General features: G+C 44.0%; 2 protein-coding genes across 2 annotated transcripts; one reads left to right on the top strand and one right to left on the bottom strand.

Moving 5' to 3' along the window:
- The first annotated feature begins 32,138 nt into the window (after positions 1 to 32,138).
- Positions 32,139 to 33,281, top strand: LRRC10 (leucine rich repeat containing 10). Its single transcript, XM_073555430.1, has one exon. The coding sequence runs from the start codon at positions 32,247 to 32,249 to the stop codon at positions 33,159 to 33,161; it is 915 nt and encodes a 304-aa protein (XP_073411531.1). The 5' UTR covers positions 32,139 to 32,246; the 3' UTR covers positions 33,162 to 33,281.
- A 26,051-nt stretch (positions 33,282 to 59,332) lies between these two features.
- CCT2 (chaperonin containing TCP1 subunit 2) lies at positions 59,333 to 112,827 on the bottom strand. The gene is made up of 16 exons (XM_073555508.1): positions 112,621 to 112,827; positions 105,720 to 105,794; positions 95,916 to 95,981; positions 86,553 to 86,664; positions 86,310 to 86,386; positions 81,684 to 81,796; positions 72,058 to 72,260; positions 71,740 to 71,840; positions 71,534 to 71,661; positions 70,036 to 70,139; positions 69,559 to 69,678; positions 69,108 to 69,236; positions 68,909 to 69,012; positions 64,558 to 64,657; positions 63,762 to 63,903; positions 59,333 to 59,637 (listed from the first exon to the last, which is right to left on the bottom strand). The coding sequence occupies exons 1-16, from the start codon at positions 112,810 to 112,812 to the stop codon at positions 59,607 to 59,609; spliced, it is 1,797 nt and encodes a 598-aa protein (XP_073411609.1). The 5' UTR covers positions 112,813 to 112,827; the 3' UTR covers positions 59,333 to 59,606.
- Positions 112,828 to 138,755: the final 25,928 nt, after the last annotated feature.

Raw genomic sequence — 138,755 nt, 5'->3', positions numbered from 1 at the left:
CCAGTGAGTTTAACTTCAACTGTGGGTAAAATCCTGGAGGGTTTTCTAAGAGATACTATACTGGAGTATCTGGAGAAGAATAAACTTATGACCCAATATCAACATGGGTTTACAAGGGACCGTTCCTGTCAGACTAATCTGATAAGCTTTTATGAAGAGGTAAGTTCCGGACTGGACCAAGGGAATGCAGTGGACGTGGTGTACATGGACTTTTCAAAAGCTTTTGATACGGTGCCACACAAAAGGTTGATACATAAAATGAGAACAATGGGGATAGGGGAAAATATGTGTAGGTGGTTAAGAGCTGGCTCAGGGATAGGAAACAAAGGGTGGTTATTAATGGAGCACACTCGGACTGGGTCACGGTTAGCAGTGGGGTACCACAGGGGTCAGTTTTGGGCCCGCTTCTTTTTAACATATTTATTAATGACTTTGTAAGGGGCATAGAGAGTAGAATTTCAATATTTGCAGATGACACTAAACTCTGCAGGGTAATCAATACAAAGGAGGACAATTTTATATTACAGGAGGATTTATGTAAACTAGAAGCTTGGGCTGATAAATGGCAAATGAGCTTTAATGAGGATAAATGTAAGGTCATGCACTTGGGTAGAACGAACAAGATGTATAATTATGTACTTAATTGTAAAACACTGGGCAAAACTGTCACTGAAAAAGACCTGGGTGTATGGGTGGACGACAAACTCACATTTAGTGGCCAGTGTCAGGCAGCTGCTGCAAAGGCAAATAAAATAATGGGATGCATTAAAAGAGGCATAGATGCTCAGGAGGAGAACATAATTTTACCTCTATATAAGTCACTAGTGCTACCTCACTTAGAATACTGTGTACAGTTCTGGTCTCCGGTGTATAAGAAAGACATAGCTGAACTGGAGCGGGTGCAGAGAAGAGCGACCAAGGTTATTAGGGAACTGGGGGGTTTGCAATACCAAGACAGGTTATTACACTTGGGGTTATTTAGTTTGGAGAATCGAAGGCTTAGGGGTGATCTTATTACAATGTATAAATATATGCGGGGACAATACCAAGACCTTTCTAATGATCTTTTTACTCTTAGACCTGTGACGGGGACAAGGGGGCATCCTCTACGTCTGGAGGAAAGAAGGTTTAAGCATAATAACAGACGCGGATTCTTTACTGTACGAGCAGTGAGACTATGGAACTCTCTGCCACATGATGTTGTAATGAGTGATTCCCTACTAAAATTTAAGAGGGGACTGGATGCCTTTCTTGAAAAGTATAATATTACAGGGTATATACACTAGTTTCCTTAGTGTTGCGTTGATCCAGGGAGCTAGTCTGATTGCCGTATGTGGAGTCGGGAAGGAATTTTTTTCCCCAATGTGAAGCTTACTGTTTGCCACATGGGTTTTTTTTGCCTTCCTCTGGATCAACATGTTAGGACAAGTTAGGATAGGATATGGGTTGAACTAGATGGACTTAAAGTCTCCCTTCAACCTTAATTACTATGTTACTATGTTACTATGTTTTTAGTTCGGTAGTGATTTGTCTCCACTGTAAACCCCTTCCACCTACCCCACCCAAAAATATTTAAAACCTCTGAATCAAATATACATTTTCTGAATAAATTCTCTTCACTGTTGTTTCCCAGGGGCCCAGAAGATAAACAAGTGGCCCACTATCCAGAATACTAATTTTTAAATCAATTAAACCTAAGTGGGATAAGCATTTTTTTAGTACTGCGATAAACTGATTGTAACAATCCTAGAATCATAGAATCATAGAATCATAGAATCGTAGAGTTGGAAAGGATCTCCTGGGCCATCTGGTCCAACCCCCTTCTCAAAGCAGGATTCGCTAAATCATCCCAGTCAGATGTCTGTCCAGCCTCTATTTGAAGACTTCCATTGAAGGAGAACTCACCACTTCTCGTGGCAGCTTGTTCCACTCATTGATCACTCTAACTGTCAAAAAGTTTTTTCTAATATCTAATCTGTGTCTCCTCTCATTCAGTTTCATCCCATTGCTTCTAGTCTTTCCTTGTGCAAATGAGAATAAAGTTGATCCTTCTACAATGTGACAGCCCTTTAGATATTTGTAGACAGCTATTAAGTCTCCTCTCAGTCTTCTCTTTTTCAAACTAAACATTCCCAAATCCTGCAACCTTTCCTCATAAGACAGGGTTTGCAGACCGGTCACCATTCTGGTCGCTCTTTTCTGAACTTGCTCCAGTTTGTTGATGTCTTTTTTAAAATGTGGTTCCCAAAACTGGACACAATATTCCAGATGAGGTCTGACCAAAGAGGAGTAGAGGGAAATAATGACTTCACGTGATCTAGACTGTATGCTTCTGTTAATACATCCTAGAATTGCATTTGCCTTTTTTGCTGCTGCATCACACTGTTGACTCATATTCAGTCTGTGATCTATTAGTATACCCAAGTCTTTTTCACATGTGCTGTTGCTTTGCCCTATTCCTCCCATTCTGTATATGCTTTTTTCATTTTTATTGCCCAGATGTAGTACTTTGCATTTTTCCCTGTTAAAAACCATTCTGTTAGTTGCTGCCCACTTCTCCAGCTTATTTATATCTTTTTAAATCCTCTCTCTCTCTTCTCTAGTATTAGCTATCCCTCCTAGCTTTGTGTCATCAGCAAATTTAATCAGTTTACCCTCAATTCCTTCATCTAAATCATTGATAAAGATGTTGAACAATACAGGGCCCAGAACAGAGCCCTGTGGCACCCCACAATCCTGCTGGCATCTGTAGTGAAACCTCCACTTGGGGGAGCTGGTGAGGGAAGAGAGGTTACACACTAAGAGTAGCAAACACTGAGCAATAGCACAGGTGAGACAGGTAACGAGAGAGAATGGTCAGACGAACCGAGTCAGAAACTAGCAGGAGCAGACGTACCAGAAGGAGCAGCAATACACGTAGTCAAAATACCAAGCCGAGGGTCAGAAAGCCAAAACATGAGCACAGGGTCCAGAAACGTGAGGCAAAATACATGGTCGGGGTACAAGCCGGAAAGTCAAATGCCAAAGAGGAAACGTAGGAGCAGAGAGGAATACCAAGAGACGGGGTCAGAGATCAGTCTGGGTCATACACGTGAATACTAATCAGAGGCAGGAGGATTACCAAGGTACAAGGGTCAGAGGCTCTAAACTGGAAGCTTGAGCTATCACTAACACTGGTCAGCAGGCTGTGAGAGACTGAAATAGCCCAAATAGCTTGAGAACGAGGCTGATTGACACGATTATTGAAAGCAAATTCCGCTATAGGTATCATAGAGCACTAATCATGCACCAATCTGGATTTGACCAGACACCGTAGAATCTGCTCCAAAGACTGATCCTTTCAGTCTGACCATTGGTCTCGGGATGGTAGGTCGATGAAAAGGTCAGACTGATGCCCAGCCTTTTACAAAAAGCCCTCCAGAATTTTGCCACGAATTGCACCCCTCTATCAGACACCACACTGACAGACACACCATGCAACCGGATCACATGGTCAATGAATAGTTTAGATAGAGTTTCAGCATTAGGAAGGCCCGTTAATGGTACAAAATGTGCTTGTTTACTGAACCTATCCACCACTACCCAGATCACGGTTTTGCCATTAGAGGTGGGGAGATTGGTGATAAAATCCATGGACAGATGAGTCCACGGTCTATCCGGAATTGGCAGTGGCACCAATTCCCCGGCCGGCCGGTTGTGGGAGGCTTTGGCGCGAGCACAAATTTCACAGGAGGACACAAAGCCAGTGATGTCAGAAGTCAGCGAGGGCCACCAGAACAGCCTAGTGATGGCTTTACGAGTGGCCGAGATTCCAGGATGCCCACTTAGAGCCGAGTCGTGGAACTCCCGAATCACCCTTAATCGATACTGAACAGGCACAAAGAGCTTATTTTCAGGTATGGACGGAGGAGCAAGAGATTGGGCCTCATGAATCTCCTGCTCCAATCTCGGGGACATCACAGCCACCACTATCCCGCGCTGAAGAATGGAGGAGGGAGGCTGAGGAGGCGATACCGGATCTAGGCTGCAAGACAAGGCATCCGCTTTCACATTCTTGGAACCTGGTCTGAAAGTGATGGAAGCCTGAAATCGGGAAAAAAAAGTGATCACCTTGCCTGTCTTGGAGTCAGACGTTTGGCGGACTCGATGTAAGACAGGTTCTTGTGATTTGTAATGACAGTAAAACGATGGACAGCCCCCTCAAAAAAATGCCTCCATTCTTCAAAAGCTAATTTCATGGCCAACAACTCTCGGTTACCCACATCATAATTACTCTCCGCAGAGGAAAATTTTTTAGAAAAGAAGGCACAGGGTCTTAAGTTAGTTATTGTGGTGGGGCCCTGGGACAACACAGCTCCCACTCCCACCTCAGAGGCATCCACTTCTATGATGAATGGTTTAGACAAATTAGGTTGAACCAGTACTGGAGCAGTCATGAAATGTTTTTTAACAAAGAAAATGCCGCCACAGCTGGAGCTGACCAGTTTTTGAGATCAGCCCCCTTTTGGGTGAGATCAGAGAGGGGTTTGACCACTTGAGAGAACCCCTTGATGAATTTTCTATAGTAACTGGCAAAACCCAGAAATCGCTGAAGACCCTTGAGATCTCTGGGTTGCACCCAATCCACAATGGCCTGTACCTTCTTAGGGTCCATACGAAATCCCTCAGCGGACAGGATGACCCCTAGAAAGGACAATTCTTGAGTAAAAAATGAAGATTTCTCCAGTTTGGCAAAGAGTGAGTTCTCCCTGAGCCTCTGGAGAACTGCACGAAGATGACCCATGTGACTTTGTCTATCAGAAGAATATATGAGTATATCATCAAGATAAACTACTACAAAGCGTCCAATAAAATCAGAAAAAACATGGTTAATGAAATTCTGGAATACCACTGGTGCGTTAGTCAAACCGAACGGCATAACCAAATTTTCAAACAGACCCTCAGAGGTGAGAAACGCAGTTTTCCACTCATCCCCCTCCCTCATATGGATGAGATTGTATGCTCCCCTGAGGTCCAACTTAGAGAACCACCTGGCCCCCGACAATTGATTGTACAAATCAGGTATCAGTGGGAGAGGATAAGTGTTTCTTATGGCTATCTTATTCAGTTCTCGAAAATCGAGGCATGGGCGTAAACCACCATCCTTTTTTTTTTTTTTTACAAAAAAGAACCCCCCTGCCACGGGAGAGACAGATGGCCATATATGCCCTTTACGGAGGCTCTCTGAGATATACTCCTTCATAGCAGCCCGCTCAGGGTCGGAGAGATTGTACAGACGGGCTTTGGGCAATTTGGCACCGGGAACCAGATCTACAGCACAATCGAATGGGCCGTGTGGTGGTAGAAGCTCAGCCTCCTTTTCAGAGAATACATCCTCAAAATCCTTCAGGTACTCCGGAATACCCTCCAGACTGATGGATGACATAGACACAATGGCAAGACAATTTTCAGAACAAGCAGATCCCCATTTAACAATATCCCGGGACCCCCAGTCAATAACCGGGTTATGCCGTTGCAACCAGGGAAACCCTAACACCAGGCCAGCAGGGAGGTTATCCAAAACAAAGCATGACATGTGCTCCTGGTGTAGGGCCCCCACCCTGAGGGTGAATTCTTTAGAACTGAAATGGAGACCATCCTTAGTGAGAGGTATAGCGTCAATAGCCACAATTTTTAAAGGAGTCTCCAACCTAACTGTCCCTAATCTACAGCGGGCCACCAGCTTAGAGTCCATCAGGTTCAAGGATGACCCACAGTCTATAAAAGCCGAAGTATGGAAAAAGCCATTCTCAACACCAAGTTCCACCTTTAACAGTATCTTTGAAAATGAAGAAAAAGGTACCTGGGAGTCTGGGTGACCTCCACGATGATCACCCAGACTCAGCCGCTTGTTAGTCAGTGGACAGGAGGGGCAGTCTTTTATCCAGTGTCCGAGATCTCCGCAGTAAAAACATAACTTTCCATCACGTCGCCGTTTCCTTTCTTTCTCCTGGGGGTTGGTGGCTCCCACCTCCATAGGTTCAGATGGAAGCAAAACATCAGGGTTAGTAGGGAACAACGGAATCCCTCGCTGAGTAACACCTCTCTCCCGCAGTCTCAGATCCATACGGATGGCCTGAGTCATAGCCTCCTCCAATGAGCTGGGAGGTGGATGGAGAGCCAGAGTGTCCTTCAAGCAATCCGACAGTCCCTTCCTGAACAGACATCTCAGTGCGGAGTCGTCCCAGGACACCTCAGTGGACCATCGACGGAATTCGGAGCTGTACCATTCGGCTGAGTGCGTCCCTTGCCCCAGACCCATAGTAGTGTCCTCTGCCACCCTAACACAGTCAGGTTCGTCATAGATAAGTCCTAGGGCCTCAAAGAACCTATCCACCGAGATCCGTTCAGGGGGTAGTAGGGGGTAACGAGAAAGCCCAGGATTGGGGACCCTCCCTAAATAAGGAGATAATAATCCCCACCAGCTGAGTCTCATCCCCAGACGATCGGGGTCTAAGAGAAAACCATAATTTACAACTCTCCTTGAATATGTGAAATTTATCTTTTTCACCAGAAAACGTGTCAGGAAGGTTAACTGAGGGTTCAGGAGAATGCAAAATAACATCTACAGAGTCACCTGGTGGACTAACAATATGAGAGGTGTTTCCCTGCATGGTCTTAATTGTCTCAGTCAGTTCTTTCTGTAAGTGGGTATGAGACATGACAATGGACTGATGATTCACAGAAAAATCCTGCGCCGTCTGCGTCAAACTGGACACTTGATCTGCCAAGTTATGCAGCAGATCCATGACCAGAGGAAAAAAAGTGCAAAATCCCATTTAAATGTATTGGTTAGTGATAATGTAGTGAAACCTCCACCAGGGGGAGCTGGTGAGTTAAGAGAGGTTACACACTAAGAGTAGCAAACATTGAGCAATAGCACAGGTGTGACAGGTAACGAGAGAGAATGGTCAGACGAACCGAGTCAGAATCTAGCAGGAGCAGACGTACCAGAAGGAGCAGCAATACACGTAGTCAAAATACCAAGCCGAGGGTCAGAAAGACAAAACATGAGCACAGGGTCCAGAAACGCGAGGCGAAATACATGGTTGGGGTACAAGCCGGGAAGTCAAATGCCAGAGAGGAAACGTAGGAGCAGAGACGAATACCAAGAGACGGGGTCAGAGATCTGTCCGGGTCATACACGTGGATACTAGTCAGAGGCAGGAGGATCACCAAGGTACAAGGGTCAGAGGCTCTAAACTGGAAGCTTGAGCTATCACTAACACTGGTCAGCAGGCTGTGAGAGACTGAAATAGCCCAGCTAGCTCCACAACGAGGCTGAGGAGCTTAACCCCCGCATGACCAGTCCAGAGTGAAGACAGCAGAAAATAAACTCCGGACTGGACCATGACAGCATCACTGCATGGCCTCCCATCCCCCACACACCAACTTACTCACTGCTCCAGGTCATGATGTGTTTTCTGTCTGCTGCGAGCTCCATGTGTGCTTCTCGCTTCCTGCCTGCTCTGTGCATGTTTCCTGGCTGTGTGCATAGTGGAGCGGCGCAAGAACTCTCTGCTTCTAATGGAGTCAGGGTGCACCTGTCTAATGTGTCCCTGACAAATTACCAAGAGCCCTCTAGTATTTAGGGCAGCTCCACCCTGTGGATCTTGCCTGTGCAATGTGTTAACTCAGTTAGTGTCTTGCTACTGAGCTGTCAGGACTTGCTCTGTGTTCCTCCTTCTCTGGAGGCTTTACTCCTAGCTTTGCTTGGTACTTCTCTGACTGCCCTCCATGAGGCAGAATATCCTGGTCTCTGAGTCTTTGTTCTAGCCTTGCTTTGTACCAGTGTATATCTGGTGCCTGTGTCATTGGCCCTGTCTTGTACTGTTGCCCTGTCTGAACTCTGTCCTACCTTTGTCTGTCTGTCTGCTTGTCTTCGGCTTCTTTCCCTGCTGTGTATTTCCTTGTGTCCTCCCTGTCTTCTTGTGTTGCGCACTCTTGCGGCTCTGTTCAGGTTCCGCTCTCTTGCAACTCTGCCTGCTCTGTACTCCTTAGGCTCTGCATTTGCTCCGTACTCTTGCGGTTCTGCTTGGTTCTGGTTCTGCTGCTGCAGAATCTCTTGCTGCTCTGCTACTCTTCTTCGCAGTCTTGCGGCTCTGCTCATGCTCCGCTCTTTTGCGACTCTGCCTGCTCTGTACTCTTTAGGCTCTGCTTTTGCTCCGTACTCTTGCGGTTCTGCTTGGTTCTTGTTCTGCTGCTGCAGAACCTCTCGCTGCTCTACAACTCTCCTCCGCAGCCTTGTGGTTCTCCTGTGTGAACAGGTCCAAACCTGTTCTGTCATACTCCACTCTGTCCTGTCAGTACCCGTACCTGCTCCTCTTGTGTGAACAGGTCCAAACCTGTTCCTTCATACTCCACACCTGCTTGCCCTGTGTCTCAGCCGTACCTGCTTGCCATGTTTCTCAGCCATGCCTACATGCCCTGTGTCTCAGCAGTGCCTGCCTACCCTGTGTCTAAGCCGTGCCTGCTTGACCTGAGTCTCAGCCGTGCCCACCTGCCAGTGTCTCAGCCGTGCCTGCCAGTGTCTCAGCCGTACCTGCCTGCTTGTGCCTCTGCCGTGCCTGCCTGCCAGTGTCTCAGTCGTGCCACCGTCTCCCCAAGTGGGATCAGCAGCCACAGCCTGACACCACCCTGGAGTGGCACCTGGCAGTTAGCTGCCGCACAAGCCTGACCTCACCATCAGAGGCTCCAGTGAAAACCAAGGCAGCTGTCCTCCTAGTCACGCCCCTTACAGGGAAGTCTGGTTTGTGTCACAGTGGGGCCACAACCCCCTGGCTCACGCCCACCAGTCAGGGTGTGAGCGTGACACTGATATATAGTTAAAGGTGATGAGTTTCTATGAATTAGTAAGGACTCTTGAACAACAGGCCCAATTTCTAATCATTTCAAAACATTAGTGGCAGAACAGATTGAGGAATTTGAGAAGACATTCAATCTAACAGCACATCCGCGGCCAAGTTGATCCATCTTTAACTTCTGTAAGCAAAGTATAACTGAAGACTGATCTACAGCCACATCTTTTTCATCTAATCCTGAGTTAATGGATTTACTTGCTACCACCAATTCTCCGACCCTCAAAGTTGCAAAAATGCTAAAAAAAAAAAAAAAAGCTGTTCGGAATAAATTTGTTTCAAAATCATCAGTACAAATTTCAAGTAGGACTGACCACAGCCTTGATAATAATTCAATAGAAATAGGTCTCCTATCAATACCAGTAAATTTTCTTTTATAACCTTTTAACATTTGCATAACTGGAAATAGGCTTGAAAATGGTTGACCTCCTTCCAATTTAAGAAAACATGAACTTTCTCCTAGAGTCTTACAGACAGAGAAGTAAGATAATTTCCTTTCTATTAACAAAAAGACATCATTGTATAAACATCATACTGTAAGTAATTCAGATTGTATAAAGAACAAAAACTGATCCACTCCTTCCATGCAGCTGAGTAACCTGCCCACGTTCTCAGAGCAACTGAATTTTTAATATTGTCTGTAATTATTTCAAAATCACCTCCCATAGATGCTAGGGACAAGGGACTCCATGCTGGTCTGCCAATGGTGCCAATTCTCCTATCTCTCAGTTCCACACTCCAAGTATCTAAAGATACTAAAATTAGTAAAAGTTCCAAAACCACTATATAATAATAATAATAATAATAATAAATTTTATTTTTATAGCGCCGACATATTCCGCAGCACTTTACATTTCAGAGGGGATTTGTACAGACAATAGACATTACAGCATAACAATAATCACATACAGTAGATTATAACAAATAACAAGAGGAGTGAGGGCCCTGCTCGCAAGCTTACAGTCTATGAGGAAAGAGGTAGACACGAAAGGTGGGTGGTAACAGTTGCCCTGATTGTATGGACCAGCCATAATGTTAAGTGTGTAACAGTACAGACACAGAGGGCTAATGGATGCATAAAGCATGTGGGAACATGATGCTGGGAACCTGGTTATGGTAAAATTTTTGGCTCTGCCACACAGGGATAGGTTAGGTTAATGTGTTGAGGCGATAGGCCAGTCTGAATAAATGCGTTTTCAGGACACGCTTAAAATTGTGGGGATTGGGGACTAATCGTATTGACCTGGGAAGTGCATTCCAAAGAATTGGCGCGGCACGTGTAAAGTCTTGGAGACGGGAGTGGGAGGTTCTGACTATTGAGGATACTAACCTCAGGTCATCAGCAGAACGGAGGGCGCGGGTAGGGTGGTATACTGAAACAAGGGAGGAGATGTAGGGTGGTGCTGAGCCATGGAGGGCTTTGTGGGTGAGGGTAATAAGTTTATACTGAATTCTGGAGTGGATGGGTAGCCAGTGTAATGACTGGCACAAGGTAGAGGCATCGGTGTAACGATTGGTGAGGAATATGATCCTGGCTGCAGCATTCAAGACAGATTGGAGAGGGGAGAGTTTTGTAAGAGGGAGACCGATTAGAAGAGAGTTACAATAGTCGAGACGAGAATGAATAAGAGAAACAGTAAGAGTTTTTGCAGAGTCAAAAGTAAGAAAAGGTCGAATTCTAGAAATGTTTTTGAGGTGCAGATGACAAGAGCGAGCCAGTGATCGAATGTGGGGGGCAAAGGAAAGCTCGGAATCAAGTATGACCCCAAGACAGCGGGCATGTTGCTGGGGAGTAATAGTGGAACCACAGACGGAAATGGCAATGTCGGGTGTAGGTACATTAGTAGCGGGAGGAAACACAAGGAGTTCAGTCTTTGACAGGTTCAGTTTCAGATATAGTGAGGACATGATATTAGACACAGCGTTTAGACAATCGCCAGTGTTTTCTAGAAAGGCTGGCGTGATGTCAGGAGAAGAAGCGTATAATTGGGTGTCATCAGCATAGAGATGGTACTGGAAACCAAATCTACTGATTGTTTGACCAATAGGGGCAGTGTACAAGGAGAAGAGGAGGGTGCCTAGAACCGATCCTTGAGGAACCCCAACAGTAAGGGGAAGGTGAGAGGAGGAGGAACCGGCAAAAGAAACAGTAAAGGAGCGGTCGGAGAGATAGGAGGAGAACCAGGAGAGAACGGTGTCCTTGAGGCCAATGGAATGGAGCATAGTGAGGAGGAGCTGATGATCCACAGTGTCGAATGCTGCAGAGAGATCCAAGAGAATTAGCATGGAGTAATGACCATTTGATTTAGCTGTTAGCAGATCATTAGAGACTTTAGTGAGGGCAGTTTCAGTGGAGTGTAAAGAGCGGAAACCGGATTGGAGAGGGTCGAGAACAGAGTTTTCTGAGAGATAGCGGATAAGACGGGAGTGGACCAGGCGTTCCAGGAGTTTAGAGATGAAGGGAAGATTAGAGACAGGTCTATAGTTAGCGGCACAGTTTTGGTCGAGGGATGGTTTTTTAAGTAGTGGATGTATGATGGCATGCTTAAATGAGGAGGGAAAAATACCAGAAGAGAGAGAGAGGTTAAATATTTTAGTTAGGTGAGGGGTGACAGCAGGGGAAAGGGACTGGAGGAGATGTGACGGAAATGGGTCACTGGTGCAAGTAGTTGGGCGAGAAGATGCAAGGAGCCTGCTTACTTCTTCTTCTGTGACTGGTTCAAAATCAGAGAGTGAGTTAGATGCAGTGGGGGAGGGAGGACAGTGCATGGTATGAGGGGATTTGGAGATAATTTCCTGTCGGATCTGGTCAATTTTTTCTTTGAAGTAATTGGCCAGATCGTCAGCTCGGAGCTCAGTGGTTGGGGCCTGTACTCTTGGATTGAGTAGAGAATGAAAAGAGTCAAAGAGACGTTTCGGGTTATTGGACAGTGAGCTGATGAGGGTGTTGAAATAGGTTTGTTTGGAGAGGTGAAGGGCAGTGTTGTATGTTCTAAGCATAAACTTAAAATGGATGAAATCTTCGTGTAGATTGGATTTTCTCCACAGACGTTCGGCGCACCTGGAGCACCGCTGCAGGAAACGTGTTTGCACCGTGTGCCAGGGTTGTCGCCGTCTGCGTTGTGGTGTTCTATTTATAGGGGGTGCAAATTCATCCAGGGCAGTTTGAAGTGTTTCATTGTAATGCTTCAATGCAGAATCAGGACATGAGAGGGAGGAGATAGGGGCCAATGAAGACTGCAAGTTCTTCAGAAGTTTCTGGGTGTTAATGGCCTGTGTGTTTCTATAAGTCTGGACAGTGGGGGTGACCTGAGCAGCCTGGCAGTTCTTTATAGAGAATGAAAGAAGATTGTGGTCAGAGAGCGGGAGAGGGGAGTTTGCAAAATCATCCACTGCACAAAGCCGAGAGAAGACCAAGTCGAGGGAGTTTCCGTCTTCATGCGTTGGAGAATTAGTAAGCTGCGAAAGGCCAAATGAGGAGGTTAGAGATAAAAGGTGAGTAGCAGATGGGGAGAGGGGAAGAGCAATGGGGATGTTGAAATCTCCCATGATGAGGGTAGGGATGTCACAGGAGAGAAAATGTGGAAGCCAAGTGGCAAAATGATCCAGGAACTGATGGGAGGGGCCGGGAGGACGATATACCACCGCCACTCGCATGGAGAAGGGGGTGTAGAGTCTGACGGCATGGACCTCAAAAGAAGGGAAGACAAGTGAGGGTACTTGAGGGATAACCTGAAAGGTACATTTTGGTGATAGGAGCAGACCAACGCCTCCACCAGCTCTATTGTCTGATCTTGGGGTATGAGAGAAGTGTAGCCCCCCGTATGAAAGAGCAGCAGCAGCGGTAGTATCTGACTGCTGGATCCAGGTTTCAGTAAGAGCCAGAAGGTTAAGAGAATTAGAAAGGAAGAAGTCATGAATGAAGGAGAGTTTGTTACACACTGAGCGAGAATTCCAAAGTGCACAATTAAGAGAGACAGATGGCATGCAGGGAATATTAATAAGATTAGAGGGGTTTCTGAGTGTAGCAGTGGGGGGGTTTGACTTTCTATAACATGGGGGACCAGGGTTGGGAGCAATGTCTCCTGCAACTAGGAGAAGGAGGATAGAAAGAGTGAGCAGATGGTTAAGTGATTTGTGAGAGCGTCTCTGGTGTTGAATGGTGGGACTGGCTGGATCTGTGCAATTTAACAATGTGAAAAGAGCATGAGTGCTATACATAGGAGAGGAAAGGAGCGAGGGGCCAATATTGATGGAGTGTGGAGAGTTAATGCCAGGGCGGTGGATGTGTGTGAATGCAGCGGCCAGGATAAAAATTACACAAATGCATATGGTATATATTTGTTGTACTCCAAATGTACAGGGAGTAGATGTATATAAATGTCTTACGTGTCTCCTGCCCTGTCTAACTGCCATGTTATAACTGCCAGAAGTACTTTGATACATGTACTTAGATTACATGTGCATAAATGCCACCCCTGCATAAATGCTCCCCCTAGCTAGGTCTGAATATATAGGAGGTTAAGGCTAAGTTTTTTTTTTGTTTTGTGGCTCTCTCTGCTCGTTAATCAATCACACTAAATTGAGACACCAGGACCCAATAAAATGTTGTGGTCAAATAAACACATGTCCAGCACTACATGGATCATAAAGCACTTTGAAAAGTTTCTTGACCTCACAACATAAGGGGACAAGCAGAGTAAGTTGAAATAACTATATACCAGATATAAGCTTGCAGAGTTGAAAACACATAGATAGCATTCAGGATTAACTGCTTGCTGACATTGAATGGAGACACAGGAGTGGATTCAGAGCAGAGATTGGAAAAGCTGGTTACCAGATATAAGCTTGCAGAGTTGAAAACACATAGATAGCATTCAGGATTAACTGCTTGCTGACATTGAATGGAGACACAGGAGTGGATTCAGAGCAGAGATTGGAAAAGCTGGTTACCAGATATAAGCTTGCAGAGTTGAAAACACATAGATAGCATTCAGGATTAACTGCTTGCTGACATTGAATGGAGACACAGGAGTGGATTCAGAGCAGAGATTGGAAAAGCTGGTTACCAGATATAAGCTTGCAGAGTTGAAAACACATAGATAGCATTCAGGATTAACTGCTTGCTGACATTGAATGGAGACACAGGAGTGGATTCAGAGCAGAGATTGGAAAAGCTGGTTACCAGATATAAGCTTGCAGAGTTGAAAACACATAGATAGCATTCAGGATTAACTGCTTGCTGACATAATAACTATATTATTGATCACTTCTTTAACAAACCAAGAAACATGCCATCACTCAGCTGACCATTTACCATTTTAATATGTGCCCCAATCTGAAGAACCAACCACCATATGTAAACCACTAAATATAGCCTGTTGTTTAAAAATCCTGTTGAACACAGGTCTGACTATTAAAACTCTAAAGGAATTCTGACCAAACCAACATGTCCTCCTTTAACCCCTTCCCGACTTTAGATGTATCCATATGTCTAAGGAACGGCGGAAAAATAAATAATACCAATTCTTGTCCTACTATTGATTTCTTCATTTTGCCTCCCAAAGATCGAAGTAAGGCTCAGCTCACATGTATCCTTCTTGCTGAGTGCTTACACTGGGTTGTACATGCAAATCTCTGAAATACGTGATTCAGACGGAACCATTGACGGAATATTTCCAATAATGAGGCAGATGGGGACCATGTGGACGCAATTTACGGTAGAAATTAGCAAAACCCAAAAACTTCTGGAGAGCCTTCAAAGAAGTGGGTTGAACCCAATCATAAATGGCCTGATTCTTGGCCGGGTCCATTTCAATAGCCGACGGGGACAAAATGAATCCCAAAAATGAAATCCTCTGTACACCAAAGAGGCACTTCGATCCCTTAACATACAGAGAATTTTCCCTCAAAATCCGGAACACAGTCCGGACATGTTCCACATGAGAATCCCAATCACTGGAAAAGATCAAAATATCATCCAGATAAATGATCAAAAACTTATCCACAAAGTCCCGGAAAATATCGTTCATAAAAGACTGGAAGACAGAAGGGGCATTAGTGAGCCCAAAAGGCATCACCAGGTTCTCAAAATGTCCCTCCGGAGTATTAAACGCCATCTTCCATTCATCCCCGTGCTTGATGCGAATAAGATTATACACCCCCCCTGAGGTCAAGCTTGGTAAACCAACAGGCACTTTTAACTCTGGAAAATAAATCAGAAATCAGGGGTAACGGGTACTGATATTTAACAGTGATTTTGTTAAGGGAACGATAGTCAATACATGGCCTTAATGAACCATCTTTCTTGGCCACAAAAGAAAACAGCACCTAAAGGTGAAGAGGATGGTCTAATATGACCCTTCTCCAGCGACTCCTTGATATAAGATCGCATAGCATCATGTTCGGGTACCGATAAGTTGAAAAGCCGACCCTTGGGAAATTTACACCCTGGCATTAACTGAATTGCACAGTCATAACTCCTATGAGGAGGCAAAGACGCAGACTTACTCTCACTGAATACATCAGAAAAATCAGCCAAATAGTCAGGAATATCATGAGACTGGGGAGAGGTGGAGAAAACAGGAGTGTCACTAAAAACAAATTGACAACCCCAACTCACCACAGACACAGATTTCCAATCTAAAGCCAGATTATGAGTTTGCAACCAAGGGAAACCCAGAACAATAGTATCATGCAAATTGTGCAACACCAAAAATTTACAATTTTCTTGGTGGTCCAGAGCGACCCGCATTGTCACCTGGGTCCAAAACTGGGATTTATTCTCCGCCAAGGGAGTAGCAGCAATACCCCTCAAAGGGATAGGAGTCCGCAGGGGTATCATGGGAAAGTCCAAATCCATCACATTCAAAGCTGCTCCTGAATCAACAAAAGCCTTAGTGGAAAATGTAGACAAGGAGCAGATCAGGGTAACTTAGGCTGTACACTGCCCACCGCAAATGTGTGAGCAAAACGCTTTTCTCATTTAGGGCAGACAGCAATAGTATGAGAAAACATGCAAAACACAAGCCGCGGAGACACCATCACGTGTTTCTCAACGCAAGCAATGACTAGCCAGGTCTTTCCCTGGGAAGGAACAACCACGGGAAGGGCAGTAGCAATAGTATGAGAGGCGTCCCCACAGAAAAACACAACTTATTACGCCTTCTAAACTCCTGACGTTGCGCCCTAGACAAAACCCTATCACATTGCATGGGTTCAGAAGTTCGTTCGAAAGGCGGCAGTGCCTCTCGTGTAGTTTTACGTTCGCGTAAACGCCGATCAATTTGAATGTCCAATGACATAGACATAGAGTCGTCAAGACCAGAGGGAACAGGAAATCCCACCATAATATATTTTATGGTTTCTGCCAAACCCTTCCGAAAAGCTGCTAGGGCATCGTCATTCCATTTAGTAAGGGCCGCCCACTTTCGGAATTTTTGACAATATAACTGCAGAATCCTGACCCTGGCTCAATGCCAATAAAGTTTTCTCAGCTTGATCAATAGCATTAGGTTCATCATACAACAACCCCAAGGCTTGAAAAAACACATCCACATTAGCCAGAATAGCATCTCCGGGTGTCAAAGAAAAGGCCCAATCCTGGGGATCGCCGCGTAGCAGGGAGATGACAATTTTAACCTGCTGCACAGAGCTCCCCGATGAGTTAGGTTTCAAAGCAAAAAATAATTTACAATTATTCTTAAAATTCAAAAATTTAGACCGATCCCCAGAAAACACATCAGGAGTAGGGATTTTTGGTTCAACAGCAGATAATTGAGCGAGATAGGCAGAAATTCCCCGCACTACAGCAGCGAGCTGCTCAACACGATCAGACAATTGCTTAGTCTCCATTTAGACAAAAAATATCCTCCTACAGCCCCAGAAAAAAAAGAGGAAAAAATATCTGTAAAAAAAATTCTGACACTTTTTTTTTTTTAAATTCTTTCCTTCTTTAGAGTACCCTAGAGTCTACAGTTAGGCTGGTGATTCTGTTATGAATGGGTAACCGAGGAGGATAGCAGGCCCAGGCTAAGCCACAGAAAATCAGAGAGGTTGTTAACTAAGCGGATGCAGACCCCTGATCCTGTCCACACAACTAGCAGTAGCCGTGGAGAGTACCTACGATGATCCTAGATGCCTCGGCACAGCTGGAGAGCTAACTAAGCCTAAAGCAAGAAAGGGGAAATCTAAACTGCCCCGGAGCAGACCCCAAAGGAATAGATAGCCTCCAACATATATTGTCGGTGAGACAAGATGAAAACACAAACGCAGGCAGAAAAATAGACTGAGCAAACGATGGGGCCCACACTGACTAGACAGGAAAGGAAACACACTGTCTGCAATCACGCAAAAAACCCTGCAAAAAGTCCAGCACGTCTGATGCACAAAAACACTGAAGTTGCACGACTTCGCCCCCACTAACCAGCACTCTGGTATATTCTGAAAGCAAAGCAAAAAGAGACCAATATAAAAGGGACAAAATAAACTGGCACATACAGTAACATATTGGCGGTGATTCAGCACAGCCCCAGCCGGAGCTAGCTGACCCGCACAAAGCAGAGATAAACAAAACCAGATCAAATGCAAACAGAATAGCAAATGAACCACTTAGCCCAGAAAGAGAACTCTCAATCTGACCAGCTCCACTATCTTCAGTAATCACTAGAGGGAAGCCAGAGAGAGAATTCACAACACCCCCCATTTTCGTATATATGGCGCCTCATTCTGGTATATATGGGCCCCATCCTGGTATATATGGCCACATCCTAGTTGGTATATATGGCCCCATCTTGGCTGATATATGTGTCACCCCATCCTGGTTTACATGCCCCTCTCATCCTGGTATACATTGCCCCACATCCTGGTATACATGTTCCCCTATTTTGGTATATATGGCCTCCATCATGCCATACACATAAAAAAACGATTTTACTTACCTTCCTTCTGCTCCCACGCTGAGGTCAGCTGCTGGAATATTCACTACTTCTCATGCACGGGATTATGGGAGTGGGGAGCAGTGAATATTCATTTTCCTTAATAGATAACATGATCGCCCATCTCTCGGCACCGGCTTCAAGTTCAGAGAGGAGAGGTGGGTGGGATTATGGGCGTGGGGAGCAGTGAATATTCATTCTCTTAAACAGCGGCACACATGTTAGTCCCAGCACCTGCTCCTGCCTCCTGTGACCTGCTCCTCCATTGCAGCTGCTCTCCCCCCCACAGCCACAGTCACAGCCACAGCTGGACTATCTTATGGTATCTTTTTTATTAACCCCCAAAGTGTGCCCTGTTAAGGGAGGCAGGAGGTAGTGCCCTAGGCAGGTGCCTACACCTCGTCCCGGCCGTAATGGAATGATCTAGACCAGCAGACTTCAAAAACCTTTGCTTTTATAGAATTAATCGCACTTGCTGATAAGCAATTAATCAGGTATTTGACTTGCAGCATCTGGCTGCTACTTAGTCTCTTATTTCCTTTGAAAGCAGTAAGGTGGTACTTAATCTTCCCAGACTGCTTCTGCATTTTGGCCTAGTGTTTGTCATTTGTAATGTGTTGTTATTCTTTTGAGATTTACCTAATTTTAAGACATTCTAGGGATAAGATTTTTTTAAATTATGTAATGATACAGAAAACAAATAATTTGAATAGGAGCGGATTTGCAGTACATAGCATTGGTCACTAATAGTTTACCAGGAAATTGTGAGATTAAATGGTGTGTCCACTGTATAGGATCAATATCTTTTATTGTCAATCCATTAAAATGTGTTTTACTGATTCATTAAATTATCTGTGATGCATTTCCAGAGTTAGTTACTCCCTTAGTCATACAGGTATCATTAGTACTTAGCAGCACCTATTTAAAGCCACTTTTAATCAATCAGAATCCATTATACAAATGTTCACATGATTACAATTTTTCCCAACATACATACAGTTGAAACCAGAAGTTTACATACACTATATAAAATGACACACATGCATGTTTTTCTCAATATCTGACATGAAATCAGCATAAACCTTTCCCGTTTTAGGACAATTAGGATTACCATAATTATTAATATTTTCCAAATGCCAGAATAATGAAAGAGACAGGGAATGTTTAAGGCAGTTTTATAACTTACAGCAAAGTCAAAAGTTAACATTTCATTAGTATTTGGTACTATTGCCCTTAAACTGAATGACTTGGGTCAATTGTTTGGGATATCAATCCACAAGCTTCTCACAATAGTTGGTAGGAATTTGGACCCATTCCTCATGACAAAACTGGTGTAACTGATCCAGGTTTGGAGGTCGCCTAGCTCGCACCCCCTTTTCAGCTTTGCCCATACATTTTCAATAGGATTGAGATCAGGGCTTTGTGATGGCCACTCCAAAACATTGACTTTGTTATCCTTAAGCCACTTTGTTACCATTTTGGCAGTATGCTTCGGGTCATTGTATATTTGGAAGACCCATTTTCGTACAAGCTTTAACTTCCTGGCTGATGTCTTGAGATGTTGCTTCAGTATTGCGTATAATCTTCTTTTCTCATGATGCCATCTATTTGTGAAGTTCACCAGTCCCTCCTGCAGCAAAACAACCCCAAAATATGATGCTGACACCCCCGTGTTTCACAGTTGTGACGTGTTCTTAGGCTTCCAAGCTTCTCCATTTTTCCTCCAAACATGACAATGGTCATTATGCCCACAAAATTCAATTGTAGTTTCATCAGACCACAGGACGTGTCTCCAAAAATTAAGGTCTTTGTTCATGTGAGCATTTGCAAACATTAATCAGGCTTTTTTATATTTCTTTTGGAGTAATGGCTTCTTCTTGGCAGAGTGGCCTTTCAGCCCATGCTGATACAGTACTCGTTTCACTGTGGCTATTGACACAATCTTACCAGCTTCCGCCAACATCTTCACAAGGTCTTTTGCTTTTGTCTTTGGGTTGAAATGCACATATCGGACCAAAGCACGTTCATCTCTGGGACACAGAACCCATCTCCTTCCTGAGCAGTATGACTGGACATTCCCATCTTGTTTCTACTTGCATATAATTGTTTGTACAGATGAATGAGGCACCTTCAGGTATCTTGATATTGAACCCAAGGATGAGCCAGACTCGTGCAAGTCCACAATTCTCTTCCTGATATCTTGGCTAATTTCTTTAACCTTTCCCATGATGCTACACACAGAAGCAATAGGTTTCAGGTGTGCATGAAAATACATCCACAGGTGTGTCTCTAATTAACTCAGATGTTGTCAAAAAATCAGAAGCATCCAATCACATCATCATATGGGCAGTTCAGATGATATGGCTCAGTGGATAGCATTGCAGCGCTGGAGGCCTGGGTTCGAATCCCACCAAGTACAACATCTGCAAGGAGTTTGTATGTTCTCCCCGAGTTTGTGTGGGATTCCTCCGGGTACTCCGGTTTTCTCCCACATTCCATAAGACATACTGATAGGGAATTTAGATTGTGAGCCCCATCGGGGACAGTGATGATAATGTGTGCAAACTGTAAAGCGCTGTGGAATATGTTAGCGCTATATAAAGATTATTATTATAAATATTATTACTTGTTTAAAGGCATAGTGATCTTAGTGTCTGTATACTTTTAACTTTGTAGTAAGTAATAAAAATGCCTTAAAACATTCTCTGTCTCTCTCATTATTCTGGAATTTCTCAAATATTAAAAATTATGGTAATCCTAATTGACCTAAGACAGGAAAGGTTTATTCTTATTTCATGTCAGATATTGAGAAAAACATGCACATGTGTCTTTTAAATAGTGTATGTAAACTGTTTTCAATTGTACATATACAGTTATATATGTACATACTGTATATACAGTTGTGTGAAAAAGTGTTTGCCCCCTTCCTGATTTTCTAATCTTTTGAATGTTTGTTACAGGTCATGTTTCAGATCACTAAATAAATTTAAATATAAGGCAAAGATAACACAAGTAGAAACAAAATTAAGTTCATAAATGAAGGTGTTTATTATTAAGATAAAAAGAAATCCAAACCTACAGGGCCCTGTGTGAAAAAGTGATTGCTCTCCCCGTTAAAATATAAATTGACTGTGGTTTATTACATTTTTGGGAAGCTAAGATCAAATTCCCTAGCCACATGCCGGCCTGATTACTGCCATACATGTTCTCAATCAAGAAATCACTTAAATAGGACCTGCCTGAAAAAGTGAAGTAGAGCAAAAGATTTTCAAAAGCTAGACATCATGCCGCAATCCAAAGAAATTCTGGAACAAATTCGAAGCAAAGTAATTGAGATCTATCAGTCTGGAAAAAGTTATAAAGCCATTTCTAAAGCTTTGGGACTCCAGCAAACCACATTGAGAGCCATTATCCACAAATGACGAAAACATGAAACAGTGGTGAACCTTCCTAGGACTGGCTAGCCAACTAAAATGATGTGAAGAGAGCAAAGATCTGGGCTAATTTAGCAATTTGTTAGTCTCTATTAAGATATGATTTATTGGTCTGGGTGTGGTTCACATTTGAATTTTCTATTGTGATGTTGACAGGTTATTTTACCATCAAGGCATTTTGCTATTGTAATCTCACAATTTCCTGGTATACTACAAGTCAGATGCTGAAACAGGTCCCACATATATCTTGCAGTTCGGAATCATGTGAACGTGGTGAATTATAAAAAATCTAATGTTCACTAAGTTTGTCAAACCTGCGGTATTTGTACAATGTTTATATCCTGCCACTGTTGGAGCTAGTAACAGTTGATCGGTAGGGGTGCAGGGTGACAGACACCCACCAATTTGATCTTGATATCCTATGTAAAGGATAGGCTTCTATATATAATACAGGTGCAATCCTTTAACGATCTGATCCAGTTTATGATTGTTAAAAATACAATCTTTTCCAAGCAATAGAAATATTTATTATTGTACCAATAACATTCTCGGGGGTTAGTAGTTAACAATACATTTCAATAGAAAAGAAGATCGTTTCCATAATTTTGATTAATGTGCAGAAGTGAAATTATTCATATACTGTAGTAGGAAATATCCTTTTGTATATTCCCTTTATCAAACAAGCAATTGCACTTTACATTTAGCCAGGAAATCTTATCCCCGATGGACTGGTTTAATTATCATGAAATTCTTAGGTTGGGTTCACGGTAGATGATTTGTGGGCAGAAACCACATGTGGGTTTAAAGAACACATGATTATTATTATGTGATAGTTGAAAGCCCATTTTTTTGCAATATGGAAAAAAACAGATGTTAAACTGTCACATCTGTAAAAAGGCACGTAATTTCTTGAAAATTTCATGCAAATTTTGTGTTTTCTTAACATGTGGAACAGCTTTACTTTCCATGTTAGATACAAAGATTTGTATCAATGTTCTTATTTGACAGCAGAACAGTTTCTGTAAGTTCTGCAGCCATCAATCTGTTTTGTACTGTTGCCATTCAGAATGATTCAAGGGGCATCCTGACATTTACAATCTCCAAATTCTGATAATGATTAATTATTTTGCGTCACTTATTTGTCATTCCCCAGACAGGTCATATTATGTTCTGGAACAAAAAGTAACAAAACATGACTGATTTAATACCTGTGTTATAACATGGAATGCTAGAATATCTGAACTTTTCATAGGGGTTGTACCAATTGTATAACTTCTGGTCATACGCTCTCAATATGATAAACCATCACTAATGTCAACCACTATATATATGGGGCAGGCAAAAGTCGTTCATGTAAAGCTCAAGTCTGAGCCTTAACTACTTGGAAGCTATAGCCAATAGCAACTGCAACATATGAGGAGTTAGGCTCCTTTTGGGAGAATCCCGTTTTGTAAAGGGTTTGGATGCAAGCCCCGACGGTACCAACATGGGCAAAAACCCAATGGGAAAATGGGACTTAGGCCTGGTTCACACATGCAAGAAACTCGGACGAGTCTCACATCTTAATATCCGGCACTGCCGCTGGCACTCGGGAGCAAAGCGTGCGGCTGCATGTCTTCCTATGCAGCCGCACACTCTGCTCCCCAGTGCCGGCGGCAGTGCCAGGTATCAAGATGCGAGACTCGTCCGAGTTTCTTGCATGTGTGATCCCAACCTTAGAAAGACATACATTCACATAAATTGCCATCCCTGTAACATTTTTATCATGGCAGTGAGGGCCCAGTGAAGGTCCCAAGGTCTTTAATCTTTCTACATCTCTTAGGTCCTGAGCAGGACCTGGGTGTTAAAATTATACTAATAGGCATAAAATACTGCAATGTAAAACTATAAAAAAAATAACATTTTGGAATTGCTGATTTTTTTTTATTCAACTGGGTGAAAGAGTTAATAAAAATAAATCAAAAACTATTTGTACCCCAAAATGGTGGTATTTAAAATAATGAATCCTCTAAAAAAAAGTAATCATATGACTACATAGCAGGAAAAATATAAAATATGATTTTCTGCATACAGCAACAGAAAAACAATAAAAATAAATCACTGTGTCTTTATGGCCCAAAGAGTCACATCCTTAAGAAGTTAAAAGAAATTAAATTAGATATTAATTTAATGTTTCATGAATAGTATTACGGAGTGTGTTTCGGATGGCAAAAAACAAGGAAAGCAACACGGAGTGGACCCTCTGGGTCACGGCCCCAGAGCCCCTGCGGACGAGCTGGACCAGGTGGAGCCACCCCCTATACAGGGAGTGTTAGGGGCAGGCCCACAAGGGATGGAACCGTGACAGCCGGAGCCAAAGGGACGACTGGGTGAGCACCAGAGGAACTAGGGTGGAGAGTCAGCGGAGCAGCGGCACGGGAGGTCAGTGGTAGGAGCCAGAAGGATGCAGAGACTTGGAGGGTTCGAAGCAGGTAGTGGCTGGAGGCTGCAAGAGAGGAAGCGGGTAAGAGAGGGCACGGACAAGAGTTCACATGGGCGCAAGCACACCGGGAAGGAGGCAGGGAAACGGAACAGCCAGAGGGGCGAACCCAGAAAGAGAACAGCAAAAGGAACCTAACTGAGCGGGGCTAGGAGGTGAAGCGTAGCAGGGCCTGAGAGCGTACAAAGCGCTGGCCAAAAGGACAGCAGCCCAGAACGATACACAGGCATCTTACCTGGGGAGACGCCTGCCAGAAATAGGCGATGGGCGCCGCCATGTTGGGGTCGGAGCCACCGCGTCACATGACGCCGTCAGAGCTCCGGCCAGAGGAGCGTGGGAGTGACGTCGGGGAGGCCGGAGGTCAGCAGCGGGGACGTGCCGGGGAGCGGGTGCGCGCCGGGAGGCGCGCACAGGACCCTGCAGGTATCAGCGGCGGCCGTGACAGTACCCCTCCCTCTACTCCCTCCTCACCTAAGGTTGTCGAGAAAACGTTTCATGATCCAAGGAGCATTAATGTTTTCTCGAGGTTCCCAGGACCTCTCCTCAGGGCCGAAACCCTTCCAATCGGCCAAAAACAACGTTCGACCTCTTACAGTCTTAGTGGCGAGTATATATTTAACCTCAAAGGTATTATCAGAAGTGCTGGGTTGGAAATTTTGTGAAGCGGTTGAGTGGTAGTGATTAAATACCGCAGGCTTGAGGAGGGATACATGAAAAACATTGGGAATTCTTAGCGAGGCAGGCAATTTTAATTTGTAGGCCACGTCATTGACGCGCCTTAGAATCTCAAAAGGACCGATGAAACGTGGACCCAACTTATAGGACGAAACCTTTAGTATGATATGCCGTGAGGAAAGCCAGACCTTCTCCCCAGGGGAGTACGGAGGAGCATCTAAACGTCTCTTATCGGCGTAATTCTTCATTTTGCGACTGGCTCTCTCAAGGGCCTCCCTGGTGTCCCTCCAAATCTGGGAGAAATCTATCGACACAGCATCCGCCGCCAGTACACCCGAGGTGGGGGAAATGGGAAGGGGAATGCCGGGATGTAGACCAAAAACCACAAAAAAGGGGGACTTGGTAGAGGCTTCACTGGGGTGATTATTGTACGCGAATTCAGCCCATGGAAGAAGAGAAACCCAGTCATCTTGGTGCGCGTTAGAAAAATGCCGAAGGTACGAAGTCAGGACTTGATTGACCCGTTCCACTTGTCCGTTAGACTGGGGATGATAGGCCGATGAAAAATCCAGAGTTATCTTCATCAACCCGCAGAGAGCTCGCCAGAATCGAGAGGTGAATTGGACTCCTCTATCCGAGACAATGTGCTGGGGAAAGCCATGGAGACGGAAGACGTGGAGCAAGAAAATCTTCGCCAACTCGGGGGCAGAAGGCAGACCAGACAAGGGAACAAAGTGAGCCATTTTTGAAAACCGATCCATGACCACTAAGATAACCGAACACCTCGAGGACTCTGGCAGATCAGTGATGAAGTCCATAGCTATGTGGGTCCAAGGAGTCGTGGGTATGGGTAATGGGTGTAGGAGCCCATAAGGTCGGGATCGAGGAACCTTGTTCCTGGCACACGAAGGACAGGAAGCGATGAAGTCCAGGACGTCTTGGTGAAGCGATGGCCACCAATAATGTCGAGAGACGAGATAGAGAGTCTTCCTTATTCCAGCGTGTCCAGAAAATTTAGATGAGTGCCCCCAGTGCAAGACCCTAGCCTTGTCCCTGCTCGGAACGAAGGTCTTACCGGGTGATGGAGAAAGTACGTTTAGGGGAGCCACAGTGATAATCTTAGCTGGATTGATGATGTGTGCTGGGTCATCTTCACTGTCCACAGGCGAAAAGGACCGAGACAGGGCGTCAGCCTTGACGTTCTTATTCCCTGGCCAGAAGTGGAGCTGGAAATCAAAGCGCCCGAAGAACAAGGACCATCTAGCTTGACGCGGGTTGAGCCTTTGGGCAGTCTGAACATAAGCCAAATTGTTATGATCCGTGAATATGGTAAACGGATGGACAGCTCCTTCAAGAAGATGGCGCCACTCTTCATGGGCGAGTTTAATGGCCAGTAGTTCTCTGTCTCCGATAGCGTAATTACGTTCTGGGGCGGAGAAAACCTTGGAGAAGAACCCACATGTGACCACGCGTCCAGAGGAGGTTTTTTGTAGAAGTACCGCTCCTGCACCCACAGACGAGGCATCAACCTCCAGAAAAAATGGCCTACTGGCATCTGGACGGTGGAGTACTGGGGCTTTTGCGAATTCCTGCTTTAAATCTTTAAAAGCGACTTCAGCCTCCCACGGCCAGGAGTGGGGATTAACCCCTTTGCGAATGAGAGCAGAGATAGGCTTGACTAGGGAGGAAAAATGCGGAATGAATTGCCTGTAAAAATTGGCGAAGCCCAAAAAACGCTGGATTGCCTTCACTCCTTGGGGACGCGGCCACTTGAGAATGGCAGAGACCTTTTCATGATCCATCTCCAAGCCAGTGCTCGAAACGATGTAGCCAAGGAACGGTAGAGAGGACTGCTCAAAGAGGCACTTCTCCAACTTAGCGAACAGGTAATTCTCCCTGAGACGATGTAGAACCTGACGGACATCTCGGCGGTGGGTAAACAAGTCGGGAGAGAAAATCAAGATGTCGTCCAGATAGACCACTACACAGACATAGAGGAGATCTCGAAAGACGTCGTTGACGAGTTCTTGGAAAACTGCAGGAGCGTTGCAAAGTCCAAATGGCATCACTAAGTACTCGTAATGCCCGTCCCGTGTGTTGAATGCGGTCTTCCATTCATCCCCGGACCGTATACGAACTAGATTGTAGGCTCCTCACAGATCAAGCTTGGTGAAGACTCGTGCTCCTCTCAGGCGATCGAAGAGTTCAGGAATTAATGGAAGCGGGTACTTGTTTTTTACCGTGATGCGGTTAAGGCCCCGATAATCAATACACGGACGAAGAGTCCCGTCTTTCTTCTTCACAAAAAAGAAGCCTGCACCAGCAGGCGAGGACGATTTTCGAATGAAGCCTTTGGCTAGGTTCTCTTGGATGTACTCCGACATAGCCTGCGTCTCGGCTAAAGAGAGACGAAAAATTCTGCCGCGGGGAGGAGTGGCACCTGGAATGAGCTCAATAGGGCAGTCATACGGTCGGTGAGGTGGAAGAACTTCAGCCTCCTTCTTGTCGATGACATCTGCGTAGACCCGATATGCGGGCGGCAAACTAGAGGGACCAGGGAGGAGATGGGGAACACCTACGGGATGCACCGGCTGCAGACACCGAGACCGACAAGAGTCCCCCCAGCACAAAACATTGCCGTTACGTCAATCCAAAGTGGGTTCATGGAGTCGTAACCAGGGAAGACCGAGGAGAATAGGATGGGAGATACCGGCTAAAACAAAAAACGAGATTTTCTGCTTGTGCAAGGCGCCAATCTGAAGCTCGACCTCATGCGTAACTAACTTGACGGTCTCTTGCAAGGGATTACCGTCTACGGATGCAAGGACTTGGGGATTCTCGAGAGCCTTCACAGGGACCGAAAATTTGGAAACTACATCGAGTCTAATAAAATTCCCAGCGGCGCCAGAGTCCACGTAGGCTGCCAAGGAGACCCGCTTGCCACCCCTATGCAATAGGACAGATAGAGAAAGGGGTTGAGAGGAATCATGCACACCTAGGGAGACCTCTCTTACCTGACCTAGGCGGAGAAGTTTTCCGGACGATCCGGGCAGGCACGGAGCAAATGAGACCCGCTACCGCAATAGAAACATAAGCCGTGAGAACTTCTCTCCTTACGTCGTTGTTCGGAGAGTTTCAAGCGATCTACTTGCATAGGCTCGGATCCAGACGCGGAGGGAAAAGCTCTAGACCGAGGACTGGGTGGTCTGCGAGGAGATGGCAGCGGGCGCGCGAGTCTTCTTTCACGAGCTCGTTCCTGGAACCGCAGATCGATTCAGGTTGCCAACGAGATTAGATCCTCAAGAGCCGTGGGAGTGTGGTGGCCTGCCAACTCGTCCTTTATCCGACCCGAAAGCCCCCTCCAAAAAGCTCCTACCAAAGCCTCATTGTTCCAACCCAAATCGGACGATAGAGTCCGGAATTGGATGGCATACTGCCCCACGGTTAGGGACCCCTGACATAAACTTAACAGAGATTCGGTGGTGGAGGCGAGACGACCTGGCTCGTCGAATACACGACGAAAAGTGTCCAAAAAATTTGACAAATGAGTAACCAGGGGGTCATCACACTCCCAGAGGGGGTTTACCCATGCCAAAGCGTCCCCCTCGAGGTGGGATATTATGAAGGCCACTCTAGAGCGATCCGTGGGGTATGCTTGAGGCTGCAACTCGAAATGGAGGCGACACTGGTTTAGGAAACCTCGGCATAGTTTTGCGTCACCGTTATAACGGGGTGGTTTGGCCAACCGTGGAAGGGGGTGAGGGCCAGTAACTGGAGGAGGAGCAGCCGCGGCTGCCTGGAGCGCAAGTAAGCGGCCATCAACTGAAGCCATGTAGCTGAGGATGTGACTTTGTGCGTCCCGCTGCTGCGCTGACGCTTGCTGTAAGCCAGCCAGCTGGGCCGCATTACCAGGATCGGAGGTTTGGAGAGCGGAGAGACGCGCGTCCATCGATTTCATGAAGGACATTATGAGCGTTTGGTTCTCGCGTAAAAAAAGTAACTCCTTCTGAGTAGCCGTGACTCCAGCGGGGTCCATGGCCTGTGTATCTGTTACGGAGTGTGTTTTGGATGGCAAAAAACAGTGAAAGCAACACGGAGTGGACCCTCTGGGTCACGGCCCCAGAGCCCCTGCGGACGAGCTGGACCAGGTGGAGCCACCCCCTACACAGGGAGTGTTAGGGGCAGGCCCACAAGGGATGGAACCGTGACAGCCGGAGCCAAAGGGACGACTGGGTGAGCACCAGAGGAACTAGGGTGGAGAGTCAGCGGAGCAGCGGCACGGGAGGTCAGTGGTAGGAGCCAGAAGGACGCAGAGACTTGGAGGGTTCGAAGCAGGTAGTGGCTGGAGGCTGCAAGAGAGGAAGCGGGTAAGAGAGGGCACGGACAAGAGTTCACATGGGCGCAAGCACACCGGGAAGGAGGCAGGGAAACGGAACAGCCAGAGGGGCGAACCCAGAAAGAGAACAGCAAAAGGAACCTAACTGAGCGGGGCTAGGAGGTGAAGCGTAGCAGGGCCTGAGAGCGTACAAAGCGCTGGCCAAAAGGACAGCAGCCCGGAACGATACACAGGCGTCTTACCTGGGGAGACGCCTGCCAGAAATAGGCGATGGGTGCCGCCATGTTGGGGGCGGAGCCACCGCGTCACATGACGCCGTCAGAGCTCCGGCCAGAGGAGCGTGGGAGCGACGTCGGGGAGGCCGGAGGTCAGCAGCGGGGATGTGCCGGGGAGCGGGTGAGCGCCGGGAGGCGCGCACAGGACCCTGCAGGTGAGTATCAGCGGCGGCCGTGACAAATAGCAGATCATTATGATTATTATTATTTTAGAAAGTAGCAGGTTTATTGTTAGTGTAACATTCTGACAATCAATATTGTTATCTTAGGTAAATCACTAACAATCAAACAATATATTGCATTTTATACTTCACTTGGTTTATCTGAAGCATTGATTTGGGCTAAATGCTGCACATAGTCTTCTATGGAAATTATTATATTTATGTGCAGACATGTAGCTCTTTTATGCGTAATAGCAATGCTATGCAGGGAGGAGATACGCTTACACAACTTGTGCTAGTTATGCAACATTGATAAGAACTTCATTACTCAAAATGTGTTGTACCATAATTTATACATAGCACCATACCCAATAAGGATACAAAAGACAAAGATTCCTCCAGTACAAACATCATTGCAGCTTCCCCTTTGAAATCTAATTATTCATGCACTAAAACTTTTACATTGCTGTTTTACTGTATGTGAGATAGAACATTAAATAGGTTGGGAAAACTTGTGGCCAAGGTAGAAGGCAATCTACGAAATGGCAGTATTCATGTAAAAGTGCTGATAACCTTTCGACTGGCATAAAGCTATGGGGCTGATTCAGTAAAACTGTACGAGCCAGCCTTACTGAAGGGGTGTGGAGGGATATGATGCACCAAAATCATTAACAGGCGCACACCACTTAATGAATTCAATGCATCTTCTCTGTGGTGTGTGTCTTGGTGCACCTAACTTAAAATGTTACTATAGTCAGGGACTGAAGTTACATTTCTAGCGAATATTTCGCTACTAAAGGGGGGTAACTTTTGATGGTTTTGGTTGACACTCGCTGCCATGCACCATCCCACCCATGCTCTACCCACTTTGGTATAAAAATGCCAAAAATTACACTTTACGTTGCATAAAAATGCTTCAACTTCTCAAAGCGTTTTGCATATGAAAACTGGTGTAAACACTTGGATGAATCGGCCCTTGAATGTTCAATTTTTGCCGGATGTTTCACTTTAAAAAACAAGGATATGTACATACAAGAGGGGTTTTTTGGTGGTCAAAAGCTTCAGGTATTCTAGTGAAAATTGCTTCAGGAAATGTTCCTACTTTGCGCTGTGTGCACACTGTTTTTCGAAAAGATTATGAATAGCAGCTGAGCAGAAACTCTCCAAATCTCAAAACTCCCCCAAAACTTGGAGTTTCCATTAAGATTATATCCCATAAACTGAGTAAATAGACCCCATGAGCACATACACTCAGGAAAAGCCCCTTCAGGGAAATGCTGGCAGTCATTTTAATAAAGTAGCTTCACTGGCGTTTTTTTCCCATTGTTTTTTGTGGTGACTCTTATGTCAAATTAATGTGTGAAAAGGATGTCATGTGCACATAACCAAACAGTATGCGTATATAGAGATCTCCTAACCTATTGTGTCCTTTCCCATTATCCGCACAGTTAATCCACAAGGAAAAGGCTCTTTCTGTACCTGTCTGTCCTTGATAGTTAGTTCACCGTAGTTTACATTTGTATTTTGAATCTATTCCTTTTTCATGTACAGCACCATGGAATCAATGGTGTCTAAAAATAAATAATAATAACAATAATTAAAATATATATATGTAAAGAATGTATCAAGGCAAGTTACCCTTATAATGTAACAAGAGCGCTTCATCATGCTTTTAGCTGACATTTTAGCCATTCCTTTTCTATAAAACCTAAGACAGAAACGAAATGAACACATACTCTACTGTAAGTAAATACGTTAAAGCAACAATACATATAAATAACATAGGGCACTTAATAAACACAGTTTCTGATTAAAAAAAAGCATAATAGCTGTTTTACCAGTGCCACGGTGTATCCAAAGAGGGATGGTCCTAAACCTAAAGGTACTGTCACACTTAGCAATGCACCAGCGATCCCGACAACGATACGACCCGGTCAGGATCGCTGGTGCATCGTTAAGTGGTCGCTAGTGAGCTGCCAAACAGGCAGATCTCAACAGCAACATAGCAGCTGTCGGCGGTTGCCCTTTAGTATTAACACCTAGGTCACATGCCAACTAGACGTGTGTGGCCTTTCTCAGTGCAAGTCAATTGAGTGAGGCCGAACACGTCTAGTTGTAATGTGGCAATCGCATACTTAACGGTCACATGACTGCCCGTTCCTGGTGCCAGAATCAAAGAATCCTTATAGCATGCAGCAGAGTGACTTTAGATTTACACACTTGACAAATTCGTTAGGATACTTGTTTGTCTCTGATTCAAAGTTGAAAATTGATGTATTTACATTATGCAAGCAAGTACTGTAGTTCTTTTGGGTCAGCAGAAAAATTATACAGGACTTTATACAACAGACATAACAATATCTTGAAGTTCAGCTGTGAAGGATTTTTGTAAACTACAAAGCTGGCATCTCTGAAGTAAAATAAATCATAGATGGAAAATATAAGACATACGGGGTCTTTTGAAGTCGGTAGTGCCTTCATCTGCTAATACCTACACAACTTTTTACCTGAGTGAGCACTTGATATGTGAAGGAGTCTGTGTGCATTAGCAAATGTGATTCTACAGAGACATTTGAAACTATTCAGCCATTAGCCATGGACGTTATTCTTAATACTTGACAGGTATTCTAAACATCATCAGATTACATCTGGACTATTGCTGGTGTTTTAAAACTTGGAATGTTTATTAAAGATTTCTCCAGGTTTAAAAATCCAGACTTTTAAACATCCACTATCAGGATGTAGATACCGCCATTAATAACAATGTGTATAGCACATCATGTTTTATTTCCTCTCTGCTTTTTCATGAATGTTTGCCAAAAACACTCCATTTGCATGGTTTGCGATGGTAATTTAACTTTTTTTGTTTGTATAGTTGTTCAGACTTTGGAGACGGGAGAAAATGTCTTCTTAACCACTTCTGTCCTTCTCATCACCAGGCACTTCTCTAGTTATCAGGAACTCTTGAGATTAATCGCAGTTACCATGTAAACAATGTATTGCAATGGAACAACAGAAATGCCACTCTCAGCAGACTCCATGAAATATCGTCCATGAGGGAACAGAAGACTCAGTGCATGAAACTTGTCACTACACAGAAGATGGGCAATACAATCAGAGGAATTATTGCTTTCTTCCCATCTAACACATGCCAAAAATACCTTCTCGGAGACTTGGAAGAAATGCCTATTGATAAGATGGTTGATTTGAGCAGTATGCAGCTGAGGAGGTTTCCATTGAGGGTATGTGCATTTACAGAACTTATCAAGTTATACTTAAGCGACAACAATTTAAGCTCCCTTCCTCCAGAGCTTGAGCTCCTTCAGAACCTCCAGATCCTTGCCTTGGACTTTAACAACTTTAGGGTTCTTCCACCAGTTGTCTGCAGCCTGAAGCAACTATCAATATTATACCTTGGTAATAATCGGATCAGAGACCTCCCCCAGGAATTAAATTACCTGAAGAACTTACACACTCTGTGGATTGAATCAAATTATTTAACATTTTTGCCAGTTGTCGTTTGTGAACTGCCCCTTCTAAAGACACTTCACATTGGCTGCAATCCAATACGTAACATTCCCAGGGAGCTGAAAAATCTTACAGAATTGCGCAGCATTTGGATATCAGGAAGTCTGCTGTCAGAATTCCCACCTGTTCTACTAGAAATGTTTTTTCTGGAAGTCATTGATGTTGACCGCAATGGTATTAGATTTTTCCCAAGTCTGGTGCACTTGACAGGATTGAAGCTTGTCATCTATGACCATAATCCATGTCGAAATGCTCCTAAAGTAGCAAAAGGAGTTCGAAGAGTGGGAAGATGGTCTGAAGAGACCCCAGAACCCAAGAAGAGGTTTGAAGTTGAAGTAGAGCTCGAAAAAGCAGCAGAGAGTAAAGAATTACAACCTACAGCACCTAATGAGCCTCCAGCTCTGACTAGTGATAACCCAGAAGAGACCACTTCAACGTAAATTTAACTGTGTACCTCAAAATATAACGGTGTGGACTCAATACAATCAGAAACTCTAGATTCTTGGAAAGAATGTGAACTAATTTTATCAATCCTCCTTACATTACATATTAACTATGAACTCAGTTGAGTAAAGTCAAGCTCATTTTCTGTAAGTAATTCTATTATTAAGAGATACATTTGGGTTTCTGACTTTTATTTTTAAAAGTGCTACATTTTTGGTAACTTTACTTCTATAATTTTTCACTGAATACATGTTTGGGTAAAGCAAGAAGATATTATGATTTGTGAAATATTGTAAAGAAATATTTTAAAATATTGAAGCTTTTTTAAAAAAAAATATGTTGTATGTCATGTCAGAATCTTGCATGTCAGTTTCACTTTGCATAAAAATAAATCAGATCCTTCTTGTGCCTCTAAACTTTTACATGTCTTACTTGTTAATAATAAGAGCAAGAAAGAAATTTTAATTGTCTTGACACAGTTGAGCTTTTAATGCTCCAGAATTAATCCACTCACCATGTCAATTCATTATTTTTTTCTAAAAAAAAAAATATTTTTTTTTCTTCTACATCGTGCCATTCCTATTTCATTACTCCTCATAATTACATTTTAATAGATTCCTTGTCAAAATTGGTCACTATACTGTCAGCAGTGATCAAATTCTTCAGATTTAACCATTAACTTGTACCACCTAATGTGTTTGGAATCATAAAATATATATGCCTGTCTGCAAGAAAAAGAAAGATTTGTATTATTTGCACCAAAACTGGAATGTGATCAGCTTTGTGAGTGACTTCTAAAGTGTAAAGGTTATGCTTTAATGACCTCCTGAAGGACATATTCTTAGGATGATTTTGAGGTATGTTTTTGTTATTATCTATTTGTACCATCAAGCACAATCCTATCAGTTTTAAATTACCCTTAACATACAGGATTTTTTTTCCTCTCCTCCCAAGAGCCATAACTTTTTCTTTTTCACTTGACATAGCCATATGAGGGGCTTGAGGATTAGTTTTAGTTTTGCATGCTACCATTTATTTTACCATATAATTTACTGATAAAACAAATTACTGACATGTAGTGCAATTCTGTCACTTCTTTTTGGGCTATGTGTTTCCGCTTTTCATTGGACGGAAAAAATGACCTAGCAACATGTCAGTAGATTTACGGTGATGGAAAAATTGTAAAGCTTCATTATTCCTTTAAAGATGAAAAACAAAACAATCTAAAATTTGTTAAAAAAATAAATAAAATAATAATTTTTATGTCTGTAGCCATTTTTGAGACCAGTAATAGTGATGAGCGAGTATGCTCATTGCTCAGGTTTTCCCGAGCATGCTCGGGTAGTCTCCGAGTATTTTGGGCAAGCTTGGAGATTTAGTTTCTGTTGCCGCAGCTGCATGATTTGCGGCTTCTTGACAGCCTGAATACATGTGAGAATTCCCTAACAAACAGGCAATCCCCATATATATTCAGGCTGTCAAGTAGCCGTAAATCATGCAGCTGTGGTGACAGAAACTAAATCTCCCGAGCACTTCCAAATACTCAGAGACCACCTGAGCATGCTCGGGAAAACCCAAGCAACGAGCATACTCACTCATCACTAACCAGTAACTGTTTTTTTTTTATTTTCTTTCTTCCTTTCATAGTGCTATATGAGGGTTTGTTTTTTATACACTAAGCTTATGTTTTTATTGATATCATTTTGGGTGCAAATGATGTTTTGATCACTTTTTATTGTGTTTAAGAGATGAAAGTGTGGTGACCATAAAAAAAATGCCATTCTGGCATTTTTTTTATTTTTTCTTTGCAGCATTTAATAATAACATTTGTTTTTTTTTAATTTATTTTTAATGAGGGAAAAGGGAAGATGATTTTAATTTATTTCATTATTTTAAACTTTTTTTTACATTTTTTGTCTCCTTAGGGGATTTGAACCTGTAATTGTTCGATTAATTATACTATATACTGCAATGCTGTAGTATTGCAGTATATAGGGAAATTATTGTTATCATATGGAGCTCAGTCTGTAGCTGAGCTTCATTGGAGGACCAAGATGGCAGCGACTGGGCCTTCAACAAGCCCCCGGTGTCACGCACAGTGTAGGACAGACTGAGTGCAACACAAAGGGATAAGGGAAGGGAAACTGTTATGAATGGGAAACCGAGGAGGAAAAAAAGACTACAAGCTAAGTCTCAGAAAACCAGAGAAGTTGGTAACTATGCAGATTGCAGATCCCTGATCTTAACCGCACAACCAGCAGCAGTCGTGGAGCGTTCCTACGTTGGTCCTAGACGCGTCGTCACAACCGGAGAACTACATAAGCCTAACGCAGAAAAAGAGGAAAACTAACTGCCCCAGAGCAGACCCCAAAGGAGAGACAGCCCCCCACATGTATTGACGGTGAAACAAGATGAAAATACAAACAAAGGCAGGAAAATAGGCTGAGCAAACGATGGGGCCCGGCTAACTAAAAAGGACAGAAAAGGAAAGACACTGTCTGCAATCTGCCAAAAACAACCTACAAAAATATTGTCCAACACTTCTGATAGCAAAATTAACCCTGAAGTCGCTAGACTTCTAAACCTATATCAGCACTCTGAAATATTCTGAGACAGAGCAAAAAAGAGGCCAGTCTAATAAGGGACAAAAAGCAGATTGGCAAATACTGATTAACAGGAGTGGAATTTCAGCATAGCCCCAGCAGGGGCAGGCTGAATACACAAAAAACTGAATTGACCAACAAGCGCAAGTGTGAACATTAGCAAAAAAACAAACTTAACTTGAGAAGACTGGAAGAGAGCTGAAGTCCAGGACCTGAGAAGCAGACTGAATCACCAGCACCCGGATAGGGCATCGGCTGTCTTTTATCCAGTCTGATACTCCAGAGATCCAATCGTTATCTTCCTCATCAGGTGGCAGATCACTACCACTTAAAACAACCGCACTACCTCCTGTCACCACCAGAGGGAGAACGGAAGGGGAACTCTCAACTGGTGGAGCAGAAAATGAGTTCATGACAGGCAACCAAACACTAGAGAAGGGGGAGTGGAGACCCCTAAACTGATCTAACGTCACCCTGTCTGCCCTATCGTCCCTATATAGGTTCCGCACCTATCGCCGGCAGGATACCTAATCCCTGCATCGGGGAGGATAGGATGATCGCTAGTCAATCCTCACTACCGCTAAAGACAACTGGGATAGAAAAACGAAACAAGGGAACACAGCTTGAGAAGACTCAGAGAGAAACAACATCCTCCAAACTCTAAAAAGGACGATAGCTGACAGCTACTGCTCCAAGCCTCAACAGGGAAAAGCAAATAGAAAATAACACCTGCAACTCCCAACAGGAAGTTTGGAGTTATAAACACCCAGATCGAGGTGACACAATTAAGGCCGGGGGAGGTAGCCACTAGTCTGCAAGGCCAACCGCTGAGACCTTCTGCAGTCAGATGCAGTGTGACTGTCTGCAGCCTCTGACACACCCGTGACACCCAGCTGCCATGGTAATCCATTGGTTTCCTGTAATAGGTCCTGCATAGGCTGGCACTGATGTTGTCAGATGACAGACTTTTTTTTTCAATGTTTTCCATTGGTCTAGTCTTTTTGTTTTTAAACGATACCATTGGTTTGTATCTTAAAGCAAAAGCTTTGGATCTACGTTCATAAAGATATCTTGTGGTCATCTCCCAGAGAGTGCTCTTGATTTGACAAGATGTTGTAAATGAGTTATTTAATTTTGCAATTATCAACTTCAACTTTTATAGCCTTCTAGTTCTTTTAATGTTATTGTGCTCGCTGGTACATTCCTTCATTTTAAGAATGTATAAAATTTTACATTTGACCACTACTAACAGTTTATGCTATCTCTGTGATATGCTGGTTTTGAACAATAACAAACCCACTTCAAAAGAATTTGAGACGTTGTGTAAAATGCAAAGAAAACAAGAATGCAATGATTTGGAAATCTCTTGTAGCCATATTTTGTTTGTTCACAACAGAACATAGAGCACAGATCAGAAGGTGAAAGTTAGACAATTTTCCATATCATTTGAAAAAAATATTTCATTTAGAAATTCATTGCAGTAACACTTCTCAAAAAAAGTAGGGACACAGACATGTCTACCATTGTGTAGCATCTCCCCTTTTTACAACAGTCTGTAATCGCTGGGAAGTGAGTAGACCAATTGCTGGAGTTTTGAGAGATATAGGATGTTGTCCCATTCTTGTCCAATGTAGGATTCTTGATGCTTCACAGACTTGATTCTTCTGCGCCAGATTTTTTTGTTTTATAATGCGTCAAATGTTTCTATTGGTGAAAGGCCTGGACTGCAGGCGGCCAGTTCATCACCCAAACATTTCCTCTGCAAAGCTATGTTGTTGGGATGGATGCAGTGCTGTAGAATAAAAGTCCGCAAGGCAGGGTCCTCTTCCCCCAGTATGTCCATCATTGTTAGTTTGTTTACTGTAAGTGATATCTGTATTTTGTATGTAATCCCTCCTCACGTATAGCACCATGGGATCAATGGTGCTATATAAATAATATTAATTCAGTGTGTGGTTTAGCATCGTCTTTAAATAGGACATTGTCTTGATGGGAACTGTGAGGGATCTCACAGGGGAAGGAGGGCGTAGCTTCACTCACCTCGGGGGAAGGGAGAGAAGGACCCGCAGGAATCGGCTCTCTGGCGCCACCACTTGCTCCAGATCAGATAGGGAACTGCACTGAGGGCAAATAGTCGCCGGAAAGGCTTCCCTTATAGGCGCGACTTAGTAAGGTGCTCCCATTGAGGAGGGATATACAGTATAACCCCAGCCCAGGCTGGGGATATATATTTAAACCTCCTGGTCATCACTGCCAGAGTTCCTCACTAAAAAAATACGGTATTCTGACACGAGTTCCTTGTTCGACATAAGGCCTGTCTGACAACAGGCTTATATCGGGTCACTAACCAACCCGGGTAGTGTACAATTAACCGAGCATGTGGACATGAGGATTTGTGAATCTAGGCTGCTGTACACACATACAGCAGCCATGCCCTGCCTCAGCCTCTGTTTGATTGTGCACCTGTGTTTGGGCCTGTTTCAACCTTCATCTGTGGTTGCTGGTCAGGCAGTGTTTAGATTAGACCTGAAATGTCTATGTCCGGACCTGGTCAACCTTTATCTGCTCTTGCCCTTTTAAGCGCCATGGGAGTGATTCAGAAATACTTCAGGTACAGTTTGCGTTTAATGTGGTCTAGCTTTTAATACGTTTAGGAGGTCGTAATGGCACAGCGAATATAAAAAACGTGTAGGACTGCCCCATATGAGAATGCCTTGATGTGGCGGGGTGGCTCAAAAAATTGATCAATTGTTTGCTAAATGTCTCATTTTGAAATACAGTTAGAAATCAGTATGTGCATATGCACTTTATGTATTTGCGTTCTGACCATAGGCAGCGTTGGCTTCTCTCTTTTATTTGTTCCCTCCCACACTCTGCTCCCACCCCTGGGCTTGTGCAGCCTCTCCCCTCCCACATCAGAGAGTATGATTTTTTTTGCCTAGAACCATGGAGGTTCAAAACTTTCCACCTGAAGCTCTGAATGAAATGGCAGCAATGCCACTGGATTCTGCTGGACTTTATCTGCGCATAGAGACCAAATATGCCTACCATATGTATGTAATTCCTGTTAGCTATGATATATAACTCCACAATGCAGGGTTCTGGAGGTGGCTAAATAATATGGGCACGTGGGAAAAGCAATGCCAATTCAGATTATGTGCTCAGCTAGTCTCAGAAATATTGCATTGTTATTATAGGTCATTTTCCAGATTCAACACCTCAGAGCCTGCTGTGACTTGTACGTGCTGTCTCCATGTGCTTCAGTCACACACACAAAGGGAGCCAGCTGGCTGCAGCTGCAGATGAGTTTTCACCCTTATGCTAATTAGTGGGAACCCGCGCTTCAAAGAGCTTGTTCCTTGGTTTTTAATTAAAGATAAACATGGCATGACTTTTTATGGCCTGAGGCAACGCAAGGGTGGGGTCACATTCCAGGAGTGGACGGAGATGTCCTGAACTTATAATCCAAAATGGATTCTCCCTCGTCTCTCACAGGAGCATACAAGTGCTTCTCACTAAATTAGAAAATCATCAAAAAGTTAATTTATTTCAGCTCTTCAATACAAAAAGTGAAACTCATAAACAAAGAGTGATCAATTTCAAGTGTTTATTTCTGTTAATGTTGATGATTATGGCTTACAGTCAATGAAAACCCAAAAGTCATTATCTCAGTAAATTAGAATACTTTATACCAGCTTGAAATATGATTTTAAAATCCGAAATGTTGGCTTACTGAAATGTATATTCAGTAAATGCACTCAATACTTGGTCGGGGCTCCTTTGGCATCAATTACTGCATCAATGCGGGGCGGCATGGAGGCGGTCAGCCAGTGGCACTGCTGAGGTGTTATGGAAGCCCAGGTTGCTTTGATAGCAGCCTTCAGCTTGTCTGCATTGTTGGGTCTGGTGTCTCTCATCTTCCTCTTAACAATAACCCATAGATTCTCTATGGGGTTAAGGTCAGGCGAGTTTGCTGGCCAATCAAGCACTGTGATACTGTTTTTTTTAAACCAGGTATTGGTACTTTTGGCAGTGGGGACAGGTGCCAAGTCCTGCTGGAGAATAATATTTCAATCTCCAAAAAGATTGTCGTAAGAGGGAAGCATGAAGTGCTGACTTTGGTCTTGATAAAACACAGTGGACCTACACCAACAGGTGACATGTCTTGCCAAACCATCACTGTTAAGCAGCTTGGATTGTGTGCATCTCCCCTCTTCCTCCAGACACTTCAAGACCTTGATTTCCAAATGAAAGGAAAAATTTACTTTCATCTGAAAACAACACCTTGGACCACCGAACTACAGTCCAGTTCTTTTTCTCCTTGGCACAAGTAAGACGCTTCTGGCATTGTCTATTGGTTATGAGTGGCTTGACACAAGGAATGCGACACACGCAGCCCATGTCCTGGATTCGTGTGTGTGTGGTGGCTCTTGAAGCAATGACTCCAGCAACAGTCCACTTCTTGTGAATCTCCCCCAAATTTTTGAATGACCTTTTTTTTTAACAATCCTTTCAAGGCTACGGTTATCCCAGTTGCTTTTGCACATTTTCCTACCACACCTTTTCCTTCCACTCAAATTTCTATTAATATGCTTGGATAGAGCACTGTTGAACACCCAGCTTCTTTATCAATGACCGTATGTGGCTTACCCTCTTGTGGAGTGTGTCAATGACTGCTTTCTGAACATCTGTAAAGTTAGCAGTCTTCCCCATAATTGTGCAGCCTACTGAAACAGACTAAGGGACCATTTTATATGCTTTTGAAGCCTTTGCAGGTGTTTTTTGTTAATAATTCTAACATACTGAGATAATGAATTTTGGGTTTTCATTGGCTGTAAGTCATAATTATCAACATTAATAGAAATAAACACTTGAAATAGATCGCACAGCTTGTGATGACTCTATACAAGTTTCACTTTTTGTACTGAAGAACTGAAAAAAATTAACATTTTGATGATATTCTAATTTAGTGAGAAGCACTTGTATGTTATTCTAAAACCTCTGTATACTGCTTTAGTGTATAAGCTGTCCTTGCCATAGGCAATAATCAATCAATCAAATTTATTATCGCCAAGTACATATTACATATATACAAGGAATTCTTTGTGGCAAAGAGGCAACATAATATATAACAACAGATACAACAAGTAACATCTAACAAGACAGATACAGTATATAGTCTACACATGACGATTTAATTGTGGATAGTGGATAGAAGCTGTTCATATGGTGGTTGGTGCTGCATTTGGGGACTCTGAAGCGACGTCCTGAAGGGAGTAGTTGGAATGAGGAGTGTCCCGGGTGAGAGGGATCGGATGAAATTTTCAATGCGTGGGATCGAATACTCTTATCATAAAGATCCTGGATTTTAGGCAGGCGGGAACCTATAATTCTCTCTGCTGTTCTGAAAGTCCTTTGTAAGCGGAGTTTGTCATGCGCAGTGGCTCCCCCATACCAGACTATCAGAGAGGAACAAGTCACAGATCTGATGAAAGCATTAAATAAGATCAGCAGATTCTTAGACAAACCATATCTTTTCAGCTGACGCAGGAAGAACATCCTCTGTTGTGCTTTTCTTATAACAGCATCCACATTTTTCCCCCATTTAAGATCATGAGAGATGATAACACCAAGGAATTTGGTCTCTGTGACCCTAAGAACCACTTCGTCATGGATGTAGATTGGAAGTATCTCATGTTGATCTTTCCTAAAATTCACAACCATCTCAGCAGTTTTTTTTTAGTGTTGAGTACAAGATTATTGGCTTTACACCAGTCACATATTCTTTTCACCTCACTCCGATACAAGTCTTCAGCATTTCCCCTGATGAGACCAATCAGTGTCATATCATCGGCAAATTTCAAGATTTTTACTGAGTCTGCTGAAGAGATGCAATCATTCGTATAGAGAGAAAACAGTAACGGGGACAAAACACACCCCTGAGGTGCCCCGATGTTTGTGACCAAGGTGTCCGAAGTGAATGGTCCAACTTTTACACTCTGTATCCTGGCTGTCAGGAAGTTATAAATCCACAAGCATAAGTTGAGAGGGACTCCAAGAGCTACCATTTTCTTATGAAGTAAATTCGGATTAATGGTATTGAACGCTGAGCTAAAGTCCATGAAAAGAATCCGGACATATGAGTGCAGTTCATCTGTATGATCCAAAATGTACTTCAGTGCCAGATTGACAGTGTCGTTTGCCGAAACGATTCTCCTTATAGGCAAACTGAAGCGGGTCCCATAGCTTCTGCGTGACTTTTATCAGGTGGGATATCATAATTCTTTCGAAGACTTTCATAGCTACAGATGTGAGTGCTACTGGTCTATAGTCGTTGAACTCAGAGGATCCCACTTTCTTGGGGACAGGGATAATTGTGGAACTTTTCCAACACTGAGGTACAAAGCACTCTTTCAGTGACACATTGTATATATTTGTCAGTATAGGGGCAAGCTGGGTAGCACATACTTTCAGACACATTGGAGATACACCATCAGGGCCAGGTGCCTTTTTGACCTTAAGTCCCTTCAGGATGCCTATCACCTCTGCCTCGGAGATCACTACTTGGGTGTTGCACAATGAATGATCTTTATATGAACAGACTGAGGAGCTTAGAGATGAATAGCCACTGTGTGTAGAGCTTGCCTCAAATCTGCAGTAGAATTCATTTAACTCTGCTGCCAGACTTCTGCTGGGGTTCACTATAGTGGGGTGGCTTTTATAATTGGTGACCTCTCTTAATCCTCTCCATGCAGATCTAGTATCTTTTGATGAGAACTTTTCCTCCAGAATCTTTGCATACTCGTGTTTGGCTAACTTGATCTCTTTAGATAGCGAGTTCCTAAGTTTCTTGAATTCAGTAATATCGCCTGCTTTATAAGCCTCCTCTTTTCTCTTACGGATCAACCTGACTTTATTTGTAAACCACGGCTTGTTGTTTCCCCGAAAGTGGACAGATTTGGATGGAATAAACGTGTCATCACAAAAACGGATATATGAGGACACTGCATCAACCCATTCATCCAGACCCGAGCATGTTTCCTGGAATACCTCCCAGTCCGTGCATTCAATGCATGCTTGTAGCTGCAATTTTGCCTCCTCAGACAACCCCATAGCAACCCCATAGCAAAAGAGATGCAGGCTTTTGACCTATGTGCTGATAAATCTGAAGATGATAAGCGTTAAACAGCGTATCTGACCACAGAACAGTTTTCCATTTTGCCTAAGCACATTCAAAGTCAACTTCGGCCCAAAGACGGCATTTCTGGATTGTGATGATGTCCGGCGGCTTCTTTGCCTGATAGAGCTTTTTTTTGTGGATTATACGGGAACTGTGTTCACAAGACAATGAATTCGGGAAGTATTTCTAAACCTATGCAGTGATTTGCACAAGTGAATCATGCCCGTTTTTAATGCAGTGCTATGGCGCAAGTCGGTAGCAGGTGTATGGAGTAAGCTCAAAGGGTACCCGATACCCGGCAGTTAATGGCTGTGTCACAGCCAGGGGTGCCCAATATAGAACAATCAGAGGAGCACAGGTTCAAGTCCCCTAAGCGGATTAATAAATACATTAAAAATAAAAAAAATGAACAAAACACTCCATAAAATTTCAAATCACCCTCCATTTCCCCCTCAATAAACAAAAAAGAAAATACACATGGTAGAGCCAAATCCAGAAAAGTCCAATCCATGAAGATATAAAAATAATTTACCATATCAGTAAACAGAAAAAAATAAACCGCCAATTTGATGCTTTCTTTTCAGCGCAACAATGCTGTAAGAATCAGTCATACCTATCGCAATATAGTATTAATAAAAATGTCATCTCACCTTGCAAAAATAAGACACCATACACACAGCTCTATCAACCGAAAAATGAAAGTGTTACGGGTCTCGGAAAATGGCAACACAATCTCCAAATTTTTGTCTTTTCAAATTTTTAAAATAAAAAAAGAAACTGGATAAGTTTAGTATCGCCGTTATCGTACTGATGAACAGAATAATACAGTCAGGTCAGTTTTGCCATGCAACGTATGCCATAAAAATCATTCTCAAAAAAATGTCAAAATTGCATATTTTTTTTGCAAATTCACTGCACTTGCACAAATTTTTTTTCGGTTTCCCATTGCATGGTAAAATGAATGGCGTCATTCAATAGTACAACTCTTCCCACAAAAAACAGGTTCTCATACATCTATTTAGACAGAGAAGTAAAAACGCTATAGCTCTTGGAAGGAGAGGAAAAAAATGAAAACTGAAAAGCAGAAATTGGCCATGTCAGGAAGGAGTCAATGTGGTCAGTATGTTACTGTTGTAACTAATGCCTTATCCATTTACTACAATATCAATGGTCGTTTACACGGTTTAGCAAATATGCTGAGCATATACAGCCCCAAGAAAGTGTTTGCAGTTATCAAATTTTATTGGAGGCCTGGTTGTTTCCTGAAAATGTAAACATTTTTCTTTAACCTTCATGACCCTGCTTATTTTAACCTTAATGAAATGGCCATTTTTTGCAATTCTCACCAGTGTCCCTGAGATAATAACTCAGGAAAGCTTCAACGGATCCTAGCGATTCTGAGAATGTTTTTTCGTGACATATTGGGCTTCATGTTAGTGGTAAATTTAGGTCAATAATTTTTGCGTTTTTGACAAAAACGGAAATTTGGCAAAAATTTTGAAAATTTTGCAATTTTCAAATTTTGAATTTTTATTCTGTTAAACCAGAGAATTATGTGACACAAAATAGTTCATAAATAACATTTCCCACATGTCTACTTTACATCAGCACAATTTTGGAAACAAATTTTTTTTGTTAGGAAGTTATAAGGGTTAAAAGTTGACCAGCAATTTCTAATTTTTACAACAAAATTTACAAAACCATTTTTTTTAAGGACCACCCCACATTTGAAGTCAGTTTGAGGGATCTATATAGCTGAAAATACCCAAAAGTGACACCATTTTAAAAACTGCACCCCTCAAGCTGATCAAAACCACATTCAAGAAGTTTATTAACCCTTCAGGTGTTTCACAGCAGTAGAAGCAACATGGAAGGAAAAAATGAACATTTAACTTTTTAGTCACAAAAATGATCTTTTAGCAACAATTTTTTTTATTTTCCCAAGGGTAAAAGGAGAAAGTGGACCCCAAAAGTTGTTCTCCACTTTGTCCAGAGTACGCTGAAACCCCATATGTGGGGGAGAACCACTGTTTGGACGCACGGCAGGACTCGGAATGGAAGGAGCGGCATTTGACTTTTTGAATTGAAAATTAGCTCCGTTAGCGGACACCATGTTGCGTATGGAGAGCCCTTGTTCCTAAACTTTGGAACTCCCCCACAACTGACTCCCTAAGGAACTTATTTTTATGCATAGTGAGCGCGTACTTCACAAATTGATCCGTAAAAATGAAAAAGTACTTTTTTTTCACAAAAAATTTATTTTAGCCTCAATTTTTTCATTTTCACATGGGCAACAGGATAAAATGGATCCTAAAATTTGTTGAGCAATTTCTCCTGAGTACACCGATACCTCATACAGTGGGGCAAAAAAGTATTTAGTCAGTCAGCAATAGTGCAAGTTCCACCACTTAAAAAGATGAGAGGCGTCTGTAATTTACATCATAGGTAGACCTCAACTATGGGAGACAAACTGAGAAAAAAAAATCCAGAAAATCACATTGTCTGTTTTTTTTTCATTTTATTTGCATATTATGGTGGAAAATAAGTATTTGGTCAGAAACAAGCAATCAAGATTTCTGGCTCTCACAGACCTGTAACTTCTTCTTTAAGAGTCTCCTCTTTCCTCCACTCATTACCTGTAGTAATGGCACCTGTTTAAACTTGTTATCAGTATAAAAAGACACCTGTGCACACCCTCAAACAGTCTGACTCCAAACTCCACTATGGTGAAGACCAAAGAGCTGTCAAAGGACACCAGAAACAAAATTGTAGCCCTGCACCAGGCTGGGAAGACTGAATCTGCAATAGCCAACCAGCTTGGAGTGAAGAAATCAACTGTGGGAGCAATAATTAGAAAATGGAAGACATACAAGACCACTGATAATCTCCCTCGATCTGGTGCTCCACGCAAAATCCCACCCCGTGGGGTCAGAATGATCACAAGAACGGTGAGCAAAAATCCCAGAACCACGCGGGGGGACCTAGTGAATGAACTGCAGAGAGCTGGGACCAATGTAACAAGGTCTACCATAAGTAACACACTACGCCACCATGGACTCAGATCCTGCAGTGCCAGACGTGTCCCACTGCTTAAGCCTGTACATGTCCGGGCCCGTCTGAAGTTTGCTAGAGAGCATTTGGATGATCCAGAGGAGTTTTGGGAGAATGTCCTATGGTCTGATGAAACCAAACTGGAACTGTTTGGTAGAAACACAACTTGTCGTGTTTGGAGGAAAAAGAATACTGAGTTGCATCCATCAAACACCATACCTACTGTAAAGCATGGTGGTGGAAACATCATGCTTTGGGGCTGTTTCTCTGCAAAGGGGCCAGGACGACTGATCCGGGTACATGAAAGAATGAATGGGGCCATGTATCGTGAGATTTTGAGTGCAAACCTCCTTCCATCAGCAAGGGCATTGAATAAGAAACGTGGCTGGGTCTTTCAACATGACAATGATCCAAAGCACACCGCCAGGGCAACGAAGGAGTGGCTTCGTAAGAAGCATTTCAAGGTCCTGGAGTGGCCTAGCCAGTCTCCAGATCTCAACCCTATAGAAAACCTTTGGAGGGAGTTGAAAGTCCGTGTTGCCAAGCGAAAAGCCAAAAACATCACTGCTCTAGAGGAGATCTGCATGGAGGAATGGGCCAACATACCAACAACAGTGTGTGGCAACCTTGTGAAGACTTACAGAAAACGTTTGACCTCTGTCATTGCCAACAAAGGATATATCACAAAGTATTGAGATGAAATTTTGTTTCTGACCAAATACTTATTTTCCACCATAATATGCAAATAAAATGAAAAAAAAAACAGACAATGTGATTTTCTGGATTTTTTTTTTTCTCAGTTTGTCTCCCATAGTTGAGGTCTACCTATGATGTAAATTATAGACGCCTCTCATCTTTTTAAGTGGTGGAACTTGCACTATTGCTGACTGACTAAATACTTTTTTGCCCCACTGTATGTGGTCATAAATCACTGTTTGGGAGCACGGCAGGGCTTGGAAGGGAATGAGCGCCATTTGACTTTTTGAATGGAAAATTAATTCCAATCGTTAGCGGACACCATGTCACGTATGGAGAGCCCCTGTGTGCCTAAACTTTGGAGCTCCCCCACAAGTGACCCCATTTTGGAAAATAGACCCCCCCAAGGAACTTATCTAGATGTGTGGTGAGCACCCCCTGGGGTGAAGTACAAAGGGTCCTGTGCTTGCGGGTTGGGTGACCTTTCAGTGACCTCGGGCACCCAACCTGCAGGAACGCGATCCCCCCATGACACAGCATATGTGTCACAGGTCGGATTGTCACAGACTTTAATGACGCATACGGTCACAGGTCGGGAAGGGGTTAATCAGCTTCTTCATCGAGATTCTGCCTGGCGCCGAGTCAAGAGGAACATCATCAGTCTTTCCAGCATATTGACTGGGCCATATTGGAATTTCTCCAGTATTAATCTGATATTACAATTTAAGACTAGAAGAACAACAATAGAGAATGCAAGATAGAGAATCCATAACACCTGCACTTCACTAAACTTAGGCAATTTGAATGGGTGATTGCATTTCTTTTAGTATCATGCCCGACGCACAGAACAGTGAAAAATGGCCATTGCCTGTCTTGCTCGCTGCATCTCTCCAGTTTGCTTTAAGTTGCTTATAAAGAAAATAAGCTACTGCACTTGGTGAGTGCCATCCCATTGCTTGTCATCGTCAGGGGGGATTTGAGCACCATCCAGTAAGCTTTACTGTAATGCTCCTGTATTAAGTCAGCTGGTGTGCCATTGTATCAAATCGCATTGTATTGCCGACCCATCATCTCCATTTTCATACTTTTTTTATTATTCATTTTTACCCAGAATAAGACTAATGACTATATTAACCCCTTCACCCCCAAGGGTGGTTTGCACGTTCATGACCGGGCCAATTTTTACAATTCTGACCACTGTACTTTTATGAGGTCATAACTCTGGAACGCTTCCATGGATCCCAGTGATTCTGACATTGTTTTCTCGTGACATATTATACTTCATGTTAGTGGTAAAATTTCATTCAAATAACTTGCGTTTATTTGTGGGAAAAACGGAAATTTGGCGAAAATTTTGAAAATTTCGCAATTTTCCAACTTTGAATTTTTATGCCCTTAAATCACAGTGATACAGCACACAAAAAACTTGATAACTAACATTTCCCACATGTTTACTTTACATCAGCACAATTTTGGAACCAAAATTTTTTTTTGTTAGGAAGTTATAAGGGTTAAAAGTTGACCAGCGATTTCTCATTTTTACAACACCATTTTATTTTTAGGACCACATCACATTTGAGGTTACTTTGAGTGGTCTATATGATAGAAAATACCCAAAAGTGACACCATTCTAAAAACTGCACCCCTTAAGGTGCTCAAAACCACATTCAAGAAGTTTATTAACCCTTTAGGTGCATCACAGGAATTTTTTTGAATATTTAAAAAAAAAATGAACATCTAACTTTTTTTCACAAAAAAAATACTTCAGGTTCAATTTTTTTTATTTTACCAAGGGTAACAGGAGAAATTGGACTGCAAAAGTTATTGTGCAATTTGTCCTGAGTACGCTGATACCTGATATGTGGGGGAGAACGACTGTTTCGGCGCATGGCAGAGCTCCGAATGGAAGCAGCGCCGTTTGACTTTTTCAATGCAAAATTGGCTGGAATTCAGATCGGACGCCATGTCACGTTTGGAGAGTCCCTGATGTACCTAAACAGTGGAAACCCCCTACAAGTGACCCCATTTTGGAAACTAGACCCCCCAAGGAACTTATCTAGATATGTGGTGAGAACTTTGAACCCACAAGGGCTTTACAGAAGTTTATAATGTGCAGCAGTACAATTAAAAAATCATATTTTTTCCACAAAAATGATCTTTTCACCCCAATTTTTATTTTCCCAAGGGTAACAGGACCCTAAAAGTTATTGTGCAATTTGTCCTGAGTACGCTGATACCCCACATGTGGGGGTAAACCACTATTTGAGCGCATGGCAGAGCTCGGAAGGGAAGCAGCGCCATTTGACGTTTTTGGCTGGAATTGAGATCGGACACCATGTCGCGATTGGAAAACCCCTGATGTACCTAACAGTGGAAACGCCCCACAAATGACACCATTTTGTAAACTAGACCCCCCAAGGAACTTATCTAGATGTGTGGTGAGCACTTTGAACCCCCCAGTGCTTCACAGAAGTTTATAACGCCCGGGCGTGAAAATAAAAAATTTGTATTTTTTCCACAAACATGATCTTTTAGTCACCATTTTTTTATTTTCCCAAGGGTACCAGGAGAAATTGGGCCCCAAACGTTGTTGTCCAATTTGTCCTGAGTATGCTGATACCCCATATGTGGGAGAAAACTACTGTATGGACACACGTCGGGGCTCGGAAGGGAAGTAGTGACGTTTTGGAATGCAGACTTTGATGGAATGGTCTGCGGGTGTCATGTTGCCTTTGGAGAGCCCCTAATGTACCTAAACAGTGGAAACCCCCACAAATGACCCCATTTTGGAAACGAGACCCCCTAAGGAACTTATCTAGATGTGTGGTGAGCACTTTGAACCCCCAAGGGCTACACAGAAATTTATAATGCCCGGGCATGAAAATAAAAAAATTGTATTTTTTCCACAAACATGATCAATTAGTCCCCAATTTTTTTTATTTTCCCAAGGGTAACAGGAGAAATTGGACCCCAAAAGTTGTTGTCCAATTTGTCATGAGTACGCTGACACCCCATATGTGGGAGAAAACTACTGTATGGACACACGTCGGGGCTCGGAAGGGAAGCAGTGACATTTTGGAATGCAGACTTTGATGGAATGGTCTGCGGGTGTCATGTGCGTTTGGAGAGCCCCTGATGTACCTAAACTATTGAAACTCCCCACAAGTGACCCCATTTTGGACACTAGGCCCCCCACGGAACTTATCTAGATGTGTGGTGAGCACTTTGAACCCCCAAGTGCTTCACAGAAGTTTATAACGCTTGGACGTGAAAATAAAAAAATCATTTTTTTCCACAAAAATGATATTTTTGCCCCCAATTTTTTTATTTTCCTAAGGGTAACAGGAGAAATTGGACCCCAAAAATTGTTTTGCAATTTGACCTGAGTAGGCTGATACCCTACATGTGGGGGTAAAACACTGTTTGGGCGCATGGCAGAGCTTGGAAGGGAAGGAGCACCATTTGACTTTTTCAACTCAGAATTGGCTGGAATTGAGATCAGACGCCATGTTGCATTTGGAGAGCCCCTGATGTGCCCAAACAGTGGAAACCCCCAATTCTAACTCTAACCCGAACCCCAACACACCCCTAACCCTAATCTCAGCCCTAACCCTAACCCTAAACCCTAACCCTAATGGAAATAAATACATTTTTTTTATTTTATTATTTTTCCCTAACTAAGGGGGTGATAACGGGGGGGTTTGATTTACTATTTATGGCGGTTTTTATGTTTGGCAGCTGTCACACGCTAAAAGACGCTTTTTATTGTAAAAATAGTTTTTGCATCACCACATATTGAGAGCTCTAATTTTTCCGTATTTTGACCCACCGAGTCATGTGAGGTCTTATTTTTTGCGGGACGAGTTGACATTTTTATCGGTACCATTTTCGGGCATGTGACATTTTTTGATCACTTTTTATTCTGATTTTTGGGACGCAGAATGAACAAAAACCAGTGTTTCATGAATTTCTTTTGGGGGGGTGCGTTTTCACCGTTCCGCGTGCGATAAAATTGATAAAGCGGTTTTATTCTTCGGGTCAGTATGGTTACAGCGATACCTTATTTAGGTCGTTTTTTTATGTTTTGTCGGTTTTATGCAATGAAAACTATTTTATATAAAAAATAATCATTTTTGCATTGCTTTATTCTGCGAGCTATAACTTTTTTATTTTTTCGCTGATGATGCTGTGTGGCGGCTCGTTTTTTGCGGGACAAGATGACGTTTTCAGCGGTACCATGGATATTTATATGCGTCTTTTTGATCGCGCGTTATTACACTTTTTGTTTGGCAGTATGATAATAAATCATTATTTTTTGCTTCGTTTTTTATTTTTATTTTTTAAGGGGTTCGCTAAAGGGGTTAACTAATGGGACAGTTTTATAGGGCGGGTCGTTACGGACGCGGCGATACCTAACATGTGTACATTTATTGTTTTTTTTTTTTTATTTCTAAAAAATGGATTTATTTGGGGGAATTTTTTTTTTTTTTTTCTAATTTATTTGGCGATTTTTTTTTAATTTATTTTAACACTTTTTTTTATTTTTTTTTTACTTTATTAAATAGTCCCAGGTGGGACATCACTGTCCTGTGACAGATCGCTGATCTGTCACATCACAGATCACTGTGACAGATCAGCAATCTGTCACAGGCACTGCAGAAGGCTTCCTCATGCCTGCGCTTTGCAGGCACTTAGGAAGCCAGCTTCCTGCAGGCCCCCGTCACCATCTTGGATTCGGGGGCCTGCAGGAAAGGAGCCCCCAGCAGCAGCGCTGCACATTGTGCTGCCGTGGGGGGCTCAGGGAAGCAAGGAGGGAGCCCCCTCCCTGCCGATGCTTCCCTTTAACCCCCGGTACACCGCGATCATGTTTGATCGCGGTGTGCAAGGGTTTAACGTGTCGGGGGCGGTCCGTGACAGCCCCTGACACATTGTGCCGGGTGTCAGCTGTGACAATCAGCTGACACCCGGCCGCGATCAGCGGCGCTCACCACGTGGGCGCCGCTGATCGCGGTAGACGTACTATCCCGTCCATGGGCATAGGGGCCCGGGTCCCATGGACGGGATAGTACGTCTCATGTCAGGAAGGGGTTAAAAAACATTTAGGGTGCAAATTAGTAACGTTAATGCCAAATAACCTCCAATACACAGGTGCAGTATTTTTCTGCTGAAAAAAAGAAAAAAGGTCACGCTTCAGGGATATAAAATATATTTTGGACCTTTTTGTGGGCAATAAAAACTGTCCTACTTCGATGTTGGGGAGTCCCATATGCTTTTTACACACCAGCTTTACAGTTATATAGCCAACTTGACACTACAGTATCTAAGATGTTCTTGTTTTATGAGGTTTTGTTCCAGTCATAGCACATATTCCCTTTAGGTAATTGGTATAATATACCGCTCTACTGGCAGTATAAATTATATTGAAAACCTTAAAAAAAATTGAAGGACTTTGAGCATTCAGTACAGACAAGTAAAGACATGCATGAGTTTTGTGTAATATACACTGTTCAAAAAAGTAAAGAGAACACTTAAACAACATAATGTAACTCCCAAGTCAGTCACACTTCTGTGAAATCAACCTATCCAGTTATATGAATCAATTTCTCCTGCTGTTGTGCAAATGGGACAGACAACAGGTAGAAATGATAGGCAATTAGCAAGACAACCCCTATATAGGAGTAGTTCTGCAGGGTGACAACAGACCATTTATCTGTTCTCATTGTTTTTGGCTGTTTTGGTCACTTTTGCATTTTGTCATTGCGCTCACCCCTAGAGGTACAGTAGCATGAGGCGGTGTCTACAACTCACAGAAGGTGCTCAGGTAGTGCAGCACATATAATACGAGCAGTGTCTAGAAGAGTAGCTGTGTCTTCCAGTACAGTGTCCAGAGCATGGAGCCCATACCAGGAGACGTGGAGGAAGCCATAGGAGGGCAACCACCCAGCAGCATTACCGCTACCTCATTTTTTCAAGGAGAAGCAGTGCCAAAGCCCTGCAAAATTACCTCCAACAGGCCACTAACATCCATGTGTCTGCTCAAACTGTCAGAAACAGACTCCATGAGGGCGGTAATAATGATGTACATGGGGCTATAAGCATATAAACATATACCTTAATAGGAATCTGTCAACCCGATTTCAATACCTTAACATGGCCACGCGTTCCTCCATTACTGAGAAATCAGCGTTTGAATTGATATGGAAATTAGGTTGTAATCTGAAGCATCTCTAGCTATATTCTCTGCCCAGTCCATGTGATTTCATCCCTCCCTCCCAGATACTGCCAATCACAGCTCTGTAGAGGATCTACAAGACTTAGTTCTGGGCGGGGGTGAAACACGCACACACAATGATAAGACTCAACAACAAGTGTAAATATCTCTGCTGGGAATACTCCTTTTAAGTCCCTTTGTGAAGTACAGTATTCAGATGTACGAGACATCTTGTTCTCAAAGACTCCATTTTTGTGCTTGCGACGCCATTTTGTTGTTCACGAGTTACATTTTGTAACTAGGGGAAAGTTCACGCCTGTAGTGAAACCAGACTGTTCCAGTCCGAACAAGATATAAGACATGAGACCCTGATGAATGTGCTAGTTCTATTCTCTGTGTCATGTAGTTGGGGCATATTCCGATTTTCTTACAATACAATTGGCTTATAAAGTAAATGTGTCACGACGATGCTATTGGTAGCTGAGTACTTTGCAGAATTAAGCAAAATACTATAAAAAAAAGGTGACATAATAAACGGGGTAAGTGATCTGCCTTGATCCTCCCATAGAGGCACACGTCTCCGTCTGGTCATTCTCAGTTGCTAGCAACGCCCTGTGGGTTAATTTGGAAATCACTTGGTCAACCATGAAGGGTCACTTGATCCTCCCTCAATAGTTACCTCCACAGCTGGCTGCCCATTGTGGGGAGCCCCGAATAGGGACACCTCTGCCCCTGGAGGACAACAAGACAAAGGACCCTTGGACCGGACACAGGCACTGGAAAATTGGGACTGATCATCCCCCACAACAACCACGGTAAGTTGGCAGTTATACTGTTCAGACTGTGTGGTTTTCATGTGCTTGTTGCTGCAAAGAGGATCTGAGGTTTGTCCTTGATGGTGGGGTGATTCTTGGGTGGAATCATATAGAGGTGCAGTCCCGTTGGGGGCCCAGTGTTCGAACCGTACCTCATAAGGGACAGACACCCCGGATTGACCAGTGATTGTGGCTCTCTTTATAGTCAAAATATCCTGAAATCCTGATCACTGTATCAGGCGTGGTGAGGTGATCAAAGATTGGGTAGGATACGTAACTCAGGTATATATATATATATATATATAACCAGAGGTGTCCGGAGGGATAGTCTAAGACACCCTCCTTTCACTGAGTACCTTGTTGAATTTTGGGCATCCCAGAGGGGGATAGACCCAGTGGAACAGACTGAACGGCCGCTCCAGTACTGTGCACAACTGAAGTAAGGATATTTAGCTCTAGAGAGAATTATGTTTCCGTGGAAGAAGAGTTTGGAATTGTGTGAAGGATCGGATACTGTTAATCTTATGATTCAAAGACGAGGAAAGAAATCTGTCAGGAATGCAGAAAAAATATTTTCGATTCTGGGATTCCCTAAGAGCGGGAGGCTACAGCCTATGCTATGGGATGAAGGTGTTAAAAAGAATAGAGAGGTTGATGATGGTTTGCTTAAAGACGCTGAAGAATTCTGTGGCTTGGCACATGAATTGTGTGATGACAATTATGTGGAAATTGAAGAGAAAGTGAATTCTGATTGTTTCTGTTATTGCTATGTTGAAAAAGGAAAATTCTCTACCACTGTGACAAAGACTGGATGTTTTGTGGTGCAAGAAGGAATTGAGAAAGTGATTGAAGGAACTGAGATTGAGACTAATGTGTCAGGCAGACAAACAGTTAAAAATGATCTGAAACAAGAGGTCTCCCTGCTAGATAAGGTCCCGCCCCAGGAAATCAAGCGTCTCTTCCCGACTGTAAGCTTAACCCCAGGGCACCAATATATCCTGGACTGCCAAAACTCAGTGCGCCCCCACCCTATGATCCTGCCGGGTGGATTTGTACCGTATGTGGAGTTACTAATCCTCAGTGGAGAGAAGTCTGTTACAATTGTGGAGCAGAGACCTGGAGTAGCAGCCCTCACCTTCCCCTTGCTAAACGCTGATGGCACCTATCATCAGCCAACACCAGTCCCTGTATTGCTATTGGTTATGAGTATCCACCCCCTCCTACTTTAGTCACCCCATCCAAATAGACACCCTTTGTAATCAATTACCCGATCCAGAGACTTCCCCCATGGCCTTCTAACAGGCAAATGGCAGCAAATCGAGAGATTTATTCTATTTCCCGAAGAGATCTATTACACATACTTCGAGTAAAAGCTGGGGAGGGGTATTTTCCAATTATTGAGGGTGGCATAATGTATAATGTGAACCTGGATGAGGGAACCCATGAGAGTGGTGTCGATTTCTGCAATGCTTTAAAGGTTTGGGCACAAGATAGACTAGCGGATCAAGCTACCTCTCTCACAGATGTCACACAGGACAAGGGGGAGACTGCCGAGAAGTTCTATGGGCGTCTTATGGCAGTATTTAAAGATCTGGGATTCTCATTGTATAATAAAGCCCATACACACCGTTTTGTGGCAGCTTTGATGGCCGGCCTTAAACCCGAATTGCAAGAGGCGATAATGTCAGTTAGACCTGACGTCAAGAATTCCACTCCGGACGATGCATTAAAAGTAGTAAAATGTTTTCAGAAGAATTAGCAGGAAAAAAAAACAAACCAGCAGCTGTAGGAATTCCAGCTCCTGCACCAATTCCAGCTCCCACCACCGCGGCTGCGAACACACAGCTGGTTCCTTATCAGTGGCACACAGCAAACTTCAGCTCCCTATTCCAATATCTCTCCTAATCCTATGAATGGGAACCTTACTCCCCGGATCCGCCGTGCCAATTCTCATCTGCAATGCTGGTGCTGTGGCCAACTCCGTCACTTTCAGAGATTGTCATACCCCCGTTGATAGATGCTACCCTCAAGTTCCCTCTTCCAATCGTAACCTAAATACTGGGAACCCTAGAGCAGGGTTCCCCAACTCCAGTCCTCAAGGCCCACCAACAGGTCGTTTTCAGGATTTCCTTTGTATTGCTCAGGTGATAATTGCTTCACCTGAGCAATACAAAGGAAATCCAGAAAACATGACCTGTTGGTGGGCCTTGAGGACTGGAGTTGGGGAACCCTGCCATAGAGGATACTCCGGTTACGGACAGCCCCAAAATCCTGATAATTTTGCATACTGAAGGGGTGGCCAACCAGGGTCTGCTATCACAATGTCCTCCACCAAACCTGGGGCATGCTCATCTGTCACGCTCCGTGTAGGGGACACCCTTGTTAAGTTCATGGTAGACACTGGGGCGGCCAATTCTATAATCAAGTCATCAGATGTACTTACGGATATCCCTATTTAATTCTCAGATCAAGAGCTTGTTTTAATCAGAGTAGATGGCAGACCCAATAAACATACTCTAACAAAACCCATCCCTGTTGGGACCAACATAAAAGGGGACAAAACAAACTGGCACATGCAGTAACATATGGGCGGTGATTAAGCACAGCCCCAGCCGGAGCTAGCTGACTCACACAAAGCAGAGATAAACAAAACCAGATCAAATGCAAACAGAATAGCAAATGAACCACTTAGCTGAACATGCAGGGAAAGAGCAGGAGACATTAGATCTCAGGAGGCACAAGAAGAAAATCACCAGCAGGGATAGAGGGAGTCAGCTGTCTTAAATCCCAATCAGAAACCCCAGATCTCCAATCGTCTTCCTCATCAGGTGACAAGCCTCTGTCAATCAGATCAGCTCCACTACCTCCAGTAACCACCAAAGGGAGCCCAGAAAGAGAACTCTCAATATGACCAGCTTCACTATCTTCAGTAATCACCAGAGGGAAGCCAGAGAGAATTCACAACAGAAAGCCTCCATTGCGTTTTTTCTGAGTTAAAGCGGCTCATTGCCTCCACCCCTGCCTTAGGCATCCTGGACTACACTCAACCGTTCCATTTGTATGTGTCTGAGAATGAAGGACACGCAGCAGGGGTACTTACACAATCACATGGCAATAGGCAACGACCAGTGGGCTATTATTCGGCCCGCCTCGACCCCGTGGCCCGAACATCACCAAGTTGTATGAGGGCAGTTCACACCACTCACTCGTTGCTCGACAAAACTGCAGACATAATTCTTGGACACGAAACGCACATTTTTGCCCAGCATGATATTACAGCAATACTGACACTTCAGCAACCAAGACATTTAACTGCAATGACACTTACGGCTGCAGTGTTCACTCCTTTTTCCTATGTCAAGTTATATCGCTGTACTACAATCAACCCTGCTACTTTACTGCCGGCCCCCAAGAAAGATGGCACTGATGAGGATTACCTCAAACATGATTGTTCTCAACTTCTGACTGAAGAAACAGCCACTCCATCAAATGTCAGTGAAAATCCACTCCCAGATCCTGATCTGGTGTTATACATGGATGGTTCAAGATATGCTGAGGAGTTTGGAAGATTCCACATCCAATGATGCAGGCGACTACGGCTCCATGGCCAAAGCTCCTATCCATTGTACTATACCACATTCATACTACCCCTATTGTAAAACATGGCCTGTCCCCATATGAGATATTGTTTGGTGCTAGGCCCCTAGTTGCAAATTTCCAGCCTCAGCAGTTATCAGTAGAAACTGACCACGCTGTTCAATGTTATTCAGCTTAGCAAAAATCTTGCTAACACCCATGCTCTAGTTTCTTCTCTTCCAGATTCAGCAGAAACCGACACCTGTCATAACCTGAAGCCTGGTGATTTAGTGGTTGTGAAAAGGCATGTCACGAAGCACGGACTAGAACCCTTGTATGACGGTCCCTATCAAGTTCTCCTCATCACCCAACAAGCCAATAGCAAAAAAAGGGGGCATAATGTTTAGGTTTTTCGCATTTTCCATATTATTGGTAGAAGTTAAAGTTAGAAGACATTCAAAGACTCAGATCAATATGATAAAGACAATGATCATAATAAGGACAGTTGGTGGTCAGACACCTTCTCCTTTCTCAATCCAGCCAATTGGTTTAAGGGAATTGGGGGCTGGATAGCTGGGATCTGATAAAGCTTGTTGCATATTGCTGCCTGTATCCTTGTTGTATATGTGATACTAAAACTTGTTCTTTGGTGTATTTGTTTGTATTAGGAAATTCTGCACTAGGACAGCTAATGATGATACATACCAAAGGCGTCGTTGCCCCTGCACTTCTCTGCACCGATCTCAAAAGGTTACTTGATGAAGATGTTGAAGTCAAGCGCATGGCTACCTTCAAAAGATCTCCACCACCATCATCAAAAATTGTTATTCGTAAATTGCAGCATACAGGGGGGATGGGTGCGCCGCAACAGCGATGACTGATAACACGGCATCAGCCATGTGAAGACCAGTACCCCTCGAGCTTATGGCTCGGGATAGCACCTCTGATGCTGCATATTAGTTAACAAAATTTATCTAGGGGGGATTGTGAAGTACAGTATTCAGATGCACGGGACATCTTGTTCTCAAAGACTCCATTTTCGTGCTTGCGACGCCATTTTGTTGTTCATGAGTTAAATTTTGTAACTAGGGGAAAGTTCACGGCTGTAGTGAAACCAGACTGTTCCAGTCCGAACAAGATATAAGACATGAGACCCTGATGAATGTGCTATTCTATTCTCTACGTCACATAGTTGGGGACATATTCCGATTTTTCCTGCAATACTATTGGCTTATAAAGTAAATGTGTCACGACGATGCTATTGGTAGCTGAGTACTTTGCAGAATTAAGCAAAATACTAGAAAAAAGGTGACATAATAAACGGGGTTAGTGATCTGCCTTGATCCTCCGATAGAGTCACACATCTCCGTCTGGTCATTCTCAGTTGCTAGCAACGCCCTGTGGGTTAATTTGGAAATCACTTGGTCAACCATGAAGGGTCACTTGATCCTCCCTCAATAGCTACCTACACACCTTAATATGCAATGGGAGAAAGCTGTAATTTACAGAAAAGTTACTACTATAATTACTGGAATCTGTGATAACAATTCTGGCCATTTAACCACTTTGATGTCACCAACATCCAAGTAACTAAACAGGGTGGGAGCTCCCAGTCACCACCTGCGACAATTACAGTACGCCAGTGTCTTGTGATAGAAGCTGGAGCCTAAAGAAGGCTCCTGGTAAATCTCATAAGAAGCAGTTCTTAAAAATGATCAAAAATAAAAATCATTTGGTGGGATTCCCACCGATATTAGGAACGGGGGCACTGAAATACCATTGCCAAACTCGAACAATGGCTGTGCATGCATGTCTACCACTCTATTCTAATGGGGCAATTCAGGGGCAGTTTTTGGAGTCGGTGAGGTCTCAATGGTCAGATCTTCCAAGACAAGCACGTTAGTGACAAGACAGGTGATATGTTGCAATGTTGGCAATAACCATTTAAAATGTATAAATTAACAGAATAGAGTGTTGAAAACCTACTATAAAGTGATCTTCAGCGCTGGAAAAAAAAATTTAATGATACACAAACTGAAAAAAACAGGAGGTTTAATTCAACCAGATGTTTCATCATGAAAGCAATAATCTCACAATTTTATTTTTCAGTGCTCTTTACTGAGTACATACAAGTTAGCAAATTTTAAGTAAGAAAAAGAAATGTTTACTAATACAATAAATAAACCACTAGAGTGGTTGTAATCCTCAAGTGCCAAGATGACAACCGAACAGCTTTCTCCCGCTTGGTTCAACAACTAAAAAAACACCCAACTGCAGTCTGCTTCATGACCTGCTGTCAGATGGAAAGTTTAGCAGGGATGATGATCAGGAACACGTTTCCTATATGAAGAGAGAGAGAAAAAAGTATAAATAGAGATATTAAGAAAAATAGTAGTAAGATGCAGCAAATAAAAACAGACAATACAGTAAAATATGGGGGGGGGGGGGGGGGGGTTAGGCAAAATACACCCAAAAAGGTTGGGGTTAACTTCCTATATAGCAGATGCCATTTTGGCAGGCATCAACAGGATTTCAGTTACTTTGTTGATTTTAAAATTGATTTGGAAATGAGATTTAATAAGCCAACACAAGTGCAGCTAGCTTGTGTATTTACAACACAAGATTTTGGTAACAGACATGGACAGCATTGAGGTTCATGAAGTACGGTTGTTGCAATATTTGTTCTCCCAGTGTCTGTGTAGCTTTCCTCCGGTTTCCTCCAACATTCATAAGACATACTGATAGGGAATGTAGATTGTGAGCCCCATTGGGGACAGCGATGATAATGTGTGCAAACTATAAAGCACTGCAGAATATGTTAGCACTATATAAATAAAGAGATTATTATAATAAGGCACAGCTTCCTGGCAGAATGCTTTCTGCTAATTAGCTTCCATGGTTATTTTCTGGTTTAAGAAAACACCTGGCCCCAGGTTGCTTAATCCCTTAAGGTACTGTCACACTTAGCGATGCACCAGCGATCCCGACCAGCGATATGACGCGGTCAGGATCGCTGGTACATCGCTAAGTGGTCGCTAGTGAGCTGCCACACAGGCAGATCTCACCAGCGACATCGCAGGGGACGGGGGTCGCTACTTACCTGTCACACCAGGCGATCCTGCGTCCTCCCACCCAGCTCCACGTGTCACTCGTCGTCACAGCAGGAAGCGCCACAGGACGCTGACGACGAGAAACAGTCCAGGCCGTTCTCGCGCGATCAGCGATAACCAGCGGGGGAGCGGGTTGTAGGTAAGTATCACACAAAGCGATTTTGCTAGCAATATCGCTATAACGTCACAAGTTATAGCGATATTGCTAGCGATATCTCTTAGTGTGACAGGCCCTTTAGTGAGGGAGCTAATTTTGACCTTCATGACCTGGCCAAATTTTTTTAATCTGACCACTGTCACTTTATGAGGTAATAATAATGAGGTAATATGAGGTAATAATACAGGGCAGCACGGTGGCTCAGTGGTCCTGGGTTCGAATCCCACCAAGGACAATATCTGCAAGGAGTTTGTATGTTCTCCCCGTGTTTGCGTGGGTTTCCTCCCATACTCCAAAGACATACTGAAAGGGAATTTAGATTGTGATCCCCATTGGGGACAGTGATGATAATGTGTGCAAAACTGTAAAGCGCTGCGGAAGATGTTAGCGTTATATAAAAATAAAGATTATTATTATTATTATAATAACTCTGGAACATTTCAACGGATCCCACTGATTCTGACATTGTTTTTTGTGACATATTGTACTTCATGATAGTGGTAAATTTTGATTGCTATAACTTGTGTATAATTATGAAAATATGGACCTTTTACAAGAAATTTGAAAATGCTACAATTTTTAAACTTTCAATTTTTATGCCCTTAAATCAGAAAGTTATACCACACAACATCGATAATAAATAACATTTCTACTTTAGATATGCACATTTGAAGTGAGTTTGGGGTGCCTATGTGACAAAAAATACCCCAAAATAACACCGTCCTAAAAATTGCTCCCCCCTCAAAACCACATTCAAAAAGTTTATTAACCCTTCAGGTGCTTCATAGGAATTATTGGAATGTGGAAGGAAAAAATGAACATTTTACTTTTTTCACAAAAATTTTACTATAGCCAAAATATTTTACTTTTACAAGGGTAACAGGAGAAAATGAACCCCAAAATTTGTTGTGCAATTTCTCCTGATTACGCAAATACCCCAATATGTGGTGGAAAACTACTATTTGAGTGCACATGAAGGAGCACCTTTTTAACGCAATAATAGCTGGAATCAAGAGCAGACGCCACGTCATGTTCGGAAAGCTCCTGATGTGCCCAACAGTGGAACTCTTCCCCCAAATGTGAACCCATTTTGCAAACTAGACCCCTCAAAGAATGTAATAGATGTGTGGACCTTGGACTCTGAGGCGCTTCATAGAAGCTTATAACGTAGAGCCGTGAAAATAAACTTTTCAAAACTGTATTTAACACCAAATTCAGCATTTTGACAAGATTAACAGGAGAAAATGGACCATATAATTTGTTGAGAAATTTCTCCCAAGTATGCAGATACCCCATGTGTGGGGGAAAACTGCTGTTTGGGCACATGGCAGGGCTCAGAAGGGAAGGAGAACTATTTGACTTAGAACTCAAAATTTGCTGTAATCGTTTGCGGGCACCATGTCACGTCTGAAGAACTACTGATGTGCCTAAACAGTGGAAACAACAAGTTACCCCATTTTGGAAAGTAGACCCCTCAAGGAATGTATCTAGATGTGTGGTGCGCACCTTAATCCCACTTCACCAAAGTTTATAATGTTCAACTGTGAAAATTAAAAAAATACAACATTTCCAGCAAAAATGTTGGTTTTGCCCAAAATTTTTCATTTTCATAAGGGTAACAGAGCAAATTGGACCATACAATTTGTTGTGCAATTTCTCCCGAGTACACCGATACCCCATATGTGGTCGAAAACTACTTTTGAGGCACAGCGCAAAGCTCAGAGCTCCTTCTGCAAAGCTCAGAAGTGCCATTTTGGAGTTGAGATTTTGCGGGAATGGTTTGAGGGTGCCATGTCACATTGGAAGAACCCATGAGGTGTCAGAATAGCATAAGTGACATTTTACAAACTACACCGCTCTATGAATTAATCTAGGCATACAGTGAGCAGGTTGACACCACATGTGCCTCACAGAAATTTATACCATTGGGCATTAAAGAATAATCAATTTTTACCTTTAAAATTTTGTTTTAGTGCCAAATTTATTTTTATAAGGACTAATAAGTTAAAATGGACCTTTCAGTGTGTTGTGCAATTTCTCCTGGGTGTGCCAATACCCTACATGTAGTCGGGAACTACTTTTGAAACATAGTGCAAAACTCAAAAGGGAAAAGGCGCCATATTATAGTGCACATTTTACTGTTATGGTTTGCGTGTGCCTTGAGCCACTGGGAGAGTGGACCTTGAGGGGCATATATATATATATATATATATATATATATATATTAGAAACTCTCCAAAAGTGAAAGCATTTTAAAACTGCACCCCTCAAATACTTTAAAACTGTTGTCGGGGAATTTTTTAACCCTTCAGTTGCTACACAGTAATTAATGCAAAGTGGAATGGAAAAAAAAAAAAAAAATTACAATTTTACCTCTAAAATCTTGCTTTAGCACAGTTTGTTACCCACTTTTTTTACGAGTGCGGTGGTACCACACATGTAGCCCAAAAGTCATGTTTAAACAAAACAGCAGGGCTTGGAACGGAAGGAGCAATATTTGAATTTTAGAACACAAATTTGGATGAAATAGATTGCGGGTGACGTCGTGTTTGCAGGGCCCTTAAGGCGACCAAACAGCAGAACCAACCCTCTTCCCACACACACAACTGACCCCTTTTTGAAAACTCAACCCTTCAAGGATTTCATCCAGGAATATAGTGAGTATTTTGAACTCAACAGTACCACAAAAAATTTTATAACATTAGGCTATTGTAGTGAATATGTCGTCATTAGTGTTGAGCAAATGCTCGCTACTCCAGTCTGCATTGCGTACTCGGGTGTGCACAGAGTAACGCACGTGGTAGAGTAATATCCTAGAAACAATGCTCTGCACGTTTTGCGGCTGTTAAAACACCCTAAAAATAAACTGCCATACATGGCCAATCCCTGCATGGATTTTTTTTTTTTTGGGGGGGGGGGGGGGGGCTGTCTAACAGCCGCAAAACATGTGAGGTGTGGACTCAAGCATGTCAATCGATCACCAGCAAAGGTCGGTGCATACCCGAGAGGCATAGCAACGCCTTTCCAATATTTTTGAACAATTCCATTTTGCGACTTTTTACCACCTTAAGGCCATTTTTGTTGCATAAAAGCTTTGATGAATTGGCCTCATAGTTCTAAAGGAAGGTTCTCTAGAATGTATAGTTAGTATACATGTCAGAAGAGCAGACAGGTCATGTATATAACATGTAAGTTACCGTGGTGCAGCTTTAATAATGTTGTCCACACGCAGGATGACTTCAGCGGCTTCTGCCGCACTCAGCAACACTTGCCTCTTCACCTGGAAGCTTTCAGTGATACCCACTTGTTCCATATCTCCAATAATACCGTTTCTCATATCTGATAAGAACGGGGTATAAATTATATATTTTTTTTTACAAAATTGTGTCAAACCCAATCTTTGATTTATTTAAAGGAAACCTGTTCACCAGATTCGAGCTGCCCAAATCGTGGGAAAATTGAATCAAAGGTCTGGCTGAATTATTACAGCCAGGTACATGATTAATGCTGCCCACGGGTTTGGCAGCATAAATCAGGTGACAGGTTCCCTTTAAATAAAAACTAAGAAAGTAAAAATTATTATAAATGTAATCCCAGATTACTATCCCTAGTCAATCTTACAAATATTTGTTTGACTTCCATAAATGCCAACGAAACAAAGGTAAGAATTACTGACAATAGATTAGGCTATTAAAAGGGTTCTCCATTTTCAGGGAAGTGGACCCCAAAAGCTATAAATACCTAAAACACCAAAAGACGACTAAACCTCATCAGGTCCATCTCAGCTCCCCCGGCAGTACTTGGGTCTCGGTGATTTGGCTGCAGTGATATGGCATTGACAGTGTGCATCACCGCTGTGCCGCAATGCACAAGAACTTGATAAGCTGTAAATTGCTTGTATTTACAAGCACCATCTGACAATACCAATTTATAAAAATGGAAACATCCTTTAAAATCTAAAATTAAACTATGATCCAACAGGTCAGTACATACCAAGCCCATAGGTTTTTTTTCCTTCGCTGTGAGCGGCTCTAAGCTGTGACACTAGGTCAGCACTGTCATAGCCAGCGTTGTCTGCTATAATGGTTGGAAGCTAATAAAAAAATAAAAAAATCACCATAAAAAATACACTACATTCATAAGCAACACAGAAAAGCTTCAAGAAATCCTCATATAAAACTACACTGCTGTTTGGGTGCAACTCAACCCAGATGCAACTTGTGATCTAGAGCCATGGTTATCTACTGCAGTAAGTCTGAACGTTTTACCAAGTTTATGACAGGTAAAAATGCTTCAGAAAAGAGGGTCAATTTCATAACGTTTTCCATTGCTATTATTAATTTTTTTTTTTTTTTTTTTGGGGGGGGGGGGTTTGAATGCCTAGAGGTGATTTCACACTGTTTTGGCACCCGTTCATTGGCCCCCGCAAAACAGAATTCGGGCATATACGCCAAAGAGGTCTTAGACCCTAATGTCGCTTCCAGTAGGTGTACACACCCAAAAATGATGCACGAAAGAGTTCTCTGCTGGCACCATTTTAGTCTGTGACCATGTCGGCGCATACACCCAAATCCCATATTGCAGGAAGTACGGTTTTGAGTTTTCGTTTTTCGCTCCCCTTCTTCCCAGAGCCATAACTTTTTTATTTTTCCGTCAATATGGCCATTTGAGGGCTTGTTTTTTGTGGGACAAGTTCAACTTTTGAACGACAATTGGTTTTACCGGGAAAAAAAATCCAAGTGCGGTGAAATTGCAAAAAAGTGCAATCCCACACTTGTTTTTTGTTAGACTGTTTTACTAGGTTCACTGAATGCTAAAACTGACCTGCCATTATGATTCTCCAGGTCATTACTAGTTCATAGACACCAAACATGTCTAGGTTCTTTTTTATCTAAGTATAACAAAAAATTCCAAACTTTGCTAAAATAAATAAAGAAAAAAAAAAAAAATTGTGCCATTTTCCATTTTTCGTGCGCCGAGCTAACGGTTTTAATGATACCATTTTGGTGCAGATACGATCTTTTTAATCGCCCGTTATTGCATTTTAACGCAATGCTGTGGCGACTAAAAAAAAAAAAAAAAAAAATCGCCATTTATCAGGTTAATCTTTTTACTGATCGGGCGATTCTGAACTCAGTGATACCAAATATGTGTATGTTTGTTTTTTGTTTTTTTTTATTGTTTTATTTTGAATGGGGCGAAAGGGGGGGTGATGTGAACTTTTATATTTTATTTATATTTTTAACAGCATGCTTCAATAGTCTGCCATACCATAACCAGATCGGCTCTGCTATATAGATGATCAAATCGCCTCTATGTATTAAAATTACTCACTTGCGATGAGCACCAACCACCGGGTGGCGCTCACAGCAATCCAGCAGTGACAACCATAGGAGGTCTCCAGGAAACCTTCTGGTTGTCATACCAACCCACCGGTGACCCGCAATCACCAGTGGGTGGGTTTCCGGCCCGATGGCTGGAAGCGCAAATTAAATGCCGCTGTCAGCGCTTGACAACGGGTTAATAGCCGCAATGGCCGGAAGTGTAAATTAAATGCCGCTGTCAGGCATTTGACAAAGGCATTTAACAGGTTAATAGCCGCGGGTGGATCGCAATTCCACCCACAGCTATTCCGGGCACATGTCAGTTGTTCAAAACAGCTGACATGTCTCGGGAAAGATGTGGGCTCACCGCCGCAGCCCACATCAGAGGGGAGTCTGACATTGGCGTAAATTTACGCCCAACGTCAGAAAGGGGTTAATGGCTAACAAAAATAGAGTGGTATTAAAAAGCAGGCTTTCAAGATTTCTTAGGTCTATTCATCAGTCATAGAATAACAAAGTATCTGAACAAACACAAAGGTATACACAAAAAGAGCAGAGACATGACATAACAAATGGACACTTTGTTATACCATGCCTGGTGAAGAGACCCAAGAAATCTTGAAAGCTTGCTTTATAACATCACTTATTATTTTGTTAGCCATTAAAAGGTATCGTAACTACAAGTATTTTGTGTCTTCCATTGAGAACAATTAATCTTTTTTTTCAACTTGCTAACAAGGTACCGAAAACAGGGCTGTGGATTGAAACCTGTGTCCATTTTGGTGGAGTAGGTATAAAATGGACCAACTAAGACTCATAAAATATATAATAAATTGGGTACAGTAGTACAATGCAGGATGTGCTGTAAATATGTTCATAAGAATTTGTTAAAGTTATGAAATATCCTATAAATGTATGTTCTGTTTCGGCTTTTAGTGGAGATGAATCTGTGCTGCACTTTTTCAATAGTGAGGCAATGCTGTGGGGTCGGGGTATGTAAATGCTCAGTAGTTAGGCAGTGCTGTGAGGTCAGGGTATGTACATGCCCAGTAGTGAGGCAGTGCTGTGGGGTCGGGGTATGTACATGCCCAGTAGTGAGGCAGTGCTGTGGGGTCGGGGTATGTAAATGCTCAGTAGTGAGGCAGTGCTGTGGGGTCGGGGAATGTAAATGCTCAGTAGTGAGGCAGTGCTGTGGGGTCGGGGTATGTACACGCTCACTAGTGAGGCAGTGCTGTGGGGTCGGGGTATGTACACGCTCACTAGTGAGGCAGTGCTGTGGGGTCGGGGTATGTACACGCTCACTAGTGAGGCAGTGCTGTGGGGTCGGGGTATGTACACGCTCAGTAGTGAGGCAGTGCTGTGGGGTCGGGAATGTAAATGCTCAGTAGTGAGGGAGTGCTGTGGGGTCGGAGTATGTACACGCTCACTAGTGAGGCAGTGCTGTGGGGTATGTACATGCCCAGTAGTGAGGCAGTGCTGTGGGGTCGGGGTATGTACATGCCCAGTAGTGAGGCAGTGCTGTGGGGTCGGGGTATGTAAATGCTCAGTAGTGAGGCAGTGCTGTGGGGTCGGGGTATGTACACGCTCACTAGTGAGGCAGTGCTGTGGGGTCGGGGTATGTACACGCTCACTAGTGAGGCAGTGCTGTGGGGTCGGGGTATGTACACGCTCACTAGTGAGGCAGTGCTGTGGGGTCGGGGTATGTACACGCTCACTAGTGAGGCAGTGCTGTGGGGTCGGGGTATGTACACGCTCACTAGTGAGGCAGTGCTGTGGGGTCGGGAATGTAAATGCTCAGTAGTGAGGGAGTGCTGTGGGGTCGGGGTATGTACACGCTCACTAGTGAGGCAGTGCTGTGGGGTCGGGGTATGTACACGCTCACTAGTGAGGCAGTGCTGTGGGGTCGGGGTATGTACACGCTCAGTAGTGAGGCAGTGCTGTGGGGTCGGGGTATGTACACGCTCAGTAGTGAGGCAGTGCTGTGGGGTCGGGGTATGTACAAGCTCAGTAGTGAGGCAGTGCTGTGGGGTCGGGGTATGTACAAGCTCAGTAGTGAGGCAGTGCTGTGGGGTCGGGGTATGTACAAGCTCAGTAGTGAGGCAGTGCTGTGGGGTCGGGGTATGTACACGCTCAGTAGTGAGGCAGTGCTGTGGGGTCGGGGTATGTACACGCTCAGTAGTGAGGCAGTGCTGTGAGGTCAGGGTATGTACATGCCCAGTAGTGAGGCAGTGCTGTGGGGTCGGGGTATGTAAATGCTCAGTAGTGAGGCAGTGCTGTGGGGTCGGGGAACGTAAATGCTCAGTAGTGAGGCAGTTCTGTGGGGTCGGGGTATGTACACGCTCACTAGTGAGGCAGTGCTGTGGGGTCGGGGTATGTACACGCTCACTAGTGAGGCAGTGCTGTGGGGTCGGGGTATGTACACGCTCAGTAGTGAGGCAGTGCTGTGGGGTCGGGGTATGTAAATGCTCAGTAGTGAGGCAGTGCTGTGGGGTCGGGGTATGTAAATGCTCAGTAGTGAGGCAGTGCTGTGGGGTTGGGGTATGTAAATGCTCACTAGTGAGGCAGTGCTGTGGGGTCGGGGTATGTACAAGCTCAGTAGTGAGGCAGCGCTGTGGGGTCGGGGTATGTACACGCTCAGTAGTGAGGCAGTGCTGTGGGGTCGGGGTATGTACATGCCCAGTAGTCAGGCAGTGCTGTGGGGTCGGGGTATGTACATGCCCAGTAGTGAGGCAGTGCTGTGGGGTCGAGGTATGTAAATGCTCAGTAGTGAGGCAGTGCTGTGGGGTTGGGGTATGTAAATGCTCAGTAAGTGAGGCAGTGCTGTGGGGTCAGGGTATGTACATGCTCACTAGTGAGGCAGTGCTATGGTGTCTAAGTCAGGGAAATTGAGGAGTCGGACATTTGGCTTAGCGGCTCCAAAGCCCTGACCAAAATTATTTTTTTCACTATCAAATGTTTTTGGGCACACCAATGGCAAGAAAAATGCCCTGCTGCCAATAGGTATAGTGTTGCTCCCTTACCATTTGCAGTGCTTTGGCAAAAGATTCCATTGCCACAGACTCTTTCCCTGGTGTTCTGTTAGCCAGATCTGCCACAGCATGAGCCATCAGCATCTCTGAGCAACCTAAATTAAGATTCACAACAGTTAGCATTAAAAAAAAGTCACTGAAAATGTGCAAAACGGAGAAGATAGAAAAAAAAAATTCAACATTCAAGTACCTCCTCCAAAAACCGTCCTGGTATCTTTCACCGTCTGAGAGAGTACACAAAGTGCATCATGAAGTGACCTCTCTGCTTCATCCAAAATCTGCTGTGTTGCACCCCGGAGCACAATTGTGCAAGCTTCTCCTGGATTGTCAAAGAAAAGAAATCCATATTAAGAATAAAGGAACCTGAAGTGACATGGTTGGAGATTAAACCCAGAGTACATTACGGAAGAAAATCAATGAATAGCAAGGAGCCATCAATTGGACATCAGCTCCACCAGAGCAACCCCTTAATAGTTATCATGCGATGTAATCCAAAAGCAGTAGAAAATTCCAGAAATCCAGTCAAACTGTAATTCTATTTTAAAGTCTAAAAAAATTAAAATACTTTGAAAATTCTTAACACAAAAAAATAAAATGAAATAACCACACCTTGAGAGGGAAAAGAAATTGTTATTACTTACCCATGGCAACACCTGAGAAGTGGATCAGCTTGTCTTCCCCAATCATTACTTCTTCAATAAGTTTACAACTTCCAAGTTTTACTAACTCAGGATGATCAAAAGTAGATGTGATCTCTCCACCTGAAGAAAAGGTAAAAGAATAGCATATAGCTGGGTCCTACTACATTTAATGGCATACAGATATTCTGCAATTAAAAAAAAATAATCCAATCCCTACATTTGAGTAGGGTTTGAGGTGTCACACTTTTACCTGCAACTATAGCTCAGGAGATATGCCGCTGTAAGTATAACGACCAAATGAAAAATACTTGCCTCTCACATGCTTATAAACTGTTCATGTGCAATAGCCAAGGAGGGTAACACATACTTCTACTAGATAATGCTTTAGGTTGGTTAAAACTGATTACTACTAACACATTATTCAATGGTTCTTTGTCTACTGCAAGAAATGTAAAAACTGTAAAAAGGAAACAATACCTGTAACAAGGGCCAAACGCTCGACCCCCACAAAATCTGCATGTTCTATTGCCATAACTCCGGCAGAACCAAAGAGCTGCTCAGGGTAGTTATAGATCAGTTGTCTAAGGAAAGAGGGGGAAGAATGCAAAACCAGTATTATCAGAAAAAAATCATGCAAGAAATTTTTACTATAAAAACAGGGCCCCCTGGATGCTGGAAATAAAGCTTATCTGGGAAAAAGGTGCATTTAGAGGAGTTGCTAGTGGAGATTCCCTGTGTCTTACAGTTCCCTAAAAGTAAGATGTTAAAGCGGTTGTCCACTGCAGCTCAGTTCCTGTTGAAATGGATAGGAGCAGAGTTGCAGTACCCAAGAAGGAAAACTACTAAAGATGGGCGGACACCTGGATGTTCGAGTCCGGCCGAACAGTTACAAAAAGTTCAGGTACCATAACAGTACCCGGACTCCATTCACTTGAATGGGGGGAGCCTGAACATCCAGTGTTTGCCACGCTGTCATGTGAATGACAGAACAGCAAACACCGCTTCTGATCTGCGGTGAAATCATCCCTGCCAGTCAGAGAGCCGCGGTTCCCACACTGTCAAAAGGCAGCGTATGCACTTGGCTGTGATTGGAGGTATAAAGTTTACCTCCGCTCACTGGTGTCAGCTGATGAGACTACTGATCCCACCATCCGACACCTGCTGCCACTAATTACAATGAGAGCAGGCGTGGAGCAGACATTACAACATTTACACCGCTCCTGCTTTTACTGTAATTAGCGGCAGCAGGTTTCGGACGATGGGCTCAGTAGCCCCATCAGATGACTCCAGTGACCGGAGGTAAACTTTGTACTTCCGATCACAGCTGAGAGCTCACTCTGTCTTGACAGGGTGGGAACCGTGTCTCTCTGACCGATGGCCGATCAGAAGCGGTGTTTGCAGTGCTGTCACACACATGACAGCGTGACCAACACCCGGTGTTTGGGCAGCTGAACCCATATAGTAACACGGACTTCCTGGTTAAGTCTGTGTTCGGTGTCCGTGCCCAAACAGTATGTGTTGGGTACAGATGACAAACTTAACTGTTCGTGTTCGCCCATTTCTAAAAACTCAAATGTGTGCAGACCTGTGCTGTTTCAGCCCTGCATACTGTGAGCAACACTGACTGCTGACAGGTACTGGGTGTCAAGCCCTAAAATCTGATATTGGTAACCCATTGTAAAGAATGGTCATTAATATCTAAATGTAGGATTCTTTTAAGAAATTGCTTAGAAAGATTTACCGTAATTCAGATACATTGATGGCCTTGTTAAGGAGGATCATTGTCAAAAAATAAATCCGCCCAGTGACTAATGATCCAAGCCTTGTCTCCTAAATTGACTAGACTAGCGATTAGAAACTAAAGTCCTTTTACTGAAAAAGATTGCCAGATTTAACATCCCACACCAGATCCACTTGAGTTTACACATCTTTCACATGTAACAATGCTACTACCCTCAACCATGCCATGCCCTACCTGTTGATAAAACAGTTGATCCCATGTTTTAGAATTCGCTCTACTTTCTCCTTCATCTTCTCCTTCTCTGCCAACTCAATTTCAGCCACTTTTGCAGTAGAGTCCACACGTACTCTTGAGCCAAAAACCTGCACGACAAAGTATTTGTTAGAGGGCAAGGACAGCAATTGAGTTAAGTCGTTAATACAGAATAGGAAACCACCAACCTTTATTTTGTCAGTGTCCATTCCCGTATTTGCAATTAGTATTTTGGCGTTTTCAATACGTTTTGGTTGGTTTACTCCTATTTTCTTGTCCAATAAGAAACCTAGAAGGCCACAACAAATATTATACAAATTCATGAAATAAGACAGACAGGGAAAAGCAGGGCAAGGAAACATGCCAAGGTCGTCCACAAATTTGAGAAAGTAACTATATGGAGATTACATAGCTAAAGATGGTCGAGTGCAGTATCCTCACAGAAAATGAACAGTGCAGTGATAAAAGCCATAATGTACTGTTGCAGGCATGCTTAGACAGAATACCTTCATCCAAGTAAGACTCTATTAAACTTCCTCCTAACTTCTTAATGACATGGATAGCTTCCAGATTTCCAGAACCCTTCAGTCTCAGTACAGCTTCCACAGCGAGCTTTGCAAAGTGATCTTTATGGTGAGTCAGGAGCTTAGAAGACAAAGTTGTCCTGGCAATGTTCAACAGATCAGCCTCGAACTTCTCTTTATCATTTCTGTGGAAATAAATGGCGTTGACAACTTACTATTTATGATACATTATTATTGAGTGACAGACATTACAACATCTTTTGTTGCTTCAAATAATCTGAGTTAAAGGGAATCTTTCACTCCAGTTGAACATTTCTAGCGAATATTATGGGCATACAGGTTGTATAAAGCTGAAAGAAGTCAGACCTATATGCCTCTTTGATGATGCATTGTTCATTAAAAATCATCTTTTTCGTTTTGAATTTCCAGGCTATGGGGCGTACGCTGCCCAGAAGGGAAAACTGCCTCCGGTCTTCATCATACCAGAATTCTATCCCCTTCTTCCTTTTGACTTCAGGTGCATGTCTGGAAATTCCAGGCCTGCGCATGCCTGTGTTTGTAAAGTTGCACATCCGATTTGCAGCCCAGAGTGTCTGAGAACACTAGGGCCAGAAGTGCCTGACTCTCTGGTCCCTGTGCACAAAACAACTGAAGTCATTGTCTGGAGAAGGGAACAGTTCATTGGAGAGGCAGAATGCGCAGGATTTCCGGCTGCACACCTGACATCAAAAGCAAGCAGAGAAAAAGGTGGCGGTGGAGGATCTAGTATGAGAGAAGAGGTAGTCTTATCTTCCAGGCAGAAAACGCCCCATAGCCTGGAAGAAAAACGACAAAAAGATGATTTTCAATGAACAAGGCATCATCAAGGAGGCATACAGATATGACTAGTTTCTGCTTTATACAACCTGTATGCCCATATTATTAGCTTAAAAAGTTCAAATGGAGTGAGATATTCCCTTTAAGTAACTTCGTAAATCAGTAACTACATCAATGAAGGGAATCTGTCAGCAGATTTTTGCGAGTTTACCTGAGAGCAGCCTGATGTAGGCAGAGACCCTGAATCCAACGAGGTATCAGCTAGACTACTGGGTGCAGCCGTTCGGACACAATTGGGAGTTTTTAGATTCAGCAATACAACTTCCATAGACAGTGAGCTGCTCATCACAGGAGGGGCGTGTCGGACTAGCATGCACATGCTTCTGTGTTCCATCAATGATAAGCTACTGGTGCGAAAATAAATCACTGCACGCAAACGGCAACGAGAGGAGCGGCATGGCTGAAATATGTGTTTTAAGCCCTGCATCATGCTGTCTTCAGCTTAGACCTGTTTCACACATCCCTTTTTTGGCATCCGCCAAAGTGTGAAAATACGGATCCGTTTCCGTTTTGCCACAAACGGATGCAACCGGATCCGTTTTTTGGACAGATCCGCTTTAGCCACTAATGCAAGTCTATGGTAAAAAAAAAACAAAAACGGATCCATTTTTTTTGCAAAACAACGGATTTTGATGGACGTGTAAAAACGGATGTGTGATCCAGGCCTTATACAGCAAAAACTTGCTGACAGATTCCCTTTAATACAATTATCATTTGTATTAAAAGGAAACCTATATCGTCAGAGGAGCTGTGCACATAATACAGTACAACATTTTAAAACAACACTTTAGATACACTGGAGGAAAAGATTTCTTTTATCTTTAAGGTAATGATAGAGCAGAATACCTTGCCAAAGGAACACTAAACCCAGGGACGAATGAGCATTTAAACACGGTTTGTATTTAATAACTTGAAAAGTCTACGACAGATCATTCTGAAGGAATCATCTGGAGGACTCTGGGATTAATTCCCTGCTGTCCACACTTTAGGCAGGTAAACAAGAAGGGCTGAGGTTTCACAATCCTTGTCGCCAGACAGAAAGTAACAGAAGGGGGAGGGGGAGGTTCCTGCTGCAGCAAATTGGATTATAGTTACAAAGGATACTGAGGAAAAGGGGGGAGGCCGATCGAGACCAACAGAGCACACATACATATATTCTTCTTTATATACTTTCTAGGATAGGAGAATAAGGAAGGAATTACTTTGGTGTTGTATGAATGACTGAGCTTTAAAGCGCCACTTCAGCGTTTTTTCTTTTTTTATTGCAGCCCTAGAGTGGCGCTCTAGATACAAGTTTCCTGATCCCTGTCTGATACTTACCTTCTGGCGTTTTCATCTGTTTTCGCCGCTGCTCCAGTACATCTCTGGCAAAAGTGACATCTCTGCAGCTTCAGTGTTTTATGGTGCTGAAAAGAGGTCACTTTTCAATACAAGTCTATGAGAGCCTTGTTTTGGCTCTCAGACTTGTATTGAGAGGTTTTGAAAAATGAAAATAAACCAAAACACTGGAGTGGTGTTTAACAATAGTGAAATATTCAGATAGTTAACCCTTTTATGAGCTATGACATACCTAAACGTCATAGATCGCCTCCTCCTCTTTGATGCGGGCTATGGTGCTGAACCCACGATTTAACATGGCCACGACAGAAGAGCGTCACTAATCCCACCCATCAGTGCCCAACACATGATCACAGAACGCCGATGGGATGGCATGACAACTGGAGATCTGCATGAGACCCCCATGTTTGGCATTCCAGATCTGCTATAAGCACCACCCTGTGGCCAGCATTCATAGCAGATGATTATTTCTGCTACACCTAGCGGGACTGAAGCCATGCAGAGCCTTCTCCACTCTATGAACCGGAACCGGGCAAAGGGATGGCAGTGAAATTTCCTCATTGAGGTGGAAGTTGGACACAACCTTCGGAAGGAAGGATGGTACCGTACGGAGAACTACCTTGTCCTGGTGAAAAGCCAGGAATGGCCGTCTGCAGGAGAGTGCCGACAGTTCAGACACCCTGCGCAGTGAGGTGATCACCACCAGAAAGACCACCTTCTGGGATAGAAGTCGAAGTGGGACCTCCATAAGGGGTTCGAAGGGAGGTCCCTGCAATGCTGTCAGGACCAGGTTGAGGTCCCACGTTTCTAGAGGCCGTTTGTAGGGGGGAACCAACCTGGAAATCCCCTGAAAAAAGGTTCTTACTTGCGGCTTGTTAGCGATGCGTCTTTGAAAAAGAACTGAGAGCGCTGACACCTGGCTCTTAAGCGAGCCCAGGGACAGCCTGGCCTCCAGACCCGACTGGAGAAAACTAAGTACTTTGGGAAGAGAATAAGGAAGTGGGATCTGGCCGCGAGATTTACACCAGGTAAAGAAAGCTCTCCAGGTACGGTAATAAATCTTGGCAGAGGCTGGTTTCTGTGTCCTGATCATGGTTCCAATGACGTCCGGTGAGAGCCCTGCCTGGGTTAGAACCCAGGTTTCAAGGGCCGCGCTGTCAAATTGAGAGCCCCTGAATTCTGGTGGAAGAATGGGCCTTGTGACAGAAGATCGAAACGGTCGGGGAGATGCCAGCGGGCGTCTGCTGTGAGTTGTACGATGGCGTACCATGTACGTCTGGGCCAGTCTGGCACGATTAGAATGGTTGGAACTCCTTGTTTGATCTTCCTCACCACTCTGGATATCAGGGGGAGAGGTGGAAAAATGTACAGAAGCTGGAACTGGGTCCAGTCCTGAACTAGGGCATCCGCTCCGAGCGACCGCGGATCGTGTGTTCTGGCCATGAAGTTGGAGACCTTGGCATTGAAATGGGATGCCATTAGGTCCACGTCCGGGATTCCCCAGCGATGGCATATCTGGCGAAAAATTTCGGGGTGGAGAGACCACTCTCCCGAGTCCATTCCTTGTCTGCTGAGGAAGTCGGCTTCCCAGTTGTCCACACCCGGAACGTGGACCGCGGAGAGTACCAACCCCGTGTCTTCCGCCCAGTGGAGAATGTGTGTCACTTCTCTCATCGCCTGGGTACGGTGTGTCCCGCCTTGGTGGTTCACATATGCCACTGGCGTGGCATTGTCCGACTGTACTCTGATATGAGGCTGCCAGTAAGTGACGAAAGGCTCTCAACGCCAGGAGAATGGATGGCACGAATTTCCAGGATGTTGATGGGCATGTTCGCCTCCACTGGTGACCACTTGCCCTGCACCTTGTGATGTAAGTGCACCGCACCCCAACCCGTCAGACTCGCGTCTGTGGTCAGGATCTTCCATCGACCTGTGAGGAAGGATTTCCCCGTCGCGAGCGAGGTTGGCTTGAGCCACCAGAGCAGGGACCTTCTGGTTGACGATGTTAGCTGGAACTTCCTGTCGAGGGAGAAAGGATTCCTGACCCAGGACTTGAGAATGGCTAGTTGAAGAGGCCTGAGGTGAAACTGGGCAAATGGGACCGCTTCCATTGCTGCCGCCATCCTGCCGAGGACTCTCATGGCAAACCGGAGAGATTGGGGGGGGGCTGCGGAGGAGGATGCAAACTCCTAGACGGAGAGCCAGTGCCTTGTCCTTGGGAAGGAGGAGCACCAGACGCCTGGAGGTGTCGAAAAGCATTCCCAGAAAGGTTAGAGACTGACTCGGGGTGGTTGATGACTTTTGTAGGTTGACTAACCAGCCCGGGCGACTCAGCGTGTTGATTGTGATTGAGACACTAAGCTCACAGTCCTTGAAGGTGGAAGCTTTGAGGAGATCGTCCAGGTATGGAACGACTACTATGCCCCTGGAGTGTAGAACGTCCATGGTGGCTGCCATGACCTTGGTAAACGTCCTGGGAGCTGTGGCGAGTCCGAACGGCAGGGCAACGAACTGGTAGTGGTCTTGGCCGATTGCGAACCTGAGAAATCTCTGATGGGCGGGAGCAATCGGTATATGCAGGTATGCATCTTGTATGTCTATGGAGGCGAGATATTCTCCCTTCTCCATGGACGCAATGATGGACCGAAGGGACTCCATGCGGAAGTGACAAACCCGTACATATTTGTTGAGTTGTTTTAGATCCAATATGGGCTGTACGCTGCCCCCTTTCTTGGGGACTACGAATAGATTGGAGTAGAACCCTCGCAAGCGCTTGGCCATGGGAACCGGTACTATGACTCCTGCTTGGAGAAGGGAGGAAACCGCTTGGTGGAAGGCACGAGCCTTGGCTAGCGGTGTTGTGGGAACAGAAAGGAAGAACCGGTTCGGTGGGTTGGAAGTGAACTCTATCTTGTATCCGGAAGACACTATTTCCCTGACCCACCTGTCTTCTGTAATAGGCAGCCAGACTTGCTGAAAGAGCAAAAGTCGTCCGCCTACGGGTGGGATGTCTTCCGGAATTGGTGAGTCATGAGGAGGATAAAGACTGAGGTTTTCCTCCTTTGGGCTTTGATTGGCCTGCTTTTGACTGTCAGGTCTTGTCAGGCCTTTGCGTCGACCGTGAGTTGTCCCTGCGTGGGGAACGGTTACGATTTTGTGCTGGACGCAAGACAGACCAGCCCGAAGAATTCCGAAAGGATCGGAATCGTGTTTGGTTACGCTTTTTGTAAGCGCATTTAGGGTTTAGTTGAGGGAGTGAGGTACTCTTACCCCCGGTGGCGCTGGATATCATTGTGTCCAACTTTTCGCCGAAAAGCCGCCCACTGAGATATGGGAGGTGCGTGAGGGACTTCTTTGAGGCCGTGTCTGCTTTCCATTCCCGCAGCCAGAGGATACGCCGAATCATAATGGCGTTTGATGATATCCCCGCCAGACCTCTTGCGGAATCCAGAGCTGCATGAAGCATGTAATCTGCTACAACTGCTATTTGAACCGCTTGGTCCGACAGCTCAGGGGTTGGTGCTTGGAGGCCATCTTGTAATTCTTTGGCCCAAGCAAGAATGGCCTTGGCAGCCCAAACTGAAGCGAACGCGGGAGCCAGGGAGGCTCCCGCAGCCTCAAAAATTGAACAAGCCATGCGTTCTGCCTGCAGATCTGCTGCATCCCTGAGGGTTGAGCTATCTGGCAGTGAAAGGAGGGTCTGTGCTGCTAGTCTAGAGACTGGGGGGTCCACTTGGGGTGGATCTGTCCATTCCTTGGTGTCCTTCTGCGGGAAGGGGTACCTTGCCTCCTAATACTTGCGATTGGTGAATTTCTTCTCAGGCTGTGAGAACTGCTTGTTAAGGATCGTCTTAAATTCTGGGTGATTAGAGAAAACCTTAGGTGGCTTTAGAACACCTTCAAAAGGAAATCTTGTGCTCTGGAGCTTCCGGGGGCGGATCAGAAATATCCAGCACCCGATGGAAGAGATTATGTCTTCAACTAGAGCTGTATTGTTAGGGGGAATAGGGATCAGGGACCCCTCCGTTTCGTTGTCTGAGGTGGAATAACAGATGCCTTCCGAATCTTGTGTATCGCTGAGGCGTCCCCTGGTGGGTGAACTGGGGCGGAGGTCTTCTGTGGTCGGGGATCGCTGTGGAGATCTGCATTGTCTGTCTATGTTAGGTGACGGTCTAGGTGACCTGGAACTACGGTCTTTCCCTAGAGGGGGATGACCGTGTGCTATGGGATGACGCAGATGAACGCGACCTGTGAGTCCGCTTACGTCTGGATGTGGCCGGAACGTCATGTCCCTGAGTCGAGCTCTCCCTTTGCTGGGTAACGTTCATAGCCGAGGCATGACCCTGCAGAGCCTGAAGCAATGTGGAGGTTATCTATAGACTGTGTCATAGATTGCGACATCTGAGTAGCCCATTCCGGCGTGGTAGCAGACACCGAAGCATTGGTAGGGGCTTCTTGGGGTTCTGACCTAGTGATACAGTCCCGGCAGTGCGGGTACGTGCTGCCACTGGGGAGAGTGATTTTGCAGGCTGTGCAGAATGCATAAAAGTAGTCCTGCCTGGTTCTTTTGGACCTTGAGCCCGGCATAGTGCACGGAGTGCAGAAGGGCTGGCTATGTAGAGGACCGTACAGGGGTGGCTATGCAGAGGGACCTATAGGGGAGCCTTACAGGGAATATGGATTCACAGCCGAGTAAATAACCCAGCTGTGATCTTACCCCACCAGTTTGTCCCTAGGTCCAGCACCGAAGATCCGCAGTTCTGTGCCCCCCGGAGACTGGCTGCCCTGGTCCTGCTGATGTCCTGCAGCAGAAATGGCCGCCGAGAAGAGGAGGAAAGAGAAGAAGGGTGCGGAGAGCTGAAAAAAACACGGCAGAATTGTGAAGCAAGCGCGCCCTTTCTGTCTCTATCCGCCCCCTCTCTGACACTGAAAAGTGTCATATTCGTCATCCGGGGGGCGGGCCGGGGGGCGGAAAAGTGGCGGCGGCTTCAGCTAAGCCAAAGCTACGGCCTAAATTAGAAGCCTGATGCCCAGAAAGGCTCCAGGCCGGCGCGGAAGTCGGATCTGAACCGGACTCCCCCGGATGTAAAGACAGGCTAGCAGTGAGGCTATAGGCAGAGGGAGGGCCCTGTGAGTGGTCCTTCTGCGGCACGATAGAGCTAGTGCCGCCGCCGAGACAGGGGAGTAGGGAGCCCTGTGTCTCTATTGTGCCATGCCTGCCTGCACTCCCCCCGGCCCCGACAGGAGCCCGCAGCAGGCTGGGGTCCCTGGATGCAGCCGCAGTGTGCTGGCCTATGCTGTGACTGCACTCCCTGAGGCGTCTCAACCTAATGCCCCCAGAGGGGGATTAGGGAGGGTGCTGCTGTCACTGTCAGGGGGCTTTATCCTAGCCTCAACCTCAACCCGAACACCAAAAAGAATTGGGGAAGGAGGGGGGGGGGGGGTCTCGACTTCGAACCAGCACCCGAAGGACTGGGGAAGGAGCGGCATGGGGAATAGCCATCTCGACTTCAACTGGGCACCCCATAATAGGGGACCGAGGAAGAAGCCATGCCGGGAGTCTCACAGGAGACCCACTTTTCTTCTTCTGTAATCCCGTCAGAAAAAAAACGGAGTGAAAAAATATATATAAGTGTGCCCCTCCTATGCGACACTAAGCAAAAACTGGAGAAGGCTAACGCCGTCCAGGGGTGTATACTGCAGAGGAGGAGCCATAGTTAATCTTTTTCAGATTATGCATAGTGTCGCCTACTAGTGGACAGCAGCATAACACCCATGGTTCTGTGCCCCCAATGAGGCGACAGAGTAAGATCAAATCATCCCCCTTTTGCTTCATTCAAGATAAAAAAAATAAATAAACACATTTGGCATTGCTGATTAAAATGAACTTCCTCATGAACTCAGTTAATGATCATTAGGTTTATTGCCTGCTTAAGGGTATGGGCACATGTTGTGCATTTGCTGTGGGTCTTTCTTAAACATTTTATTTCAAGCAAGTTAGCCTACCAGTGTTACTCTTTGTACTAAGGCATGCAGTACACTTCACTTTGTTAATGATATATTGTGTTAAAATCTCAGTAATGTGTGTAGAGCGTGTGCGCCCATTTACATGGCATTGCTGTCCCTGCCGGTTTCAGCGCTGCTCTGGTCCTCTACCGCACTGTGTGACCCAGCTAGCTCACAGAGCACTCGCTATGCGGATCAGCAGTCAGGTTCTGTTTGCATGCCTCCAAGAGGCAGGACGAGGCTCTCACAGGCTTATGGTTTAGAGCCCATGGTGTGAGCCAACAAGAGAGCTGCAGTCACATGATGCTGGAGACGAGTAAGGCTGTGTGCCCACGATGCGATTTTTAAGCGTTTTTGCTGCGATTTTCGGCGCAAAAACGTTTAAAAATCGTGTACAAAACGCCCCCCATGCATTCCTATGGCATTCCGCACATGCTGTGCTAATGCTGCGCTTTTTTCCGCGGCGGAAACGCATCGCGGAAAAAAATCGCAGCATGGTCATTCTTTTGTGCGGAATCGCAAAGAATTGCTGCGATTCCGCACCCATAGGAATGCATGAGAATCGCTTACTTCCCGCATGTGGCTATGCCCACCATGCGGGAAGTTAAGCGTCTCATGTGCGGTTGGTACCCACGGTGTGGAGGAAAGGAGACTGTCCTCCAGGCCCTGGGTACCATACCCCTGTAAAAAAAAGAATAAAAAAATCGGGGTATATTTACCTTCCGACGTCCCGCGCTGCATTCCCGGCCTAAGCGTTCCCAGTAATGCCTTGCGGCAAGGTCCTGTGATGACGCAGTCTCGCGAGATCGCTATAGTAACGCGAGACCAACGTCATCACAGGTCTCGCAAGGCATTACTGGGAACGCTGTGGCCCGGGATGGCAGCGCGGGACGTCGGAAGGTAAATATACCCCGATTTTTTATTTTTTTATCATTTTTAACATTTTATCTTTTACTATTGAGGCCGCATAGGCGGCCTCAATAGTAAAAAGCTGCTCATACCTGTCAAACACTATGTTTGACGAGTGTGACCAACCTGTCAATCACTTTCCAAGCGATGCTTCAAATCGCTTGGAAAGTGCTTGAGAAAATCGCGGCAAAATCGCGAACAGAATCGCGGTAAAACCGCGCGGGAAAAACCGCGCGATTTATGGGAAGGAGTCCGGTTTTTAGTGTGCGTTTTAAAACGCTACGTGGGCCCATAGCCTGAAGCAGTGCTGGAAACGGAATAAGAAAGCGACCGGTAAGTATTTTAATGCGCACACTATACACAAACAATACTAATGACTAATTAAGGGTGCATATAAAACACCAGTGGAACAGTATTTGAAGTTCAATATGCACACAAGATAGATTAAGTGTTGACGATGAGTTACACTGATAACTCACCCATGGTCCAGTGCTGCATATAAAAGGGCTTCTCTGGCAACCTGAGTGGCTAATCTCCAACCAGAAATAATAGTTTGTGGATGAATCTTCTTGGCAATCAAGAGTTCAGCTTCCTGAAAAAGGTAGTAAAATGAACCACAATTGCATTAAAATGGTGCAAGTGCAACTAACACTTCAACTTCTGACAGGAGCATTTCTTTTCTTATTTACCACCTATCCACAAAAAAAAAAAAAAAAAAAGACGAGGCAAAAACAATTTAAGAGCGTTCACTAAAGGGGTTAACTAGTTTTAGGTTACGTTCCCACGATCAGGAAGTAGCAGCATATTTTTGCCGAGTCCAAAACGCTGCATTCTAATCACACAGGTAAATCTGCACATGCTCACTGAACCATGCAGATTTACTGCACCCAAAAAATTCTATTGCAGAAATTTCTGATAGACGAGTCTCGCATCTTAATACCCGGCACTGTTGCCGGCACTCAGCTGCATAGAAATACATGCAGCTGAACGCTCCGATCCGAGTGCCGGGGGCAGTGCCGGGTATTGACGTGCGAGACTCGTCTGAGTTTCTCATATGTGAGTATGAGCCCTTAACATGTAACTCGTAAACCGCGCCGCATGTCCGTTTCCGTCAGTGATCTGCAGGTGCACATACATAAATTATAACAGCAATGGTACAGAGCTGCATCCTGAATGTATTATATATCTCTCCATATACAGTGGGGCAAAAAAGTATTTAGTCAGTCAGCAATAGTGCAAGTTCCACCACTTAAAAAGATGAGAGGCGTCTGTAATTTACATCATAGGTAGACCTCAACTATGGGAGACAAACTGAGAAAAAAAAATCCAGAAAATCACATTGTCTGTTTTTTTTTTCATTTTATTTGCATATTATGGTGGAAAATAAGTATTTGGTCAGAAACAAAATTTCATCTCAATACTTTGTGATATATCCTTTGTTGGCAATGACAGAGGTCAAACGTTTTCTGTAAGTCTTCACAAGGTTGCCTCACACTGTTGTTGGTACGTTGGCCCATTCCTCCATGCAGATCTCCTCTAGAGCAGTGATGTTTTTGGCTTTTTGCTTGGCAACACGGACTTCCAACTCCCTCCAAAGGTTTTCTATAGGGTTGAGATCTGGAGACTGGCTAGGCCACTCCAGGACCTTGAAATGCTTCCTACGAAGCCACTCCTTCGTTGCCCTGGCGGTGTGCTTTGGATCATTGTCATGTTGAAAGACCCAGCCACGTTTCTTATTCAATGCCCTTGCTGATGGAAGGAGGTTTGCACTCAAAATCTCACGATACATGGCCCCATTCATTCTTTCATGTACCCGGATCAGTCGTCCTGGCCCCTTTGCAGAGAAACAGCCCCAAAGCATGATGTTTCCACCACCATGCTTTACAGTAGGTATGGTGTTTGATGGATGCAACTCAGTATTCTTTTTCCTCCAAACACGACAAGTTGTGTTTCTACCAAACAGTTCCAGTTTGGTTTCATCAGACCATAGGACATTCTCCCAAAACTCCTCTGGATCATCCAAATGCTCTCTAGCAAACTTCAGACGGGCCCGGACATATACAGGCTTAAGCAGTGGGACACGTCTGGCACTGCAGGATCTGAGTCCATGGTGGCGTAGTGTGTTACTTATGGTAGGCCTTGTTACATTGGTCCCAGCTCTCTGCAGTTCATTCACTAGGTCCCCCCGCGTGGTTCTGGGATTTTTGCTCACCGTTCTTGTGATCATTCTGACCCCACGGGGAGGGATTTTGCGTGGAGCACCAGATTGAGGGAGATTATCAGTGGTCTTGTATGTCTTCCATTTTCTAATTATTGCTCCCACAGTTGATTTCTTCACTCCAAGCTGGTTGGCTATTGCAGATTCAGTCTTCCCAGCCTGGTGCAGGGCTACAATTTTGTTTCTGGTGTCCTTTGACAGCTCTTTGGTCTTCACCATAGTGGAGTTTGGAGTCAGACTGTTTGAGGGTGTGCACAGGTGTCTTTTTATACTGATAAGTTTAAACAGGTGCCATTACTACAGGTAATGAGTGGAGGAAAGAGGAGACTCTTAAAGAAGAAGTTACAGGTCTGTGAGAGCCAGAAATCTTGATTGCTTGTTTCTGACCAAATACTTATTTTCCACCATAATATGCAAATAAAATGAAAAAAAACAGACAATGTGATTTTCTGGATTTTTTTTTCTCAGTTTGTCTCCCATAGTTGAGGTCTACCTATGATGTAAATTACAGACGCCTCTCATCTTTTAAAGTGGTGGAACTTGCACTATTGCTGACTGACTAAATACTTTTTTGCCCCACTGTAGGTGTCGGTCTATTTGGACAAACTAGGATCAATCGCTGGTATGTAAAACGAGAATGTGGGAACCACAATAAAAAAATGCGACCATAGATCCATATTGATAAGATTGCAAATTCTCTTTATTAAATTATGGACAAGACAAGACAAAAAATGGGGAACATATGCAAAGGACAATCAAAAAGTGCAATAGTGTGAATGCTGACACGAGCAGGACCTGCCCCAGTCCACCTGAGCTATCATATTAAAGGGTTAATGTATATATTTGACTACTCCATATAAAGAGCAACATGTATTAGATCTAAATAGATCAGACACATCTATTTAGATCTAATACATGTTGCTCTTTATATGGAGTAGTCAAATATATACATTAACCCTTTAATATGATAGCTCTGGTGGACTGGGGCAGGTCCTGCTCGTGTCAGCATTCACACTATTGCACTTTTTGATTGTCCTTTGCATATGTTCCCCATTTTTTGTCTTGTCCATAATTTAATAAAGAGAATTTGCAATCTTATCAATATGGATCTATGGTCGCATTTTTTTATTGTGGTTCCCACATCCTCGTTTTAGGTGCACATACATGCATAGTGGACATGGGATTTCCTATCCACTATGCTGTAACATCTAGCTGCTGCCTTTTTGATGCTGCATAAATACGCAGCAATTCCTGATCGTGGGTATGTACCCTTATTGGTCCAGTCGTTCCGGCGATACCAAATGTGAACCTTTTTTTTTTACATAAATTTATTGTCTTAATATTTTTTTCCTTTATTTTGTGATTTTTTTCTTCAAAATAGTTGCAATACTTTTAAAAATTTTATTTTTTTTTTTTTACATTGTCTCAGAACGGGACATCGACTTTACACTGACAGATCACTGATCTAATACTCTGCATTGCTTCTGCACCGCAGAGCATTATAGCAGCATCTGACATGCAGGGAGGAAACATGTTAGCTTGTGCTCTGAGCATGAGCTGACAGGCTTCATCCATGGGTGAGCCGGCGCCTTCTTTAGGTCTGGGATCACCACTGAGACCATAGACAACGCAATCGCATTGCGTTGTTCCGATGGGGGAACAGAGGATGATTCCTCCCTCTGTGATGCCCCGCGAGGTCGGTCACTATTGACAGCAGCATCACAGGGGATAAACACCCGCGATCAAAGCTAGCACCGATAGCGTGCATCACTGCAGGGTGTCTGCTCTCACAGAGCGGACACCCACACTCTATTATGGCTGCGCACAGCTTAATCCTGCGCGATCAAAGCGCCGTATATAAGTCGGGAAGGAGTTAGTGACATGTCCATTCTTCTGGTGTATTCCACTTGGAAGACGCAGTGTACTTTACAAAACAATTTAATTGGAAGGCTCAAGAGACGGCTAGACATCTTCTGGAGCATTTTGCGCTAATTTTTTGCTTAAAAAGCTCCTAGCGGAAACATTATTATAGGCATACCATTATTCTGAATCTGTATTGGGCTGGGTGCCTCCCTCCAGCCTTATGTTTATTATAGTTACATGAGTAATAAAATATGTTGGACATAAACTCCTAGTGGTTATTTCAATATTCAATAGAGTGAAAAAAGCAACTGGAAAATGTCAGTAAAAGAAAAAAAATAAAAAGTAGCAGCGGAAAAAAAACAAGCAAAGAAAACTACTGAAAAAAAAGTGACTGTTTCCTAAAGCATGAAAAAGACATTGTGTGCACAGCCCAACTCAGAAAATAAAGATTATATGAAACAGCAATCTAAAACATTCTCTGTAGTGATGAGTGCTCGAGTATGAACAGAGTATCGCAGGTACACGAGTGACACATTTGAGTCCCCGTGGCTGTATGTTTCACGGCCCCCTCGTCGGGGACTGCAAACGAGGAGACACTATTAGGGGGCTTGTGTGACAGGAGTTGCTCTTTACTGCTCACCCCTCATTACAGCAGCTCCTCCATGCTGTTACTATTACCCAGTCTCCCTGTTTCTTGCCTGAGAACAAGGGGGGCACACCCCTCTTCTCAGGCTGGCTGTTAGTTACTCACAGTGGGGAGCTGCACACTGGTGTGTGACGTAATGTCCCAGATGGGAGGGGGGGCAGTGAGGAGCAGCTGCAATCACACGGAATTACAAGTGTTGTAAAGATAAAAGAAGATCACTGGGCATCTCATCTTTATAGTTTATGAGGGAAGCGACAGTATAAAATGTTATCTCCCCGGAATACCCCTTTAACTGTGTATGCAAGCACATGTATATAGTTACATGTTTATACATTTTCTGGAAAAAAAATAAGAATTAAAAATACAAATAGATCTTACTCTAAGCAACTCAGCAGCCAGCACAGTAACTGATGTTGTCCCGTCACCTACTTCATCATCTTGGACCTTAGACATATCTAGAAGAACATTAAAACAACTTAGCACCAGCAGTTTAATAAACTAAATGTAAAGTAGGTTTGTGGCCTTCGTATTATCCCCTAAAGAACTGACAACCCTACAGGCTCTAGGTGTTGAATCGATATCACAGGCTACCACTGTGTAGACTGTCAGTTTCTCACTTACCTACTAACACTTGGGCAGCAGGATTATCAATGCCAATAGACTTTAGGATGGTTGCTCCATCGTTGGTGACAGTAACATTGCTGTCTCTGCCACTACTTAGGAGGATCTTGTCCTGTTCACAGGAACAACCAGACGATCAGCATATGAAATCCACATCACAATGCATGTAAGAGTTCAAATCTTTATATTAGAAAACTAGTATGAAGAAGATATTCGAATATGTTTTGTTATACTGGCTATTGCTGTTTGTTCCTCGGAGACCTCATTCACACGTTCAGTATTTGGTCAGTATTTTACATCAGTATCTGTAAGGCAAAACCAGGAGTGGGTGAGAAATACAGAAGTGGTGACGTCTTTCTAATATACTTTTCCCCTGATTGTTCCTTGCCTTGTTTTGGCTTACAGATAATGATGTAAAATACTGACCAAATACTGACTTTACAGTCAAAGCTGTGGATTAAAGATAATAGAACATTTCACCAATTACAATACTTGTCTGAAACATTGGCTTTACAAGCTGACTTAAAGGGACCGTCAGAGCAGAATGACTGTTCAAACTAAGCCCTGCCACTTGGTGTTTCATGGCAGTGCCAATCATTTATATACACCTTCCAACCTGCCTAGTTTCCCTCAATCTCTACCACCTCTTCGACTGACAGTTCTGGCTTCATAGGGGTGGAGATACATGAAACCGAAGCAGGTGGGAATGTGTATATAAATGATTGGGCCTGTTGTGAAGCACTGAGTGCCTGTAGTTGGCTGACAAGAGTTCCTTTAAGATTTGCAGGGAATTTGAAATTACAACATTACCTCAGCAACAGATATGAGCAGAGTGCAGACAGATTGTATACTGACTGAGGTGTCACCACATTTCCCAATATAAACTGTGCACATACAAATAATTAGATGTCTTGGACCGGATGATATTGGTTTAATTACTTTGAAAATCTAAGTTACAATGACTGTATACTCCCGATATTAACCCCTTTACTCCCAAGGGTGGTTTGCATGTTAATGCCTGGGCCAATTTTTACAATTCTGACCACTGTCCCTTTATGAGGTAATAACTCTGAAACGCTTCCATGGATCCCGGTGATTCTGACATTGTTTTCTCGTGACATATTGTAATTCATGTTAGTGGTAAAATTTCATTCAAATGACTTGCGTTTATTTGTGAAAAAAACAGAAATTTGGCGAAAATTTCGCAATTTTCCAACTTTGAATTTTTATGCCCTTAAATCACAAAGATACGGCACACAAAAAACTTAATAAGTAACATTTCCCACATGTTTACTTTACATCAGCACAATTTTGGAACCAAAATTTTTTTTTGTTAGGAAGTTGTAAGGGTTAAAAGTTGACCAGCGATTTCTCATTTTTGCAACACCATTTTATTTTTAGGGACCACATCACATTTGAAGTCACTTTGAGGGGTCTATATGATAGAAAATACCCAAAAGTGACACCATTCTAAAAACTGCACCCCTTAAGGTGCTCAAAACCACATTCAAGAAGTTTATTAACCCTTCTGGTGCTTCACAGGACTTTTTTGAATGTTTAAAAAAAAAAAAAAAATGAACATTTAACTTTTTCACAAAAAAATTACTTCAGGTTCAATTTTTTTTATTTTACCAAGGGTATCAGGAGAAATTGGACTGGAAAAGTTATTGAGCAATTTGTCCTGAGTACGCTGATACTTGATATGTGGGGGGGGGGAACCACTGTTTGGGCCCATGGCAGAGCTCAGAAGGGAAGGAGAGCCGTTTGACTTTTTCAATGCAAAATTGGCTGGAATTCAGATCGGGATGCCATGTCAAGTTTGGAGAGCTCCTGATGTGCCTAAACAGTGGAATCCCCCACAAGTGACCCCATTTTGGAAACTAGACCCCCCAAGGAACTTATCTAGATATGTGGTGAGCACTTTGAACCCCCAACGGCTTCACAGAAGTTTATAATGTACAGCTGTACAATTAAACAAATCATTTTTTCCACAAAAATGATCTTTTCACCCCCAATTTTTATTTTCCCCAAGAGTAACAGGACCCCAAAAGTTATTGTGCAATTTGTCCTGAGTATGCTGATACGCCATATGTGGGGGTAAACCACTATTTGGGCGCATGGCAGAGCTCGGAAGGGAAGCAGCACCATTTGACTTTTTTGGCTGGAATAGAGATTGGACGCCATGTCGCGTTTGGAAGGCCCCTGATGTGCCAAAACAGTGGAAACTCCCCATTTCTAACTCCAACCCTAACCGCAACACACCCATAGCCCTAACCCTAATGGGAAAATGGAAATAAATTTTTTTAATTTTATTATTTTCCCTAACTAAAGGGGTGATAAAGGGGGGTTTGATTTACTATTTATAGCAGGTTTTTATTTTTGGCAGCTGTCGCACGCTAAAAGATGCTTTTTATTGTAAAAATAGTTTTTGCATCACCACATTTTGAGAGCTATAATTTTTCCATATTTTGACCCACCGAGTCATGGGAGGTCTTATTTTTTGCGGGACGAGTTGACGTTTCTATTGGTATCATTTTCGGGCACGTGACTTTTTTGATCGCTTTTTATTCCGATTTTTGGGACGCAGAATGAACAAAAACGATTAAGTTACGTACCGGTAACGGTATTTTTCGGAAGCCCATGACAGCACCACGAGAGTGGGGATCTGCCCGTCAGGAACAGGAAACCTACAGATAGAAAAGGGCGGCACCTCTCCCACGCATCAGTTGGATTACAGAGCTTGAGAGGCTACCCTGGTTAGTGGCACAGCATATATACAATATACACAATCTATACATCCTATTTACAAATTATATGTAATCTTTTACTCCAAAATAAGGTAAATCCGTGAAATAGCTTTCTAAGAGGAAGGCGTGCACCCCTATACGTGAACAAAGGAGGGAAATAAGGGTGCTGTTATGGGCTTCCAAAAAATACTGTTACCAATACATAACTTAATACGTACTCGGACTCCCATGACAGCACCACGAGAGAATTACAGAGATGTAAACTAACTTAGGGAGGGACTACAGCCTGCAGCACCCTTAGCCCAAAGGTGACATCCGAGGAGGCACCCATATCTAACAGATAGTGGATAAAAAAAGGTGGAAGGAGATGACCAGGTGGCCGCCTTACATATCTGGTCAACTGACACTCCAGATCTCTCCGCCCAAGATGACGCCATGGCACGAGTGGAACGCGCCCTCAGATTCTGTGGAGCCGGACCGCCCCCTGTTGTATAAGCAAGAGATAGCCTCCCTAATCCACTTCGCTAACGTGAGTTTTGATACCCTAAACCCTTTCTTAGGACCTTGGAAGGATAAAAATAATGCACTCTCTTTCCTCCAAGGATCAGTAGCGGATATATATTCTAGCAGGCAACTTTTAACATCTAACGCATGAAGCTTCTGCTCTTTAGGGTTGGTAGGATTAGGGAGGAAGGAAGGGAGAACTATCTCTTGTGTCCTGTGAAAGTGTAACGCTACCTTGGGCAAGTATGCTGGGTCTGGTTTTAGGAGTACTCTTATGTAAAAACTCTGTATAGGGGGCACCCGGGAGAGTGTCTGTATATCACTTATCCTACGTGCGGATGTTATTGCTACCAAAAAAGCTGTAAGGGATATAATCTTTAATGAGGCCGAATTCAGAGGTTCGAATGGCTTCTCTGTCATAGCTGTAAGGACTAAATTCAAGTCCCATGGTATACCTTTAACCCTGTGTATGGGTCTAGATCTACTAGCAGCTTTGATGAATCTAGTCACCCAATAGTTGCTGGCAATATCACAGGTAAATAGGGCCCCCAAGGCTGAAACCTGCACTTTTAAGGTACTTGTGGAAAGACCCAACTCGAGACCCCTCTGAAGATATTGTAGAATCTGTTTTGTGGGTATTCCATCCATGAGATTAAACTCAGAGGTGGACAGGAATCGCCTCCAGGTTCTAGCATAGATATTTGTAGTAATCTGCTTCCTGCTCTTCAGGAGGGTATTAATTAAATTTTGGGAGAAACCTCTACTCTTCAACAGTGCCCTCTCAAACTCCATGCCGTCAAATGGAGTCCTGCTACTTGCGGATGGTTGACTGGCCCCTGGTAGAGAAGATTCAGCAGGTTCGGCAGTACCCAGGGATGGCATACTGATATGGTCCTCAACCATGCGAACCAGGTCCTCCTGGGCCTGAATGGGGCAATTAATATGACCCTTGCTCGATCTTCCTCACCACCAGAGGTAAGAGGGCTAACGGTGGAAAGGCATATGCCAGAGAGAAGTCCCATTTTATTAGGAAGGCGTCCACTGCCAGTGGATTTTCCCTGGGGTCCAGAGAGCAGAATGTTTTTTCTTTTCTGTTTTCTTTGCTGGCAAAGAGGTCTACCTCCGGCTGACCCCATCAGCGGACAATCTGGTTGTAAACTTCTGTGTTTAAAGCCCATTCTCCTTGCCTCAGGACCCTTCGGCTTAGAAAGTCGGCCTTCATGTTGTCTTTCCCTCTGATATGGAGCGCAGTTAAAGATTGAAAATTTCTCTCGGCTATTTGAAATAGACGTTCTGTTATCCGCATCAGGGCCTAGGAGCGTGTTCCCCCTTGGTTGATATAGGCTACTGCTACCTGGCTGTCCGAGAGGATCCTCACATGATGACCCTGTAGGTACATAATGAGTTTTTTAACTGCCAAATCAATCGCCAACAGCTCCCTCTGGTTAGACGAGGTCTCCGTTTTAGGGTCCCATTGTCCCTGGACCACTATGTCCCCCCCAACCCAAGGGGCTAGCATCGGTGTTTATTATACGGGTTATCTGCGTCACCCAGGGCACCCCTGAGGATAAGTTGTTCTTGTCAAGCCACCATCTAAGAGATGTAAGGGTCAAAGTACTCAAAGATATCTGACCTTGTAAAGACCCCTCTAAGGCCCGGTCGCTAACTAGGACGTCCTTCTGAAGGGATCTAGTGTGAAACTGCGCCCACCTGACTGCTGGCATACATGAGGTAAGAGAACCTAACAGTGACATGGCTTGCCTGAGGGTCATGGAGGGTCTATCAATCGCCTGAAATACCTGCTGTTGAATGCGTTCTAACTTATCTGATGGCAGAAGACACTGCTGGGTTTCTGAATTTAACAGTAGGCCCAGGAATTTTTGGACTCTTAGGGGTTGAAATCGGGATTTCTCGTAATTTATTATCCACCCGAGGTGCTCTAGTCTGGATCTAGTCCTTTCTATCTGAGATAAACAATGGTCCACCGAATTTCCTACAATCAAAAAATCGTCTTAATACGGGACAATCAGGATATTCGCCTCTCGTAGATGAGCCATGACTTCAGCCACTATCTTCGTAAATACCCGGGGGGCCGCTGAGAGACCAAAAGGGAGAGCCCTAAACTGAAAGTGACGGATTAAACCGTCCACTGAAACTGCCACTCTCAGGAACTGCTGGAAGTCTGCGTGGATAGGCACATGATAGTACGCGTCTTTCAAATCCACGACTGCCATGAAACACTCTTTAAACATCTTTATTGCTGAATTGATAGACTCCATCTTAAAGGTTCGGTTAACCAAGAATTCATTAAGGGAACGCAAATTAATAATGGTTCTAAATGATTTATCTGGCTTTTGGATCAGGAATAGGAGAGAGTAGAAGCCTCTACCTCTCAGATTCCAGAATCTCCACCAGGACCTTTTTGAGAGAGTCAAAACTTCTGCTTCTAAAGCCGTTTGTTCAAGTGGCGAAGATCGTAAGGGAGTTAGTTTAAAAGTATCCCGGGGAACATAACTAAACTCCAGCTTGAGTCTGGTGGATATTACGTTCCGCACCCAGTCACTATTGGTGATCTCAAGCCAAGCTGGGAGGAAGGCTGACAGTCTACCTCCCACGGGAATCGCTAGTCATTGGCCAGGTTTCTGGAAGAACGCCTGAACATAAAGCCTGTACCTCTCCTCCTATGTTCCCATCTGGGACGGTCTCTATTAGGTGATGAGTTGCGCATTCTTCCCTGACCGAATTTCCTTCTATTGAACTATGCGGACCACAGATTAGGGAACTTCTTTTTGTCATCCCCTGCTTTATCCAGCAACTCACCCAGGACTGTTCCGAACAAATATTCTCCTTCGCACGGGATAGTGCAGAGTTTTGACCTGGATTGGATGTCTCCCGGCCAGCACTTTAGCCACAGGGCTCTACGAGCTGCATTAGAAAGTCCTGCTGCCCTAGCGGCCATTCTAACTGCATCAGCTGAGGCATCCGCTAGGAAGGCTGCGGTCTCCTGGATTACTGGTAGGGCACTCAAAATTGTCTGTCTAGGCGTCCCCTGTTTTAATTGAGACTCCAGTTGGTCTAACCTGACCATCATGGACCTGGCCGAACATGTTGATGCTACTGCTGGTCTTAGGGATCCGGCAGCCATCTCCCAAGTTCCTTTAAGAAAGGTGTCTGCCTTCCTGTCTAGGGGTCTTTAAGGTTCCCCATGTCCTTGAAGGGCAGTGAGGCTCAGTTGATGCCTTGGCGACTGCCGCATCCAATTTAGGGGCCTTGCCCCAAGTGCTAGCTGCCGGATCATCAAAGGGGTATCTACGTTTGAGGGCAGGTGGTAGTGAACCTCTCTTATCTGGCTTCTTCCATTCTCTACGGATTAGATCCTGAATCTTTTCGTTCAAAGGGAAGACCCTCTGCCTTTTCTGATCCAGCCCGAACATGACATCCTGCATGGATAACTGTGGCTTGGGCTCCTCCACCTCCATTGTTCCTCTCACCACTTTTACCAGCTTGTCCACCCGGTCTAATGGTAGACAGAACCGACCGGAATTCTCTTCCTCGGAGGAGGACGAGCCAGAGGAGTTCTTATTTCTCCTCCATTCCGCCGAGGAATCTGACTCAAAAGGGTTCACAACCTCTGAGCTTCCTGCTTGGGACAAGGTTTCTTTCATTTCTGCCCTATGTTTTTTAGACTTGCAACGATTTTAGGCGATTCCTCCGCCACTGTCTGCTGGATACAGGGGAGGCACAACTTTTTGGGGCAGGAATCCGGTAGTGGGTATGCACAGAGAGCGCATTCCCTGTGTTTTGCCTTAGTCGTGGCCTTCTTCCCCGGAGAATGAGGGGGATCTTTCTCAGTCGATGCTCCCGTCTGTCTGGAGGAGCTCTTATGACTGGATTGGTCACTCCGTTTGGTGTCCTGCGATTCCTTTTTCCTTTGCTTGACCTGCCGAAGGTCCTCTAGGGGCGGCAGTGATGATTTCCGCTGCTGCTCTTGTTTGCTCGCCATCATCTCAATCTCATGCAATGATGTGGCCAGAAGCATGGAACCCCCCTTGGGCCCTGCTTAAATACCCCTCCTCTGGTCGGCAGACATGCCACGCTGACCCCCCCCCCCCCCCGGTCTCCTCCCCCAGCTGGCGCAGCTATTGCTTACCGGCACTTGTCCCGATGGGCGCCGCCATCTTAGATCTTCCGTGCCAGTGCAGAGGCGCCGCTGACCCGGAAGCACCCCCAGGCTCCGCCCCCGACGCCACCGCACACACTTCCTGTGTAACCGGAAGTCGCACGGGACGCCCGGACATTCTCCTGCAGCGCTCCCGGATCCCGAGTTACACCGGCACGCCGACCCCAGCCACCGCGCCGCTGGAGCAAGGGAGACCCCGGGGGCATACTTACTGGTGGCTTCTTCCTAACGGAGGCGGCTATCCTCCGGACACCGCTCCCTGCTATGAACGCCACCGCTGTGCAGCCCAGCAACGACCACCGTGGCGTCTCCAGGAGCTCCGCACCTGGCCGAGGTAGGAGACCCCCCGCTACCTGTATCGACCTGGGATCCTCTTCGGATTCCATATGTAGGATCCTGCCCCCTCAGGAACAGGAAACCAACTGATGCGTGATAGAGGTGCCGCCCTTTTGTATCTGTAGGTATCCTGTTCCTGAAGGGCGGATCCCCTGTCTCGTGGTGCTGTCATGGGAGTCCGAATAAACCAGCGTTTCATGAATTTCTTTTGGGGGGTGCGTTTACACCGTTCCGCGTGCGGTAAAATTGATAAAGCGGTTTTATTCTTCGGGTCAGTACGGTTACAGCAATACTTCAGTTATGTTTTTGTATGTTTAGGCGCTTTTATGCAATGAAAACAATTTTATATAAAAAATAATTATTTTTGCATCGCTTTATTCTGCGACCTATAACTTTTATTTTTTCGCTGATGACGCTGTGTGGCGGCTCGTTTTTCGCGGGATAAGATGACGTTTTCAGTGGTACTATGGTTATTTATATCCGTCTTTTTGATCGTGCGTTATTGCACTTTTTGTTCGGCGGTATGATGATAAAGCTTTATTTTTTGCTTCGTTTTTTATTTTTTAAGGGGTTCAATAGAGGGGTTAACTAGTGGGACAGATTTATAGGGTGGGTCGTTACGGACACGGCGATAGCAAATGTGTACTTTTATTGTTATTTTCAAAAAATGAATTAGGGAATTTTTTTTAATTTAGCGATTTTTTTTATAAATTATTTTTTACTTTTTTTTAACTTTATTACAATAAAGGGGGGCATCACTGTCACGTGACAGATCGCTGTGACAGATCAGCGATCTGTCACAGGCAGTGCTGCAGGCTTCCTCATGCCTGTGCTTTGCAGTCATGAGGAAGCCGCCTCCCTGCAGGCCCCCGAAGGTTCCAGCCACCATTTTGGATTCGGGGACCTGCAGGGAAGGAGACCCCCACAGCAGCGCTGCACATTGCGCTGCTGCGGGGGTCTCAGGGAAGCAGGGAGGGCCCTCCCGATGCTTCCCTTAACCCCCGGTACACTGCGATCATGTTTGATCGCAGTGTGCCAGAGGTTAACGTGTCGGGGGCGGTTCGTGACCGCCCCTGACACATAGTGCCGGGTGTCAGCTGTGATAATCAGCTGACACCCGGCCACGATCAGCTGTGCTCACGGGGGGGGGCACAGGTCCCAGGTCACATGGACGGAATAGTACGTCTAATGTAGGAAAGGGGTTAAAGTGAGCATTTTATGAGTCCAGTTAGAGAATGAAATAGCTGGAGAGACCAAATCTATTCAATCTCCACCCACCCAGTGTGAAACCTTTGGGGGGAGATGGCACCGTAGAAATGTTAATCAGACTTATGCATCCTTCTATAAAGGATTTCGAAATCACTCTGACTTGAATTATCCAAGTATGTACACCAGCTTTACCTGGCCCAAGAACTATTTAGTAATGCATTCAGTTTATATTGTGAAATCTGGCGACAGAGCTGCTGTACATAATGCAAGGCAGACAGGCTAAGTGTCTCGGCTTCTCTGAATATCACCTTCTGCACTCCACAGCCCTATTAACTACAGAAGAACTCTTCACAGTTTAATGATCATTTTTCAGATGTAAACACTCACCATGCCTTTTGGTCCCAGGGTGCTTTTCACCAAATCTCCAATTGCAATGGCCCCAATAAAGGAGGACTAGAAAGACAAACATTTCATTGTGAACCACAGGTTAATGATCAGTCACAACTATAAGCGCAATTCTGATCTACAACTTTCTGTACTCTGCTTACTCCAGCAGTCCCATTGCCAATGAACAGGAAAGGGCCCAACATGTGCACCTCTGCTATGTTGTCAGAATTTGTTGATGGTTACCGTGGTCTGAGCATGCCATCACCCATACCATGCATGGGGACCAAGTTATTTTTTGGGTGGGTGGCGCGGAATCAGGGCTGTGGAGTCGGTAAGCCACAGTTGCGACTCCGACTCTTGGATTTTATCAGGCTCCGACTCCGGCTCCTTCATAAATGGCCAATTCATAACAACAAATTTACTGTTGTAAAATATTAAACATCGTGCTTATTCAGTTTCTCACCATCATATAAGTAATCAGACCACTTAGAGCAAAAACTACATTTATTAGAATACAATTAGAATATAGCAAATAACTTTTATAAACTTTTCTAAACTGTAAGTAAATATGCAATAAACACTTTTATGCAGTTAATAAGAAGAAATCTATAAATTTGTCCTCAGAAAAAGTATTGCCTCTGTCAGATCCTCCTTCATGGATGCCCTCAAATCTGATCTAATTATTTTGAGAGCAGAGAACAACCTCTCTACACTAACTTGTGTTGGTGGCAAAGCAGTAACCACTCGGGCAACATCTCTGACAATGTCAGGATACAGAGGAATCGCTTGTTGCACTGTTATTTTTGATGAACAGTCAAATTTCTCAATTTCTTTTAGTGCACATGAAAAATTCTGCTGAAGTGTACTGGCTGTGTTCCTTGATGGGGATGACTCTTCTATGCGGGAACGCTTTGCACGGTCCTTGTGATCCAAATATTTTTTGAAATTAAATTCTTCATCAGTTGATGATGAGGGTGAAGATGTGGCAGGATGACCAAATTCTTCTTTTTCCTCCTGACTGTTCTGCAACCCTTTCATCCTTACTGCTATTTCAAACAGAGCTTCTTTTCCTTTACTTAGCTGTTGATCATCTAGAAGAATCCGATGCATTGGGTCTACATAAACAGCTGCCAAAAGAATGTTATTTTGTAATAGTAGCTCCTCTCTCCGTTTCATTGATGTAGCAATGCCACTTGCAATTAACCCTCCTCTTTGGCACAGGCGAAACATCAGGTTCTTCCACTCCTTTAAGAAAATACCTGGAGTTAAGTCCTCTGCTTGTAATTTTTTAGTCACTGTAAATGGGTGCTCTAGCAATTTTTCCAGCTCAGTCACCTGATTCCACTGACTTTCATTTAGCGTCAGTTGAGGGTTAGCCATGTCTACAAGAAAGGTTTTCAGTTCAACCAAGCGCTGAATCATTAAGTAAGTACTGCCCCATCGTGCGGCTTGATCAATAATTGCCCCTTTTCCAGCACGTCTCTTCAAAATTGAGTCAACTTTAGGGGTTCTGGCAACAGTAGCCAATTTTCTCACCTTGCCAATCAGTGCAGCAGCATGTCCTTCTTGCAGACTGTCTCTTATAGCCAGCTCTAGCGTATGCACAACACAGCGCATGTGATGAATGAAAGAACATATTGACACAGTTTCAACAAGATCATCTAAACTATCATGTTGCTGTTCATCTGAAGCAACTTCAGTTTGCTCCTCAGTTACAATACTGTGTTCCTCTATTTCAAACATTTCTGTGTCTGTGGACCCAGAATGTTCTTCTAGCTGCTGGTCACCATCATTACTCTCATTCATTAGCTTAATAGTACTTATCATATTTGAAGCATTGTCAGTTACGACAGAAAGAACTTGCTCTTTTTTAAGTTCATAGTCTTGCAGAACCTTTTCCACCAAGACCTGGAGAAACTCACTGGTGTGATGAGCTTTGGTGTCTTTTACTGCCAATGTCTTGGTAACTATTTCATTTTTGTCACAAACAAATCGGACATTGATGGCAAAATAGTTCACTCTGTGACGTGTGCAGGCATCCATTTTAAGAAACAGAAAGCGTCGCTTGAGAGTTTTTTTAAGTTCTTCCTTTTGTTTAAAAGCTTCTTCGATTACTAATTTTCTAATACTCTCTCTCTCCAGAGAAACACCAAGCTTGCGGGCCATTTCCCCATTCAGACACATAAAAGCTGGTCGTGAAAAGCCGGATTACTTACCGGTAATGCTCTTTTAATGAGTCCACGACAGCACCCACTGGAGGTATCGGATCCGCCCATTTGGAACAGGAAACCCTACAGGAAAGATAAAAGGGGCGGTCCGCCTTTCCTCCTCAGTTTTACGTTTCAGAGTACCAGAAGGACCGCCAAGGATTAGGCAATGTTCTCTTATTTTAACATCTTTCTTATCCATTATTTGGTAATACTTTAACTATTGATATATTTAGGGGGGGAAGTGAACGGGTGCTGTCGTGGACTCATTAAAAGAGCATTACCGGTAAGTAATCCGGCTTTTTACTCTTCGCCACGACAGCACCCACTGGAGAGATTCCAGAGACCATCACCTGGGTGGGACCACCGTGCCAAGGATAGTCCTGCCAAAGCTTAAGTCAGAGGTTGATGAAAGATCAAGTCTGTAGTGGTTATAGAAGGTAGAAGGGGATGACCAAACTGCCGCCTTACATATAGTTTCAATCGGAACATCTCCCTTTTCCGCCCAAGAGGTTGCCATTGCCCTGGTGGAATGCGCCCTGATGTTCCCTGGAGGATCTTCGTTTTTTGCGGAGTAGGCTAAACGAATGGCCTCTCTGATCCACCGGGAAATGGTGCTCTTCGTGACTCCATACCCCTTCTTACAGCCCTGAAATGAAACAAATAGGGCCCTACTCTGCCTCCAACTGTTGGACCTCTCAATACATTTTAGGACAGTTCTTTTGACGTCCAGAGTATGGAACCTCTGCTCTTCCGGAGTAGAGGGATTTTTATAGAAGGTTGGGAGGAGTATCTCCTGAGATCTATGGTATTTTGTTGCCACTTTTGGCAGGTAGGCAGGGTCTGGTTTTAATACCAATCTGTCTTGGTATTCTTGAAAAAAGGGTGGATCTATTGATAAGGCCTGAATATCACCCACTCTTCTAGCTGAGGTTAGTGATACTAAGAGGGCCATTTTAAGTGCTAAGTATTTGAAGGGTATTGTGTCGATCGGCTCAAAGGGGTCTACCGTTAGGGCGTCTAAGACCAGATTTAGATCCCATGTAGGGACGGAGGGTATGTGGATTGGAGTTATTCGTTCACATGCTGTAATAAAACGAGTTATCCATTTGTTGCCTGCTATATTATGGCCATATAGTGCTCCTAATGCCGATATTTGTACTTTCAGTGTATTTACTGCTAAGCCTAAGTCTTTCCCCTTCTGCAGAAATTCCAAGATTGGGATTATCGGAACTTCTGTTGTATGAGGTACTGTATGGAATTGAAGAAATTTTTTCCATATTCTAATGTAAATCTGGGTCGTGGACTGTTTTCTACTTTGTAGTAGTGTAGCAATTAAGGACTCCGAGAATCCTCTTGTCCTCAATAACTGCCTCTCAAATTCCACGCCGTCAAGTGCAAGCTGAGTACTTGAGGGTGGAAAAAGGGGCCTTGGGAGAGTAGATTGGCAGTCGGAAGGATCCAAGGATCTGTTATCGACATAATCTGCAGCCACGAAAACCACGGTCTTTTTGGCCAGAACGGTGCTATTAAGATTATTCTTGCTTTGTCGTCTCTGATCTTCCGAATTACTTGAGGTAGGAGGATCAATGGAGGGAACGCATATGCTAGGTTGAAATTCCATGGAACTAGAAAGGCGTCCAGTATGTTTGGGTGATCTGACGGAGATAGGGAGGCAAAGGTTTTTATCTGCCTGTTCTCCCTTGTGGCAAAAAGATCCACCTCGGGTTGTCCCCATGCGGCTACTATGTCCCTGAAGACCTTCCGATTGAGGCACCACTCTCCTTGTCGTAGAGTGTGACGGCTTAGGAAGTCTGCCTTTTGATTGCTCTCGCCTCTTATATGAAGGGCCGAGAGGGACAAAAAATAGTTTTCTGCTAAGTTTAAAATTTTTGCCGCTGAAGACATCAGAGTCTCTGATCGAGTTCCTCCTTGTCTGTTTATATATGCCACTGTGGTGGTATTGTCCGACAGGATCCTTACATGCTTCTGTTGGAGCTGTGGAAGGAAGTTGTATAGAGCATAGAACACTGCAGTCAGTTCTTTTAGATTAGATGAGTAATCACATTCCTCTTTACTCCACCTTCCCTGATAAAACCCATTCTCCATGTGGGCTCCCCAGCCCTGGGGACTGGCATCGGTGGTTACAATACAGGATGGAACTATAACCCATGGGACTCCTGAACATAAATGGTCATCGTCTAACCACCACTCTAGGGAAGTCAAGACTTCTTGTGACAGGGTTATTTTACTCTGTAAACGACCACTATGTCGCTTATCCTCCTGGAGGATCTGGTGTTGTAGTGTACGGACATGGTATTGGGCCCACCGGACTGCCGGGGTGCAGGAATTTAGTGATCCTAATAGTGACATTGCTCCTCTTAAGGATACACGTGGTTTATCTATAGCTGCTTGTATTTTTTGTTTTGTGAGGATGATTTTTACCTGGGGTAGTAGACATCTCTGGGTCAAGGAATCTAGTTGAAATCCTAGAAATGTCTGGAGAGATTGCGGATCGAGTCTGGACTTTTGGATATTGATGATCCAGCCAAGGCTCTGAAAAGAGGAGACTGCGTCAGTCACACGCTCAGTACATTGTTTGACTGAATTCCCAATTACTAGGAAGTCGTCTAGATATGGTACAATTAGTGTGTCCTTTTGGCGAAGGTAGGCCATTACTTCTGCCATCACCTTGGTAAATATTCTTGGTGCCGTGGAAAGCCCGAAGGGCATGGCCGCGTATTGGAAATGACGAATCCTGCCCTCGACTTCCACTGCGACTCTTAGGTATTTCTGGAATCTGTTGTGTATAGGGAGATGATAATAAGCATCTTTTAAATCAATCCCTGCCATTACGCAATTTGGGAAAAGAAGCTTTATAGTGGATCTAATCGATTCCATTTTGAACTTATAATTTTTTATAAATGAATTTAGCTTCTTTAAATTAATAATGGTTCTAAATGTACCGTCTGGTTTAGACACCAAAAACAGGGGAGAGTAAAAGCCTCTACCCTGTTGTTCCTCAGGGACGTCAACTAAAACTTTTTTAGCTAGCAGGACTCGAATCTCGTCTTCGAGAGCCTTTTGCTGAAGTGAGGAATTAAGGCGAGTTATAACAAAGAACTCATAGGGGATTCGAAGGAATTCAATCTTTATTCCTTCCCTGATTATATTCAAAATCCATGGGTTTAACGTAATTTGTTCCCATTTGGTAAAAAAAAATTTTAATCTGCCCCCAACCGGTGGGTCTAAACTTTTAATTTTTTTCTCTCCTATATGTTGGCCCTCTGAAGATGGTACCCTTCTGCTTTTCGTCTTTCGTGGCCCATCTCGTTCTGTCCGATTGTCTTCTTCTCCCGAATGGCCGTCTTTTAAAGGTTTTCCTATAAAACGGAATGGGAGAATCACTGAAGGCCTTTTTCCTTTCTTTTGCCTTGGCGAGAATTTCGTCTAAGGCTTTTCCGAAGAGGAACTCACCCTCGCATGGGGTTGCACTAATTTTGGATTTTGATTGTGCATCCCCTTTCCAGCTTTTTATCCAAAGCGCGCGTCTGGCGTTATTCACCAGGGCTGCCGACCTTGCTGCAAGTCTTAGGGTGTCCGCTGAAGCGTCTGCCATAAAGGCAGCTGCCCCTCTTATCAATGGGATGGCTGCACGCAGTTTCTCCCTTGACACTCTTTGCTCAATCTGCTGGTCTAATTGATCTAGCCATACCAGCATTGACCTAGCAGTACATGTGCTGGCTATTGCGGGTTTGAATACCCCGGTGGTGGACTCCCAGGACCTTTTGAGCGAGGATTCAGCCTTTCGGTCCAATGGGTCTGCTAACAATCCTGCGTCCTCGACCGGGATCGAGGTTTGTTTGGAAGTGGAGGATATGACAGCGTCCACCTTTGGTATTTTAGACCATTTTAATAGATCTTCATCAGTGAACGGGTACTTCCGTTTTGAAGCGGATGGGAGAAAACCCCTCTGGTCGTGTTTTTCCCATTCCCTTTTGATGAGATCTTTAATTGCCGGTATTACTGGAAATGATCTCCTCTTTTTTTCTGCCAATCCCGCAAACATAATGTCCTGCGCGGTCTGGGCTCCCCTTTCCTCTTCACACCCCATGGTATTCCTAACCGCTTTTACCAGGTTATCTACGCTGTCCAGAGGAAAACATGCGCGTCCTTCCGCCTCCGAGGATGATGATGAGGACGTGGATGCGGAGCCTGAGTTTAACCCCTGTTCTTCCTCTGACTCTGAACTGACAATAACCTGGACTCTGCGGGAGTGCTGGCGCGGTTGATGGCTTGTATTTCCTCCCTAATTATGGCTCGGATATCCTGAGAAGAAAGACCCTGCCTGGTCTCTTTCATGCATTGTTTGCAGAGTTTTTTGGGGTAGGAGTCAGGGAGAGGCTCTGAACATAATGCACATTCTTTATGTTTTGTTTTTCCTTTTTTCTTTGACTGAAACGGGAGGTCAAAGGTAAAGAGAGGGGGGGGGGGGGGGGGAGGAGAGGAGGTTAGCTTAATAGGTAGAGCATCTGCTTTGCACACTCACCCAGTGAAGCTTAATACCGGTTCAGATGGCTGAGACGGTTTGGATCGGGTTTCTGCTGCCTCGCTCCTGCGGGCGGTCTCCGTCCTGGCGCTGCGGTCCCTGGTGGAGTTGCCCCCAGCTGAATCCCCTGCTGGGGTTTGCGACTCTGCGGGGGACGACATGTTCCAATGTTGCAGCGCTGCAGCGCTGTTTTACCTGTATCGTTGCCCCGGAAGTCGCCCTGTCACAGGGCGCATGCGCCGCGTCATCGCCATCTTACCCCGGAAGTTCAACCATTACTTCCGGGGTATGGGAGCGTCGGGCGCCGGCCTGCTCCCGCGCCACCGCTAATAACACGCGGCTCGCGCGCACATGGCCTCACCATCCACGCTATACCCCCACCGATGGGAATGGGGGGGGGGGGAAAATCTCCCGGATGCCAGACCGGCGCGCTCCCTGGTAAGACCGGGCGGCCCTCCCCGGACCCGGCCATTACCACTGTGCCACCAGACAAGGGGGGAGCCGTCAAACGGAGTCTCCCCCGACGCTGCCTCCGGACCGCAGCCCCTGCCGTTCCCGAAGAGACCGCACAGGCGGATGCATGGCCCAGGTAAGATCCTGCAGGATCCTGCTCCATTTGGAACAGGAAACCAAAACTGAGGAGGAAAGGCGGACCGCCCCTTTTATCTTTCCTGTAGGGTTTCCTGTTCCAAATGGGCGGATCCGATACCTCCAGTGGGTGCTGTCGTGGCGAAGAGTAAAAATAATGAAATAGGCACACTATCCTTTACAACAAGCTCTATGATCTGTTATTTAAATGTATCTACTGTCATTGTCACAGTAACTTTGTCACTGACAAAATATATTGCAACTGATGGCTGCAAAGTTCTCTGCTCCTTTGTTTGGCTGGAAGAGCTGGGCACTGGTTCATTGGTTTGGATGCAGTCTTTCTCATCCACTGCTTTCAGTACTTCTGGATGAAAGCGCTGTAAATGTCTCTTTAGATTAGAAGCTCTGGTAGGAGCATTTTTATCTTTGCCTGAATATGCACTCATCTTGGCTTCACAGCATTTGTTTTCGTCTGGATCATTTGTCATACACTGACAGACAATGTTTTCTATCTTGAGTGATGGTGAAATGTTCAAATACAGCTGATTTAATGTGATGCTTCTTTTACATTCTCAGGTTTTTAATTCTGCATTCACAATCGAAATGACAATTGTTTTTCCTAAAAACAATTGTACAAAATTATTGCCAGGTCGTACAACTGATATAGTGGTCAGTAATACTGTTATTATTCCTCATGTACTCACAGTTAACTGATGCAAAGTTTGTTGAAAGGATAATACTTCTTACAGTCTTCCTCTTCTGAGTAGCAGGCAGCTGTGAGATGCTTGGAAGACGCACACCTAGTATGATCTAGTCTAGAAGAGGAGCTTTACTACTAAGAATTTGCAACACATTTTCACTTTCAGTTTCATACATTGTAAGTAGGGGGGTTGGGGCAGCATGAGGTTAACCAAGTATAAGATTAGATAAGGGCAGTGGAGAACAGTGACACACAAGAAGTAAGAAATGTCTCTATCTCCAGCAGAACTGCTTATCACTGTTGTTCATAGTTTGATAGAACATATATATTTGAGTAACATTTATAAAATTCATATGAAAGTTCAATTATGAAATATTAATACATTTTTTTTTAAAGCTGGAGTCGGAGTCGGTACATTTCTACCGACTCCGACCAAAACTAACTCCGACTCCACAGCCCTGCGCGGAATAACCGTCTAATACAACATGTCGTTGTCATGTGCAATTCCTCATACTTATGTCACGCATCCTTTACATTTATAAATCAAGTGAATATTGGGCACTACAGATACAACAGCAACCCTGCCAGAAGAGTGCAACCTTTCTAAAATAACAGGGTACCCCCAAGGCTATGTTCACACATCATATGGCACAGAAGACCGTGTACACACACCACTAAAGGAGAATAAAAACTCTAGCCAGGGTAAGGCTTCACATTGTCACAGCACAAGTCGATGTATAGTTAAAATCAGAGATGAAAATACTCATTACTACACATACACAAATTTGCCCTGGTCTGGGGTCCAGCTGGCACCCGGCATTCTTGGCAGCTCTGGGGATTACTGCGCCCCACAAAGTCATCATGTCGCAGAGCAGTGTTATGGCCAGAGGTACCCAGGATGCTGGCTACCAATGAAGGACCCATCTGGACATGGGACTGGGGAATTATTCTTGCGGAAGACACCCTCTACTTGTCATATGTTGCTCTTTAATCACGCAGCTACTTTATGCCATCAGCAGTCAGGAAAGAACGAGATTCTCTGGGGGGGCAGTTATTGTATTTGCATATGAATATTTGTGCACATTGCAACATGTCATTGTCATAAAGCCCTAAGCCATAATTAGCAATTTATCACACACCATTTTTAGTGCCTATGCCAAATCTTAAACATTGGAAGAGGGGATGTGATTACCTATTGGCCTGAAGTACAACACTGCATTTCTACAGAAACATTACATATTCTAGACAGGTCATAGCTGTCACACAGCGTGAAATTTCAACACGAATGTATCCCAATCTATGCACAGTTCTACAATAGTGTGTGACATTTGACACACTGGTCTCCTCCAACATTGGGAAGAACCAATGTGCATGAACAAAAGTGACAATTTACATTTAAAAATATCATAATGCATCAATGACTTGCGACAATTGACACATTGGCCTTAGGCTCATATCGAATATTTGGAGTTGTACTATCCATGCTTGAGAACTTGCACCAACGTCCCGACAGCCTCTAATGTATGAAGACTCCAAGAAACATCCCGGACCTCCATACTGCCCGATTGTTACTACCAGGAGTAAAGCACAGCACATATATAACCCATTGCATTATATATTCTGTGCATGGTATTCTTTGTAGCATTATTTATTTTTTATTTATGGTACTTCTTTTCTATATAGGTTTTTGCTTAAAGTATAGTGCAGCCTAATCAGAACGTATATGAATGCTTAGGTAGGATGCACAACACAGGCCTTACCAGGCGGGCGGTCTCTGCTCGTTCTTCATCAGCTCCTGCTTTGAAGATGTTCACCGGTGCTAGCGAAAGGGAAGCCTAGAAGTGACATAAAAATCAGATTAATATTACATGTACATTACTCACAGACTGTGGGGGAGAATGCAGAGTGTCAAAAAATGCCCGTTTATGGTGTCAAAAGCTGGCTTTCTGCAAAGGAACACATGCGCTAGACAAGCCAACAGATCGCGTAGTTAGTACACGACATCTGCAACACTTTCAAAAAGTGTCATTCTAATGGAGTTGGCAGGATCAACTATTTTTTTCAAGGGAATCCGTCAACAGGTTAATCCTCTGCAATCTGACAGCACCACGAGATGGGACAGAGACCCTGATTCCAGCGATGTATCACTTCGTATACTGTGTGCAGCAGTAATGAGAGCTTTTTCTGCTGCAGATTGAGCAGAGATCAGATGTTGTGCTGTGTTTAGCCCCCTGCTCACACACACAGCTGTCTGTACACTGTAGTGACAGACTCATCCGTGCTGGGGCGGGGAGGACTAGGAGGTCCCGTAATCTCCTGCTGATAAAACACTAGCTATATTGAAACAACAAAATACAGCCCAATAAATGACATTGCTGGATTATGGGTCTGTCTCTATTTTATTCTGCTCTCAGATTAGTTAGCAAAGACCTGGTGACAGATTCCCTTTAACCCCTTCACTACCAAGGGTGGTTTGCACGTTAACTCCCGGGCCAATTTTTACAATTCTGACCACTGTACCTTTATGAGGTCATAACTCTGGAACGCTTTCATGGATCCCGGTGATTCTGACATTGTTTTCTCATGACATATTGTACTTCATGGTAGTGGTAAAATTGCATTCAAATAACTTGCGTTTATTTGTGAAAAAAAGGGAAATTTGGCGAAAATTTTGAAAATTTCGCAATTTTCCAACTTTGAATTTTTATGCCCTTAAATCACAGCGATACGGCACACAAAAAACTTAATACATAACATTTCCCACATGTTTACTTTACATCAGCACAATTTTGGAACCAAAATTTTTTTTTTGTTAGGAAGTTATAAGGGTTAAAAATTGACCAGCGATTTCTCATTTTTGCAACACCATTTTATTTTTAGGGACCACTTCACATTTGAAGCCACTTTGAGGGGTCTATATGATAGAAAATACCCAAAAGTGACACCATTCTAAAAACTGCACCCCTTAAGGTGCTTAAAACCACATTCAAGAAGTTTATTAACCCTTTAGGTGCGTCACAGGAATTTTTTGAATATTAAAAAAAAAATGAACATTTAACTTTTTTTTCACAAAAAAAATACTTCAGGTTCAATTTTCTTTATTTTACCAAGGGTAACAGGAGAAATTGGACTGCAAAAGTTATTGTGCAATTTGTCCTGAGTACGCTGATACCTGATATGTGGGGGGGAACCACTGTTTCGGCGCATGGCAGACCTCAGTAGGGAAGGAGCGCTGTTTGACTTTTTCAATGCAAAATTGGCTGGAATTCAGATCGGACGCCATGTCGCGTTTGGAGAGCCCCTGATGTACCTAAACAGTGGAAACCCCCCAAGTGACCCCATTTTGGAAACTAGACCCCCCAAGGAACTTATCTAGATGTGTGGTGAGAACTTTGAACCCCCAAGGGCTTCACAGAAGTTTATAACGTACAGCAGTACAATTAAAAAATCATATTTTTTCCAAAAAAATGATCTTTTCACCCTCAATTCTTATTTTTCCAAAAGTAACAGGACCCTAAAAGATATTGTGCAATTTATCCTGAGTACGCTGATACCCCACATGTGGGTGTAAACCACTATTTGGGCGCATGGCAGAGCTCGGAAGGGAAGCAGCGCCATTTGACGTTTTTGGCTGGAATTGAGATCGGACACCATGTCGCGTTAGGAAAGCCCCTGATGTACCAAAACAGTAGAAACCCCCCACAAATGACACCATTTTGGAAACTAGACCCCCCAAGGAACTTATCTAGATGTGTGGTGAGCACTTTGAACCCCCCAGTGCTTCACTGAAGTTTATAACGTCCGGGCGTGAAAATAAAAAAATCGTATTTTTTCCACAAACATGATCTTTTAGTCCCCATTTTTTAATTTTCCCAAGGGTATCAGGAGAAATTGGACCCCAAAAGTTGTTGTCCAATTTGTCCTGAGTACGCTGATACCTCATATGTGGGAGAAAACTACTGTATGGGCACACGTCGGGGCTCGGAAGGGAAGTAGTGACGTTTTGGAATGCAGACTTTGATGGATTGGTCTGCGGGTGTCATGTGCGTTTGGAGAGCCCCTGATGTACCTAAACTATTGAAACTCCCCACAAGTTACCCCATTTTGGAAACTAGACCCCCCACGGAGCTTATCTAGATGTGTGGAGAGCACTTTGAACCCCCAAGTGCTTCACAGAAGTTTATAACGCCTGGGCGTGAAAATAAAAAAAACATTTTTTGCCGCAAAATTATATTTTTGCCGCCAATTTTTTATTTTCCTAAGGGTAACAGGAGAAATTGGACCCCAAAAGTTGTTTTGTAATTTGTCCTGAGTAGGCCGATACCCTACATGTGGGGGTAAAACACTGTTTGGGCACATGGCAGAGCTTGGAAGGGAAGGAGCACCATTTGACTTTTTCAACGCAGAATTGGCTGGAATTGAGATCAGACGCCATGTTGCCTTTGGAGAGCACCTGATGTGCCCAAACAGAGGAAACCCCCAATTATAACTCCAACCCTAACCTCAACACACCCCTAACCCTAATCTGAGCCCTAGCCCTAACCCTAGCCATAACCCTAGCCCTAACCCTAGCGGGAAAATGGAAATAAATACATTTTCTTTTAGTTTTATAATTTTCCCCTAACTAAGGGGGTGATAACGGGGGGTTTGATTTACGATTTATGGCGGTTTTTATGTTTGGCGGCTGTCGCACGCTAAAAGACGCTTTTTATTGTAAAAATAGTTTTTGCATCACCACATATTGTGAGCTATAATTTTTCCGTATTTTGACCCACCGAGTCATGTGAGGTCTTATTTTTTGCGGGACGAGTTGACGTTTTTATTGGTACCATTTTCGGGCACGTGACATTTTTTGATCGCTTTTTATTCCGATTTTTGGGGCGCAGAATGAACAAAAACCAGCGTTTCATGAATTTCTTTTGGGGGGGTGCGTTTACACCGTTCCGCGTGCGGTAAAATTGATAACGCGTTTTTATTCTTCGGGTCAGTACGGTTACAGCGATACCTCATTTAGGTCGTTTTTTTATGTTTTGTCGGTTTTTTGCAATGAAAACAATTTTATATAAAAAATAATTATTTTTGTATCGCTTTATTCTGCGAGCTATAACTTTTTTATTTTTTTGCGGATGATGCTGTATGGAGGCTCGTTTTTTGCGGGACAAGATGACGTTTTCAGCGGTACCATGCATATTTATATGCGTCTTTTTGATCGCGCGTCATTGCACTTTTTGTTCGGTGGTATGATAATAAATTATTATTTTTTGCTTCGTTTTTTATTTTTTAAGGGGTTCGCTAAAGGGGTTAACTAATGGGACAGTTTTATACGGCAGGTCATTACGGACGCGGCGATACCAAATATGTGTACTTTTATTGTTTTTTTTTATTTTGAAAAAATGGATTTATTGGGGAATATTTTTTTTTTTTTACTAATTTATTTAGCGATTTTTTTAAAATTATTTTTAACACTTTTTTTTTTTTTACTTTATTACCTTGTCCCAGGTGGGACATCACTGTCCTGTGACAGATCGCTGATCTGTCACATCACAGATCACTGTGACAGATCAGCGATCTGACACAGGCACTGCTGAAGGCTTCCTCATGCCTGCGCTTTGCAGGCACTGAGGAAGCCAGCTTCCTCAGGCCCTCGTCGCCATCTTGGATTCGGGGGCCTGGAGGAAAGGAGCCCCCTGCAGCAGCGCTGCACATTGCGCTGCCGTGGGGGGCTCAGGGAAGCACGGAGGGAGCCCCCTCCCTGCCGATGCTTCCCTTTAACCCCCGGTACACCGCGATCGCGTTTGATCGCGGTGTGCAAGGGGTTAACGTGTCGGGGGCGGTCCGTGACCGCCCCTGACACATTGTGCCGGGTGTCAGCTATGATAATTAGCTGACACCTGGCAGCGATCAGCGGCGCTCACCACGTGGGCGCCGCTGATCGCGATGACGTAATATTCCGTCCATGGTAATTAGGTCCATGGTCACATGGACGGAATATTACGTCAATTGTAGGTAAGGGGTTAAGTACAAATTTCCTTCAGTCTTTATTACCGATAGCACCGATTTAGATGAAGGATTGTACTTTATTAAAGGGATCCTTTCACTAGAGTGAACGTGATTGAAGCACTACCACAACACTGGTAAGCCACTCAATAGTTATGTGAGCAGTGACTAGTCCTGTGGGCTCGCTATTAGCACGCCTACTGCGCATGTAGGCACTACTACTCGAGCACACCAATTCATGCGGCCCGCAGTCTCAGCAGCAAGGCGCTAATGACAGGTTCCCCAGGATTTGGGAGACTCTCCAGCACGCACCATTTATTATTATTATTTATTTATATAGCACCATTGACTCCATGGTGCTGTACATGAGAAGGGGTAACATACAAATTACAGATATCACTTACAGTAAACTAACAATGACAGACTGATACAGAGGGGAGAGAGGACCCTGCCCTTTCGGGCTTACATGCTACAGGATGGTGGAAAGGAGACAGTAGGTTGGTGGGTTGCAGCAGTTCCGGTGTTGGTTGAGGTGATATCACCGGTAGTGGTGAGAGAGAAGGAGGTAGCGGGGTCATTGCAGGCTTTCTTGAAGAGGTGGGTTTTCAGGTTCCGTCTGAAGGATCCAAATGTGGTTGATAGACGGACTTGTTGGGGCAAAGAATTCCAGAGAATAGGGGCTATTCGGAAGAAGTCTTGGAGGCGGTTGGGTGAGGAGCGAATAAGTGTGGAGGAGAGAAGGAGATCTTGGGAGGACCGGAGATAACGTGAGGGAAGGTATCGGGAGATTAGTTCAGAGACATATGGGGGAGACAGGTTGTAGATGGTCTTGTAAGTCAGAATTAGTAATTTGAACTGGATACGCTGAGGGAATGGGAGCCAGTGAAGAGATTTGCAGAGGGGAGAAGCGGAAGAGTAGCGAGTAGAGAGATGAATTTGTCGGCAGAGTTAAGGATGGACTGGAGAGAGGTGAGGGTGTTAGCAGGGAGACCACAGAAAAGGATGTTGCAGTAGTCGAGGTGGGAGATGATGAGGGCATGCACAAGCATTTTAGTAGATTGAGGGTTGAGGAAAGGACGGATTGTGGAAATATTTTTGAGCTGGAGGCGACAGGAGATAGAGAGAGCTTGGATGTGCGGTTTGAAGGACAGGGCAGAGTCAAAGGTTACTCTGAGGCAGCCGACTTCTGGTACTGGGGAAAGTGTGATGTCATTAATTGTTATAGCTAGGTCGGGTAAAGAAGATCTGTGAGATGGAGGAAAGATGATGAGTTCAGATTTGTCTACATTGATTTTGAGGAAGCGAGAGGAGAAGGAGGAGGATATGGCTGATAGACACTCTGGGATTCTGGACAGCAGAGAGGTGACGTCTGGGCCAGAGAGGTAGATCTGAGTGTCATCAGCATAAAGGTGGTAATGGAATCCGTGGGACTTTATGAGTTGCCCCAGTCCAAGTGTATAGATTGAGAAGAGTAGGGGTCCTAAAACAGAGCCTTGGGGGACTCCAACAGAGAGAGGGTGGGATGAGGAGGTGGTGTGGGAGACGCTGAATGTGCGGTTGGAAAGGTATGAGGAGATCCAGGATAGGGCAAGGCCTTTGATGCCGAAGGAGGAGAGGACCTGTAGTAGGAGGCAGTGGTCAACTGTGCCAAATGCAGCGGACAGGTCTAGAAGCAGGAGTATAGAGTATTGTCCATTTGATTTGGCTGTAAGTAGGTGGTTAGTAATTTTGGTCAGGGCTGTCTCAGTGGAGTGATGGGGGCGGAAACCAGATTGTAAAAGAGCGAGTTAGATGATAGGTGGGAGGAAAGTTCAGCGTGGACATGCTGTTCCAAGAGTTTGGAAGCGAATGGGAACAACGATATTGGGCGATAGCTGGACATAGCGGTTGGGCCGAGGGTTGGCTTTTTAAGGATAGGCGTGATTGTGGCATGTTTGAAAGCAGAAGGGAAGGTACCAGACGTGATAGGTTGAAGAGGTGGGTTAGGGATGGGATAAGTGTGGTGGTGAGGTTGGGGAGGAGGTGGGATGGGGTCATGTGCATTTATACTAAGCTTCTGTTCCGGGAGCTTTCAGCATCATCTATACATTACAGGGGTGTCCACTACTCATACACCCGTTTCTCCCTTGTAAATTACCCCTATACTCTGTGCTGGCACCATTCCAGCACTGGCTCTCCCGGGGCTCTGTGACATGTCAGGCAATCCCTGTGGCCAACCAGCACAGGCTTCTCTCTTTTCTCCTTCAGATAAAGCCATAGGAAGTCTGAATCCGTGGTCTCTCTTCCTGCAGAGACATGCGATCTGTCTGAAGCCAGCGCTGAGTGGCCGCAGGGATCGCCTGACAATGTGCCGTCACCACCGGAGAGGAGTACAGCCATTATTTTATAAAGGGAAACCATAGCAGTTGTCACAGTAGTGGCCATCCCCTTCCAGTAATTATCCAGTGAGTTATTGCTCCCTGTTATCAGCCATTTCTGACTGGATTTGCCCAGGTGGTGCACAGAGACCCTTCCCTCAGCTCGTTAGGAAGGGCTGTCACCCAGTGAGTACCAGGCCCATGTGCTGGGAGGCGGCTAACACCGGCCTCAGACTCGCCTTGTGCCTGCTGCTCGCCCACCCTGCCCGGCAGCGGGTCCCAGGCGCCCATACTGGGGCATACTCACCATACTGAGGGCGCTGGGGGGTGACAATGGCGAACACGCTGCGGCGCCACACACCGGCCGGACACAGGAAGTGACGCAGCTAACGTCAAGGAGGCGGGCGCAGAAACCGCTAGAGTGTGGGCGGCGGCTCCTCACGCCGGGGGCTGGCAGCGGCGTCCATCTTTGATGTGGGAAAGGTAGAGAAGAAGTCATCTGGATTCAAGTAGTTTATACGTATTTGCACGTGGAAATCGCATGCGTCTTACTGGGAATGCAGTAATATATTAGTAACCACGTATTATGTAGCTCAGGCATTTTTTCCAGTTTCAAAGATGGCTTCCTGCGTTGTCATTACCAGTCCGCACGGGAGAGAGACACGAGGATGTCATGGAGGGGAAGCTACACAGCGTTCTCCTTGGTCACACCACATGCAGAGAAAAGCAGCCGAGTGCGGGCTATGGTTTCCCAGGCTCTGCAGGAAGGTTACTACAGGAAACAGCGCCATAGGTTTTTAGTGTACAATAATTTTGTTGAATCGACTTTTTGTGATGGAGCAAATATCGGTTCATATTAATCCAATATTTCTATGTCCCAGGGTTGCCATCCGTCCAAATATCTGTACAGTGTGTAAAAAATGGCACATTTTTCCTTTATATAAAAATATTTATTTTTGTTATATAGCGCCGTTAATTCCATAGCACTTTACAGACATCATCGCTGTCCCCATTGGGGCTCACGATCTATGTTCCCTATCAGTATGTTTTTGGAGTGTGGAAGGAAACCCACGTAAACACTGGGAGAACATACAAACGTTGTCCTTGGTGGGATTTGTACCCCAGCACTCCAAGGCTGCAGGGCTATTGGACGCGTTCCTGAGTTTTTTTCTGAAACTTGTACAATTAACATCATGTTACAGTTCACAGTGAATGCAGCTAATGGCTTCATATCAGCATTATGGACTATAGCAGCGTTTCCCAAACCCCGGCTCACGGCTCCCAACAGATCATGCTTTCAGGATTTCCTTAGTATTGCACATATGAGAAAATTCCTGATACCTTAATAATAATCCCACCACCTGTGCAATACCAAGTAAATCCTGAAAACATGACATGAGGGCCGTGAGGACGGGGTTTGGGAAGCACTGGTCTATAGACATATCAATTAAAGGGAACCTATCATTAGAAAAAAAAAATTGGCAGTGGTTTTTTTTAGTAGAAAAAAGTCCAGCTCGCCGTAGTAGACATCCTTAGGTGTTTGGAGCACAGGGAACGCTGGAGAAATCAAAACGCAATGACACCATGAAAAATCCAGCTCAACGAACTTGTGAACAAACTCTTTAGTCACAAAAATGTGCTCAGCAGAGGGTAAAAGCATCAGGGTTGACAGTTACATGATTTTTATCATCGACGCGTTTCAGGTTGCTACGCTCCCTTTAATCTCTTCTTTCTGAGCACTTTTGGTGAATAAAGGAAGAAGTTTTTTCACAAGTTCATTGAGCTGGATTTCTCATGTTTTTTATTTTTTTTTTTAATATCACATGAAAAAATAAAATAAAATCTTGAAGCTTTCACAATGGCCTCTGGGGCTTTTTTTTAGGCCAGGGTCACACTTGCAACTGCAATGTGAAAAACTCACGCATCAATACCCGTCACTGCCGGACCGGAGTGTGCGGCTGCATGTATTTCTATGCTGCTGACCACCCTGGTCCTGGCAGTGCCAGGTATTGAGGTGAGAGACTCGTGTGAGTTTCTCGCATTGCATTTGCAAGTGTGACCCCGGCCTTAAGGCCCCATCACACACAGCGAGATCGCCGATTTTGTGATGTCACAGCAATCTCGCCAGCGATATCGCTGTGTGTGACACACATCAGTGACCGGCCCTCCCGCTGATCATGCAGGATCGTCCTGGGCCATTTTTTGATCGTTGGTCTCCCGCTGGCCAGCACGCATCGTTGTGTGTGGCAGCGGGAGAGCAACGATCAGCGACGCTGCACGCTGGTATCTAAGGTAAACAGCGGGTAACTAAGCCGTGCGGCTCTTAGTTACCCACTGTTTACCCTAGATACCAGCTTGCTCGCTGGTCCTGATCGCTGATGAGTCTGTGTATGTGACAGCTCACCAGCGATCAGCCTAACGATGTCCCAGCGATCCCATCCACGTCAGATCGTTGGTGGGATCTCTGGGACATCGTTGTGTGTAATGGGGCCTTAAGCCTCATACTTTCTGCCCTTTCAGGTTATTTTCAGCACTTTCCTTATCTTCGTAGGTACAGCAAGATTACCATATCAGGCAGCACCTATATACAGAGCTGGTAGCACAGGATCCACCAATAACAATAGGCAAAGTCACAGCTGACCTGCCCCTCCTCCTTTCACAGTGTCATTTGCAGGCTGCAGTACAAAAGAGAGGGTCACAGTCTGACCGTTGCGACTAATGTACATGTGTTGTTTCCTGAACAAAAGGAAATTTTATTTTAATAGATATTGTGGTATGTAAAAAAAAATGATCAATGTTATGCATTTAAAACAAAAATCTGATTTAAACAGTTGGACGTTTTCAGAATTTTTTTTTAACATGTCTGCTAAAATATGTTGGCTGTCAGTGATTTTTTTTTATAAGCTGTAGAAATAAAAATTAATAATCAAGTTGGCAGACCTGATATGTTGATATGTGCACTTTCATACACATGAAACATTTCTGTGTAGGTTTTAAAGGGGATTTTCACACTTCCATCAGAGGCTCAAAATGGTGGAACCATGCGGGGTCCCCTATGGACAGGGCTGGCAGAGCGTGTGGCTTGTTTATTAGAATTCCTACGCTGCATCCATACGACAACATTGTCACGTGGAAATGTGCCAAGAGTGTATTAACACAAAGAACTATATAAAAGGTAGCGAATGGCTACTAGCGTACATGAAGTGATATCTTATAGGCAGGTGGCTATGGCGATAATGCTCCAGTTCTCCTCATTACATAGCCAGTACCCTCAGTCCATATAGGATCATACTCTATCAGAGAGTATGGGGAGTGGGGGCATGTGTCCAGTGCCAAAAGTGAGCTACCGCTGGTTGTATCTGATCTTGCTCGCATTTTAAATATTCCCACGCCACCTCGACATGCAGAGTGTGGCGTAAAGGTACTGTCACACTAAGCGATATCGCTAGCAATATCGCTATAACTTGTGACGTTATAGCGATATTGCTAGCGATATCGCTGTGTGTGATACTTACCTACAACCCGCTCCCACGCTGGTTATCGCTGATCGCGCGAGAACGTTCAGGACTGTTTCTCGTCGTCAGCTTCCTGCGGCGCTTCCTGCTGTGACGATGAGCGACGCGTGGAGCCGGGCGGGAGGACGCAGAATCGCCTCATCTGACAGGTAAGTAGCGACCCCCGTCCCCAGCGATGTCGCTGGTGAGATCTGCCTGTGTGGCAGCTCACTAGCGACCACTTAGCGATGCACCAGCGATCCTGACCGCGTCATATCGCTGGTGCATCGCTAAGTGTGACAGTACCTTAAGTGGATCTTTGCTCAATGCAAATAGTGGGGCAGGAATACTCGACTTAACCCGATGGCAGAGCATAACGAGGAGAGACCATCTAAGTTTGGCATGAAAATCCTTGCAAAGTCAGCATTTGACAAGACAACGCTTACAAATGACCCTCGGGACCTAGTGCAGGTATCTAATTAGATTGTCAGCCCCATCGGGGACAGTGATGATGTGTGCAAACTGTAAAGCACTGCGGAATATGTTAGCGCTATATAAAATAAAGATTATTATTATTTATCAGAAGTAAATTAGCCAATCAGACATTACATTATTTGGACATTCCCGACAGAAAAATTAATTAAACTGATGATGACAGATAAGGAGAATTGTCAGTGGCAACAAAAAAGATTCGAATAAATTTGAATAGACACGACGGATCCTCTAAGGAGAAGGAAGGAAAGGGGTGGGAGTGATCTAGAGACATCCCTACTACGCACTGTACTATTATATAGCACCTAACGCGGAGGTTGGCACCCTAATAACCTGCGCATGAGTGCCCCCAGTCAACAACGGCTGACCCTAGGGATAGCTATCCCTATTTCAATCTATCCTAGGAAAGAGGATAAAGAAAGCTGCTCATTGAGTCCATTGGGAGTCATGGTTTGGAGATGGAAAATACTATCTATCCCCATGAATTTTAGGACCCCATGTCTCCTTGATGTACCCAGTTGATGGGATTTGCTTTTGTTTAGGGTGTCTTCTCAAATGCTCTCCCACCCTTTTTCTCAGTTCTCTCCTGGCTTTCTAAGGTATTCTAAAGGCCCCGTCACACATAGCGATCTCGCTAGCGAGATCGCTGCTGAGTCACAATTTTTGTGACACAACAGCGATCTCACCAGCGAGATCGCTGTGTGTGACTCGATCAGCCCCCCTGCCGGTATCGCTGATCACTACAGGAAAGGCCAGGACTTTTTTTTGGTCGCTGGTCTCCCGCTGGCCACGACGCATCGCTGCGTGACAGGCGGGAGACCGTCACACATAGCGACTCACCAGCGATCCTGACAACGATATCCATGTGTCAGGATCGCTGGTGAACTGTCAAACAGACAGCTTCACCAGCGATCAGCACCGCGATGCCCAGCATCGCTGTGCACGTTAGTAACCAGCGCGCTGATGCAAGGATCTGGTAATTAACGTACACATCGGGTATCTAGGGACGCATGTCCCTTGGATACCCGATGTGTACGTTATTTACCAGCTTCCTGCATCAGCGCGCTGGTTACTAATGTGCACAGCGATGCTGGGCATCGCGGTGCTGATCGCTGGTGAAGCTGTCTGTTTGACAGTTCACCAGCGATCCTGACACATGGATATCGTTGTCAGGATCGCTGGTGAGTCGCTATGTGTGACTCCAGCCTAACCCACATTCACAGGAGGCATTATACACTATTCCCTTTGTGCGGCAGTTAATGAAATGATGAATGGGGTATAACCTACCAGTAACATTGCTGCTGAATTCCTTTCCTTGGGAAATAGCCTTGCAGTTTTTGCAACTACCACACCTGTAGCATCCCTTGGTCTGTCATCCTAGCCGTGATGGATAAGTATTGGGGATAAAATGGCTGTGGACTAATCTGTCTCTCAGGGACCCACCTCTCCTTTAAGTGATTTGTGGGCTTATGGAGATATTACTGGCTATGTCCTTATCCATCAGAATAGGCCAGTGCCATTGCATAAATGTCTATAACTTGGTTGGACCCATTTGAGAACTTCATGATAAATCGGATATTGTTCTCTTATTTTGGGGTGGGTGTGGTTTCCTCTCCCTATCAAGTGAGGTGCAGTATGCGTCTTTGAGTATTTTTTTTTTGGGTACCCCTGCTTGAGGATACGTGTTCTTAGGTCAGCTTCCTTTTTTTTCGAAAACAGTGGAATCAGAGCAGTTCCTTTGAACACGGAGGCATTGACCCTTTGGGGATCCCCCTCCTGAGGTTGGCTGGATGGTTTGAATCCCACCTCAGGAGTGAGTTCATCATCGTTACCGCTACAAAAATACAAATTTGTTAGCTAGGTGGGAAAGAGAGGTAACAGACAGCTCATTGATACTGATGAAATTGTTCCTTGAGGAGGAGAAGCAAACTCTCTGTAGTCTGAATGAATGTTTGAAAGAACTAATTTAAGTCACAAAAAAATTCTGTTGTTTTCACAAATAAACGCAAGTTATATCAAATAAATTTTACCACTATCCTGCAGCCCAATATGTTACGAGAAAACAATCTCAGAATCAGTGGGATCTGTTGAAGCGTTTCAGATTTATGACCTCAAAGTGACTGGTCAGAATTGTAAGAATTGGCCTGGTCAGGAAGGTGAAAACTGTCTTCGGGGTGAAGGGGTTAAATAAAAAAGATAACTTTTTTGTTTTTATTTCAAATAAAGACTTTATTCTGGCTGTATCTTTATTTACAATATAACTGTAGGATTAGTAATGGATAGGTGTCTTATAGACACATCTCCATTACTAATCCGTGGGCTTGATGTCACCAGACAATACGAAAGTGATATCAACCCCACAAATATGAACCCCACTTGCCACCGCTACAGAACAAGTGGGAAGAGTCGGATAAAGTGCCAGAATTGGTGCATCTAATAGCTGTGCCTTTTCTGGGCTGCTGCGGGCTGCTATTTTTAGGCTGGGGGCAATATCAATGGTCCCTTACCAGCCTAAGAATAACAGACCCCAGCTGTCTGCTTTAGCAAGGCTGGTCGCCATTTTTTTAAAATTATTTAAAACAGATTGGGGACCCCTCTATTTTTGCTAACCAACCTTGCTAATGCTGACAGCTGAGGGTTGCAGACTCCAGCTGTCAGTTTTGCCTGGCTGGTTATAAAAAATACAGGGTTACCCACGTCGTCTTTTTTTTTAATTATTTTTTTCGGAGTGCAGGCACTGGCTGATGAATACTCCCATCAGCCACCAACTGCTCTCGCTGTTTTTATCGGCCGCACTTGTAGGCTCATGGGAGCAGTAGTCCCATCATCTGACACCAGGGATCGGAGGTAAACTTTATACTTCCAATCACAGCTGCGGGCTCACACTGTCATTTGACAGCGTGGAAACTGTGGTGGTAATGATTTTACCGCCTATCAGAAGCAGTGTTTGCCACGCTGTCATGTAATTAACAGTGCGACAAACACCCGGCGTTCGGGGTGCCGAACCCAAACAGTAACACAGACTTGCTGGTGAAGTCTGTGTTCAGTGTCCATGTCCAAACAGTAGGTGTTCGGTACGGACACTGAACTTTAGTGTTCGGGTTCACCCATCTCTACTCATAATCAGAGAGATATCATCCTTGGATATATTTAAATTGCGACTCAAGTTTGAAGTTTAAAGACAAAAAACACACTCTTCCTTTACCTAGAACATTATACTAAATTGAGTGACTTACAGTGCAAACGCACTTTGAGTCCATTTTGAGAAATGCACACTACAAATGTGTTTCTGTCAGATCATAAAATGGTTTTGCACATTTCTACACTTTAAACACTAGGTGGCACCATACTGTGTATGATATATGCCATAACTATTGGATTTTGTTTTTTTTTAATCAGCTAGTAATTTCCACATTTCATTATTTTTTCAAGATCTCTACAGTGGATGTGATATTTAATAGTGTGAACTCCTGAAGTGTATTTATTTTAATTACATTCTCAAGTATGGAATTTGTACTTTATTTCAATACAAATTTGAAAGAACTTTTTACATAATGTCTTTTCAATATATTTTCTTTTCCCTTTATTGGACTATACAGGTGTCTATAAGGCCTTAGTCACAACGTACATGTCATCAGTGCTTAGGATCAATATGTCATTGGTGTCTGTTTATAGCATCAGTGTCATCTCTGTACGGTTCGTGTGTCCCTATTTACCATCAGTGTATCATCAGTGTACGGTCCGTGTGTCCGTTATTACCATCAGTGTGCCACCAGTGTATGGTCCGTGTGTCCGTTTTTGCCATCAGTGTATGGTCCGTGTGTCCGTTATTACCATCAGTGTGTCATCAGTGTACGGTCCGTGTGTCCGTTATTACCATCAGTGTGTCATCAGTGTACGGTCCGTGTGTCCGTTATTACCATCAGTGTGTCATCAGTGTACGGTCCGTGTGTCCGTTATTACCATCAGTGTGCCACCAGTGTACGGTCCGTGTGTCCGTTATTACCATCAGTGTGCCACCAGTGTATGGTCTGTGTGTCCGTTTTTGCCATCAGTTTATGGTCCGTGTGTCCGTTATTACCATCAGTGTGTCATCAGTGTACGGTCCGTGTGTCCGTTATTACCATCAGTGTGCCACCAGTGTATGGTCTGTGTGTCCGTTTTTGCCATCAGTTTATGGTCCGTGTGTCCGTTATTACCATCAGTGTGTCATCAGTGTACGGTCCGTGTGTCCATTTTTGCCATCAGTGTATGGTCCGTGTGTCCGTTTTTGCCATCAGTGTATGGTCCGTGTGTCTGTTTTTGCCATCAGTGTATGGTCCGTGTGTCCGTTTTTGCCATCAGTGTATGGTCCGTGTGTCTGTTTTTGCCATCAGTGTATGGTCCGTGTGTCCGTTTTTGCCATCAGTGTATGGTCCGTGTGTCTGTTTTTGCCATCAGTTTATGGTCCGTGTGTCCGTTATTACCATCAGTGTGTCATCAGTGTACGGTCCGTGTGTCCGTTTTTGCCATCAGTGTATGGTCCGTGTGTCCGTTTTTGCCATCAGTGTATGGTCCGTGTGTCTGTTTTTGCCATCAGTGTATGGTCCGTGTGTCCGTTTTTGCCATCAGTGTATGGTCCGTGTGTCCGTTTTTGCCATCAGTGTATGGTCCGTGTGTCCGTTTTTGCCATCAGTGTATGGTCCGTGTGTCTGTTTTTGCCATCAGTGTATGGTCCGTGTGTCCGTTTTTGCCATCAGTGTATGGTCCGTGTGTCCGTTTTTGCCATCAGTGTATGGTCCGTGTGTCTGTTTTTGCCATCAGTGTATGGTCCGTGTGTCCGTTTTTGCCATCAGTGTATGGTCCGTGTGTCCGTTTTTGCCATCAGTGTATGGTCCGTGTGTCCGTTTTTGCCATCAGTGTATGGTCCGTGTGTCTGTTTTTGCCATCAGTGTATGGTCCGTGTGTCCGTTATTACCATCAGTGTGTCATCTGTGTACGGTCCGCGTGTCCGTTATTACCATCAGTGTGTCATCTGTGTACGGTCCGCGTGTCCGTTATTACCATCAGTGTGTCATCTGTGTACGGTCTGTGTGTCCCTTTTTACCATCAGTGTTTTTTGCAGATGGATAAATAAATGACAAAGCTTCTCATATCCCTTGCAGTGTTAAATACGACAGCTCACTGATGTCATCCATGTTCTGTACGTGTTTTAGACCCTAGACTTGTAGTGGCATTATTCATGTGATACTGGAGAAAAGCAGAGCTGACTGTGAGTTTTGTACAGACACACGGTCCATGGAGAAACACAGACATGTGAATAGCACCATAGATTATAATGGGTACATGTTCTATCCATGAAAAAAAAAGGATAAAACATGTACATGCAACACCGACATCTGAATGAGGCCTAAGATTGATAAAGTATATTGTATTATTCTTTCACATTTGCATTGATATATAGAATTACATTTCACAAATATTATTTATCATAATGTTCCAGCCATGAGATGTTAGGACTACTCCATAATCAGATGTTCTTACCAGAAAAAGCAGATGACAAGATCCCATCTTGTAGGGGAAGAGAAGGATGCCAAAGCAAAATCAGTTTGTTGTCCATTTCAAAGGTTATACCCAAAACCACATTGTGTTAGACTGAAGAACATTGGGCCCACCAGAGGATTTGATTCTGAGGGCCCACCTTTCTCCCCCACTCAAGGTTTGCACTATGAACTCTCCTGAAGCCAGGGCCCACCGGAGGATTCTCCGGTTCTCTGGTGGGCCAGTCCAACTGTGACCACATTATTTTTCACAAAAGCACATTGTCAGCCAAGGACAGTTTTGCGACCGATTAGGGCTGAATAAACCCCTTAAATACCGCTGTCAATCGCAACAGCGGTAATAAAGTTGTTGCAAGAAGGTCACAAGACACCCCTTAGTAACCATCAGACCCCTGCAATGAAAATCGCGGGTCCCGATGGTTACCATGGTGTGATGACCCCAGGGTAATAATAACAATCTTTATATAGCGCTAACATATTCCGCAGCGCTTTACAGTTTCGCACACATAATCATCACTGTCCCCGACGGGGCTCACAATCTAAATTCCCTAATAGTATGTCTTTAGAATGTGGGAGGAAACCGGAGTGCCCGGAGGAAACCCACGCAAACACGGGGAGAACATACAAACTCCTTGCAGATGTTGTCCTTGGTGGGATTTGAACGTGCGGTGGTCTGTGAGATCCAGGAATAAGCTGGTTCTCACAGGCTGTGTAGGTGGGACACAATGCTCTCATGCACTGCTGTACATGAGTGCAGAAGTCTGAGACAAGTAATCAAAATAAAAATTCTACATGTGCCACAGTGGGAAAAAACTAAAATAAAATGTCCAAAATATGGTATTGCTGCGTCTGTAACAAACCACTCTAAAAACTGGCTCGTTATTCCATTCTGTGAACGCATTAAAAAAAAATAAAAAACATGCCAATAATGTCACTTTTACATCATAGTGACTCACAAAAAAAGCGAATAGAAAGCAACAGTCATATGTAAAAAAAAAAATGAAAAATGGTATCAATGAAAATGCCAAGCCGTCCTGCGAAAAAAAAACAAGCCCTAATATGGCTCATTTGGCACAAAAATAAAAAAAAACTTACAGCTCTCAGAATATAATGATGCAAAAAAAAAAAATTCATTTTTGTAAAATATTTTTTGTAGTCTGTAAAAAGGGCAAAGCATAAAAACAATATACCGTATTTTTCGCTTTATAAGACGCTCCGGATTATAAGACGCACCACAATTTTTGAGGAGAAAAATAAGAAAAAAATATTTTTTAATAAAATGGTGGTGCCTCTTATAATCCTTGAATCTTATTGCTTACCGGGGTTGGTGGCTGCGGTGTAGAGGGGTCCCAGGCTCGCTGCTGGAGGAGGCAGGCGTGGAGTGATGCTGCAGGCCGCATTCAGGGATGAGGGGGGGCTCCGATGTGTGCTGTTGCTGCTGCAGAGTCTTGTGCTGGTGTCAGGTTTCTCCACTTGTCCGGCGGTTGGAGGCCGGTGCTGCAGGTGCTCCGGTGCGGCGTTGTGTGTCCATCGATGCCCGGGGCTCTGCCGACATTGTTTGACAGACCAGAGCCCCAGCATTTCCTTGGTTCCCTGTATATGTGCGCTGAAGTGCCGGTAAAAAAAAAATGGCCGCCGGCGCGTGCGCAGATGGGATCTCGGGACCAGTTCTCGAGAGATGAGATCTGAAATCTCATCTCTCGAGAGCTGGGTCCCGAGATCCCATCTGCGCACGCGCGGCGGCCATTTTTTTTGCAGGCACCACCGCGCGCACACAGGGAACCCAGGGAAAATGGCCGCCGGCGCGTGCGCAGATGGGATCTCGGGACCCACCTCTCGAGAGATGAGATTTCAAATCTCATCTCTCGAGAACTGGGTCCCGAGATCCCATCTGCGCACGCGCCGGCGGCCATCTTTTTACCGGCACACAGGGAACTGAGGAAATGCCGGGGCTCTGCCAACATTGTGTGACAGGCCAGAGCCCCGGCATTTCCTCGGGCATCGACGGGCACCGGACACACCCGCAGCAGCGGCCAGCAACCGCCGGACGCCCCCGATCACAGCCTAGGTAAGGCATGTCTGCTTTGTAAGACGCACCCCTGTTTTCCCCCCAAATTTTGGGGAAAAAAAGTGCGTCTTACAAAGCGGAAAATACGGTAAATCTACGATCGCTCTAATCATACTGACCTGACGAATAAATCGGTCTTATCACTTTTACTGCACGGTGAACGGCGCAAAAAAAATAAAAACAATAACTGAATTACTGTTTTTTGTTCATTTTGTGTATGAAAAATCTGAATGAAAAGCGATCAAAAAATATTATGTAATAATGATTCACCGAAAGCAAATTTTTAAGTGCTACAAAAAATCTAATCACTGACCAAAACACTATACCTGTAAAATTAGAGTAAAACTAACTTTTAATAGAATATATAACAAGACATAACATACAGCTCTGGCAAAAATTAAGAGACCACTTCCAAATGTTCCATTTGTCTGATTTTTCTCTTTATAGGTATATTTTGGAGTAAAATGTAAATAGTTTTTTTAGTCTACAAACTTCTGACATGTCTCCAAATTTCCAAGCAATAATTTATTTATTTTTTCTGAAAAGAAGAAATGGTCAAAATTAAAAAACAAAACAGTGCTTTCAGACCTCAAATAATACAAAGAAAACAAGTTCATAATCATTTAGAAACAACAATACTAATGTTTTAACTCAGGAAGAGTTCAGAAATCAATATCTTGTGGAATAACCATGATTTTTAATCACAGCTTTCATGCGTCTTGGCATGCTTTCCACCAGTCTTTCACACTGCTTCTGGCGCAAAAATGTAAGCAGTTCTTTGTTTGATGGCTTGTGAGTATCCGTCTTCCTCTTGATTACATTCCAGAGGTTTTCAATGGGGTTCAGGTCTGGAGAATGGGCTGCCCATGACAGGGTTTTGATGTGGTGGTCTCTTAATTTTTGCCAGAGCTGTATATGAAAACATACGGCCAACAGAGGTCTGCTGTTCAGATTAGAGTTACCCTGCACTTTCTTACCATAATGTCCAACTGGTAACTGTTACCTTGGTACCCTAGGACCTGCGCTGTGGCGCCCCTGCTCAACGTACACTCTCCCTATTAGTAGGCCCTAAAGTGAAGGAGAGGAAAAAAGTCATGTTTCTGAATCATTGCCTCTGCTGTCTGACTTTTTTCCTCTCCTTCACTTTAGGGCCTACTAGGGAATAATAGGGAGAGTCTATTTTGAGCTGGGGCGCCCCCGCGTAAGGTAGGGGATTAACAGTTGGACATTAAGGTTACCCTGAACTTTCTTACCATAAACCGAACAGCAGACCTCTGTTGGCTGTATGTTTGTTTATATATTATGTCTTATATATACAGTACTATTAAAAGTTAAGTTTTACTCTAATTATTCTACTGGTATAGTGCTTTGGTCGGTGACTTAAAAAAATATTATGTACCCCAAAATGGTGCCAAAAAAAATCTGTAACTTGTCCCACAAAAATTAAGCCCTCATACAGCTGTGTTTGCAAAAAAATAACAGCTCTCAGATTATGGCGACAAAAAAAAACTACATTTTATAAAAAAGGATTTTTACTGTGTGATAGCAGCAAAAACCAATGTAAATCTGTAATCGCACCTTTCTGAAGTATAAATCTGCCTGATCACTTTTCTTGCATGGTGAACCACACAAAAATTAGAACTTTTCTTGTACTGCTGTCTAATTTGTTCATTCTAGCTCCCAAAAAATCGGAAAAAGGCTTGGCTCACATTTATCTCCTCTGAGCGCTTACATTGGGTTTTCCGTGTAAATTCCCCAAAACTGCGATTCAGACAAAACTCCGGATGGAGCCACTCACTTATGAGGCAGATGGAGTCACTTTGGACTGGTCTCTGTTCCAGCGGTATCACATAATTTAAGGCGTCTTTAAATGTGGGCGACACCTAAGTGTCTCCCTCTGCCTCATTATGGTAGGTGGTTCAGTTGGGGGTTTCGTCTGAATCAATTTTGTGGGATTTACAAGGAAACCCCAACGTAAGTGCTCAGCATAAAACACAAGAATGTGATCCAGCCTTATTCTGGAAGCGATCAAAAAATACTATGTACCCCAAAATGTTACCTATAAACCCCCCCAAATTTATCATGCAAAAACCAGCCCCCACTCAGATTCGTCATCTACTGGAAATATGGGGGGGTCCCACGTTACTAGTAGAACAAAGACTCTGGAAAAGCGACATGGCTCCCATCCCTTCAACTAAAATCCAGTGAATTTTGTGCTCTCAAATACAAATGCCCCTCTCCTCCTGAGGCCCACTGTACCTAAACCACTGTAAGCAGCCACATTTGACATTGTTGTAATGGAGAGAAGGCACTTAATTTACGGGTGCATATCACCAGGGCTGTGGAGTCTGTGTCATGGAAATTGAGGAGTAGGTATCGGAGGTTTGGCTTACCGACTCCACAGCCCTTGAAGAGCTGTGGAGTCAGAGTCCATTTTGGTGGAGTCATCATGGAAATTGAGGAGTCGGAGTCAAAGGTTTGGCTGACTGACTCCAAAGCCCTGCGTATCACCAGAAGCACAAGCTGGGCACAATGTACGGAGACACAATGTATGGGCACTAGACTGGCAGATTTACAATTCTCTAGAAAAAAAAAAGCCTGGCATGGATATTACAAAATAGTCACTGCAGCCGTAGATAAATTCATTGAGAGGGTGCAGTTTCTACAATGGGGGGTCACTTTTGTTTTTTTTTCTGGTGCTTTTGGAGCTCCGCAGAGGTCACCCGCACACTGTTCTAGCAAAATCTGTGCTCCAAAAGCCAAATAGCGCTCCTTCCTCCTCAGCCGTGATGTGTGGCCTAACAGCAATTTCTGACAATATATGGGGCAGCACCGCATTCAGGGGAAATTGCGCAGTAAATTTTGGCATCTAGTAAGCCTATTAACTCTCATGTACCTGACAAATTTGCAGCAAATACAAAAATTAATTTTTTACAAACGAAATGTCATACTTTCATGTCTCAATGTTGTAAAATTCTGTGAGGCACCTATGGGTTCAAAATACTTACTACACCCCTTGATGAATTCTTTGAAGGGTTTAGTTTCCAAAATGGGGTCACTTCTGGGGAGTTTCTGCTGTTTTCACGTCAGGGGCGCTTCAAATGCGACATGATATTCACAATAAATCCCAGGCAAATAACGTGCATTCCTTTGCCTGTCATGTGCACAAGCAGAAGATTTTGACCACATATGGGGTATAGTTGCGTTCGAGACATATTATGTAACAAAGTATGGGGTCCGTTTTCTCCTTTTATCCATTGTGAAAATTACAAATTTAGGGCGAAAACATTTTCGTGAAAAAAATGAAATTTTCAATATGACGACCTAATGTTATCAAATTCTCTGTAGTACCTGTGTGTTCAAAATGCTCACTATACCCCTGGATAAAATCGTTGAGGGATGTAGTCTCCAAAATGAGGTAACGTGTTTTTTTTTTTCCCCACTATTTAGGCACATCAGGGGCTCTCCAAACGCAACAGGATGCCCACAGAACATTCCATCAAAGTCTGCTTTCCAAAACGTCACTCCTGCCTTTCTAAGCCCTGCTGTGTGCCCAAATCGTAGTATTCCCACACATATGGTGTATCGGCGTACTCAGAAGTTTCACAACAAATTTTGGGTTCCATTTTCTACTGTCACCCTTGTGAAAATAAAGAAAAAATTGGATTAAAAGTACATTTTTGTAGGTAAATTGTTGTTATACTTTATTTTCCACACGTCTTCGCTATAAACTTCTGTGAAGCACCTAGGGGTTCAAGGTGCTCATCGCATAATCTAGATACAGTCCTTAAGGGGTCTAGTTTAAAAAATGGGGTCACGTGTGTTATCACTGTTAAGGCACATCAGGGGCTTTCCAAATGAGATGAGGCTTCCGCTCTCGATTCCTCCAATTTTTGTGTTCAAGAAGTCAAACAGTGCTATTTCCCTTCTGAGCCCTGCCGTGTGCCTAAACAGTGGATTCCCCCCCCCCCCAATATGGGGTATCAGCATACTCAATAGAAACTGCACAACAAATTTTAGGGTCAATTTTGTTCTTGTTACCCTTGTGAAAATAACAAATTTTGAGCTAAAGTAAAATTTGTGAAAAAAAGTAAATGTTAATTTTTTAATAAATTAATTGAATGTGCTTTTCAGTCAGTACTCTGATGGGTGCAGTTTTTAGAATGATGTCACTTTTGGGTATTTTCTGTCATATAGAACCCCCAAAGTCACTTGAAATGTGATATGGTCCCTAAAAAAAAAAAAAATGATTCAGTAAATTGTGTAGGAAAAATGAGAAATTAATGATCAGCTTTTAACCCTTCTAACTTCCTAACAAAAAAAAATTATATTTAAAAAATGATGCAGATGTAAAGTAGACATGTGGGAAATGTTATTAACTATTTTGTGTGACATAACTCTCTGAATTAAGAGCATAAGAATTAAAAAAAAGTTTGAAAATTGCAAAATTTTCACCAAATTTACGATATTTTCACAAATAAACGCAAGTCATATAGAACAAATGTTACCACTATTATGAAGTAAACATGAGAAAACCTCTAATACTATGCAGCAGTCTGCAAAGCCATTGTAGGGATTCCTGTCACTACAGGACTCCACCTTGTAATTTACCTGTACCCCCATTGTTATAGTTATGTCATTACCCCACAACTTGCAAATACAGTCATGGCCAAAAGTTTTGAGAATGACACAAATATTAATTTTTACAAAGTCTACTGCTTCATTTTTTCTAATGGCAATTTGCATATACTCCAGAATGTTATAAAGAGTGATCAGCTTAACAGCAATTACTTGCAAAGTCAATATTTGCCTAGAAAATGAACTTTATCCCCCAAAACACATTTCAACATCATTGCAGCCCTGCCTTAAAAGGACCAGCTAACATCGTTTCAGTGATTGCTCCATTAACACAGGTGTGGGTGTTGATGAGGACAGGGCTGGAGATCAATCTGTCATGATTAAGTAAGAATGACACCACTGGACACTTTAAAAGGAGGCTGGTGCTTGGCATCATTGTTTCTCTTCTGTTAACCATGGTTATCTCTAAAGAAACACGTGCAGTCATCATTGCACTGCACAAAAATGGCCTAACAGGGAAGAGTATCGCAGCTAGAAAGATTGCACCTCAGTCAACAATCTATCGCATCATCAAGAACTTCAAGGAGAGCGCTTCCCTTGTTGCCAAAAAGGCTCCAGGGCGCCCAAGAAAGACCAGCAAGCGCCAGGACCGTCTCTTAAAAGTGTTTCAGCTGCGGGATCGGGCTACCAGCAGTGCAGAGCTTGCTCAGGAATGGCAGCAGGCAGGTGTGAGTGCATCTGCACGCACTGTGAGGCGGAGACTCTTGGAGCAAGGCCTGGTCTCAAGGAGGGCAGCAAAGAAGCCACTTCTCTCCAGAAAAAACATCATGGACAGACTGATATTCTGCAAGAGGTACAGGGAGTGGACTGCTGAGGACTGGGGTAAAGTCATTTTCTGATGAATCCCCTTTTTGCTTGTTTGGGACATCTGGAAAACGGCTTATTCGGAGAAGACCAGGTGAGCGCTACCACCAGTCTTGTCTCATGCCAACTGTCAAGCATCCTGAAACCATTCATGTGTGGGGTTGCTTCTCAGCCAAGGGAATGGGCTCTCTCAGTCTTGCCTAAAAACACAGCCATGAATAATGAATGGTACCAGAATGTCCTCCGAGAGCAACTTCTCCCAACCGTCCAAGAGCAGTTTGGCGATCAACAATGCCTTTTTCAACATGATGGAGCATCTTGCCATAAAGCAAAGGTGATAACTAAATGGCTCAGGGAACAAAACATAGAGATTTTGGGACCATGGCCCGGAAACTCCCCAGATCTTAATCCCATTGAGAACTTGTGGTCAATCATCAAGAGACGGGTGGACAAACAAAAACCTTCAAATTCAGACAAAATAAAAGCATTGATTTTGCAAGAATGGACTGCTATCAGTCAGGATTTGATCCAGAAGTTGATTGAGAGCATGCCAGAGAGAATTGCTGAGGTCCTGAAGAAGGGTCAACACTGCAAATATTGACTTGCTGCATTAACTCATTCTAACTGTCAATATAACCTTTTGTTACTCATAATATGATTTCAATTATATTTCTGTATGTGATTAAAAACATCTGACAAACACACAAAAACCAGAGGCCAGCAGATCATGTGAAAATATAATATTTGTGTCATTCTCAAAACTTTTGGCCATGACTGTACACTCCCCTGATGATTCCAGCTTACGTAGGATGAAACACATCGGGAGAGTTCTTTTGGGTTGTCTATAGTACGACCATACTAGGGTATTGTCCTTGTCTGGGTGGGAGCAATTACAAGCGTAACTGAAGACTTTAGCCCCACCAGCTCCTGAATAATCTACCTACTCTGAATCATCCTGTCAACAAATGGGAGCGATTGATCCATTTTTTTTTTTTTAATGTGCACTGTTGATATTTAGGACCTTTATTTGGAATTAAGGACCTTATTTTAGGATCCGGTTTGATTTAGGTCTGTTATGTCTTTTTGATCACATAGCTCCTTTTAAGATTAATGATAGCATTACTACCCTCTCTTTATCCGCTTATAGGCTCTAAAGCAGAGTCTGCAAGCAATGCACGCTGCACTGCTCCATGCCTAGGTAACGGACCACCAAGCCTGAATGGTGGCCTTGGCCACAAGTGTCAACAATAAGAATACCTCGGTTCATCACAACGGAGAGGATTTTTTTTTTTAATGTAAGTTGCAAACGTGCTTTCTTTTGGTTAGGGTAGTCTCAATTAGTACGCTTTTGCTGCCATCTTCGTACTAATCTAAGTACAGTATATGGCATGTGAATTAATATTTACTGCAGTTAGAAGGACCTTATCAGTGTTTTGACGTATTACTAAAATATCAGAAACTATGGTTCTAAAGCCCCCGTTACACACTGCGATATCGCTAGCAATATCGCTGTAAAGTCACCGATTTTGTGACGTTGCAGCGATATTGCTAGCGATATCGCTGCATGTGATACTTACCTCCGACCGGCTCCCTTGCTGATTATCGCTGATCGCGCGAGAACGTCCTGGACCGTTTCTCTCTGGGCTTCCTGTGGCGCCGACGAGCGACGGGAGGATGCAGGATCGCCGCGTCTGACAGGTAAGTAGCGATCCCCGTCCCCAGCGATGTCGCTGGTGAGATCTGCCTGTGTGGCAGCTCACTAGCGACCACCTAGCGATGCACCAGCGATCCTGACCGCGTCATATCGCTGGTCGGGATCGCTGGTGCATCGCTAGGTGTAACGGTACCCTAATAATGCACAGGAGATAAGGTGAGTTTGTGTCCCCTCATCTTTCCTAGCATTACCCAAGCCACTGCACACTTGATCTTAGAAGGGTTTGGCCCATTTCAAATTAGTCAGTAGGCTCGCAGAGCCATAAAATAATGCACTGAGCTTTGCCTCACTCTCCCCTAGTCCAGCGATCAACACACATCAAAACTATGGTGGACGAAAGCTCACCTTATTACTTTGTAAGGCCGGTTTCACATTTGCGCTTTATAGCGCATGGCCGCCGCTAAGCCCCACCCCCTGCCGGCTCCCTGCCCGCCCCTTCCGGTCATCGCCGCCTTCTAGCGCACATGGGCGCTTGCGATCTGCGCACCCTATCTTTAGCATAGGGTGCGCAGATCGTGAGCTAGCAGGATTTTGCCGTGCGCTGTTTGCATGGGTTTCCTCCCACTCTCCAAAGACCTACTGATCGGGCCTCTTGTCTATAATGTCAGAGAAGCGCTGAGGAATTAATGTCGCTATATAAATAAAATAAATAACACCCTGAAGAGAAACTTAGATATTTGCAACAGAAATTTAATTTAAAACTGACTTTATCAGCCTTGCAACTTACAGAAACAAGGTAAAAAATATGAACCTAATTGCTTCAAACACATCTGTGGATAAAAAAAAAAAAAAGGTGCGCTTATGAAACCAACTTTGCAGTTTTCTTATTTTTAAATATCTCTTTGCTTTCACCAAGTTTGAGAGTGACAAGACTCCCTAGGATTACAATGTAAGGGCTCGTGCACACGAGATTATAAATCAGACAAATTCTATCCGATTTTATATCAGATAGCACACTGACCCAAGTTATTCAATGAGGCCTTGTAGATGGGATGATTTTTTTTCACTTTCTAAGAAGTCCATGGGTGTGAGAAAAATAAAGAAAAAAAAAAAAAATTGGATGCACAGTATGGATACATTGCAATTCTGTAACAATGGAAACAGTCAATGGTCCTGTAAATGATTAATAGCTGCTGCTGCTGTAAAAAATGGATGGCAACCAAATGACAAGTGAGAAATAAATCGTTCCACTTTTGTGGATGAAAATCGGACTGATTTTTTTAATACTTTCGTGTGACTCTATCCTAAAAGAGAGACTTCTGGCTCACACATGGAGCCCTGTGCATGATCCGGGCAAGTCAGAATTACCATCAGGAGACCCAAAAGAAGACTGGAGAATACAGTGATCGGCGAAAGTATTACCACACTTATATCACATATACATTTAGGCTATGTGCCCACGATGCGCTTTTGAAGCGTTTTTTTCCTGAGCAGAAACACATACCCTTGCCAGGAAAAACGCATGCTTTTTTTTACGCGTTTTTCAATTTTTTTTATGCTTTTTTTTAAGCGTTTTGACCCGAAATAAAGAAAAAGGCTACTATGAGGTCATTTCCTTTTCCAACCCCTTTTCTCTATTTTGTTTTCGGGCTGTTTTCAAAATGCCTAGCGTGCAGCACCAGTGGAGCCTGAGCGAAGAAAACTTGCGGATTTTGCTCATGACTTTGTTACCGAATCTGCTACACTTACACCACAACGAGCAAGTAACAATGTCATTCGATTTTTTGATGTTTAATATTTTATTAAATATTTTATGTATTTGACTAAAGTCTATATTCTCTCATAGGAGCGCTCTAGGAGGAGGAGGAGAACAAGAATGTGGGTGCACCCGATAGTTCAAGAGCGGGCGGCAAAGGGCCACTTCCATCTCCTTTACCAGGACATACGGAGGTAAGATATATAATGGAAAATAGGTCTATTGGTAGCCGTGTGAACCTAATGGATAGTTAAGTTTATTTTTTGTTGTTAAATCAATTTTTCATCTGTGTGCTTAATCGTATTTTTTTTTTTTTTCCACAGTCATCCTGAAAAATTCATACAGTTCTGCAGGATCCCAATTGAAGCATTCGATCGCCTACTCGGCCTTCTTTCTCCAGCTCTAGATTATGAGGACACGGTCATGCGACGAGCCATCTCTACTGCGGAAAGGCAGCTCCTCACCTTGCGGTAATTTTTTTTTTTTTTGGGTTTCGGTAACACATTTGGCCCCAAAAGACTGTTAGACACATTGCCCCCATACTGCTGCCAGCCACTGCCCTTTCCACTGCCCCCATACTGCTGCCAGCCACTGCCCTTTCCACTGCCCCCATACTGCTGCCATCTATATTTCAAATGTGCTATTTACGCATGGCCTTTTTTTTTGCTTATCAATTTTTTTTTTTCAGGTTTTTGGCCACAGGAGAGAGCTACACATCACTGCACCTCCAATTTAGGGTTGGTAAAACCACCATCTCTAGAATTGTGAGGTGCACATGTGCCATCATCTGGCAGAAGTTGCAGCCCATGGTGATGCCTTCCCCAACCAAGGAGACTTGGCTGCAGGTCGCAGCAGGCTTTCAGTCTGTGGTCAGTTTCCCAAACTGCATAGGTGCTGTCGATGGCAAACATGTGAGAGTGCTGAAGCCACCACGATCAGGATCACGCTTCTTTAATTATAAGTATTTTTCCGTGGTCCTGATGGCGGTGGCTGATGCACATTGCAAATTTGTTGCCATTGACGATGGTGCTTATGGCAGTATTGGGGATTCTCGGGTGTTGCGAGCATCACAGATTGGACTGCAAATTCTTCGAAATGGCGGAACGCTCCTGGCCCCAAGACCTTTGCCGGGTTCCACACATCCAGTACCCTTTGTGATGGTATCGGATGAGGCGTTTCCCTTAAAGACCAACCTGCTGCACCCATACCCACGAAGGGCACTGGATGACCGGCGGAGGGTTTTTAATTATCAGCTGAGTCGTGCAGATATGTGGAATGCACCTTCGGGATCATGTGTAGTCAGTGGCGGATCTTTCACACAGCCATCCAGTTGGATACGCAGACCGCTGACACAGTAATTAAGGCATGCTGTGTACTCCACAACTACGCTCGAGAATATGGCACTGACGTAGATGAGGAGTCACAGCTTACTGAATTAAATGCTGTTTCAAATTTGGGTCAAGAAAGGGTATCCAACTTGGGTGTGCTTGTGCGAGAAACCTTCACTGACTAGTTCATGAATCCTGAAGGTGCCGTGCACTGGCAATACTCCTGTGCCGATGTTGAGCAGCCAGGACAGCAGAGAGGATAAGAAGACTAACTACAAGCAAGGTCCGTTGTTCTCTTAAAATGTGAAAAACCTAAAAAAAAGTTATTAAAAATTACCTTTGTTTTCAAAATAAAATCTTGGCTCCATTATTATTATTCAATAATAGCGGTTGTTGATATGGGCAGCTATTGGGGGGGTTGGAAGACATTATGAAACTTATGCATCAATGCTGCTGGCACTCGGGACCGGAGTGTGCGGCCGCATGTATTTGTATGCAGCCGCACACTCTGGTCCAAGTGTTGACGGCAGTGCCGCGCATTGATGAGAGACTTGCGCGAGTTCCTCGCATTGCACTCGCAAGTGTGACACCTGCCTAAGGGTATGTTCACACACATTTTTTGGTATGTTTTTGGTACATAAAATATTCAGCATTTTATCGCATCAGCATAATCTATTTTTTTACTCATATTTTGAGCCCTGCTGCATTTCTTAGAAGACCCATCATGTCAATTATTTCATTTTTTTGCTGAATGGATGAAAAATGCAAAAAAAATGCTGGAAAAATAATAAACACAGAAAAGCAATGCTGCAAAAAAATACAACATGTGAACACACTCTTCTGCACCCTTTTTGGTCAAATATCCCCATCCAATGTCTTCCTGTAAAAATGCCCCACTCCCATCCCGGGTCAGTTCCTTTTACATCATGCTCCCTAGTCATGGGTGTTTAATTTTTTTTTTTAAGAAATTAAAGATACACACAGATTTTCTTTTGAATTTTTTTTAATAAACATTAATGTTTAAGAAAAAAAAAAAAATATTGAAATTACAAAAAGCACCCTGTCAACAGGACAGAGTAGGTGGGGTGGGATGTCCAGACTGGTTCGTGGTGATACCAGACAATTTATCACAAAGTATGATAGTCTGGATCATACCCATAGGTTGGATACATGTTTTGGGATGACATTGTAGAGTTGGGGGGGAAGTATTATGGCCTGAGGTATGTGGTGTTGTTGGTCGGCCATAACCAGATGGTTCGGCAGCGTCAGGCCTGTATGCTGCCGCCTGCCCAAAACGCTGCCATGCAGCTGCTGCTGGTGGTGGTGGAGGCCCACTTTGGGAATTAAAAATATGAAGAATCCCCGTCATTATAGCTGATGTTGGGGGAATTGGGGATGGGACATCAACAGTCATTAACAGTAAATTGACTGCTGACATGAAAACATTCTGCCGGTCCCGTGTCATGGCTCGTAGGCGGTCGACTAAAAATGAGCCGAATTTGTCCAGCTCGTCTTGCTTCGACGAAGTGTCGAGCATACTGAGGGTTCGACTAGTGAGGTTTTCTAATGCACTAGTCGAAGTCTCAGTATTTGGGACCTTTTTTTGTGCCACCCTTCTCGATGCCACGGGACGGGCAGAAGGTGCCCCCATCCTAGTGGGCCTTGGCACGCCACCAGCAGAGCTACAGGCAGCGCCCGAGGCAGGAGCAGCAACACAGGACTCTGACGCCACCTCCACCCCAGATGCCGAAGTGCCCGCTGCATAAATTGTTGCCGTTTCCGATACGGTATCTGTGGGCGCCGATCCATCCGGGGATGAGAAGAAATGTTCCTACACCTCTCCCAGACCCTGCTCCGGGCTATTTTGTTGGTGTTTCGGCCCTGATGTTGCCGTTAGTTCTGCAGAAGGAAGACAAAAACCATATTAATTTAAGAATACTTTAAAATGTTAACAAAATGAAAAAAACATTTTATATATAAAATTTACCTCCGCAAGTTCCGGCTCGTTAAAATAAATTAGAGCTGGTCAGCAAATTGGACTCTCCCCCTCGGAGGCGAGCTTCCGCTTGAAAGTTTGATGGACTTCATCAAGCGGTCTGTGACAGACCTCCAGTGTTTCTTAACATCTTTCACGGAAATGAAAAAAAAAAAAAAAAAGGATTTTTAAAATTAAATCATTACAAAACTTGGACAAATTCAATTTTTGAAATACATACAAATTATTTTTTGGCCAGCTGAATGCAGATTAGCCCACCGTGGGTACAATTCTTTTACGATTGCCGGCCATACATCCCGCTTTGAACCCTTGTAGTGTTCACAGGAGCGATCCCAGACGGCCGGATATTTCTCAGTCTACAATAAAGTGAAGAAATTTTTTTGAAATAATTGTGTGGTCAAGAATATGAATATTATATCAATATTTACATTTGCACCCATAAAGTCATATATACCCACACGCAAACACACTTTCAAAACCAATATAGATATGTATGAATCCATGTACACGTGCACACACACAACCACCCCAACACGGCTCTTTCAGCCTACTCTCCGTTATGATTACCCTAACCCTAATCCCAACCCTAACCCCAACTCCAACAATAATCCCAAACAAAACCATAATTTTAAATTATTTTTAATTCAAATTAGGATTTGGGATGTATGGGATTACGGTTAATGATCTGCATAGAGTTGGGATATATATTTTTTTTGGTCTGGCGGGGGGGGTTAAAAATGGGGACTATATATATATATATTTTTTTTCTGGCGGGGGGGTTAAAAATGGGGAATATATATATTTTCTTTTATTTCTGGCAAGGGGAGTTAAAAATGGGGAATATATATTTTTCATTTTTTTCAGGCGGGGAGTTATAAATGGGGAATATATTTTTTTTTTGTCTGGCGGGGGGGTTAAAAATGGGGAATATATATATTTTATTTTTTTTAAGTTTTTTATTTCTGGCAGGGGGGTTAAAAATGGGGAATAAATATATTTTTAATTTTTTTCTGGTGGGGGGTTAAATATATATATATTTTTTTTTTTTTAATTCTGGCAAGAGGGTTAAAAATGGGGAATATATTTTTTTTTTATTTTTTTCTGGCAGGGGGGTTAAAAATGGGGAATATATTGTTTTAATTTTTTTCTGGCGGGGGTTAAAAATGGGGAATATATATTTTTTTATTTTTTACTTCTGGCAGGGGGGGTTAAAAATGGGGTATATATACAGTATATATATTTTTTTTCTGGCGGGGGGTTAAAAATGGGGAATATATATTTTTTTTATTTTTTTTCTGGCGGGGGGGTTAAAAATGGGGAATATAAATAAATAAATATATATATATATATATTTTTTTTTTTTTTATTTAGATATTTAGTTTTTGGGAGGGGGGGTTACAAAAAAACCACACTTTAATTTAAAAAAATTTTAATGAAAGAATTTTTTAAAAAACTATTTTTTAGACAATCCAAAAAAAAAAAAAAAATGACGTCATGTTACACTGCGCAGGCGCCCTGGCTCACCTGAGATGAACTAACTGGTGTGGGAAAAATTCCCACGCTCCTGAGTTCAACTCAGGTCAGCCTAGGAGTCCGCACCGCCCGAGTTCACCCGATCAGCGCGAGCTGCCTTCGGGCAAAGTCGGTATACAATGAATCGGGGCGCTTTACAGCCCCGTTCATTGTAGCGGCGTCGGTGGTTTAGAGCGGCCACATGTTATGTGGCCGCTCTAAACTTTAGATCTTCGTGGGACACTCGTTTTTATGGGATGCTGCAGAGGGGGTAGGTATTTTTGTGGTTTGTTTTTTTATAATTTTATTTAGGTGGAACATGGTCTTCGGGGAATTAACAGTGTAGGTGAGTAGGGGTTTTTTCTTTTTTCAGGTGGTGACGTCGGGGACAGGTAATTCTAATTTTTTTCCACAGGTAACCACTGTCCACCAATGAAAAAAATTATTTTACACATTTTATAATTTTGTAAAAAAAAAAAAAAAAAAAAATGTTTTTTTTTTTTTACAGCAGGAACAGCTCGATGGGAAATACTGCTCCCATCGTGCTGAGCCTGCTGCCACTCGTGTGTAGGGGAACAGACAGAGGCCGATGGGAGTAGTCCTGTCGGCCTATGCCAGACAGCACACAGACGCCGCACACACAACACATATACACCGCACACCCGACACACACACCGACACTTACCACACTGATGAGGAGGCCCACATCCAGGTCCATCCTGAGGTACCACTCCATTCCGGCAGCCATGATCCAGGAATTATGGGATTTTTTCGTCTTCCTGGATTATGGGATGCTCATGGGATGGCCTGATGTCACTTCCTTTTGTGGGCAGTTTGAGACGCTTGAAAAACCGCAAATGTTTGTTACATTTGCGATTTTCAAGCGTTTCAATACAACTCCATGTAGGCGGAATCGCATGCGATTCCGCAAATGAATGAACATGCTGCGATTTTTACCGCTTAGCTATACCGCAGCGGTAAAAAATCGCACCACTGGCACAACATGTGCCGTTTCCATTTTAATGTATGAGATGCTTTTTTTTTTTTTTTTTTTTTAAAGCGTTTCCGTGGCAGAATTGCATGTTTAAAATTGCCGCGGAAACGCTTAAAAAACGCAATGTGGGCACACAGCCTTACACAGTTTTTGAGAACAAAGTTTG

Source organism: Dendrobates tinctorius, unplaced genomic scaffold (assembly GCF_039654945.1).
Source record: "Dendrobates tinctorius isolate UK_male_01 unplaced genomic scaffold, ASM3965494v1 ptg000224l, whole genome shotgun sequence".
NCBI lineage: Eukaryota > Metazoa > Chordata > Amphibia > Anura > Dendrobatidae > Dendrobates > Dendrobates tinctorius.
Note: the sequence above shows the minus strand (reverse complement) of the source record. Positions and strands in the feature narration are given on the sequence as shown.

What these genes read in the sequence shown, in the direction of transcription:
- LRRC10 (XM_073555430.1), top strand. Translation starts at nt 32,247, where the DNA reads ATGAGGGAACAGAAGACTCAGTGCATGAAACTTGTCACTACACAGAAG.
- CCT2 (XM_073555508.1), bottom strand. Translation starts at nt 112,812, where the DNA reads ATGACTTCTTCTCTACCTTTCCCACATCAAAGATGGACGCCGCTGCCA. An exon ending in CCCTGGGACCAAAAGGCATG is followed by an intron (nt 86,665 to 95,915) that starts GTGAGTGTTTAC and finishes TCCTGTGAACAG; the next exon opens with GACAAGATCCTCCTAAGTAG. An exon ending in CTTCTCAGGTGTTGCCATGG is followed by an intron (nt 69,237 to 69,558) that starts GTAAGTAATAAC and finishes TTGACAATCCAG; the next exon opens with GAGAAGCTTGCACAATTGTG.